At 40.8% G+C, this 144179-nt stretch overlaps 3 protein-coding genes across 3 annotated transcripts; 1 reads left to right on the top strand and 2 right to left on the bottom strand.

Moving 5' to 3' along the window:
• Positions 1 to 49322: 49322 nt before the first annotated feature.
• zic2a (zic family member 2 (odd-paired homolog, Drosophila), a) lies at positions 49323 to 53409 on the bottom strand. The gene is made up of 3 exons (XM_084908317.1): positions 51874 to 53409; positions 50528 to 50691; positions 49323 to 50337 (listed from the first exon to the last, which is right to left on the bottom strand). The coding sequence occupies exons 1-3, from the start codon at positions 52844 to 52846 to the stop codon at positions 50143 to 50145; spliced, it is 1332 nt and encodes a 443-aa protein (XP_084764443.1). The 5' UTR covers positions 52847 to 53409; the 3' UTR covers positions 49323 to 50142.
• Positions 53410 to 57563: 4154 nt separating this feature from the next.
• Positions 57564 to 61939, top strand: zic5 (Zic family zinc finger 5). The gene is made up of 2 exons (XM_084908398.1): positions 57564 to 58785; positions 60107 to 61939. Exons 1-2 carry the CDS (start codon positions 57570 to 57572, stop codon positions 60544 to 60546), a joined length of 1656 nt encoding a protein of 551 aa, XP_084764524.1. The 5' UTR covers positions 57564 to 57569; the 3' UTR covers positions 60547 to 61939.
• Positions 61940 to 71279: 9340 nt separating this feature from the next.
• On the bottom strand, positions 71280 to 143218 carry clybl (citrate lyase beta like). Its single transcript, XM_084908346.1, has 8 exons — positions 143143 to 143218; positions 105156 to 105369; positions 88691 to 88879; positions 84002 to 84103; positions 82543 to 82636; positions 81730 to 81897; positions 77748 to 77872; positions 71280 to 76565 (listed from the first exon to the last, which is right to left on the bottom strand). The coding sequence occupies exons 1-8, from the start codon at positions 143184 to 143186 to the stop codon at positions 76470 to 76472; spliced, it is 1032 nt and encodes a 343-aa protein (XP_084764472.1). The 5' UTR covers positions 143187 to 143218; the 3' UTR covers positions 71280 to 76469.
• Positions 143219 to 144179: the final 961 nt, after the last annotated feature.

The following is a 144179-nucleotide window of genomic DNA, read 5'->3' as shown; positions in this document are numbered from 1 at the left end:
TGACTGGAGTGATGAGTGATTCTAGACAAACAGTGCCGGAGAGTTTAGTGAACAGAGCCAAGTACTTGGGAGACATGAAAAGCTGAAAAGCCCTGGCGAGGTGGTCCGGCTTTTTCATCTCTCCGCAGGCTGAGGAATCAATGGGAGCAGGGAGCGAGGGCAGCGCTGGATGACTGAATAACTGACACGCAGTGAGAGAGGTGGTGTGAAAGAAGAAGAGTCATCAAGTAGAAAGGGCTTAAGACTTTATTATTGCGTTGCGTTATCCTCAGCAAATTTTCCACTGCTGCGGTTACCACGATTTTCCTCCTGCCTCCAAATCGTCATTACCATCTCTGCTACGATGCATTGGCCTGGTGCCCCTGTGGAGTTCTGAGCATCCTAGTTAGCTCCAGGCTGTCCCACGCAGACCAGAGTGGGCCTCTCAGAGGGAAAATAAGCATTTCAACAGCAGCTGGACAAATGGACTATTGAGACAGGTGGACTGCATACGGATCATGGACACACACACTAATAGCATGGCAGGATTACCCAAATACACATTTATTAATTAGGTACACATGAGTTATTCCACATGTGGCTGAAAAAGGCTTGCTCTTTCTAATACGATGTCTTAGTTGTAATTTATATGCAGTAAGTGCCTTGCTTTTTAAGCCCTGTCCAAATCAAATATCTATTTAAATATAGTTCTGTAAAACTAAACACATGTTTGTAAATTTAAAGAAATAGATATATTTTTTTAATTACAAATCCCACAGTCGGCCAACTGTAAAAAACAGAGCCTACTATACAGTGTATATCAGCCAAAGCAATTAGCCAAACAGGGGCTCACAGAGGTGAGCTTTGATCACAGAACTGTGAAATATTTATGAAGAGATGTGATACATGAAATGAGCTTCGAGAATGAGTATCTGTGGGGGTCCGAAAGAGTTCCCCTCAGAGGGACCTTCAGGGGAGGACAACTGCTTGGACACACAATGCACTTACTGGGTCTAGCTCCCCATTCAAAATGAAGGGCAAGAGAGTCCAGGCAGGCCTAAAATGGCGGCCTGGTTTTTTGAGGCACAGAGTGGAACAGACAGAGTTAATCCACGGTTTGGAACAGGAGCGGAGGCAGCCACGATGCTGGCAAGTGCCGTACCGGGGGGACATTGAGCTGTGTTCTCCGCTGACATGCTCAGTTCCACTTGGTTCCACTCAGACAGAACACAAGAGTTTTAACACACTCAAGCATGCACTAATTAAAAATCTACACTCTACATCAGTGCTGCGGCATTCAATATGCTTAATTAATTCATCTATACATCACTTCAGCGTACGGCGGACCCTAATTTTTAGACACAGCCAGAACACAGCATTCTACTTGCAACTGTTGCATTCAATGTCAGTGCCAGTTACACAAAATATTCATTTTTTTTCCAAGTCAGACTCAGCATCTAAGTCATTGTCAGTTCCTCCCAAATTATCGCTGGGATCAAAATCATTACAGCTCATTTCATTTTTCTTCCTTTCAATCTGTGGCTCATCTTGCAGAGGGTTTTGTGTAAATTATACATTTCGCCCACAATTAATGTTAACCAGGTTTGTGGAGAGCAGCCCATCACACTTACACCATTACTTAATTAATTCACCCTGAGAGACTTGGACAAGGAAATAGTTTTACTATCCAGCCCTGGTTCTAAGCAAACTGCCCCTGGAATATTTTCACACTTCAGCATGGTGAGGAAGTTGGCATTCTTCTGCTTCTTTAGAGCGTGTTAGATCAGATGGGAAAGAAATATTAATCATTCCTGTGATTGTTCCTTCTGACATAAGTAGAAAAAAAGGACCAGCTCATACAGTTTTTGTTAAAAATCCAAAATACTGCAAATACTGCATACAGACATGGATCCATGCAATCATGCAGATTTACATGACCTGCTACATGAAAAGAAGAAAAAGAACTATGCAAAATATTGTTTATGTTTTTTTCCAGGTGTAAGAAGAAATATTCGAAGCATTTGTGTTTTTCCTTGTGTTTTCCTTCTTTTTTCACTATGCACATGCAGATTTTTTTCTAATGGAATGAAAATGATTGCTATCCACTGATGAGCCATTGGTTTAGCTTGGTAAAAATAATGGCTAAAAAATGGCATTAACACACATTAATAGAGTAATTTAAGCATGATGTAGCTTATCTTGTCTCTTGGTAATAAAGATCAAGTTAACAGAGATTTCAAGAACATTTCTCTGTGTACTCTAATACATATCTCCATACCGTTTTTATACATATTTCTGTACAATGTTACCTGTATATATGAACTTCAGTTGATTATGTATATAGGACCACTTTGTGTCTTCCTTCTGCTATAAGAGCTGTTTAACACCCAAATTTATCATTCGTAGGATAATAAAGGTTTATTCTTTTCTTCTCTATTCTATTCTAGTCTATTCTATTCTAAGTAAAATAAATAAATAGATAAACAACTTTTCAGGGCAAAAGAGTGGAGATTCAAGCTGAAACCATCAACTTTTTTTTACTTATTTCAGGCAAAAACACCTTTAAAAAAAGGGGGCACACAAAATGTTTGTGGATGCTCAAAAACTGTTTTAAATGTATCTGTTTTAGTGTGGACTTGCCCTCAGATGTCTCTCTCTCACTCTCGCTGTCTGTCTCTCTCTTATCTTTGGCTCAGCTTGGTGCAGAGGGCCCCAGCCCAGGTTTTCTGTGCCTCTGGCCAGGCCAGGTCCCCTTGAAGCAAGCCCACAGCATTTCTCTTCTGTTTGTTGAGAGAAAGTAGAAAGGAGAACCTTGTACATGACCCTCAAATAGGCTTTTATTCTCCGTTCATGGAGCACAGTTCATGTGAACTCCCTCGCTTTATGTCACACTCTTTATTTAACCCTAACTATTTGCTGAGTTTCTGCTAAAAAATCCAATTAGGTTAATTCGAAACAGTCCTGGTGTGAGAACTTTATCCTTTTGGTGCAGAGATAACTAACCTAATTAGGACTAGACCTCTATCTCTGTCCTCTTTGAGCCTGCAAATTAAGGAAAGAAAAAGAAAACTTGTCAGAGATTAGGGTTGAGATTAGATTGCTAAAGCAAACACTGGAGGGAGAGGCTGCATCTTTAAATGCCCTTAAATTGTTTAGTACTCTTTCAACTCCAGGTTTTCACACCCTCAATTCCACTAGAGGGATATGCGGGGAATGGTAAATGTAATATAATTATTCTAAATGATAACAAAAACACCACATATTTAGCATTTAGAGCAGTGGGGTCACAAAGAGAGTAACACACTTAGACCACCTGTGAAAGTAGCCTGTGATTGATTGTGTTTTTATAGAAAGCCTTTAAAGTTGCTGGAACATGTGAGGCAACATAAGGGTGGTTTTATTCAGCTGAGTGAAACACACACGCATACACACACGCACACGCACACACACACACACACACACACACACACACACAGAGTAAACACAAACAACAGGCCTGCTGAGTTTAGTTTACTCCTATCAGCTGGCTCTGACCAGCCACACAGACCACCCTGACTCCTCAACTCCTCACTCTCATTGGGACAGGAAGGGGGATGGGGGTGAGGGGGTGCTGTGGGTGGGGATTTGGATTAAAGGGGGATGGGTGGAGCTCGGTGCATTGGTTGAAGAGGGCCCTCCACCAAATTAAAACCCAATCAATGTGAATCTCACTCGGCCTGGTCAAAGCCCCTTTCAAACTAAAGCTTTTCGTGGTGAGGGGGACCCCCTACTCACCACCTTTTCCAGTCACCCTCAGTGTAGCCCCCCCCCCCCTTCCTGCCCAACCATCAGAGCATATACACCCCCCCCACACACACACACACCCTCCCATGCCCCCCCACACCCTGCTCCGACCCCAAACTCAACCAGGCTATCATGGAACACTGACGTGCTGTACTGACCTTTGTTTGTCCACACCACACCAGGAAAAGCAACCACAGCAGACTTAACTTACAATTACAACAGGGATTAAATCCTGCACTAAACCAACCTGATTACATTAATTAAAAGGGTGTTATAGTATTTTCTTTGAGAGATGTAAGGAAGCAGTGCAGGCAGAAACAAAGGGATTTTTTCTGTCAAGACAATTCACCAATTTAGAAAGTGGTGTGTTTTTTAATATACTTACCAATTTTTTATTAATGCTATTATTTTGTAAATTGTAGCTTAAAGTGATTTCGTCTTTAAGAGTGCACCTTGAATGAATAGACACACTTCCCTTTTGTAGCTCCGGGGTACCGCATATGAATAAGGGTAAATTCCCCACACTGTGAATTCAAAGTAGGTATAAGCAGCTTTGATTTATTTATAACTCGTTGCATTGTTTCATTTTGGTCCGGAGTGCCAGAGCGAGAGCAAAACTGTCCTAATGCAAGTGCAACATATAACTTGCATCGTGGAATTAAGCTTCCACAACATGCTTTCACTCACACACTCACATGCAGACACACATGCACATACACACACCACCTGCTGAAGCAGAGATGGCGAGAGTCCTTACTGGCTGAAGCCTAACAGTGGGGAACAATTAAACCAAATCCCAGCCTTTGATCACTTGGTCATGTGAACATGACAGGTGACCATATGGCTGATAAAATGCAAATGATAATTGGTGCTGAAACTCTCTAGATGTATACTGCAACAAGAAAAGGAAATGAAAATAAAGCATAGATGCCTTTTAATGACTTTTACTTAAAAAAATAAATCTTTCTAGGGTCGATGAATTCCCCAAGTGTTTATGAGGTTATTTCTTTATATTGTTTTTGCTTTATAATCTGTTTTAATTCATATCTGGCTTTGTAAATGTGTTCTTTATATGGACAGATTACAGAAATCTATCTCCGGAATAGAGAGAAAGCACACAAAGACTCCATACAGTGATGCAAAGACAAAAAGCAGCACAAGATCATTTGACTTTTATAGCTGTATGGGCAGACAAGAAGGAAGAGGAACATTCAGCATCACAAACAATTGCTAGCAGATGCTGGAGCTGTTGTTACTGAACAGCACAGGGGTGAGAGAATAGGAGCTGAGGTCACGCATATATATGTGGAAGGATGCAGCAGAACACATCTACTGTGCAAATGTAACGGCACCGAGCGGTGGGTAACTCGCTCGCTCTGACTGCCACATGCAAAAACACCAGCAAATAAATACAAACTCACCCCTTGCAGTAACGCAAACACACACACACAGAGTGAGAGTGAGAGAGAGCAGAGAGTGATAAAGGCCCAGAGGCAGTTTCCATCTAGTAGCAGCAGGGGGAGCAGCTCCACTATTGTTCTGACTGGATCCAGGCCCGGGGCACTGGGTTGGGAAATGTTTGTTCAAAAACTGCATTTGTATACACAAACTTACAAATATATTCAAGGGAAAGGGATGATGGGTGCAGGAATACAAAAAAGAAAAAAACAGCAGACTACAAAGTGACTTGGTCACACAGTTGTATTATTTCCCTCCCCGTCTTTCTATTCCTTGTCTCTTTTGTCCCTTTGTGTAGCATCTAAAACTTAGTAAAAGCAGCACAAAGAAAAGTACAAATTGAAGTAAAGTGAATTTTGTTTGTTTGGGGTTTTTTCCTTGCAGAAGACGGGCTTGGTAAATTAACAGAAAAAATATAAATGGAAGCCTCCAGAGGAAAAGAAAACTAACAATAAAGTTATCCGATAATTTGGTGTAGAGCCTTTGTGCCACAGAACCCCACTGTCATTCAAAAATGATTAAAACACTGCATTTCTATATTATAACTAGAGCTGCGTAAGGGGTACTGTCTTATTTGTTCGTGTTTTCAGATCTTTACAGCACAGCATGATAGCATTTTAGTGAGACTGTTTCTTCAGTACTAGTTGAAAAAAACAAAAAAACAAACTTTGACATAAAGGTTAAGATTGTTTAAAGTGAAAGGAAGATTTTTTTTTCAAAGTGAGGCCCAGACTTTTAAGAGTCCCCTTAGTTCTTTATTGTAAAAGTGAGACATATGTTGTTTTCTAATTGCAGGTAAAACCACATGTTATTAGATTATGAACTGAAGAACACAGAAACAATGGACATCCTGGAATCGCTTCAATACATGTTGGGCCATTTTATCTCTGTGCGTTGTTAACAGATTATAACTACCATGTTTGGTTACCCTAATTCCTGTTTGAACCTCTCGCTCAACAATCATTGGTTTGGGTCCTCGTAGTGGCTTTGTCCCTCCTTCACAGTTGTGTGAGGACACTTGCGGTTAATGGCTGTTAACAGCACAAGTGTTAAAGCACCCAAATGTAGACAATTACAGAGGCGTTGTGCCAGAAAAGACGGATGACTGGTGTTGGTACAGAGAAGGGTGAGCCTTTATTCAGCGGCTCACACGTTTCTTTTCTTAAGCAATGTCTTGAGCTGAAAATAGAGTTTAACAGGCCACTTCACCTCAAGGGCCATTGTGCAGCAAATGCTCATGTGGACAAAAAAAACCCAAATCCTCTTAAAACTAAAGACATTCTTACCACAGTCTGAAAGGGCCTAAGAAGTGTACATCATGTTTTTACAATAGGCTTGATTTTCTTTTTTACTGTATACCTACTTGCTGAAGGTGATACGCACCAGTGAGAGAAAGTTGGAGCAAACAGTCTGAGTGAAGAATAGATGGCAGTTCAGCAGATGACATCACATAGAGCCTGATTGAAACATGCACATCCCCATCAATCTCCTCCTTCATTTTTGCCATCACTCTCTCCTCCCTGCTGCACAACAGACCTGAGTCATTTGACACTGGCCTTCTGTGTGTGTTTGTGTGTCCCCTTGCCTCCGACTGGACCTATCACCTTGACCACTACAGCAAACCAAAGCTAGGCTGACCTTGGTTTTTCCATTACCCATTAATTCAGTGTCTTTCTGTCTATCTCCTACTCAAAACCTTCATCTCTCAACCTTGTCTCCCATGGTTTAGGTTGTGGACACACACACACATTAGTGTGTGTGTGTGTGTGTGTTTGTGTGTGGTCTCCCATGGTTAGGGAAGCGTGCACGTGTCAGGTCCAGTGAAGGTGACACCTTATGCCTCGTGCCGAGATAATGAAGGCTTTAACTTTACAACTCAAGCATATCAGATTGCTGCACCCCAGTCCCTCAGACATGCACCCACTACATGAGTGATCTGAATGGGTCGCCACCCTCCATTTCATGTGCACTGAGCAGTGTGCACTGTAAAATCTGCCAAAAGGCCTCATCATCATAACCATCACTTATTTCGGAGTGGGCTTCAGGATCGGGTTTAGTGAGACATATCACAGCACACATGCCTGCAACGATACACACACCCTTCGAGGAGGGCAGCTGAGGAGTTGCATACTGTTTACCAACTGTTACGGCAGCCTGAGGCAGGGAAGGAAAAAAAATAGCAATCCTGCGTGCATAACCTCAGAACATGTGAGAGTCAAGATGTCAAAAATCATTCACATACTTCACTACCGGGCTAATGTGGTGAAGAGAGAGAGAAAAAACACCCCATCCCTAAAATTCCCTTACTACTTCTCTCTTCTCTCCTCAACTCACCTTTTCCTCCCCCGTCATTCAGAAAGGGTTCTTTCCATAATAAAAGGAACCTGTGGAACTAATCCTTGCAAATCTCCTGTGCTTTCTGTCCTATACCTCCAGGCAACACAGCACACTGAAATCCTCCATTTGCATGCCTAAACTGCACTAACTGTGAATAAACCCTTTTAGCTGCTAATGTAATAACATCTCCATTTCAGGAAAGGAGCAGGGGGTTAGCGGGCTCTCAGAGATTCAAGCAAACTCGCCCCTCTCCCTCCTCTCTCCTTCCCTCTCTCTTTTCCGCTCTCATCCCTTAGCCCCTGCAGTACAATAGGCCTGGCATACAGATGCAGCTAGCGGCCCGCCTTATCAGCCACATCTAGTTAGGGTCAGCCTTAAGGAAGGGGGGCCCTGATGACAAGCAGATAAGCAAGCGCACACAAGCCTCACTTCACCTTGGAATTGTAAATAAAAGTGTTGTTGAACACGATTTTAGCGGGTTACAGGTGCGTGTTGTTTAAAAGCAGCAGACAGATTTCTAAACTGAATGATATTTACCGCTTATTAAGGCTTAATGGGCAAAAGTGAACTTTCACTAAATGCAGTGGGTTACCCGGAGGTGTTTATCTGATCATGTTCAGGAGTTAATACACAAATAAATACCCAAACAATAGCAGTGTTGTATCTTTGTGTCACTGATAAAAGAAAAATAGATTAAAAAGTACGTCCTACAGCACAGCGATTAATACAGAATAGAGAAATCCATTCAAACAGCGTTTCATGACATTTTACAGGATCTAATTGGCCACTTCCACTCCCCATTTCTCAGCAACAATAACCCACGGAGCCCCATCACTGCCTTTCATCTTTAACTGAATTATATTAACACTGTTAAGTAGCACAGAGGCCACTAAACACACTTGCTTCACCACACACAGACATGTAGAGATACATAGCATTATTTTCCACAGTCATATCAAGATGAGGGTGAGAACACATTGCAACCTCCCATTTTCTTTTTTTTTTTTCCCCCTCAGAGCAGACAGCAGAGAGATGCCAAGATATGATTTTAATTGTCCAATTACACAGAATATAGCTGTTCCAGCCCACCCTGAACTCGGTACTCCTCCCAAAATCTGTATTCTTTTTCCTTTTTTTCGAAAGATCAGTTTGGTTGTAGCAATGATTTTTTTCTTCTTCTATGAATTAGGGCTTACACAGTGGAGATAACTGAGACATCGCACACATTTCCTCCTCTGAGAGCTGGTGTTTGCTACCTCACAGAGTTCACATGAATAATTTTAACATCAAAGAGAATTTCTTGGAAACCATCTGATCAAGCTGTATCATACATCGCAGTGACATGTCTATAACACATCTTGCTCTCTCTCTTTCACTCTCTCCCTTCATCCTCTCATCTCAATCTCCCACGCACGCGCACACACTCGCACACACACACACACACACACACACACACACACACACACACATGCAGTGACTTGCCTAACATACATTGGTATTCTACGAGTGTAAGGGGGAGATCCAGTTACTTCAAAGAACCCATTTCCACTACTACTACTACTACTAATACTCCTTACAGACATGGCAAGGCATCAGCCCTGAACATGAGTGCTGCTGCCAGTGCTTCACTCAAAGTCAAAGGCATGCAGTACAGGAGCAACTGAGCACTATAACCCATTCATTGATACATCTGTTACACAAATTGTTTGCAGCCAATGCATTCTGCTGACCGATTTTCTTTTCATGCATCCAGCTGAGTGTTTTTTTTTTAAGTCATAAGCAGCCTCTCACTGCATCTACTCGTGATCCACCTGCCTCCTCATGTTCTCCTCCGTATTCAACACTTTACCTATATGCATCCATGTTCACACGGGACAATAGACAAGGACAGAAACACACCTTCGTGATACAGGATGGAGAATGGTGATGCAAAACTGGTTCTTCTTGATGTTTGATGACTAAATAAATGAACACGCATGCATGCACGAGTGGAAGGGGGAAAAAACACTGAGGAGGAACAGCTTGTAGCTCTGCTACTCATTCAAACAACCAACCAACCAACCAACCAACCAAATGCCAAGCATGCACCAAAAAAAAAAAACACACATGAAAAAGATGAACTTATTGAGGTCTCTATTTCCATGGCAACACAGAATAGTTTTGATGATGTTCCTTCCCAGTCGGCAGGCAGGGCTTGGCCGAATCACGGCACAGATTGGTGCTCCGTGGCTTGTTACTAAGGGTGGGTTTAAAACGTAGAGAGAGAGAGAGAGAGAGAGAGAGAGAAAGAGAGAGAGAGAGAAAGAGAGAGAGGCGCAGATGGTTGGAAGAATTGCCACTTTGAAGAAAACCCCAACCCACACTCACAACTGAGTTCTGCAATATTGATTTGAATGGATGGAAGGGAAGAAAACCTAGTGGCCTATGAATAAGTAAGTAATGGATAATATGGGCTAAATCAAAAGCCATTCAAACTGAATTGGATATGCGTTCTCAATGATGCAGAAGTCCAGTGTGTCTTTCTCTCTACATGAGGGCACAGCAAACTACAGTACTGAACCGTACTGTCAAGCCTCCTCATGTCATGTCGCTAATATTCTCCAACTAAAAAGCACAGAATAGAGACAGAACAGAAAAAGGGAAAATCAAAAAAGATGAAAACTCTTAGCTGAATGAGTCTCATTTAGATGAACTAAACCTCTTTGCTCAAATTGTGTAAAATATTAATCAATATTTTACATCAGAAATGCTAGTGAAATTTAATAAAAATTATATTTTGATCGACAGAACCACTCACCAATGTGAATATCACAGTAGTCGCACCACTACTACAACTTATTAGATTCCTGCAATGACTGTTGGCTATTTTGTTTGGCTTTTAAAATCTTAATCACAAATTTCTTCACAGCACTTGAGAGGCTTCAGTTCTTTTTGAATAAACATCACACACTCATCGGGGGTTTTAATTTACCCAGCAGGAGAACTTGTGCTAAATACCGTGTATTTGAAAAATGAAACTCCCCCAAACTTCTTAATCCCCCTCACTCTCTTTCTGCCCCTCTTCTCCTTTCCCACTGCAGGGAGGAGTACCACAAACTGCAGGAAACAGCGTATGAGCGCAGGGCCCTGCCAGGCCCCGGCTAGCTGTGATTCGTGTTCGACATGATGACACTGCTGTTCAGACAGACACCGCTGAAGACGTCGGGTTGATAGCGTGGCACCATTTACACTAGCGCAAGCTCCCGCACGCCATCCCTCTGTCATCTCCCCTTCCCCTCACCTTTTCAGCTAGCCCCCTCTTTCACTTTGACCCCACAACCCTAAATCCCCCTAGCACACGGCAACATGGCAGACAGGCAGCCACGCAGACAGGTGACCGTAAACAATTAATCAACATTGTGACACCTCTACATCTGCCAGGCCCAACACGGGGAGGGGAGCTGTCAGCTAGCAAAACAAAGCAGCCCCCAACACACACACACACACACACACACATACACAAACACAATCATGTTGGTGAGTGACTCACTAGCACATAAAGAATGTCACTCACAAAACGCGGAAGCTTGTAGACATGAAATATTTACCACACACTGAAGAGGGAGTGACATGACATGCAGCGTTTAACAACTGATATTTTTTTTGCCTGCTACGTGTCAGTGGATGCCACTTGCAGCAAAATGTGTCAGAGTTAAATTTTTAACGAAAAATTATACAGATAATATTTTATGTATATACTGCTACTGTCTTGTGGCTCGTGTGTAGGTAAAAAAACAGTGTTGAGGTTTTTTAGCTTCCAAATAATAATACTAAAGTCACTTTGAAAGAAAAACAAAATGTTAAGAGTCAACCAGCAGATGTGCTTTTCATCCAAACACACCCAAGATATAAAAATGCTTTCCACGTATTTTATAGAAAACAGGTTAAGTGAATAAAGCTCACAAATGATAGTAGCTTTTTCTTATTTTGGTCGTTTTTGTTTACCTGTAACCTTCTCTGATTGTTTCCTTTTGTTTTTAGTTTTTATTTTTATTTTTCTAATTATAAAATATAAAAGTCCTCAATTACATCTTTATGCCTTTGCTCTCTACAAGGCACATTTTTGTCCTTAAATGGTTCTTAAAGTAAAAATCGAAATAAAAAAAGTAGCTTGCTAATCAGCGTTAGCTTGAATTTTGAATGAAAAGCAAGCATTAAATGCAAAATTTCCACAAAAAGCTCTCCCTATTCAAATTGATATACTCAAGTTTTTGTTTTCACCTTTTAACATGAACTCCAATATGAATACAATCTGTTACCCTGCACAAATAATTGTTTATCTTGCCAGTGTTTTTTCCTGATATGTCTCTATTGTCTTAATTAAACTCCCCCATGCCCTAAAGTTGTCCTGCAGGCTAAGAAATAGAAGTGGATAGTGTATTCATATGGATAAGTGTGGCTAACAGGTGATGAATGTCACAGCCACTGGTGGCCTATTGTCACCGAGGACAAGGACAATATGAGAGGAGATGGAGAGGTCAAAGCTGCGAAAGCTGCGAAAGTTGTTAAAGTTTTAAGCCACTGCTTACTTATGTCATCCATCAATACAAGGTAGCAGCTCTGATGCAATTCTGCATGGGAATATGTGCAAAACTGCTGTTCAGGATGATAATGAATAATTTCAGGAATAGCATTTTAAAATGAAAATGTTCTAATATTTTTCCTATTTACATAGGTTTTGGTGTCATTTCACTGCATGTCTATACTGTGTATATGTTGGGTCTTGCTAACACCAAAATGCAGAGGGGTATGCCCCTGCACAAACACTCCTGGGGAATCTAATAACAATACTGTGGTCCTGGGGAGCCACAGAGCTGCTAGAGCTGTCAGGCCTTTTGTTTCAAGGGGCCACTCATTACATTACAATCCCAAAGATAAGAATCCTTTGGGGGGTACATAAGGCCGTAGAGGAAGAGGTATTGTTCTTCACAACATGCACACCTCTGTGCTTTTGCAAACCTGCAGGAAATGCACTCTTATAAAAGGATAAATGGTAACAATACGGAGATGTAGGCAAGGGCACTGTGCACCTGGTGTTAGGAGTAAAGGAGGACAAAAAAGAGAGGAGGGGACTGAGGAGGAGAAGAGAATGGGAAAAAAAGCTAACTTGGATTTAGATTAACCTGCCATTTTCATAAAGGTAGTCATTATGCTGCCAGTAGGAAACTTGTGGGATGAGAGTTGAAAGCAGAGGAGGAGAACACAAATCTCTAATTTGATTTTTTCTTCTTTTTTGTACAGAGTGGTTATCCATTTTTGCGAGGTAGGTGATGAACAGGTGTACAGTTGTGGAGGAGATGTTTACACTGGTTTTGGGTTTGGGGGACTTGTTTGGCGTTCGGGTTTTGACTGCATCTCACACATCAAATTGAAGCAAAGTGTAACATGTGAATGTTGTGACAAATAAGAGACACATGACAAAAAGCAGAAGTAGGTGAGAATTGGGAAGCAAAGGGAAGGTTTCCCTGGGGAATGCGTGTGAGTGTGTGCTTATATATAAATAAAACTGTGTGTTCAGATCCTGCATGTATGTGGAAGTTGCTGGGGTTTTTTATAGCTGCTGAAAATGATAAAAGCAGCATTACATTTTGGGTCATCATTATGGAAGCATTTTTAGCATTTAAAAAACCACAAAGGCGTGCTCCTGTAATCGTTTTAATGTGATGAAATCCTAAGTGTCCATAACTCTTTCACTATAGTCTGTCTCACATTCTCCATGGAGACAAGGGTGAAGAAAGGCAAAAAGCTTTTCAGGAGCTTTTAGAAGTGAAACACTAATCGTCTAACGATTATAATTACGTAAGGAAAACTACCCTTATTCACTGGTGACTCTGCTGATAGCAACCTGGCTCTTACAAATTGCATTTAATCTATACAGTACTAAAGGAATTTGGCAGAAATCAAAGCACGCATTTAGGAAGATATAGTGGATTCAGAGAAAAGCTAATAATATTATGATCACTGCCTCAAGTTACTTCACTTTGATATATTTAAAGTGATGTAAGTCTAAAAACACGACAGCCAAAGCAGTAAAAAATTTGTAAAAAAGTGGAGATTTAACAAAAAAAAACCCTAAATACCTGCTTGAATGAAGGAATTCAGTCAGAGCTTCGATATTTGAATTTGTAAGCTTTATTTTTCCTTGACTAACTGCTACAGGTACCAAGAAATAAAAATACAATCTATTCATTCATTTGCTTTAAATTTGCTTTTATTAATAAGTGGTGATGCGCTGCTACATTTCCGTATCTGGCCAACTTGCTGGAAGTCGGTTCCTCAGAAAAACAGTTCAACCTGAAAAGGTTTCCTAATCTAGCAGAAGTTTGTTTGACACGGTGTGCAAGAACCAAAGATGCGCGTTTTCTCTCATTTGGTAGGTGCGTCAAAAATCTTACTCAGTCAGCAGTCACGTGAATACACACCAAACCGTATTAAATGGGCATTACACACAATGGATCTGCTTCGGTAGGTGCAACACTTGGGTAATATAACATGGTGTTTAATGCACTACAGCTTTGCTAAGTTCATATTTTTGATTTGTTTTGTTGGAGCTGAATACAGCCCTACTGTATTTTTCATTGTGTTTGCCAATCACATTTGCTGTGGTCCCCAAGCGGTATCTCACAGCCTCAAATGCAGTAGCGTTACATTTACTTGCAGGCGTATATTTGCTGCAATGTAGCCAAATGGATGTAACTCTTAACGTTGAGGTGAAACCACATTACTTTATCTTGAAAATTGAATTATTACTACATCGCAACTGTATCTCTGCCCTGTGAAATGTTTTTATTTGTTTGAACTAAGTTGAGGTGGCAGCTCAAAAATGTGGCAACCAGCACCCGACAAGATGTCAGTGTTTAAAATACTGTGGTCATTAAGGTCTAGAAGACCGGTCTGTAATGAAAGGGTGTGAAGGAAATAACACAGTGATCCCCCTTGCTCAAAAAAATCTGACGACACTTTCATCACCTCGCTGTCTCTTTCTTCCTGCAGCCCTTTAATGTTCCACAAATGCCACCAAGACCTTCTTTTAAGCAAAGATTAAAAGATGAGCATGGTTTTTTAGAAATATTTGATAGCTGGATCCATTTGTTTTTTCATGTGTTTATAGAGCTCAGTGTGATAGCCTTCTTAGCTGGAATAAAGCAGCTATATAAATATGCAGAATTTAAACTACATTGGCGTGTTCATTACTTTCTTTTCATACAGGTCCTTTGCAGACCCATTCTTGTTCTTATTCAGTATTACTAATACACTGATACACTTTTTCACTAGATGGGGCCGTTCTTAGTGTAGATACATTTAACTTAAGTTTGCATCTTTTCTTCAGGGGGCCCTAGAAAAGTGAAAGTTGATCCAATCTCAGAGCCTCTAGGCAGCTTCTGCTCTAACTAGGACAAGCCTGAAGTCTCTTATTCGAAGGATTCTACCTATACAGAGCACTGTCACTGCCACTGTTAGCTCTTTTTGGAGATTGCAATGCTACTATAAAACTCACACAAAGGCGTCTGCTTGAGGTAAGGGCTACCTTCCAGACTTTAATGTAGAAAATGTGGTGATTCATTGATAAACGTGTCAGCCTGCCACTTTCCTCTCCTGCCTGCCGTGTTCTGCTCAGGCCATTTAAGTTGTCTAATTATCCATACAGAAATAATTGGTCCTCCTCTAGATACACTGACCCTTGTGTTTCGTGCATATGCGTGGGCAGGCACACGTGAATGCACGTACGTGTGCAAATCAAGTTTTCACCCTGACAATCACAGCTTTAATTAAATTATAGCAAAGGTGTTAAAGCCGCTGATTGTCACTGTGAACGGGCGAGGAGCACATAATACAATGCATATCAATGCAGCCATGAGTGACTGCAGTCCCCCAGGTGTCAGCCAAATGAGTGTGAATATTCAGCTTTTTCCCCTCCACTTAACTCTCATTTCACTCTGATGACATTTTATTAGCCCTTCCTTGGCAGCGCTGGTGGGTAAGCGTTCCGAAGAAAACTGCTTTTTTGTTATGTTCAATCCAGCCAAATACAAAAAGATGCAAATAGAAACAAGCAAAACAAATATTTTGTCTGCCCAGCAGCAGAAGCCCGCTTACATGGGTTTTTTATTTCATTCAAATACAACCAATTAAATTTTGTTGACTTTCATTTATTCTGGTTCAACTTTTTAACCAAGGATCTTATTAAACAGCATTTTCATAAATGACAGCTATTATTATTGTTATTATTTTTATTTTATTGTTTTAAATCCATTATTTGAAAGCATGTGTAATTTGAGGAGATACACTTCTCCCCGCTCCGCCTCCTCCAGGTGTGCATCGTCTGCCCGTGTTCTTCATGTCAAAGCAGATCTGCGCTCGCTCCTGATGGCCACTCCCATTCAAAGTCAACCTCCTCTTTCTTCTGCGCTGCATATCGATTCAAATGAAAACAAGTTGCCAATCCAAATAAACACCATGTCAAGGAGCCATCCAAGCAGACAGAAATATCTGCCCAGCATGATACCATAGGGCAGAAAACCACAGGGGCACTGGTGCTTCTGACCTCACAGGGGGTCCACAGAAGAAAGTGAGGTGTATGTGTGTGTAGACACATGCATACGCTCATATGTGCATGGGTGAACATATGAGTGCCTAATCATGTGTGTGGTTGCGACTCTATACAAGACATTTATCTGGTCAATAAGTGCTATCACTGGTATTGCAGGAGCTGCACTGTATTATAAGCAGTTCTGAAAGCGCTCTAATATAGATTTGCACACATAGAAAGATCTGCTAATCGGCTTCTGGTAGTAGCGTAATATGGCAAGAGTCTATAATGACTTCTCAATGGTCATTTTATTTATTTTTCTATTTTAATTTTTTGCAAGAAGCTACTTTTCCTGATTTCCAATGCAATACTGTTCAGTAAAATGTAATTCAATCAAGACCACTACAGTCTTTGAGAGATTCTATTTTAGCTCTGGTCATTTAGATTTGGCAAGCTGGATCTGTTATGAACCTTTATGTCTTTGCAAGTGCGTGAGTGGAAAGCTGGAGGCTGGGAATGAAACTACAAGACCTCCATCACAAAACTGAGCAGGCATCAGTAACAACAGATCTGACACTTATAAAGCAATGGCATATAAGCAGGATCTTGGGAGAAGGTGCACTGCAAAATGGCTTGCAGATGTATAGCAACTGTGCAAAGCCTAATGGTAAAATTATGGTTCAGGAATGGTAGCGATTGAGCAGTCTGTTGGCAATTCATGAGCAGCTCCAGACTGTCCGTCTATCTGTAAAGAGTGTCTTCTGTCAGAGGAGGGCAGTGTCAAAAATATGTAATACAACCAGTCTGTGTGGGCTATGCTTGTTTGTGTCGTTGTTGGTCCATCAGCCAGCTGCAGAGAAGGGCATTTATACAAAGATTTTCTGACTTTGACTTTTTTTCGTGTCTCTACCATTGCTGGTTATATCTGCTGTTGCTCACTTCCCAACCAGTCAGCATCTGACCAACACATTGTTATCCACATTATGCACTGTGCAGTTGGGATTTTGGAGTTGGTTAACAGTGGTTAACCCCTCTCTGCAGGCTCTCTGTAGTCAAATGCATCTGTAGATACAACAGCAGTAATAAGCCTAACGCAGATTCAGTACTGTAATCTATATTCTATTTATCAAATTGAATTTTTAGAAGACTGTCACACAACAGTTTGCCAGAACTGCTTGGAGCCCAATCAAAAGTGTTGTTCGATGGTCTCTTTTCCAGCCTGTTGATACATGTCACTTGCCAAGTCCTATAGGACTCCTCTTCTGCCTGACAGTACCCTTCACAACTGGTCTCATTGTTATACATAGTCCCCCCATTTTCAGATGGTCAAAAACAAATGGACAAATTAACCAAATTTAAATGTAAGGACAGTTTTTTGTTTTTAATTCATGGATGGAAACCTATGCAGTCTAGAACTGCAACCTAACTGAAGTCTTTAACCCATGGACATCACCATATGCTGTGTTTCTTCCCTGGAGATATTTTGCTAGGCCTTTAGTGCAGTCACTTTCAGTTGTTAATTATTTGTAGCCTCCTCCTCTTTTGTCTTGAGTAAATATGTAAATGCTCGATTGGGTTGAGATCAGGTGACTGATCAGAAGATTTTTCTGTTTCTTTGCCTTGAGAAACTCATGGGTTGTTTTTGCTTTTGGTCATTATCCATTTGAACTGTGAAGTGCTGTCTGTTAGTTTTGGAGCATCTGGTTGAATCTGAGCAGGGAGCCCTGTACACACACGATCATAATTCCCCCAGCTACTTCTATGAGCAGTCACACAATAACATTGCCTTCACCATGTTTGACAGATGATGTGTTATGCTTCAGACTGTAACCTATTCCTTTCCTTACTGATACTTTAGTTTTCAGATCCTCCTGGTACAAGGTCATTTTGGTTTCGTTTGTCCAAAGATATTTTTCCAGAACTCTGCAAGGTCTTTCAGATGTTTTCTTGTAAAGTCTCACAGGTTTATTTTGTTTTTTCAATGTAATGGTTGCCTCTCTCACTGGCATCAACGTCATTTTGGACCTCATACTGATAATTCCTTTGAATAGCTACCAAATGCAAGTTCAGCACTTGGGACCTACTCCAGATCTTTTATCTTAATTTATCACAAGTGAACAGGCCTCATCTGTTTAGGATCCCCGACCCTTGTTTTAAATCCAGAGCAATTTGTCTTTGGAAATTATAGTGCCTAACCTTTGGAACACCTTTATCCAGCCTATTAGGTTGGATAAATCTGTTGTTTGTTTTAAATGACAGCAAATTTTCACAGGTTAGCGTTTCCTTAATCTTTCTCACCTTATTTTTTGGCCACAGTTCACATCTGCATAAATGGACGTGTTTATGATGGAATGAATGTAAGACTGTAGGTTTGATTGTGTGTTTGTATGCTGGAACATGCGACATGTCAGTCAGTTGTACAGTTGCTTTAGAGTCTCTGGAAATGGGCAGTACAGTGCCTATAATTCCCTAACACTTCAACCAACATATTTTTTTTAAAGCTTTTGAATTAAAGCTAAAAGCCTTCACTTCAATGACATCTTGATTTTGGATTGAAGATCCACGATGGTGGTATACAGAGGGAAAATTAAAATAAATAAATAAATAAATGTAATTGACCAAAAATTTGGACTTGATTGCATCTGTTATAAGCATGGGTGGAGGGGCTTTGTAGAAATGGTATGATATGACTGACAAACATATTCTAAAAGTCTTTTTCTTGCACCTGAACAGTGGAAGTATCAAGTTTTACACTTTTTTTGAAAAGTAAGCAATCTCAGTGACAACAACAACTCTACAGATTTTATTAGTTTTAGAAATTGTAAAAGACTTTGTGGCATCAGTTTGTTCTCTGATACCCAAAACTCAAACTTTGTCTTGTAGAAAATGTAATAAGCAATTCATTAAAATGTCTGGAAGTCATAGAAACAGATTTTTCATTTTTGTGGTTTTCTGTCCTGATTTGCCCGTAACAGGGAAGTTACCAGTTTGTGTGTTTTTGATGTGTATAGAAGCATTTTCAAAAAAATTGGAAAAACCTGTGGTGGGCTCATTATATTGAGGTTGTGTTTTAAATTTAGCCAGAACATGCTTCTGCATATGGTTAGGTTTTAGCAACAAAAGGACATTTTTGTTAAAACTAAGTGAGGACTCTAGTTTAATTTTAATGTGTTCTATCATAGTATTATGGGTACTTGTCATGGCCTCTGACTGCCAAAAAATACCAATAAAGTTTAGTTGTTCTTTAATTCTTGAAGTCAGGACTGTGCTTCAAAAGCATATATTCAATTGAAAACAGTGAAACAAACAACATTGTTAATGAACATTTACTGGAATACTCATTTAGTTGATCAAAAATGTATTCCAAAGAGCACCTTGTTCATAAAACCTATCGGCCATTGTAAATTAGCAGCACTGAGTTGTGACCTTTACAAACTATTTTAGGCTCCTATTAAATATCCTGTTGGTGTTTTTAGCTTGGCTTACTCTATTACACAAGTGCTGCTTCTTTCCTGAAGGCACAGTATACTATGAGCACGAACAGTCATTACAACCAAGTAATTTAAACAACATTTAAAGAAGCTGTGGAACCTTAATTGGCTATGTGGAAACTCAGAATGCCTTAGCATGACTCAAAGTAGAGACATCCTTACGGGCAACAATTTAAATCCAACAACAGTCTATGCTGCTCATTTGAGTAATGATGATTTGGGGATAGATGACAAAGAAGTTATCCTCAAGGAACCTGGGGGACCTGTGACCCCTACTTGTGTCCTAATGTGGTCCCTCAGGGCCCCGTGAACTAGAAGGGCCACAGTAATCGACTGGATCCTACTGTGTGTGAGCACAGCTGCACCACAGTCGGGTCAAAAAGAAGGACAGGCAGAACTAGTGGTCTACAGGGCAAATGAGAATGTGCCGGTGAGTGTCAAGGCTCTCGTGGTGTTTTTAGGTCATGCTAATTGCCGTGGATTTACAGCATGAGCTCAGTTAGCTATACTTCTGCTGAGGAAGATGGGGGGTTGAGGAGGTGGTGGTACAGGTGTGGACCTTTAATTAAATACCACTGCAAAGGTTAATGCACAGAACCAAGAACTGCAGTCACTGTTAAGTGGAGGACATTTTAACATGGCCAAGAATATGCCACACACTCTGTGTGTATGTGTGTGTGTGCCCATGAGGAGGAGGAGGTGATTTTGTTTTTATAAAAAGAGTGAAATTTAATCTGTTCTCTTTTGGAGGTGCAGGAATCCAAATAGATATTGCAGTGTAATGAAAAATGACAGTCATTGCACAGAAATAAGACTAAATCTATTAAAGGGCTAGTAGTTGCTGAAAAATGCAGTGCAGTAATAATAATCTCTACACTTTTTGCAACGTCATCAACTAATTTCATCCTCTGTTAAGTGCAGCATCTGTATGATTTCGCAAAATATATTGCAAAGAAAAAGAAGACGCTAATTTAAGAGGTATTGTGACCCCATGAATAACCTTAAATAATATGCATGTGTGCGTTTGTGTGTGTGTGTTTGTGACCCTTGATAATTAGCACCATCTGCCATATTAGAACACCTCTGGAGAGACAGGTGAGCTTCACAAATGGAAAGACAGACAATTTGACATGAATTTCCCTGCGACTGAGACAACAAAGACTGTGCTGGTTAAACACATGAATTGACAAATTGGCTCAATGAGACAGGAAAATGTCTAAATGAGAGACTAACAGAAGCGCTTACGAAACATAGGCTCGGAAACCATTTGCTCTGTTTCTTACTATTTCTTCTTCTCCACACCTAAAAGACCTTGTGATGCAGCTATGCAGTTGAAATACACAGTCCAGCTGTAGGTGGAATCCTCCAGTGTTCAACAAATAAATATATAATGAATAAATTAAACACGTCTGCCCCTATTACAGTTTTGGCTTGAGATCAGCAGCAGAATTAACACTTACACACATAAATGGCTACATACATGCATAACTCGCTCCTCAGACTCACCATTAGGGAACTGCAGACTGGAAAAAACGAGCTTAGGGATCATTTCAGCATAACAAAGATATTCACAAAGCCAAAGAATACCAATTCAAATATGTCCTCCTGAGAAAGAGAGAAAACACTCTTTCATCTCCAGACTCAAATTAGTCAAAACACATAAGAGTGAACTTGTGTAAAAACTATAAAAAAAAAAACAATGCAAACTGCTTGTCATGGCGTTAAAGCTCTGCATCTGGAAACTCACTGTGTATTATGAACCGGTGAACCCATGGAGAATAGCCAGGCAGTAGTTTGGGTTACTCTAAACCTACCCAAGCATGCTATTAGGTCCTCACTCAAAGCACTAATTGGGTATTCATGTGGCGTTTTGTTTGTTTATCACCGTATTACCACTGCAAGTCTTCGTTCAGCTCATCTCATTTTCATCCACAACATGAAAGCTGGAGACAGTGGAATTTTTGCAATGTATTTCTGCAACAGAGCATAATCTCGGTTAACACAAGACGGTCCCAGTCGTTTTTTGGTCTGAATTACCTCCCGCAGTGGTTTTCTTGTCCCCCTCACACCCCCATCCCTGCATGTTTTGTTAAATAATTCAGTCTGCCTTTTAAAATTCTCCCATTATATATACCTTTTTGCATGCAGAGGGATGAGGTGGAAGATGGCGAATATGCTTATGGGTCTTATTTAATAAGTAGGTGGCGGTGGTGGGCATGACGCATGGTTACATGGTGCATGGTGCATGGTGAAGAAAATGAACATAATGACCTGAATTCTAATCTGCATGGTTCCCCTTGTGTTACCACAATTCAAATGCTCAAGTAATACCACACTGGTTGCGCTAAATCAATACATCCATATGCATTATTCTTTTTTTCACATTTTAACCACGTATCCTTTCCTTGTCGTACAAATGAACGTGTTCGTGACCGTTTTCCGTTCTCATCCACACTCCAGAAAACTTGCCCATTTTTTGACCATGAACCCCTGTGACCCCAAAACCTATCCTAACATATGACATCCCACTTCCCCCTTCCATTTGTCTTATTTCATTCAATTTATTGGTCCTTCTCTTTCCACTGCTCCCTTTTTTTTTTTTTTTTTTAAACCAAAGCCATGTATCTCAACTGTTTCCAGGGTTTTGAGTTTCGGGTATGTCTAAGCTGCTGTCCGGCTGAGAGCTGAATCTTGCCTCATTCAAACTCACAGCTTGTGCTTGCCTCTGTACTCCTCCTCCACCTCCTCTTTTGCCTCCAACTTCTCCTCCTCAGCTTCCATGTCGTGGCTGCTGCAATAGCCTTTTGGGAGAGGACCAATCCCAGCAACCACTGCCGCCATTTTCCCAGCTACCAGCATGTCCATCTTACATTGTGCGCATGTAAAATAAATCTAAAAATGGACACTTCTTATATTCAGTCTTGACCAGCCGAGCTGCAGCTGTTGCAAATACCAGAAGCCATCAGATATTTCATGTAAAAAAAGATTTACTTTTTAAGTAAGAAGGCGGTTGCCTACAGTCATGGGCTCTTCTTACACAATAAGGATCACATTTGATTTAGGTTGTTCTTCTTCCACTGACAAGAGGCCACCTGATGTACAAATGTAATGAAATTGCTAAACACCCCTTTTCATATCAACACTATACAGCTGTTATTGCTACTCTGTGTATTTTTGAAAAGAGAAACTGTTGTAATTTAACTTGTTTAGTTTTCAGTGCAGACAGTCTTAACTCTCATTGAGTAACCTATTTTTTTATACTTGAGAATAAATGGTTGCCAAAAACAGGGTTGTCACAATATCATATTTTCACTCCACACTTATCCTGTACAAAACAATTCATGATACCAATATCTATTGAAAAAAGTGGTTATCAGTCACTGGCTGTTAGAAGCTCCTAATGCCTTGAATATAGTTTATAGCATAGCTGTGTATGTGAGTATGCTAGGGTCCATTCAGGTCCAAGATACGCCTGCCTGATTTTTGTTACCCCAGCTGACTCGTTAACAGAGAATTTACATTAAAATGCATCAACTACACATGTGCCCCAAGCAGCAGGCTGTTAACAAGAATGGCTGTTTGGTCATCGGATCTCAAAGTGAATGTGTCCATGTCCACAACACAGTATGATCAAAGATTAACACAGGATGTGATTTTGGGGTTTCAAAAACTGTTCCACCAAATCTTGTCAATCAAGAGCTGAAAAATAAAGTAACTAACAGACATTAAAAAAATATTTTTCTCAAAAACATAGTGCTAGGTCTGGGGTTTTATGATGACAATGAGTGTTGAGGAAAAAATAGAGCAGTCGGTCACGTCAACCACTCATCTGAGAGTCAAAGCACAGCGGCACTTTAAAATGGTGCAGCTAGCATCCTCTAATGCTGCTTTACTATTTGCCTTGGATGCCAGATGTTGGAGCTGGGAGTGACATCACTTCTGAGTGGAGCTCTTTCTTTTAGTAAAGTCAGAAAGGCAAAAACAGGAAAAACAGGAATTGCTTTACTCCTTAGAATGGTAGAGGCAGTCATGCAACACTACCAATAAAACTCTAGCTTGTTTATTGCCCCTTTGAAACACATGCAGCATGGATAGAGGCTAATGAATGCTCGTTGTATGGCTTATTTATCCAGTAACAAATAAATAACAGATTACAAGTTTCACAGTTTTACTAATGTTTGCATACCCTTCCACCATTTTGGATTGCGAAGATGGGGTTGATGGGACTGCTTCAACTTTCTGAGTTGGATGTTCAGTTTCTAACTTGAGGCTGTATTTTAGTTGAAAATTCCAGGTAAGAACTCAGGAATTCCAACTTCTGGCTTAAATGGAACGCACTATGAAGCCAGGAGATAGCTAGGATCCACTCCTCAAACACATGGCTCAACACAGGAGAGCCACCTCAACAGGACAAGACTCAGCTGTACACCTACATTTAAAGGAGAAGGGACACTCTTGCAAGGATGCCAGTGTTCCCATTTTGGACTGAGAAGGCAGATGGTTTGACAGACAAGTAAAGGAGGACATCTTTATCCACTGTGAATGACCATCATTAAACAGATGCGGTGGCTTACGACACCAGTTATCAACCACTGACAGTCTTGAAAGCCCTTCCCAGGCGTTTGAACCCCCACACATTTTGCCTCAGGTGACCTCAATAGGTCAAATGATGGGGGTGTGGCAAGGTCTCGCTCATGTAATGACTAACATGCTCAATAGTGGGTCAACAACCTTCAGGACCACCTCCAAACTGGATGGCCCCGACTATTTAAATACCTGGGACTCTCCACCTTCTTTTTTTTTAGAACTGAAGAAGCTTCTTGGATGAGGAGGTGAAACGGCTTCACAAACCCAAAGAAGGCCCCTTGCCTTTCGCTTTCAAGCTCTCAAGACTGCCATGACCTGGATGACTGAGAACCTACACAGACTTGAGGTCAGAACAATGTAGATTTTGTCATCAGACAGTGAGCACAACTGTCTGTGTGGACATTTGAACGCATCTCTGTTTTTTGTAACTGTGCAGACTTGTCAGCAGAGAGTTTACATTACACTGGGCCAACTGCAGCTGGAATGACTACTTGATCACCAGGTCTGCAGCTCTCTGTGTCCTCGTGTACAAAGCAGAGCACAGTCAAGGCTTTAGGGCACTTTGAAATCGGAGAAAAGAAAAAGAGCAGCAGTAAGTAAGCAAATTAGTCACTTAATAATTAAATTCTTAACAGCTCACCTGCCTCCAGTTCATCCAGTTTTCAGCCTATCTGCACTTGCTTGAGACTAAATCTAACTTGGCAAATTTGTTGTGGGTGGTAAATCTCTTGCAGTGTGTGAGAGAGAACTGCAGCCACGGAAGACTAAATGCAGTTTCCAGTAGTCAGCTTATACTTTAATCAGCCGTGAAGTGTGTACATACGCTGAAGCTCCAGTATAGTAGTCATTAAAATGAATGAACCTGCGATAAACTGGAAAGTGAGTCTGTAGCCTAAGTGACTAAGGTACATTTGCATATTTCTAACATGATTTTATTTTAAATCGCCATGGTTATTGTCCATGGTTGCCTCTTTTTTTTTGCAGGACCTTGAAGCAGAGTAGAGAACTTGAATGTCCCCTTGGGCCTTATGTAAATAATTTAGCATTTTGACATGCTGATATGCTGTCTTAAAGCACCTTGGTCACTTTTATGTCAAAATCTTAACATCAGTCTCACTAGGCTGGACCTTGTAACATTTCCATGTCGCTTTCAAGTAGAGTTGTACAAGTCTGAGTTTAGTGCTGTCAGAAAAACGCCATGCCGTGCACGCTGTCAGACAATATAATAGTGCAGGCAGCTCAATTTGTTCTCTAATAACTTTGTATTATGATATTGATGCAAATATATGAAAGGATTAAATGAGAGAGGAGGGGGTGACTATCCCCGGGTCTCGAGACGATCGTTAATTAAGGCTTCGACAGCCAGTTCTAAAACCCATCAGTGATGCAGACCGCGAGAACAGAAAGCAGTCTTATTCTTTGCAGTCATGATAGTTTTTTTTTTAAACTCTCCTTCACTCTCCTCCTGTGCCTCTACTCCCAGCTTTTTCTTGTACTCTAAGTGCCAGAAATTACAAATGCATCCAGATTCTGTAAAAGCACTCCTACGTCAAAATGAAGCCACAAAGAACATAAATGTCACCTTTTTTTTAAAATGACAAAGTTATGTTGTTTCACTGCATTTCAAGATGTGTGCCTGCAAGCAGAAAATGAACAACTTTTGATGACAAGCATGAACTCATTCCTTTTCACTCACTTAGCCACCTTGCTTCACATCAAACATTTGGGTTCCAACTACCTGCTCGCACAAATTAGTGTCATGGCTGATTTCCTATTTTGAGTTTTCCCCCCCTAGAATTTATTTCAGTGTAGTTAAGCACACTTAAGCAACACAGTCTAGCAAGAGAAAAAAAGACTCTGTGATCTCACATATGCCACAAAACACTAGAAAAAAAAAAACCTTGTCATTGATAAGTGCGAAAGCAATGTGTTTTACTACATCTAAAAAGAACGAGGGGAGCCTTTTAATGGTCACACGCTCATCTCCTCTCCACACTAATCTCAACTCCTGTTTCCTCCCAATTAACAGAGTTTGTGGTTCCTCTCATCATTTCCTCCCCTGATGGATCAGCTCGTTCCTAAAAGAAACACAGCTGCTTTTCCACGGATGTCCATGAAAGTATATTTAATGTACCCGAAAGTGTGTGTTGGTCATCGTAGCTCCACCCGGCTGCCAACATTGTTTATACATGCAGATTGAAGAAGCAACATTCGGATGCTGCTCTGCACTGGCACCCTGGGCAGATTGGTATAATTAAATGATTCGACTAAAAGGGATGCAGTGAATATCTGAACACAGGGTCAGGTCAGCGTTGCTCGCAAATTAAAGCCAGGGGCCAAAAAAAGGGTAAACACTAATTTATCTGAAGTGGCAAAGCAGAAGAATATGTTATCGGCTTAGCTTATGTTTAATTGTCTGTATTTAAGAAATTCATTTTTGCATTCTGTGGATGAATTTGATTTGATCTATTTCTGAAACTGTATTTTTTTTCAGCAGTATTCAGTAGTATAGATCTGTTTTGGGGGTGGCTCTATATTGCAATAGTCAAAACATTTGTCTAACAAGTGCAAGATCCCTAGTTCAAGACCGAGACAACGCATAGATCCCAGATCAATTCATGTTGACTAGCATAAGGCAGAGAGAACGCACCTCCAAGTCATATATGGAAATGGACAGATCATGAAAGTTAGAGGTGGGTTGCAAAGCAGCTTGCACTGGTACAGCAATTAAAAGATGCTTTTTTTTAAGGTCTGGATAAACTAGGTCAACATGATAAAATGTTGGGAATATAATGCAATGAACCAGCTCTCTCCCACAGAGCTCCCTCCTACAGGTCTGGGGAAAGCCCAAGGTAGCGACACCAGAAGATTATGATATGAAAAAGCATGCCTATGTCTACCGTTTACTCTCTGTATACTATCTTCTATTTCATGCACGCATTAGGCTCTGCAAACATAAAAATAAACAAGGCAATTACAATTGACAAAACAAATGACACGTGCCTACTCTCCTCACAGCTGTATATGCATGCTAACACAAACAAATTTACCTGCAGCATGCGGTGCTAATTAAGAGACAGTGAACAGCAGGGGGTATAATTCCAAGAAACCTATCCCCGACAGCAGCAGCATAAAGTATGGAATCTGTATGTGCCATGGGCACTATTGTGCTCCTTCAGTTCTCCTCATGTCTTCCTCATCCCTGTGTCTCCAGTGCTTCTGTTCTCTCTCCTCATTTCTCATGTACGCCCTCTATTGCTTTTCATGGTTGTGGATTGGCAGAGTCTTTGGACAGCCTTGGAGACTGTTGTCTGTAGCTGTTTCCTGTCACCAGGGGGCAGCTTCACAAACAACAGGTTTCTGGGCTGCTTTCGCTTGCACTGTTGTTGGTCCTTCAACCAGAGGTGAAGAAGAGTGAAAGTATAAGTAACAAAAAAAAGTCAGAGTTAAAATGAGCGTTGAAAACAATTGTTTCACTCTCTTCCGTGTTGTAGCCAACCTTTTAACCAGTCAGCAATACACATCTTCAAGCTAAGTTCTGTTGGTGTTTTTGGAGGAGTGCACACAAGCACATCTTCTTAGGTTGCATACTCAATCAAATATAATACTATAAAATCTGCATTATGCTCAATTTACATTTCATCAGTGCATCTATGTAGAGCCTACGATGTAGTCACTCAAATGATCATTGCTGTTGCTAGTGTAACCCATGGTTATTTTATTGCCAATTGTATTCTGTTTTTATTCTAAATTGAAGTGTTACTGTTTTGTTAAATGCTGAGTTTTCTCATGTACCGTGAATGCACCATAGCGCGTGCATGGTGACTTTCTTTCACTGCATCCGCCTGCACGGAGCTAGATGCGCAAAGCTGTGTGGAGATTCAGTCCTGTAACGTGTTGCGCTACGGAATTAATGTTTTCTTTTTTTTCTTTTTTTTTCTTTTTTTTTTCTTTGAAGAATATCCTGGCTGGTTTTTTTTTATGTGGTAGAAATCTGCTGCAAGGATCGAGCGGTGCCATCTAAGGACTGGATGCCACTGGAGGTGCGTAGAAAGGACGTTCTCAATCTGAAGGCCACCTGTTCCCTTGGAGGGTGGTAGGATACAACGATTTGCAATTTTTTCTCCGGATTAACGCTTTTTCTGAGATCTCAGGACGCTTTATGTTGTTACTTTTTTCCTTTTTTGGGTCAGATCTGATTCCACTTAACACAAAAAACTGATGCATCAAAAAGCAAACCAGTGACTAAAGACAATTAACACTTACTAAGAACACTGAATACTAAGTGCACTGAACTGAAATGGACAGCCTACATAATACATTTATGGACACTTTAAGTGATATATTGTACATTGTTGAGATTTACATGTTTGAAATGATTTAAATGTTTTGTTCATGTCTATGTTTTGGACCATTTAAATGTTGAATACACTCAAATCACTTTTCTCCCTTTAAGTTGTTGTCGGTGTCTCATTCTGAGTGGAGGGATATTCCTTCTTTAAGTTGAGTTACCACTGCCAGTCTCCTTACGATCCTAACTGAACCCAACAAGAGTAGATTCTCAAATATTGTTTTTTTCCTTGACTTTGTATGACAGATTACTGTGGATTTGACTGATTTTGGACTACTCAGTTAAAAAGGGTGACAACTAGTGGCGAGCCAGCCAGGAGATTGGCATAGTGGTTTTACCTCCAACTCATATGACACACTGAGTGATACATTTATTTTTGAAAATGGCACTTGACCTTTGTGAGCGCTTTAGAGTTGATAGCCAGAAAACCCTGCTTATTACAGGTATTGAAAGACACCGTAGTGAACATGATATAACTAATGTTTTCGAAGTCAATGGTAAGATCTCTAACATTGTCAGGGTCCCTGATGAGCCACATCAGCCCGAAGGCAGAACACTTATAGTGTATGAGTCTGAACAGGCTATCTTAAAGATAGACCCTTCCACCTTAGGGGAAGTTGTCAGCCCTTTAGACCCTACAGTGAAATGGGTTTCCAAAACCGTCAGAGATATCACCCAAGAAGAAATGGGCAAGGGAGTGGCCCGTAGATACCTGAAGGAACTTGAGTTTATGGGGGGCAGTGGGAGGGCAGGCTTCCTCAGTATTTTCCAAGGCGAGTTGCAGGCCAGCCCTACCCCCCAGACTGAGACACGATCACCCGTTGACCATAACGTTAATACGACAGCTGACATCATTCCCAATACTGATTCAAGTGAACCCGTAGAACCCACAAGTGCTTTCAGCCCACATACTGACACTTTTGCTGGTCCAGTACATGTAGACGAGAGCATCTACAACCCTTCGCATATTCAGAAAGTAGTGGTTGAACATGTTATTCGTAGTGAGCCAAGTCACGCACCCCTTGCTCATGCTAAGATACATACCTTCTCAGGCCGACTTCCACGGCCCAACGGAGAAGTCGACTATGAGACATGGCGTACCCAAGTCGATCTTCTACTCAGTGACCCTTTTCTGACTGATGCCCTCAAAGTGAGGAAGATACTTGAGAGCTTACTTAGCCCTGCATCTGAAATTGTAAAGCCTCTGGGGGTCACTGCGACACCAAGCACTTATGTCACTCAGCTTGATTCAGCCTTTGGAGTTGTTGAGGACGGTGAAGAGCTTTACACTGCCTTTCTTGGCTCGAATCAAAACAGCGGAGAAAACCCATCTGCCTTCTTGAACCGTCTTCACAGCCTTCTCACACGAGTCATTTCTAGAGGGGGAGCTCCTCCTGCAAATGTAAACGAACTGCTTCTTAAGCAATTCATTAGAGGTTGCTGGGACCAAAGCTTGATAATAAGTCTCCAGCTTGAAGCAAAAAAGAGCTTTCCACCCTCATTTTCAGAGCTTCTCCTCATGTTAAGGACTGAGGAAGAGCGTCGTTTCGCCAAGTTGGACCGCATGAAGAAACATTTGGGTGCAACAAAAGCTGCTGCACATGCACACTCAGTTTTTAGTATGCCCGCCTTTGGCCAAGCGCCACTTGCGACTCCTACTCCAACCGACAGTGAAGCTGTGAAACTCGAACAAAAAGTTAATGAGCTCACAAAGCAAGTTGAACAGTTAACTTTAACTCAAAGGCCAAGGAGCACCACCCCAAGTACTGAACCTCTTGTAAGCACTAAATCCAAATCTGTGAACCCAAAACCGAATGAAACTGCCAAGCTTGAAAGTCAAATAGCCGAGTTGACCAAACAAGTCCAAATGCTTGTCCAAAGCCAAAGACATTCAACCAAACCTGAGAAATATGAGCCCAAAAATTCTCTAGCTGTCAACACCAGAAACTCACAGGCATTTGCTAAAGTTCCTGGCACACCTAGGGCATGGTTTTGCTTTAAGTGTGGGGAAGACAATCATATCGCAGTAAGCTGTACAAATGACGCTAATCCCACACTTGTCCGAGAAAAGCATGCAGAGTTGAGAAAGAAACAGGCTGATTTTGCTGCACGACAGGCCACAGCCCCGTTTGCTTTAAACTAGTGGCAGCTCCTGTCGTGGGACACCCAGGAGCTGAAACCCTTGATTCCCCCAGTCCCAAGACATTAGCTTGTGGTCCTGAAGTGCAAATCACAGAACCCATTCATCCCACAGACAGCCTAGATCCTAACTTCCTCTTCCCTCAAGGTCTCATAGGCCCATGCTGTGCAGCCTCAGTACTTGTTGACGGGGTACCCTGTGAATCCATAATGGACTCAGGCTCACAGGTTACGACCATTTCTGAGTCTTTTCACAAGATGCACCTTTCCCACCTTCCCATCCAGCCAATACATGCTCTTCTTGAAATTGAAGGAGCAGGAGGGCAAAACGTGCCATACTTGGGTTATGTTCAGACTTGCATTACATTTCCCGAAAACATTGCAGGCAAAGAACAACAATTAGCTGTCTTGGCCCTTGTTGTTCCTGAGTGTCACTTTAACAGTAGAATTCCGCTGTTGATAGGGACAAATGTGCTTTTACGGGTTTGTGGACAGTTAGTACATCAAGATGGTCCCAAGTTCATTCGTAAGCTACACTCTAAGCAGTTTGCAACGATCCTTCAACATGTTGCCCAAGTACAAAGAAATGATACTCATTCCTGCCCTGTCATGTTGCATAGCAAAGGGGCAGTGACAATCCCTGCAAGACACAAACAATGCCTAATGGGAAATGTGAGGTTAAGAAAGAACAACCGGAACACAAGTTTTGTCCTTGAGCCGCATGAGCAATACAAGTTACCAGGTGGATTGCTTCTTGAATCGGCTTTAGTAGACATTCCTTTTAATTCCAGCAGTAAAGTACCTGTCATTGTACACAATGTTAGTGAACATGCTGTTACGTTGCAGTCAAATAGCGTTGTCGCTCAAGCTTGTGCAGCCCAACACGTTTCCCCACTAGCATCGAGTCAAACTCGGAATCCTCCAAGTCACGATGAACCAGACAGCGACAACCTCAAATTCAACCTTGATGATTCTCCCATCCCAGAGCAATGGAAAGAGCGAATTCTGGGAAAACTGAGATCCATCCCTGAAGTTTTTGCTCTCGATGACATGTCCCATGGCCACACCACAGCTGTGAAGCACCAAATCAGATTGAACAATGAAACACCTTTCAAAGAGCAGCCAAGGCCCATACACCCAAGTGACAGGGAAGCTGTCAAACAACATCTAAGAGAATTACTGGATGCAGGCATCATTCGAGAGTCACAAAGTCCTTTCGCCTCACCAATTGTATTGGTAAGGAAAAAGAATGGCTCGATAAGGCTATGCATAGATTACCGTAAACTAAATCTAACAACTATTCGAGATGCATATGCCCTGCCAAATATTGAGGAGACATTCACAGCTCTGAGTGGAGCTAAATGGTTTTCGGTCATGGACCTTAAGTCCGGTTACTATCAGGTGGAGGTAGCCGAGGAGGACAAGCCTAAGACAGCCTTTGTGTGTCCTCTTGGCTTCTATGAATTTAATAGGATGCCACAGGGTGTTACAAATGCCCCAAGCACCTTCCAACGCCTGATGGAGAAGTGTGTGGGTGATCTCCACCTCACCGAAGTGCTTGTCTTTTTAGACGACCTGATTGTGTTCTCAGACACATTAGAAGAGCACGAATCCAGGCTAATGAAAGTTCTTACTCGCTTGAGAGACTACGGTCCTAAATTATCCCCAGAAAAATGCCACTTCTTCAAAACATCTGTGAAGTATTTAGGGCATGTTGTGGATGCTCACGGAGTAGACACCGATCCCGAAAAGATCTCTGCTCTGAAATGTTGGCCGCGCCCATCCAATTTCAAAGAGCTTAAATGTTTTTTAGGGTTCGCTGGATACTATAGGCGTTTCGTTGAAGGGTACTCCAAGATAGCCAAACCGTTGAATCGTCTCACTGCCAGTTACCGGCCACCGAAGAAGAGAGGCAAGATTTACAAGAGAGAAGCGCCCAGACTTTCTTACAGTCCCACTCAGCCTCTCGGGGAACAATGGACTCATGAGTGTGAAACCTCCTTCCGAACAATAATCGAAAAGCTGACTTCTGCACCAATTCTTGCTTTTGCCAACCCACAACTCCCCTATGTATTGCACACGGATGCTTGTCGGGATGGGTTGGGAGCTGCGCTCTACCAGGAGCAAGAGGGGAGGCTGAGAGCAGTTTCTTATGCTAGCAGGGGGCTTTCTAAGAGTGAACAGAACTATCCCACACACAAACTTGAATTCTTAGCCCTCAAGTGGGCTGTGTGTGAAAAGTTCAATGACTACCTTTACGGTTCTAGCTTCACAGTCCTGACCGACAATAACCCGCTAACTTGTGTTTTGACAACTGCGAAATTAGATGCGGCAGGATACAGGTGGCTGGCTGCCTTGTCTACTTACAATTTCAATATTAAGTACAGGGCAGGTCAAGCAAACAAAGATGCTGATGGGTTGTCACGGCGGCCCCAAGAGCCTCCTCATGAAGACGAGGCATTTGTCAAAGAAAAAGCTCGTATTGATGACATGAAAGAACGTCTCATTAACATGCCAAACAATCTTGACCATGAAACGTTTTCTGCCTTGTGTCAGCGTCACTCAGTGTCATGCCATTCAGAAACCCTCTCAGTTGTCGAGAGTCTTGCTATTGACCCCAGCTCAGTCACTGAGGCTTATGGAGAAGACATCTTACCCTCAATGACAGATGCTGATTGGTGCGCTGCACAAAAGGATGATCCTTCTCTCGCTCGTGTTATAGCCCTGTTGGGAAGAGGCTTGAAACCCAGCCCCAAAGAAACAAATCTTGAATCGTCAGATGTTAAACTCCTTCTGAAACAATGGAACAAACTCGAGCTCAGTAATGGCGTGCTTTACAGGAAATTCAATGACAGAGATTCCCTTGTGTACCAGTTAGTACTGCCCCAAAAGTACCGCGACAGAGCCCTGAAAGGTGTACATGACGAGGTTGGTCACCTCGGGGTTGAGCGTGCCTTACATCTCGCTCGGGCAAGGTTCTACTGGCCACGAATGGCTCAGTCCATTGAAGAGAAGTGTAAGAAATGCTCACGTTGTCTCATGAGGAAGGCCCTTCCCCAAAAGGCTGCTCCACTACAGAATATCCAGGCAACTTACCCTCTTGAGCTAGTGTGCATTGATTACTTGTGTATTGAGCCCGATAGTCGAGACACCAGAAATGTGTTAGTATTGACGGACCATTTCACAAAATTTGCAGTCGCGGTCCCGACAAAAGATCAAAAGGCTAAGACAATAGCCAGGGCTCTTTGGGATCACCTTATCATCCCCTATGGTATCCCTAGCCGTCTGCTTAGTGACCAAGGCAGAGATTTTGAATCTAAGCTTGTTAAAGAGCTCTGCACATTGATTGGGACAAGAAAAATTCACACAACGCCCTTTCATCCACGAGGAAACCCGGTGGAAAGGTACAATAGGACTCTGTTAGACATGTTAGGCACACTGGAGGACAAAGACAAGTACCATTGGAGAGACTTTGTTAGGCCATTAACACATGCCTACAACTGTACACGAAATGACACAACAGGGTACTGTCCATACGAACTTATGTTCGGCAGACAGCCGAGGTTGCCTATTGATCTTGTCCTGGGTACTCACCCGGGCAAAACCAGTCCAAAGTCTTACTCTGACTATGTTAAAGGTCTTCGCCAAAACCTCCAAGAGAGTTACACCCTTGCCAGCGAACACTCACAAAAGATGGGTGAGAAGAATAAAATGAGGTTTGATAAAAAGATCAAAGCTGCAGAACTGTTTCCAGGTGACAGAGTTTTAGTAAGGAACGTGAATGTTAGAGGGAAGCACAAACTTGCTAACCGTTGGGAACAAAATATTCACATTGTTGTCAAATGGGTCAAAGACAGCCCAGTGTATGTTGTCAGACCGGAAAATGGAGACGGCCCCCAGCGTACATTGCACAGGGATTTGCTTCTCCCTTGCGGGTTCTTACCTGTTGAAGATCAGGTTGGATCGGACTCTCAAAACGGGAATCAAAGGAAAATGAGGACCAGGAGTAAACCAAACCGCACAAAAGGCAACGACAAGGATAATGGAGGAGAGTACAGTGATGAGGATGAGATGAGTGATGAAGAGGAATTATGTTTTGGCACATGGAATCCACAAATCATCACAAAAGGCCCTTACATTCAAACTGAGTCAGCTCATCCTAAAGCCCAACAGCAAATGGACAGTCCTCCCCCTGTATCATCCCCTGACACTGCTGTACCGGAAACGTCCTTACCTGATATTGGAAAACCTACCTTGACACAACCTGAAGTCTCTAACACAAGTCATGTGGACTATGTTCCTTCCGATGCTAGGTCTTCAGACCATGTTGTGATCGACATTCCCGAACCCAACTTGACACCTACCATGACTGACGCAGATCTCACTCCACCAGAGCCTGCAGTCATTAATGATGATGCTGTTAGTACTGATGCTGGTGCTACAGAACCAGTGAGGTTGAGGCGCTCTGACAGAGAAAGACGCCCACCTCAGAAGTTCACTTATGATGAGTTAGGAGAGCCGCTGACCTTGGCTATTAGCTCCTTTTTCCAAACCTTAGGTGTTGCATTCTCCAAAACTGTCATGTCACCTTTACCAGGTCCCAGTTGGTCAACGATGCATGAAGGGACTCATGCCGTTTAGAGGGGAGGAGAGTGTAACCCATGGTTATTTTATTGCCAATTGTATTCTGTTTTTATTCTAAATTGAAGTGTTACTGTTTTGTTAAATGCTGAGTTTTCTCATGTACCGTGAATGCACCATAGCGCGTGCATGGTGACTTTCTTTCACTGCATCCGCCTGCACGGAGCTAGATGCGCAAAGCTGTGTGGAGATTCAGTCCTGTAACGTGTTGCGCTACGGAATTAATGTTTTCTTTTTTTTCTTTTTTTTTCTTTTTTTTTTCTTTGAAGAATATCCTGGCTGTTTTTTTTTTATGTGGTAGAAATCTGCTGCAAGGATCGAGCGGTGCCATCTAAGGACTGGATGCCACTGGAGGTGCGTAGAAAGGACGTTCTCAATCTGAAGGCCACCTGTTCCCTTGGAGGGTGGTAGGATACAACGATTTGCAATTTTTTCTCCGGATTAACGCTTTTTCTGAGATCTCAGGACGCTTTATGTTGTTACTTTTTTCCTTTTTTGGGTCAGATCTGATTCCACTTAACACAAAAAACTGATGCATCAAAAAGCAAACCAGTGACTAAAGACAATTAACACTTACTAAGAACACTGAATACTAAGTGCACTGAACTGAAATGGACAGCCTACATAATACATTTATGGACACTTTAAGTGATATATTGTACATTGTTGAGATTTACATGTTTGAAATGATTTAAATGTTTTGTTCATGTCTATGTTTTGGACCATTTAAATGTTGAATACACTCAAATCACTTTTCTCCCTTTAAGTTGTTGTCGGTGTCTCATTCTGAGTGGAGGGATATTCCTTCTTTAAGTTGAGTTACCACTGCCAGTCTCCTTACGATCCTAACTGAACCCAACAAGAGTAGATTCTCAAATATTGTTTTTTTCCTTGACTTTGTATGACAGATTACTGTGGATTTGACTGATTTTGGACTACTCAGTTAAAAAGGGTGACACTAGCATGCAGGGTGCATCACCAGGGACATGTACTTCCTTTTTTAGGGAGGTGCGCAACAGAGGTGGCCGTTATGATTTACCTGCAGCATAGATTTAACACAGAAGTATAAATCCCCCATTAGTCCCTCCCGCATGAAATACAAGCAGAGGAAGCAAAAAAGACACCCAGGGAGCGAGAGAGGAGGCAAGTGACATTTAACAAAATGAGGCATTGTTGCTTCAGCTTTATCATCTGTCCATTCTTTCATTAAAGCCTACCGCTGCGTTTGCTCATAGCTTCCTTGGTAAGCCTTTGTATTCAAGATTAATTTTAGGGTTTAAAACACCTTTCAAGATGGCCAATTGACATACAAGTCAGGAAGCTTTAGGAGCCTCATCTTTATACCATCCTTTACATGTTTGCTAGTAAGTTCGGGTTCCTGTAAATTTCCTCGTCAGGGGATGCACGTGAGGCTGTGTGCAGTCTTCTGCATATCCTGCAATCTGTTGCGACTGCACAGGTTTTTTTTTAATGATATATTATTCATGTCTGAATATGGTATTTTGAATGGTAACTGTACTTAGATCAGTTCAAGGATTACCATAATTATCACACCACGGTAAACGAGCTCTGTATTGACCCTAGAAATGTCATCCACTGAGCCAGGCTGTAGTTGAAAAGGACAAAGACGGAAACAAGAAGTGAAGCATAATGTGACATGTCACTAAATGCTTGCTTGACTCTTTTGCTATCTGAAGAGTACCTAAATTCAATTCAGTCTAATTAATTCACTTCATTAAATCAAATATGGTCAAGTCAATACGAAGGGGTTTGCATGAAAAATGTGATTAGCTTGCAAATGACACCCTGATTCTTGACACCATGCCAACTGCACACTTCAGCCTTGTAGTGGCTGTAGCTGGGCAAAATGACCCGACACTACATGTTCTGGAGCCTGATTGATAATGACCCCTTCTGTGGGGGAAAACTGGTGCTCCATCTGTAGCTGCAGTTTCTAGAAAGTGGGATTGGGAGCTGGGAACAATAGCAGAGCAGCTAAACGTGGTCTAAAATACTTCCTGCTCCACAAGAAAAGTTTGTTCATGACGTGGATGCAAATCCGAAAGGTAAAGTGTGTATTTGCAAGGTTTGTTTTTTATAATTCAGAAACCATCCACATTCCAAATGCTGTGGAGGGCTCAGATCAAGACGAGTTCAAAGCACTTCTTGATTGTGACCTATACTGATCTTCGTCCTGTGCTGGTGTTTTTTTAAAAAAATGGAGCAGAAATGCAAATCTTCAATTTGCAAACAACCATACTGTAGTGTCCCACTATTAGTTTCTCTGGGGATGTGCAAAAGTGTTTCTGGTGTATGACATACACGTTTACCTTGAAGGTAGCAAGGCAATCCGAACAGTGAGGCATTTATGCATGAACTTAGTGAGTGGAAGAAAATACTTTGATTTTTTTTTTAAAGATAAAAAAGAAAATATAAAAATATAACAAACACATCATCTTTGTCCAAATCAAACTGAATGAGACATGATTTAAGAAAAAAATAATAATGAAACAATTTTTTAGCATGCACAGTTCCTATCAGAAGATTGTTGTTTATAATGTTAAACTGAAGAGGCTGGTAACAACTCTATTGTGCATCAGGCGTGCCTCTTATCGGTGCACAGAGCCTCTGCATGTCAAGCAGAGGTGGGGCACTGTCCCTAGAGTCCACTATCACAGCAGGTTAACCTGGCACTGCTTTTCTAAGGACTGATTGCCAGGCCCCCTGCAGCTCGAGGTAAACCGACAATTTTCCATCAGCAGGGAACGTGGCTTTATTAGCAAAAGTAGGGGGGATGGTGGGAGGTAAGGGAGAAAAGTGAAATCAGGTTCACATAGTAGCTGCGGTTGTTATGGAGGAGGGCAGCAAAATGTGTTGGCAAATCCAAATCTTACATTTGATCATGATATTAGTGTCTAATGTTCTAAGGCTGTTCCACAAACAAACAGCATTTAAACGACCTCCGAATGACAAGACAAAACACGCCCCGGCGATATGGCAACCGCTCCTGAGCTTAAACACAGATTTTATGGAGATTTTTTTGGTGGAGGTTTTGCAAATTAGCTCTGGGGTATCTTTCAAAGTAGTCAGATAACTGTAAAAGACTGTATCTAAAGACTTAATGTCAAACAGTATTTCATCTTGCAAAGACTTTTTGACAGGTGGGAAAACATTCACCTGAATAAAAAACAAAACAAAAACTGAAGCCCTTGTATCTGAGATGAGACAAACTCTGCACAGCAAATCAATAGAATCCCTGGGCTGCATGTGAATTTGGAAGGGCCATCTCTGCAGAAGACTTTATATTTCTAAACCAAAACAGAGGTAAATCTACAAACAAACACAGACCATGAAGCTATCTGGGCAAAAAAATAAAAATAATTTAAAAAAAGGTACAACTTAGAGGGCAAACAAGCAGTGCCTTATGGTTTTCAAGGTCTCTATTTGTTTTTCCATGTTCTACTGTCAGGTGCAGAGAGGGGAGAGAGCAGTGGAGAGAATGGCGAGCCATAGAGGGTTAAAAGGCCATGGCTGGGATTATAGCACAAGTAGGGACCCCATACTGTGGCTTGACATGCCTAGCAGCTTACAGTGCATTTTTCTCTGACAATGCAGGGTCATACACTGTCAGAAAGCATGAAATGTCTTCACACACATGTTGGAAGACAAGTGAGAAGCTCAACGTTGAAGAGTCTCCCCCTCAAAAGGTTATTTGCTTCGCATTATGCTTTTTAATGATAATGTCCCGTTCCAAAGTCAACATCCAATAGTTGAAAGGGCATTTTTAATAGTGACCCTGCAAGGGCAGCTCGACATGCTCCTGCGCACTTAGCGGCTGTGAGCCTCATTTCGTCTTTGCTAGTGCTTTCTCTGGACTACGAGTGAAACAAGGACTTAGTTTCTCTTAAAATGATCTTCTGTAATGATCGTCAAAATGTCAAAACGCCATTGCATATTGCAAATAGATGCCATAAAGGCTATGGTGTAATCATATATACAATAATAAAGTGTTGTAGCTGAATAATTATATATCAGCACTCAATTCTGCAAAGTCATGAAACCAGAGAGTTATTAGCTCATGAAAAAGCATCTAAATTTTATTTATTTATTTTTTTAAAACAGCAATAATACACCATTTACTAATGACTCACTGAGTGCCTTTGAAATAATTACGCACATATTTGTTGCTAGGTTCTTCTGATCTGTTGCTGTTATCAAGAGGCCAATGTGAAAAAGGACATAGTGAGGCCTGCTCGGTAGTTAGCTGCTAATCAGCATGGGAGCTAGCTAATCCTGCCACCAATGAACTCATCTGTCTGGCCACTCCACCCTCAGACATGTGCTAACATGCCATAATAGTCATAATTCTACTCCTGCCCTGGGCTCTGCCACCTCAGCTTCCTGATTAAGGCCCAAGTCCCAAAGGTATCGGTGTTAAAGCTTTACTAATTCCACCCTTAGCTTCACACCAGCCTGTCTATAGCCTTTCCATTAAATATGGAATATCTGAGTCAGTGAGGAAGACATGTAGACATGTGTATAGGGGAGGGGAGATGGGCTGTTATTTTCTGAGAAGCTTTCTGTGCATCTGACAAAAACAAGAATGCTTCTCAGTGTGTCATCTACATTGCTCCGTGATGCAGCATAGGATTGCCTTTTATCAACAACTAGCGATGACACTTCCCAAATATTTAATTCATGGGGGAATTTCTCACTCAATCCGAGTGTGTTTAAACTGAAAACTGTACTTCCTTCGGAAAAAAAAAAGAAACCCCCCCCCTCCAAATCATTTTTTTTCCTCCAGCCACGAAAATATCATGTCATGAATACCACTCTTTTCATGTAATTCCCCATCCTCCTGCTTCACTGTAAGCACCTGTCAACAGTGTGTCTGATTTATTTCTTAAGTGTTGGCGGTATAGGGACTCCCACATGGCACTCCTGTACCACGCTTCGGGGGGTGGGTGTGAGGGGTGGGGGCCCAGAAGGGCAGGCAGAGCCTCATTTCCTGTGGCTCAGGAGACTCGTGGTGGGAAGTAAACTTAGCCAACACTCCTGGAACAGGGCGCCACGCACCCATCAACACCTCCTTAGCGGGTGAACGAGAAAAGCGGGAGGAAACGTCAGTCTGTCTCTGAAAAGACTCTTGTGTGAGGTGGTTTTCGGAGTCATGTTTATATTCATGTTTTGTAAGACTAATATGGATCTCTCAAGAATATATGCATGCACCTGACACTGATAGGAGCGAAAACATACTGACAAACGTGTTGCCCTGACACTTTTGATTGTCTGTCGACAACACGTGTAGACAACACAAACTACTATCCATCTGTGTCAAGCCAAACAGTGATGACCAAGCAGATAAAACTTCGGGAAAACAAATCCCAGCTCCTAATACAGTTGTAAAATAATCATAATAATAATTTGGAAGGATTGACGAAATTTAGCCAAATTCAATCATGGCGAGTTGAATTTATAAATGAAAGCCTTGTATTTCTGTGCCCATGGGTTTAGTCAGAAAATGGCCATGGGTGGCCACAGTCATCGCTAACTAAAGGGCCCATTATGACCCCTGTTCTCACCTTTGCAAGCGCCAAAAGCAGTGTTATTTTAGCTGGTGATGCACCTCTCAAATTTATTAACCGTGTGAGGTTGTCATGGCCACCGCTGCCAAGTTACCCAGACAGCACCTTCCATCACTGTGATGTTGGCATTACAGAGGAACGTAGCTGGTAAAACAAGCTCCTTTAATACAGCGCAGTGATGTATCCTATCTCTGAGTGACTCTACCCAGGAAGCATTGGGTTGTTTGGAGATTATTTAGGGGCGCGTGAGTAGTGTGGCTGGAAGGTGTACTGGCAAGCATCCAGCAAGGGTTGCTACAAGGGGTTGCAAGGGTTAATGTAATATTCCTTTATTTGTTGACTTAGTTTTTAAGGAGTATTACCATGGATGCAAACAGTCGGATACATGAATGCTTGTTGTATTTTAAAGCATATATTAGACCATGATTTGTGTGGGAAGATCAGTGCGTGGCTTATAAACATTGTATAGACAGCACTAAGAAATCATTGAAGCAGCAGTACACTGCGTCAGTCCTTTCAATGAGAAAACAATGTCAGTGCTACCTAATGCCTCGTTAGCTGGATTGTGCAGACAGAGAAAAAGCAGAGGTAAACGACACTGTCCGATGTTTTGCTGATGAGAAAGCTACATTAACGCTGCTCTGTGTTTGTTGTGCATAGAGAGTTGGAACCTTGGCAAAGCAGCTCTAAACAATGGAGAAACAACCTCTTCCCACTGCATAGCACCTACCACCACCCACATAACAGATATACGTCGACGGTAAGTCACTGTCATTATGGCTTTTACCACCATTTCGGTGTTAATATGGCGCAGAACTTCAGCTATTCCCAGATTATACATGGGGAAGTACTTAAACAGCTTGAAAAGATGAGACCTTCTGGAGGAAGGCTTTCTGCCACGTTCCAGGTACTTCGGATGTTGGAACTCAGGAGTCATGTAGCTCCTGAATTAGTGCAATCCAGTAATAATGTTGGAAAAGTAAGAAAAAACAGGATTGGTTTGATTTTTAATAACTGCTGCTTTGTTTGTTTGTTTGTTTTAACTTAAAAACACTGTGCAGTTTTAATACTACTTATGCTTCCTGCTGCCATCTTGGATTGTTAAGTAAGGGTTGGTGGGGCCGGAAGGTATGCATATACTCATTTATACACCTACATCAAATAATTATTATCATTGTCGCAAACTTTTTTGTTCAAACAATGCAAAGTAAATTTTTAAAAATGTTGAAACATCAGTGACTGTGCCATCCCAGTGTCCCGATGTAAATAATGACCTCGGCCTGGTGACCTTACCCAAACTAAGTTTATTCATGGGTACAGATACTTTGCACTGGGGTTAAATCTGCCATAATCTCCCAGACTGCTGTCAGATAAATCAGTTCTGCCAATGAGAAATATACACAAACACCCAGAATCTTAACAAGACCAAGACTGGACTGGACATTGACATGTCAAGTGCTAACTGACTGCCTGTCAATACACTCACTGACCAGAAAAGTCTTACTGTCAGGGGACTGTGGTGTACAAGGGAGAGAAAAGAAAAGGAGGTGAAAGTCAATGAAATTAGCTCCTTCCAGCTCACTAAACTCAAGAAGTAGAGGTAAGCAAGTGCACCCTCGTCTCAGAGAACAGACAATGTCTGAGTGGTACCCTGCTGAGAAAGCCCAGCACTGGAGAAAACTTGTCATACTTCCAAATTTCCAATAAAAGAAGAATATGCAAGAAATATAATCAATACCATATATCATTCCTGTGACCAAATGGTGAATTTAATGGAAAAACAAAAGTTGAGGATTGCTGATTTGCATGTGACAAAGCCTACACACGTGTGTTATTTGTTTGTCTCTTCTGGTGAGTGGAACCCTCTGGAGAGAAGTAGACTGTGAAAATGCTGTTAAGATCAGAGTGATAATGACTTTGTGAATAAGAGTCTGCGTCGCGACCACCGCAACTGGTTTGATCTCTGTCCACTTTCATTTCTTTCTTATTAGTTAAACCAGTGGAAGTCAGACAGCCTTTTACCACTGATGTGCTTTAAGATATTAAACATTCAACACAGTCATGTCGCAACACATCAGAAATGAAATCATCTCAAAGTGAGGCGAAGATTTACTCCAAACTCTCCTCGCTACTTTCCTTTAGATTAAGCTCATGTCAGGGGTTGTCTTGTAAGATTTGAGAAGAAGATCAATAAACAAAATCTGAAAAGATGAGAAGACACACAAGTTGACAGAAGGTTTGTAGGCTTGCGTTTGTGTCTGTGTGCGTGTGTGTGTGTGTGTGTGTTGGGGGAATTAGTAGGGGGCATATTCAACTCATTCCTGTGTCATGTCATATAAAAATATTTGAATATGAGCAGTGACTTTTGTTTTCTGATCGTTCTTGATCTGAATGTGAGTGACAGCGGAGGGGGGCATGAGCACTGCGCTCGCACCTAAGCTTCGCTGGCATGAATCGCTTTCCTGAAAGAAAAAAAAAGTAAAATAAAATAATAAAAAAAGGTCCCTCAGAAACTTTTCTAATCTGTCACAGTGAATGTTCAAATGGGAAGATCAACTGAGTGAACGTGATTTGCAGTGACTTACAGATTGCATTTTCATATTGCGATAACGTTTTAGCTGTGACCTTTTGAGTTTGCTGTCACTGTCGAGAGGAAACAAATCAAATGCTGCTTGCTACAGCTTAAGTAGCAAAAATCCTCAATTTGCCCATTTCAAGTGCTATCAGTGCAGTCTTTTTAAATAAAAATACAGACTAACACCTCATAAATGATCAGCTTAGACTGTTCACCATGATCGTATTTGCACAAGAGGTGAAATGACTCCCTTTGAAACCCTTCTACTCACTTTCTGACTCGCTTAAAATGCTTTGTTCTTTTTTGCACAGGTACTATTATTTTAAAGTGTTGCATTAAAAACATTTTGACCTAAAGTGGCAGTTTTTACTTCAGCATTCAGGCTGCAGTCCTTGTTCTTGAACTTGACTGTGAGGTGATCGGGCTTCAGCTTCATTTGAGATGCTCCTCATTAGGAATCCACTACAGCATGGGCTTAAAATATGAAATGCAAAATGGCCGTGAGGTATGCTCCATTACCGGCCAGCATTCCTATAAACCAGAAAACACACACCACCTAGTCAACCTTTCTGCACGGGGTCCCCCAGGGCACAGCTCTGGTCTGTTTGAAGATCAAAAGAGCTGAGGTAAAACAGCATGTTTACAGGTGTGAGGAAATTGAAAATTTCCTTGGCCTAGTCTGTGTGTGTGTGTGTGTCAGAGACAGAGAGAAAGAGAGAGACAGGGAGTAGTGTACTTCTTGCAAATTTCTCAAAACATTCTGCAATGAACTTGTCACATGTTCCACATTCTGTGTGTATAAAAATGTGCAAACTGTGGATACATGAGAGAGAAAAAATCAATAACATAATCTGATTTCTGGTTAGCTTTGTTTTCAGCATGCAGATAATTGGTCTTTGATGCTACACCTGCTCCTGTCTTGAAGAGTCTTGGCTTTGGCCAGAGAGAAAGAAAAAAAAAAGAGGAGTTACCTGAAAACGTCTCATATTAGCAGCACATTATCTATTGTTTAATAAACAGAATTGGCAAAGTGATGTGTAGGAGCCACTTCGAGAACTTCACTGCAAAAGCAGCAGTAGGGGAGGATGCAGAGTTTTTTGAGGGATTAGTGGGTTTCAAACTCTTTTCTGGGGGGACAACGACAACAATAAGTCAGTCCAGCTCGAGTATGTCATTTACTCTGCACCTCTCCACTTTGTGTTTCTCTGTGTGCATAAGAGGACCAGTCATGCCAAGCTTTCTGCATGAAAGGGAGAGTGTTTAGCTTTTAAGGCTATTTGTGCTTCTGACTCTGTAGTGTTTGTGTCCGATGGGAGGTGCCTGCGCCAAGCTTCCTTAAAGGAGTAGGGGGTTTTGTTTGTTTCTCCATCGTGCCAGGAGAAGTGACAGCCATTCCGGCTCTTTCACAGAAACACATTCATCTGTGTGAGAAAGGCGGCCGCTGAACTCAGATGAAAGGCCATGAGAGCTGCGTTGTACAGGAAGGCAGACTGTGCATCGACTTCAGTACAAAAACAACAGAAGCCGTGTCACAGACAGACGGGCAGACAGACAGACAGAAAGAAAGAAAGAAAGAAAGACATTTTCTCCCCAGCGCTTCAGAGAATAGCAAATAACAGATGAATTAATAATTAAATAACTTCATTTTTACTTTTCTTTGTTTTTATCACTGTTGTATATATAAATTTTGCACTTTCTCATAATACAAGGCCATCTATCTATCTATCTATCTGACATAGTGAATATGTTTATATTCTACTTAAGCTATTTATTGCTCTGGATATTTAGTGGACTGCACTTGTCTGCACATTGAAGTGACACCCCTATTAACTTTTACGAGGGGAGACCAGGAAGGCCTTGTCACACCTCCTCCTCCAAGTCTACATGCAAATCATAATATCAGCATTAAACTAATCTTGTCATTCCAACTTTAATTCATATATAAAAAGATAATAAAACATTTTTTATTTACATCATATGAGTAAAACTAACGTGAGCTGTGACTGTAAGGTTTTTTTTCGTTTTCTATACTGTTTCTCTTTCATTGTTGATCTTTCTTTAAGGAAATCCTACGTGACATTTACTACACGTATTAAAATTCTCTTTAAGGTGGGAACGCCCACTGTTTGAAGTGACAGAGCGGCTATAAATAACACGCGCAGGCGAACAGACGCGTTCGTTAGAGCGGTTCAAATTCAATTAAAGGATGTGACGTTTTTGCTTTAAAACTTTTCTGCCCAAACATGCTCACCGACCGAAGAGCGCTCATGTTATTTCTACTGAGAACGGCCCGTTTGGGAAGTAGCCTGCCTGCATCGTGATATGACATTTCTTTCAACGCCAACTAAAACAGCAGAATTCACAGGTTTGGTAACGAAGCAGAAAAGAAAAGCAGGGTCTATATATATATTAGTATTCATTCAGTGAATTCATGTCTGACTGTAATCGTAAATTTGGCCTTCACAAACTTCACAAACCGGTTGGCTTTAAAAAAAAAATCAAAGTCCATAAAAAATACAAACACATGGCTTTGCTGAGGTGAAGATCTAAAGTAGTTCATTTATTCATTCATTCCATCCTTATCGATGACTGTTAAACCTGTACAGGCTGAAACCTTTATTTTATAAGATTCTCTTATTACCTTTCGTCGGTCAGTGTGGAAAAAAAAAACTCACTAAGCCACCCACTGTCCCTCAGTGCTCCGCATCATTACCGCGTTCATAATGTGCATCGTGACGTTTGATATCTCAAAGTAAACCGGATCCGTTTTATTTACCCTCACGCTGGCTGCCTGTCTGATCAGGGGAAGGTAAAACAGGTGTAGCTCTGTCCGCAGCCTTCGCTACAAATACATGGATAAAATGCTCGACATTAAACAAAAACAAACAAAAAAAACCAAACAAGCAAAGGGTGCCATGAATATGAATTATGAATGACAAAGAGCAATAATTTATGCTGTGGTAATAACCGATGGGCCTGCTGTTACTTTAATTTTTTATTTATTTCTTCCCCCACAAGACCTCTAACCAGAAATATACACACACACACACACACACACATAGCCACACGCGTTACAAGAAAGCACCTTCACGTACATATTTGTACTGGCTGAAAGCAAACCGTGGACACTTAACGTGTATGAGAGAGAGAGAGAGAGAGAGAGAGAGAGAGAGAGCACCTGAAATCACCAATGAACGACGCGTCTCATGTGTTGCTGTGGTTGCAAACCCAACAAACTACAGCAGCTCAGGACACGTGCGTTACGACTTGGTTTAATTCCCAGGAGGCCCACGGTCCCATCCAGAACTGCCTCCCTCTGTTACTCAAACTTCAAACCAGCTCCAGTCAGCAGATTCCCTTTTAGCTCACATCTTGAACTGCAACTCCAGTGCAGCTGAATTTAGATATTCTCGAGTCAAACGCTGTACCTAATAGTTGTTTGCCGTAAACACGTCCCTAATTATGACCGAGGACATCATTCACAATTCCCTAACTGAGTGTAATACTATCCCCACTCTCCCTGAGAAATGACAAATAAAGTTGGGTGCAATAGTATCCTAAGTAGCATAATAAAGGCGAAAAATACACTTGTCATTTTTTTTCTATTTCGCTATCTACTCTATTCTATAAATGCGCAAAACGTTGTCTGTTAAAGAAGCCATTATTTAAAGCAGCCTATAATGTGAGTGAAACCTGTTGTTTCCACGCTGATTTTATTTTACTGACATGTTGGTCGCAAAGGCGAAGATGGTCTAGCAATCAGGGTGCTGATTGCGTCTCAGTAGCAGTTTAATATCCAATTTGTATTCTCCATCTCGGAAATTAAACATCACCCCCAAATAGTCGTCCAATTTTTATTTATTTATTTTAATTTTTGCATTTTTTAATGCCTATTAACAGGTTTCACCTCTGCTGTCCGCATATAGCCTGACCGCAAAAGTGACACTTTGTCAAAGTCAAAGTAAACCTTTTTGTCATCTCTGTTATATACAGTACAGTAAGTATAAAGAGAGACGAGACGACGCATAAAAAGTTGTGGAGTGAAACATCACAAGACTTTAACAGACCTATATGTAAGGGCCCTAGTGAGGAGAGTCGAGTGTGCCTTTACAGTATACACTACAGTATTATCCTAACAGTACACAATGTAGCCTACAAAGAGATGTGAGAAGGAAAAAAAACCCGCTTCCTTCTCTGCGGATCAATATCAGCACAGCAGGAGCCGAACAGGAACCGACATCGACACACTGTGTGGAACTGACCTTTCCCACTCCCCACAGGTCATACCTTCCTCATGCGAGGAGGTCACCGGGCCAGCCACTAAAAAGGCCATTAGGAGGTGATTTCAAGTGCTAAATACTGTGGAAAAAAAATCCACAACTAATAATTCTTTCGTCCATCTCTGCCACAATGATAAAACAGCACCAAATTCAAGTTTGCGCTCTTGATTGGCACATAATCCAAGTATGTGAGGCGGAAAGGAGTCTAACAAAACTCAGATGTATTAAAGAATTGTAAAAGTGAGACAGACAAAGAGAGAGGGGGGAGAAATAAAAACATATTTTTATAAGGTTTAACAGCTTTTAGTTAATATTGTCTGGTCGTAATCAGCCTGACTTCCCGGAGGATCCACAATCTTTTCATTAACCACATCACTCCGAGAGCCAAGAAATGTGAGCACTAACTCCGTGTTTGCTAACAGCTCAAGAAGACAGAGTGCCACTTGCTGCTACAGCGGTCTGGAAAAGATAACGAGTCCCACTTCGCGTTTTTCTTTGCTCAACATCCATGAAGCACGACTCATGTAAAAATAATGACAGCAGCTCGTTCTGGTAAGCATGCGCAATACAGCAGAGGCCGGCGTCTCTCAAAGCGTCACGCAACTAGACAAGCACTTGTCGTGGCCTCAGACGGTGACATTTAGCCCTTGGGTGTAAACAGGCTGCAAGGTGACACTGATATTAATCTGAGTCGTTAAGTTTAACAGCAGCAACACAAACCTTCACATCAGAGCACTAAAAATCATCTATATTAATAGCAGGACTACGGGAAACACATGGTCATCCCCCAAGAACAGGCTGAAACCAGAGCACCAAGATGAGCTCCCAGAAAACAGAACTAAAGCTGTGTCAAGTTCAAGTTCACGGCTGCTTCACGGCTGCACTAAACTCCTGTCCAGTGAAGTGTCCAGCGTGGGGGGAGGGAGGGTGGGTTATATTTACAGTTTCTATTTTCAAATAAAAATCCCCGCACCTGGTTTGGGAAATTTTTTAAAAGGGATAAGACAATGATGTACGGAGAAGAAAAGCTTTGCTCCCCCCACACGCCTGCGCGAACCGAGCAGCTTTCGCATGCATTTTGTTGCGTTCACGTGCTGATTGCGCAGAAGTTAAATTGCGTAGTTTTTTTCCACTTTAATTAAAATAAAACTAATATACGAATTGAATCATTCTTTTAAAAAAAGTTAGAAATTAAATTCATTATTTCAAATAGTTTGGCTTTCAGAAAATTCAGACTGTGTGCGCACACAGGCCACACTTTTAATTCCGGGACTTCTTATTTATTTCCACAGCCCCATTGTCTTAAGGGCCTGACAGCATGATTTCCACGATGCCTTTTCCTCACCGAAAAGAAAAGAGTTGACAGCATGGACATTTAGAGTGGAGATAATGACTAGTTTAGAAAAAGAAAAAAGAAAAAAAAAAATTGTGAAGTCATAAAACTTCTCTGACCGATTCCAAACCAGACTAAATCCCAAACTGCGTGTAAACTCACTACAAACTGCACCAAGCACCCAGCAGCGTAAAAAGGAGGAAAGGCAAAAGGGTATTTAGCACTTGCAACACCTTTTATTATATTTGTATGCAGTAAAATTCTTATCACAATAAGGAAGAAAACACCTCTTAAAACTTTGAACAAAAGCACATAACGAAACAACTGCCCATGTTTAGCTCGTAATTGTACATATTTATAGTAAAGAAACATTCTTTATAAATACTGTTTCATCTGTAGCAAGTAAATACCATAATTTAATTACAAATGGATAAATATGGCAGCTGATATTTACAAAAGGAAGGGTGTAGTTACAGGAAAGAAAGAAAAAATCGAACGGCACAACGTTTATTGTCCTCACAATCTTCCAGATAGTGTTTCACAATTCCAATTTGCAAAGCACAAAACATCACAAGTTAAGCCCAGCAAACTAAAATATACATTCACAAGCATAATATTGTGGTCTGTTTGAGTTAAATGTTAACTTTGGCACTCTTTCCAGTTTATAGATGTTTAGTATAGTACAATCAATTTGCCTTAGGATCACAATATTCAACATTATAGTACAATTTTATTGTAATGTGTGCACTAAAAGGTCCAGTTAAGAGAAATAGCTACCATTGAAGGAACATCAACACACCAAAGACAGACGAACTATCACAACCAAATGGAATTTGGGCTTTTAGTGATTATTTACATTATATGAAATACACCTCAAATATTATACATATTTTTCCTCTGTTGGTAATCATCATCTTCCCTGGTAAATCCAAAATAATAAGATTAAAAAATAAAGAAGTGTTCGTGTGCCTCCTGTGTGCACATGTCCCAAAACTCAGTGAAACGAGTGTGTGTTGCTTCATTTCAGCGTAGTCCTAAACATACCATTCACTGAAATTGGAGGACAGGCCACTGTGGTTGGTGGTGTTGTGCACAGCTGAGGCTGGGGAAAGGGTGGTGTTGCTTTGAGTCTCCGTGGTGGGTGACACCAGCCCTGGAGGTGTGGATGATTCGTAACCAGAGCTGGCTGCTGGTGATGAGTCTGACGCTGGTGGAGAGGATTCGTGGACCTAAAAAAAAGAAATAAGAAAAAAGAAAAGAAAAAAAATACATATTTATTTTCTGATTTACACGTTAAACAAAAAAAGCACCAAAGAACTGGATAAATTCTAAAAACCACCTGGTATTAGACTGTACAAAAATATAAATAAAAAAAAATAGAAGAACACGCACACACACTTCCCTCAACGCCTTACTTACCTTCATGTGTTTTCGTAGAGAGCTGGGATGTGTGTAAGACTTGTCGCACATTTTGCAGAGATATGGCTTGTCCGACGTGTGAACGTGCATGTGTTTCTTTCGGTCGCTGCTGTTTGCAAATCTTCTGTCGCATCCCTCAAACTCACACTGGAACGGTTTCTCTCCTGCAAGAAAGAAATAAAGAAAAGAAAAGATGTTTTTAAGACTGCCTCAGGCTGAAGTGTGTAACAACAAGAGCTTGTGCAGAACCAGTCTGTTGTAAAAGTTGAGTGCAGAGTATTGCTGATGCCATCCATTTAAAAAATGTAAATAAAATGCAGGGTTAAAAGCAACACGTTTAGCCGTAACAATTGTAACAAAAGTTTCAAGCGTCTTTTAAAACGAAGTGGGGGTGCTGCAACGTCTTATTTAGCCTAAATAATGCGCATAGTGATTGGAAGGGGGTGGGAGAAAGACGACGAGGCCGTCCTCAGTAGGCCTGCAGAAGGCATATCATTTGCCGGGAGACAATAAAAATCTAATTATCACGTGGCCAATTTCATGGCACGGCACCGTAATGTATTTCCTAGAAAATAAGTCAAAATGTGAGAGGCTGGTAATGGCCCTGTCTAGCACCTCAACACATATGAGAGAGGCGCATGGGAAAACAAAAGGCATTCCTGGCAGCACTGCTGCTACTGTGCTCGGCTAAATCTACACACAACCCCCGAGCAAATACCAAGTGCAAATCTTTCAGAGCTAAATACAAATATTTAATAAGGACACAAGGAGAAAAACCTATATGGAAAAGGGGTGGGTGGGGTTGAGGAGACGCGAAATACACACACACATACATACACGCAGAGAGTATCATGAATGAGCTGATGTGATTTTACTACGAGGCTGGCTGCTCTAGGACGCACGCAACGCGCTCTCTCTATTCCCTTTGACCCATTTCTAAAGTTTAGCCTGAACAATAAAGCTCCTAGAGAGCCAACTAAACTGCTTTCTGTGCGTTTTTAAAGCACCAGAAGAAGAGTTCGAACGGGCCCAGAGTAGCCGTGTAACGAAGAAATGAAGTATCCCCACCATTTTAAACGCATTTGTTCTCTTTTCTTCTCTCCTCTCTCTCTCTCTCTCTGCCCTGGATGTGATCCTGGAATACTACTTTAGCAGCCTAAAATACCCGCTGGTAATTAGATCTTAATGTGTGTTTGTCTTGGCAAGACACGCATTTACAACAGCGAAATAAATCCTCGGGTACGCTCGGTGACAGCACCCACACCGGGCTTACTATTTAAATAAAACAATTTTATATCAAATAAAGCTTGCGCGATCGTTATTATTTGCATTATTATTTTAATTACCTGTATGCGTCCTCTTGTGTATCTTCAAGTTTTCCGACCGTGCGAAGACCTTCCCGCAGCCAGGGAAGGGGCAGGGGAAAGGCTTTTCTCCAGTGTGCACCCGAATGTGGTTGACCAGTTTGTATTTTGCCTTGAACGGTTTGCTCTCCCGGGAGCAATCCTCCCAGAAGCAGATGTGGTTGGTCTGCTCCGGACCACCGACGTGCTCCACTGAGACGTGAGTGACCAACTCGTGCATGGTGCTAAAAGTTTTATTGCAACACTTTTTGGGGTTGCTGAGCTGCTCGGGGTCGATCCACTTGCAGATGAGCTCCTGCTTGATGCACTGCTGCCTCATGTAACGGAAAAAGGCACCGGGGTGGTGGTGGGCTGCCATGTTCATCCCCATGTTCATATTCATGGAGCCGTACTGGTTGTGGAGCTGCGCGGCCGAATACGGGTCGGTCCTCGGACTGGAAACCTGGTGGTATTGGTCGGAGCGTCCGAAAACTTCGCCGGGTAGTCCAAGCCTCATTTGCCCATTCAGGACGTTCGGGGATCCGTGGGACCCATGCTGGTCGTGGATCCCGGGGAACAGAATGTGGCCTTGAGTGTCTGTGTGGGAGTGATGAAGGGATCCCGCCGTGGGGCCAAAAATAGTGTGTTGGCTACTCGCCGGAGAGGATTCTCCGAAGCCGCGACTACGAAAGAGAAAGTCCCTGGTGGAGTTGAAAGGAGAGCTTGCATACGAGGTGACATGGGCGGCGTGAGCCCCCAGAGCTGCTGCGGGGTAGCCCGGCGCCTGGGTGGTGAAGGCAGAGCTCTGTCCTGGGGAGAGATCATGGTTCAGCTTAAACGCACCCATGTGTGCAGAGTCAACAAAGCTATTTTGTGCCAAACTCAAGTCTCTCTCCTGCATCTCGCTGGCTGAGTGATGCCTGGCAAACGAGCCCACTCCGAGTCCTGGGAACTGGTGACCAGCATCCAGTAGCATTTTGTCTTCAAAGCGATTTCTTTTTTAAAAAAAATAAAATAAAAACACCAGCGCAGAGCTCGAAGCTACAGCAAATTAGTAAAAGAAGAAGACGGAAAAATCAAATCTCGGTGCTGGCACGCGACGATTGAACTTCCAGCCTTGGAAACAACATATCAGGCGTGTTTCAAAGCGCTGCTCCGCTCAAGAGTTGAAAAAAAGAAAAGAAAAGAAAAGAAAAAATGTAAAAAATAAAAAAGGGAATCTTGGCTTATCGAACACTGAATTTACTTCTAGTTTACTTGTGACTTAAAAATCCAAGAGTTTCCTCGTGTCCTCTTCTCTTGACTACGGCAGTTTTTTTGTTTTGTTTTGTTTTTTTTGCGTTAAAATCGACTCGAAGAATTAAATAATTATCGTACTAGGAGCCTTCTGCATACAGCAGAGAGACAGTAGCTGGGGCATCTCAAAAAACGCCGTTCCCAAACGCGCACGTATTTATTTCTCTGGCTTTGCCCGTGTTTATCGCGGAGGGTCCCTGTTTCTCCGTGGACTGGCTCTACCTCCTCTTCCGCCCCCTTTAACTGGAGAGCGTTCATTCATTCCTCGCAGTCTCATTGGCCGCCGCGCCTCATCAATCCCAGGTGCCCCTCCAATAGCAGGTAGCGCTTTGGCGACTTAATAGCGCAACGCCATTTTCCACTAATAATTACCGCCTACTTTTAGGAGAAGATTTGGGAGGTGTGCGGGCGAAAGGATAACCACAAGAGAGAGGAGAGAGCTGTTTTTGTTGTTTATATTCTGAGGGAAGTTGTAGTATGAAGGATACAAACGCAGCATTTGATGAGAAATAGTGAAGATTGTAAAAAGTAAGAGTTGACATAATGGATTAAGGTATTGATTAGGTAGTTTTGTAGATGTGACGTAAGTGGTCTGTGTTTTACTGTATCCCCGTTTTTAAAAAGCGCTGATGTTGTATTTAATTTACAGAAACTGACATCAAAAATAAATTATCAATTAACCACAACGCTATACAGTCATATCATCTCAGTAAAGGCAAAAAAACTATCTATCTATCCATCCTTACCAGAAAAAAAAAATAAAGTTTGAGTCACTTAATTCATGACAGCTGAAAAAGCATGTGTGGCTCCATATGGAGTCCAGTGGTTTTCCACTGGTTGTACAACCACAACTGGGCCTTTAGTGGTGCTCCAGGTCTCACCCGGGCAGCCGTCAGTAGTGGCTGACGGTTTCTTTAGTGGTTGTATATGTCGCTAGTTCTGCTTCATTGGTTCTCACTTTACCACACCAATTAAGTTACATGTTACAGCGGTGAACTGGGCTAAGGTGAAAGTTAACCCTTAGTGACCTATAAGGTAGAGGTTGTGTTGAACTGTCAGTGACGCATTTTCGGCCATAAAGTAGGATGTGTTGATAGTGACATATGGTGTGTTTTTGTAAGAAAAAAACTCGATTTTTGCCCCCTCCACGTTAGCACAGTAATGTCTACATTGGATTTCTTGTTCTTCTTTCATTTTTCCCCTTTTTGGTGTCCCACGCAGCCAGACAGATAGAAGTCAAATACTCCAAAATACTTATCTGAATTATTTACTGACACCTTCCCACAACAAACACACACTGAATCTGTAGCCACATAAATACACAGGCCGTGCACCAAAGCTGCTTATTCACATGCAAGTCAAAGGAAGTTTACTTACATTTTCACCCCCCAAAAAATCCCACAAGCTCTGCGGTTCCGTCACACAACACAGCTTTCTGCCTGTCTCAGCTTCTCCGGTGCACTCTAGACTACAAATAATGGTGAGGACCAGGGAAACGTTTTAAAAACTTTTTTTTTAATTGTGTCTCCTAGCTCTGAGTGGGACAGGCTGAGCGTTGTATGCCATTCTTCCAAGTCTATTTCAACTCGCACCACAGGAAACGCAGGAGCTGATCCAAGTTCAAAGTCACGTCTGCCGACCCCTATAAGAAGTTCTTTATTTCTCTGAAGAAAAAAAAACACACAAAAACCTTCCCCAGATAGGGGAAAGGAGAAAGAAAATTTTGAGAAAAAAAATCAATCATCAAGAGGCTGTGGGTTTTCCCTTCTGCCTGGAAAAGAAAAAGCCTCCAACCTATTCAAAATCCCCCACAGACTAGTATTTCAACAGGTTTTAGAAGTACCAATACTCACTATGCTCACACACGTAACAAATAAATCACGTGAAATATTACACACAATCTACAGTTACAGCTGACAAAAATACAAGAAAAAGAAAAAAGCCATCTGACAGGTTTATAACATTAAACCCAACAATCCCGATCGCGCAAGGGGCGCTCTGCCTGTGTGTTATAATGGATGCCAAAGGCATATTTCTCCTCTCCGTTGTCTGACAGTATCAATATGTTGACACATTGCAAGGTTACTTGTGTGGCTTGCTTGACCTTGTGTTTCATGCATGTTTGACCTCTGACCTGTTAAGACCACATATGTTGCCCTCTTGACTCCTTTTGGTAAAATAACCCTGTTTATGACAAAGCGTCTTTGTTTTAGAGGGAGCGAGAGAGAAAGAGCGAGCGAGCGAGAGAGAATAAGAGAAAGAGAGAGCAGTAAGACGCCCCCCTCTTCTGTCTGAGGCATCGACAGCTTTGGGTTATTTGGAAACTATAAGTAAATAAAAATTAACCCATTCCTACACCGATTCAACAAATCCCAAACTCCATTTATTTATTACTTTTTAAAATGTATTTCCTTTTTAATCATTTTATAATAGGATTCATGTTAGAAATGGGGAAACTACGTGCCAGTGACCAGGATATGTAATGTGCATAATATCCTTAAATTGCCACATCAAAGCAAAAATATTTATAGCCAACTAGCAACCAGTGCTTTACCACCAAAGTGAGACATTTGTTTTATGAATTTCTAAGTGTGTAAATTATATTAAACCCAATGTGCTGCTTAATGTGGTGAGCGTAAATCAGGGGCCCTTGGAGAAATCATAAACAATGCACTCACTACTCTCCTGTGTTTTATGGATTTCCAGAAGCTCTCTTTGGAGAAGGGAATAATTTATTTATTTAATAAAGAGCACAGTCGGTACACACACGTGGTCGTGGGTGGATGTTTTTGTGTGTGTGAATTTACAATTCCCATAAAAATACATTTGACACAACAAGCGACAATAATATGGGTGCCTATAACTGCTAATCTTGAAAAGTCTCTTTCTCTCTCTCTCTCTCACACACACACATAACACACACACACACACACACACACACATATATATATATACTTAATGTCACTGCAGCGCCCTATTTGTACGTATGAAAGGTCTTAAAGCAAAACCTTCAGTTGCTGATTATCAAGCTCATAAATCAGTTCAGCAGGGGGGCACGTGCAACAGGACCATAACGTGTAGAGGTTTTCCTCCAACATAATGAAAATCAATTACAAAACTCCAGTGTCCGTGGGGAAGAAAATGCACTGCTTAATAAATATTTTAGATTCTCCCTATTTTCAAAGTCGGCTTCTTTTTTGTTTAAGGTGTAAAATAAAACTCCTGATACAACTAGCTGACATGCTGATTTGCGGTTTGAGGCGAGACATCACAATTCGATTGGAAAGGTGAATTAAGATATATCAGTGATGGATACACGTACTGCTGTCAGCAGGGGTTACACCGTCACGCCATAATCTGTCATATGAAGTAAACTTAAATACAGCTGAAATGTCTGCCAACCTAAGTCATAACCAATATTATTTTTTTTAAAAGCTGGTAAAAAAAATAAAGAGCTGGTGAAATTAACTGAGGAGAAGGGTGTAAAAATAAATACATTAAAAATAAGTGTTGCCTTTGCAGTTCGCTAAAATAAAACGAAAGGTTAGGCTCTGCTACTGTTGTCCTAGTGTGCTGCTGGACCTTAACACCTCAAGCAAAAAAGAAAAAAAAAGCTAGCTTACATTTTCTATTTATAAAATTTTTATTTTTAATAATTGTAATAGTTTTTGTAGTTTTTTCCCATCTTTTGTGCGTGGTGGGTGGGGTAAAATGTGCGAACATAAATATATATATATATTTTTTTAATCTTCAACATTAAAATTAAATGACTGCCTGGACAATCCAAAACTTAATTTCAAGCTTGTTTACATGTAAACACAAAGTTATTTCATATTAATCAATATATGGGGGAAATCGGTCATATGTATATAACACTGAGTACTTAAACAGTTTTATGCATTAATTTTTAATTGTATTTGTGTTTTACTTGTATTTTGTGACAAATTATACTACGTCTTTGTAGGTATGAATTAAAAAAAACAAACAGAACTCACTTCACTTTTGAATATTTGTACATATCAATACTTGAAATATTTCACAGCATCCACAAGCCCCCCCCCCCTCCCCCCCAAAAAAGAAAAAAGAAATCAGAAAAAAAATGTGGATAAACCAAAGCCGGAGTAGACTAAGGTTGCACATGTCACACAAACTGTTATTTTGGTCATCCACATGCACCAGCAGCAGTAAACACAAAGCCGCCCAAACGGATCTGCTGGTAACTTTGAGTACAACTTTTTGGAGTCAACAGCAATAAAGAGAGTGAGGGGGCGGAACCCTGCTGAGCCCCTGCGCTGAACGACAGCCAATCGCTTCGTTCTCCTAACTGCCAGTCACCGAAATCCGTCCAATACCCGCAGTGCCATTTCTAAACTGTATTCCCCACTGTGTCCTCCAACTGTTGTATGTTCTGCCAATCGCTTGAGGACAGAGTGGGAAAAGGAGCAAGCAGAGTTAGAAGCCGGACAAAAGAACTTATAGACCCCTTATATACATATTTTCCTAATGTTTTAGAGAGCGTAGTGTGGTGGAAAAAAAAAACAGTTGCGGTGAGTGCGGATGGACTTGTCAGTGTAGTTATGGAACCCCCTTTAAGCAAGAGGAATCCGACGATAAGATTAGCGGATTTGGCAGCGACTCAACCCCTTCCTCATCAGAATATGACAGGCTTCCCGGGGCTAGGGGGGCATCACCCTCTCTCCCACCATGCCCACCTCCACCCTGGGGAGCTGGGCAACGACCCCGGAGTGGCACTCACTCCATTTGGACCAGAGCACATGGCACAGACAAATGCTCTCAAACTTAGCCCATCTCAGCACATTCAGAGCCATCCCGAAGCCCAGACCGCGGCATCTTTCACTTCTGCTCAGACCACAGTTGGTTTCCCCGTGGCTCACCCCCACTCAGGCTACTCAAGCAGCAGGGACTTCATCCTCAGGAGAGAACTCTCAGCCTCTGCTATGCATGCACTTGGCGACCAGCATAGTTCCGCCTCCTCCCCTCATCACCATGGCATGTTCATCTCCCCAACAGGTGCTTATGGGCACACGGAAAGTGGGGCCCATTCACTTTTCACTGGACTTCACGACCAGGCGTCCCCAGGTGCCCACCACCATGCCCTCAACGGGCAGATGCGCCTGGGTATACCGGGGGACATCTATGGCAGGCCAGAGCACTTCGGGCACAGGCCAGAGCACTATGGACCGTCTTCTCTCCACAGCTACAACTCCATGAACCTCAGTGTGAACATCGCTTCTGCTCCTCACGGAGCCGCGGGGGCGTTTTTAAGATACATGCGGCAGCCCATAAAGCAAGAGCTAATCTGCAAATGGATCGACCAGGAGCAAAGTCAAAAAAAGCCCTGCTCTAAAACTTACAGCACCATGCACGAACTGGTTAACCACGTCACGGTGGAGCATGTCGGGGGACCGGAGCAGAGCACCCACGTCTGTTTCTGGGAGGAATGTCCACGAGAAGGAAAAGCTTTCAAAGCGAAGTACAAACTGATAAACCACATCCGAGTTCACACGGGAGAAAAGCCTTTCCCGTGTCCTTTCCCGGGATGTGGGAAAGTGTTCGCGCGATCGGAGAATCTAAAAATTCACAAGAGAACTCACACAGGTCAGTACTTCAAATTGAATAAAGAATACGCACCACAGTCTGAAAAAAACATGGCTTGGTTGCAGAGAATGAGACTATGTCTGAGGCGATCTTGTTTTACTGTTCACACTCGAAACGGACGTGTGAAACGATCGTGCGTAATTGCGCGCAGAAGCGAGAAAAAAAAGACTTTTATTGATTAAAGAATTCGCGTGGTGAGTTACCGTGTTCCATTTTCTTTCTTAAATATAAACTTTTTTTCCCTTACTCACCAAGACACTCGCAGTAGGCGTGAAAGGATTAGAGCATATGATTTGTAAAACGTGCTTACGTACCTACAGCACAGCGACAGAACACGCGTAAATGTAATTGTCTTTGGGCGTAGAATCCTTACGCAAAAGCACGGTTAATATATTGATGATGAGTGTATGCACATGGCAGATGGCATTTAAACAAAAAACACATGCTTTAGGCTTCGACAGATTTATTGGTAACCTATCGGGGGGTGCAAAAATATTTACAACTACTTCTCCGAGAGTGCCTTTAGAGAAAGACAGTTTGCTCTCATATTCTGTATACTAAAGTCTGGCAGAGCTGCTGAGAGATAAAGAAAGTCAATTTTAGCCGAACAACTTCCTTAAATTGTAATGTGTGCTCTTTATGAGAGCTATTTATGTTTTTTAAATAGACTGAAAGTCAAATTTTGACCAGTAAATAGCCCAGTTTTGGCTTTTTGCCACCAGTATAAATAGGCCTCTTCGCCTAACTGAATTATGTAAAATCCACAGGGGAAATAAATAATTCACTGAAGAAAAAAACGTGTAAAACCCTTTGGAAATACTCTAACCAATTATTGCTATGAATATACAGGATGCATTAGACTTCACATTCCATTCTGGGTTTTTGTTGTTGTTTGTTTGTTGTGCGTGACAGGGTTGTATGTATCTTTGTGTGTGCGTGTGTGGGAGAACGAGACCAGTACGGCACATATAGGTCTCCTGGTGTTTTCCGAACTGCCCCCTTTTCAACTACATACACACATCCCCTGTAAACTAGAGGGGCCTAAAGGCATGTTACACGTGTTCACGCGGGAATATAAAGTGGGTGTGTAGCAGTGGGTGTAATGGACGTTTAGTCTGCGGAGGCATACAGGCTTCTACACTGAACACTTGTATTTATTTAAGGTGGAATGCTGACAAGTTGTGGTATAATAGGTACAGAGCATTCATGTCCAGTTGTTATTCTGACTTATTAAAAAACTACAACAAAAACAAAAGCCATAAAGCTTTAACTTCGTGATGTTATCACTCGTAACAGTATCTGTGTGTTTCATTTTTTCAAGGAGAGAAACCTTTCAAGTGCGAGTTTGACGGCTGTGACCGAAAATTCGCCAACAGCAGCGACCGGAAGAAGCACTCTCACGTCCACACCAGCGACAAGCCTTACTACTGCAAAGTGCGCGGCTGTGACAAATCCTACACACACCCGAGCTCGTTGCGGAAACACATGAAAGTGCACTGCAAGTCCCCTCCGCCCCCTGCCACAAATGTCACCTATATTTCCTCCACAAACCCTCTCGGAGACCCTCTTTCGCCCACTTCTGAACCGCACAGGAACCGCTCCTCAAACCTCTCCCCTCAGGTCACCAACCTCAACGAGTGGTACGTGTGCCAGGGGAGCGGAGGGCCCAACCACCTTCACACCCCCTCCAGCGACGTGCCAACTACAGATTCAGACGACGAGGACTCTTTCAGAAATTCAGACCCGAGGACAATGCTCTGATACCTGGTATACATCCATGGGGACTTTCAAACTTGTCATCTAGTTGACCCGTTAAAGTGTGCATCTGTGTTGTTCCCCCACCCGGTTCACTTGAGATATTGATCAGTAGTGATACTAACTGACTGTCCTAAAAAAACAGCAAAATTACATTCAGTGTGGATGCAATGTAGCTTCATCAAACAAGAAAGAATTTTTTTTGTCCCCTTTAACCCAGATGACCCCTGACCTTAACCTAACATGTAAATCACAACTGTCCAACAATCAGTTTAAAATGGAGATTTGACGTTGAAAGAAAGAACAAAATTTGCTTCCAATTTGAAAGAACCAAAAAATATATATATATTTTTTTTCTTTGAATCAGGTCGGACTAGAACTAGATTAATGTGTGTGTATTTTTTCCCATGAGATGAATGCAGGATTTAATTAACTGCATAACTCAAGACTCCACTGGTGTGCTGAAATGACATCTTTCACATCCTCTTGCAGTTAATAACTTCACTGCAATCAATCAGTGTCACATTAAAGAGAAGGTACTGCTTGTAGCTCCACAAGTAGAAATAATGAATTTAAAAAAAAATCTAGAGGCTAGAGAGGAGGCCTTTTTTCTATTTCAGCTAATCTCTTTAAAATGTGGTACAAACTTTGAAAAAACTAATAAGAAAAAAAAAACAGGAGAGGAGGCAAACATCTGAGTGTCTTAAGGGTTCGCATTTACCTTATCAGATTTATACATGTGTTTGGATTGAATTTTGTAATATTTAAGAACTATTTAAGACTATATTTTATGCAAAATACACAAGTTTAACACTTGTTAAAGAGTCCAGTAAGTCCCTTGAGACCCTAAATGTCTACACTGACAGGCTTTGATCCTGTAGGATTTGTACATATGTAATTGTGCTGATGCTTGTGAATGTTGTGTAGTTTTTAATTACAAGGAAAGAAAATGTTGTTTTGTACATTGTAATTTATTTGCTGGTTTCAATGTTGTACTGGAATTACAGAAACACCAAAGAATAATAATATCAGTTTTGGTGATGCATAGTACCCTGCTGATGGTTTTTGTTTTTTTGTTGTTGTTGGTTTTTTTTTTTTCAGATTCACCTTTTAACTTTTTGAGTTTATATTTTTTATTTGTTCTCTGTAAAAGAAGAAACATTTACTTGAATAGGCTGTGTAATGTGAAAAGTCCCTCTCCCCTCGCATGCCTTTTGTAGTGATCTGTCTTTCATATTGAGGTGCATGGTGCCAGTGGATAATAATGGATGGAGAAAAAGAGAGAGAGATGAATCAGCTATGATTGTGCAGACCTTTGATGTTCAAGAATTAATTTACAATATAAAAAAAAAATCATGCTAAAATTTAATAATAAAAACAGGACATATACAGTAAATAAGTGTCACGTTATATCATTAACATGATTTACGGGTGAGTTTGATTATAAGGGGTCATTTGTTTTGTCCTTAGAAGTTTTTATAGGAGGACTGTGCCTGTACTTCTTGTTATTATTATTATTTTACGCTATGTGATTTAGCAGACGTCTTTCTAATGTGGACTACACACAGTGACTGCAAAACATAAACATCAGTCTCACCTCGAGTGAAAAAGCTGAAGCAGCTCTCTTCACCTGCCTTACTGACGTTTCTATAAAATATCCAACTCTTCTCAGAAACAGGCCTAACGGGCCAAGGAGGCTGGTACAAACTAATCACTGAGCTAATGGGAAAACTTATAGCCCCCTGATGGCGCTACCTCTGAAAGGCGCGACGGCACAAAGCAGCCGAGGCATGAATCATTCATGGGAAAAATAAAAGATAAAAAGATATCCGACAATAAGCAGAGCCTTGTATAGAGTGTATAAAACAAGCTCCCCCTCTTATTTCCTCCATTAAAACGCGAAATCTCACTTTCAAAGAGTTGCCTGTCCAGTCTATAGAATTAAAATTGACCAACGCCAGTTCTGCACCACTTCAAAGGCTGCAGCCTCTGAGAGGAAGGCTGGCTGCTTTGACAGTCTTCATGGTGCGTTAGGATTTCTATGGCAATTGGGTAGTGAAACGCTCGCATTTGAATATGTCCGGTTAAAAGGGGAGAAAAAATGCTAACTGCCACTAAATGAATTATAATCAAAGCATAGGATGTACCCTCTCCAGAAATGTGTGTGCTGTCACAAATATACCTTTGGCAGGTTGGCACCTAAATTCCAACCAGTCTGTGAGCGTATGTGTGCAACTAGATTCCTGTGATCACAACAAGAAAAATTGTTATCAACTAACACTTGCATATAAAAAAAAAAGAACAATGAGAAATGATTATGAGATTTAACTGATAATACACCTGACTTGGATCAGCCTGGGAGGATTTGGGGACTGAGGCAATAAAAGGCGCACAAGGGAATCGTCACCGTCGCGTAAAACAACATTAAATGAACCTAATTTTACAGCCAAAGAGGAAATAATAATAATAATAATCACAGCAGCACCGCAAAGCTTTAATAAAAGGGCAAGTTTGTATTACACAAGCTTGATCAATTTTACAGCTGCCTTCTCAAGAAAAAAAAAGAAAGAAAAATGGGGGGGAGAAAAGAGAACACTTTATCTGCCGCTTCATTCAAACTATGCGCACTTGTGGGCCTCTTCTTGTTTTGTGCCTCGACTTTTTTTCTTTTATATATATATATATATATATATATATATATATATATATATATATATATATAAGGGGTAGGGGCCAAGGGAGTAGCGTGCTCTTGTATGTCCTGTTTGGAAACAAATGCTCAATGAATGTTACAAAATAAACACGATGAAAAATAACCAGAGACATTAAAAGGAGGGAGAGTTCATTTAAAAAAGGAGTGAAGCGGGCACCCTTCAGTGAGAAACGCTTTGAAGTAGAACTTATTATCTGAGAAATACTTTTTTGGTTGTCCTAACGACGCTGTTGAATTGGAAAGGCACTCCTTTGTCAACGATTTGTTCTCCTTAAGAGGGATGTCCGTGAAAATCACTTACATGGGCCACCTTAACATACTGCCTGCAAATCAGTAACCGGCAGAGTCAGACATGCAGACGCCACTTGGGAGAGGACAAAGCAAGAAGTCGCAGTGAGAGCGCCGCTGCTTCTCAATCGCGCCCCTTTAAAAGGGGGTTGAACGATAATTTCTCAGACGAGCGTGGAGGCAAAACAAACGCCGTCTTGTCAGAGTTTACAAGCATTATCCATCTCCTGAATACTGCCGGCACAATGCTCGCCAAAATTGCATGTGAAGTGATCTTTTTTTTTTTTTTTGGTCACAAAAGTTAAGAGTCTCGACTCAAGACTGCAAGAGATTTGATCCGAGTACCTGCGCCAGAAACTGCAGTGCGCATGGATCACCTTTACGGCAACAGAAAAGTGCTCTTGGGTTTGGAGGGGAATAAAGTACAAGAAGAAGGAGAGACAGAAGAGGGAGGATAAAGAAGTTGAGTTAAAAAAAAAGATACTTTAATTAACTTTACTTTTAGTTTTGGGGAAGCAGAAATCAGGTGCGGAGACGCAAACGGCACCTCTTCACACTAACCCCCTCTCACCCTCCCACCTCCCAGAATTCACATACAGCAGAACAGCAACACCTTGTGATACCTCTGGCCCGTTTTACCATCTCACCTAAAAATAAATAAATCACACTTCCCCCGTTTCCTCAATATGAGAATGAAGACGAGGGTGATAATCGTAAGCCCCCACTCCTGTAAATAAGACACGGAATATGGCTAAATAAATCTGACATGTCGAGATTCTGCAGGGATTTCACGTCAAATGGATACCAGTTTATTAAAGTAAGCGCACAGTTCACCTACTCAGCTCAAACAAACGTCCTGATGGGTGGAAATGGTTTTTATTATTTTTATTTTTTTTAAATATTTCCTATCAGTAAGAGAATCAACCTTACAAACTAGCAGCCAGTAAAAAGACAGTGTTAATAGCGTTACATTATCTGCCAGTTCTTGCTGTGGAGCCAAATGTTAATGGAGACTGATGTTTCTGAATGATGGTGGTAACTTACGAGCACGTTCAGTGTCTCTGCACTTACAGCTCTAAAGAGCGTCTTTGCCACAGGATTCCACCTGTTTGTGTGCATAACTTTCTGTGAGTGGGAACTTTGTTTTTACTGGCTTCATATTTGCAGTGCAGGCATTTTGCCATTTTTCAAAGCTCCCTACCTGGTTACTAGCTAGTTTAAGTCTATGAGCATGTCAGAAAACAAGGCAGCTCAGTTTCAGTTGCACGGCTCCCGCTTAACTTCCACATTCGCAACTCCAAGGCTGCCTTTAGAGCCGATACCCCCCACCCCCTCCCTTTTTTTCCTCTTCTTTTTCCTCCAACAGAATCAAAGTGCCCCTTTTTCAGTTTGCTCTGCAGCCATTAAGTTTTATACTTTGCACTCCAACCTGCAGGAAAAAAATGATAATTCCAAGTTAAAGGATGCGATTTAAAACATCTGCGTTTTTTTTCTTTTTCTTCTTTTTTTGTTGAGGAGGGGAAAGGACTCTTTTTCCAGAAACATGGATTGGGAACGCTGGGAGAAGTGAAAATTCTTCGTCTGCTTTTACACTCGGTGCTCTCGGACTTCTGCAGGGGGAATGTCGCTCCTCTTCAGCCCGACATCAACAGCTGTGGTTTCACCTATTAGCCCTGATGTCTTTCCCAAAGGAGTCCGGGACTTTAAACATCTGACAGTGGGCACGCAGGGGGGGTTACTCTACTGACCTGTAGCCTACTTGGTTTTAGTTTCATAGGAACTTCATTAAATCAATTACTGTGAGCACATCATCATGTTTATAGCGTTAATAGCAAAAATATGTTGTTGTTTTTTTTTCTCCCCATTATAATATTTTGCCTGTTCTACAAAGACAAGTAGGAGCTTTGCAGGTTTGGGCGCTTTTATCATTTTATATAAACAGAACCTGAGCGATGAGGAAAATTATTCTTGCTCTGACATTTAGACTAACTTTTTGTTAAGTGGTACCACTAATACAGGCAGAGTGTACACAAGAGCTTGCTCTTCTGTTTCAAAGTCATTTTTAAAAGCTTTCCATGACTTAATTTTAAATGCTTTTTTGGGTTAAAACATATCCAAAAAATGTCCCCCATAAGGACTATATTTTATATATATTACACTAATCGAATTAAGACTAATTATTGTGCTTTCAGCCTAAAAAATATTCTGGAGGGGCACAAGAAAAAGAAACTCAAGCAAAAAAAGCACAAATGAAGTGTAAAAACCCTGCTCACAGAACACATTTCTAACAAGTGCCAGGCATCTTTGAAACACAATACACATGTGGATATTTGTAATGTTAGCACTGTGAAATTTAAATTTGAAGAGCTAATATAATTCTATGTGAATGAATTGAAACAATTACATGTGGCATATTTTCAAGCCAAATAAATATTTTTTTATTCTAACGCTTAAACAAGAAACATTTGTGTATTGTTTTGTTTTAAATGTAAGCTCTACGTTAGTCATCCCTGATGATAAACACTTTGGTCTTTACCTTGTCCTTTAGGAGGTAGATAATCTCTGGGATGAACGATCAGTGCGTCACTGGTAGAGGCATAATTATAACATTTTAACTAAGTCTTTTAGGGACTGGGTTACTTAACTGATTTCCTATGTTGTCACATGTATCATGGGTACTTTGCAGGTGCACTGCTACTCAGAAGAGTGTGATACATCACTCAGAAACTGACATAATATCTGGTGGCTCAGTAACATCTGTGGGGGTAGAGACTTGGTGCTGGTCCAAAGCCCCCATCCCAGGACTGGGAGCCACTCCAAGGCAGTAGGTGAGGAGAGCAAGGTCGTCCACGGACAACCGCATGAGCCAGGCCCTGCTACCTGGCCCTTATATTGCCCACCGGCCAGAAAGTAGAAACTAAAGTGCAGATAAGCGTGAGCATGCTGCCCCAGTAGTCTCTTATTGAATGACAGGGCTTTCCTAAAAGCCTCTAAATGCAGGATGTAGGCTTCATCGTACTTGGAAACTAGGGATGAGAGGGGTGGAGGGAAACAGTGAACTATATGCTCAATCAAAGCGAAGCAGATGGACTTTTTAAGTCAAGGATATTTTGATTCGTGCCCAGGGATGGAACTGCTTACAGGGTACTAGGTATATCTAAAAGAAACAGATTCATATCTGGCACATAAATGAGGGTTGCTTTCAGATATAAAAGCACAATCAAATTAAAAATGTTTTGATTTGAGCTCCAAAAAAAAGAAAAAAGGGAAAAGGCATGACACAAGCTCCATAATATAGCCAGTTTATATTCATGCACTGACCTGGGTCAAGTACACTGGAGGCCTCTCCAAAAAATAGGGATTACGTTCACCACCTGAATCCCTGCTTATCAAATTCAAGTCCATATATAACCCTTCCTTTTCTCACTTTACATATCTTAAAACCCATCTTTGATTGCTAAGAATGATTTCAGAAGCATAGTGCCAGTCCACCAGTTTATTTCATTGCCTTTTATAAAAAAAAAAAAAGCTTTTTTCTTTCCGTCAGCCTCTCTTTTGCTTGTAGTGATTGATATCAGAACCAAATTTGTGGAGAACTATCATGCTTGCAACATCAGAAAGACGGCCCCTGAATGCATCTGGTTTATTGCAGAAAAGGTCAGCATTTAGAGAGTGAAAATCACTCTGTCGCAGCTGGGGAGAGGGAGGACGGGGCATATTTGGAAAGGACAAAAAAATTATGGGTTATGTCCAGATAAGGAGGAGCAAAGAGAGCTCAAGACACAGTCCTGTCAATAAAGAAAAGACAAGGAGCTATTTGTGCCAACACCAGATAAGAGTGTGACTGGCGCTCTGCCTGCGAACATCTCGCTGTCTTTACATCGCTGAAGCACTATATGTTCATCATGGGCAAACTGGCGAAGTTGGCTACCAATCATCCTTAGCTTCGAGGTCACTGCAGGAGCTCTAATCCAATGTGATAAGGCAGTGTGCTAGCAGTAAAGCTTCGAGTATGGAGGCACCACTGCTTCCTCAACCATGCAGTGCCAATACCTCCCTCTGACTTCATGGAGATGTCTGCGTGGATCCCAAACATCATAAGCAGCCTGAAAACCCATTCCCTTCTTTTAAACATACTTGGGTTTGGCGGTGACCGATATGGCTCTGAATGAGCAGAAGAAAATGTGGAGTCTTGATGTTTCCAACTGGCCAGGGATAAGCCAGAAAGGAAATATGGCTGGATGGGCAATAAGATTGAGATATGGGGGTCTCAATGTGACCTGGGGCTTCAAAGAGATGTGGTTTGGGTCTGCTGAGGCCCCAGATGAGGCTTAAGACATGAACGATTGAATGCCAAGATGACCTATGGCAGTAATGGTGTCCTGACAGATTTCCATCCGCCATACATTTCCCTTACACTTTGTACTTAAGGGCAAGTTTGGTTTTAACGCTGCCTAGAAATCACAACGCTCCACCTCCATCTAAGGACATAAACAGCACTCTTTTACTTGCTGTGAAGACACTGATGACAGCCATAATGTGTCTGCTTGTCCCACAGGACACTTAGCGCGGGACTGTCCCAATCACAAGACTAATTGTATAATTAGGCCAGCTCCACTGGGGACGGGGACCTTTCTGGCCCTTCACAGACATTTGCCATTGTAAATGACAGTATAGCTCACAAACCATCAACGCTTATCCATCTTAGTGACACAGGCCTTGAGAGATGGTGATATTTTATTAACATGACTGATAGTTCACCAAAAGGAAAAAAAGAAGTAAAACATAACCTGTAACTCTCACCTGGGGAATATTTATCACATAACGTGAGGTAATTATGCTGGTGCACTGTTCACTTCTAACAGCTCCAGCACTCGCACATTTCATAGGCATTTGAACGGAATCGGATTGTGAGAAGACCAGCCTGCAAATTATGTATTCATCACTTCAGTGGGGAGGCTGCAGAGTGGTGCTTTTCTATCAGGAGTGTGTTGGTCCTGAGGAGAAATGCAAAGCCAGAATCACCCCCTCCCCTACACACACTACTACTACAGTTCTTATTTCCCTACTACAGCCCCTCCTTAGATTTTCAGCATCACCATGCGCGTCATTATCGTTGTCAAAAGTTGTACACAGAGTATGAACTCTCGGGGATGCGGGGCTGTGGCAGACCCTGCCGGGGGGGAGCTAGAGGGGAGGAGCAGGAGGAGAAGAAGGAGGTGGAGGAGGAGGGTGACGCGCAGGTGTCGGTGCTTCAATTCTGACCGGCCGTGACGAGGTTAGGACACTTTTCTCCATCCAGGAGGGCCCCCATAGGCGCCCTCATTAAGCAGGCCCCTGTAGCACCGAGCGGCGTGAAGAGGCGAGGTCCGACTCCTCACTCTGAAAACCTACCGCTCTCACCTGGCCTCTGTCTGTCTCGTCACACTTCCAATGGGGAGAGCTCCCAATATGCATGATAATAAGCATAATGACGACCATGCAGGTTGCTGGACGGTTGGAGTTGGTTAGGCAAGCGCCAATTTCGCAACGCCGTCTGAGATGTCATTTAAAGCGGCGCAATGCGCTGAGTAATCACTTAAAGAGTAAGCTGCACCGAGTCGCTGGTGACTTTTTTCTTCTTCTGCAACAGAATGCGCTCAAATGACACTCCGAAATGTTTCTCATTTGGTAATTTGCAGCGCAGTCCCACACCAGCCCTCTCCTGCGTCATTTTATTTATGACGCACGTCGGAAAAGTTAAACGAATGAAGTTTCTTCAAACTTCCCCGCCGCACACTGTGACCGAGATCCAAAGGGCAAGTGGTGCTTCATTAACCGTATCCCCATTTACTTTAGATCCCCCCTGAGTCTCAGAGCGAGCGGATTAATGTCAATTACCTGTCATTTTTGCCACATCCACAATATGTTATACCGGCCTGCTCAGACGAAGCTCTGAATAAAATCCTCAGCAATGCATTCCCGCGACTTTTAAAAGAACGCATTTGATTTGTGGCGAGTTCATTTTGATACTTTGATTTCGTTCATCTGAATTTTCAATTTTTATGATTATTTATTGTATTTTTATTAAGAATCGGTGGAAGTTTCTACTCCAGACGTGGCTTAATGAATACTGGGGAAAAAGTAATTAATTCCAGAAGGTGCCGTAAAACCAGTCGTTTATTTGTGTTTGAGGTTTAAGGGGTTGGAGGCGGTGACGAAAAGCCAGGGCTGAATGCTATCTAGTTATTTTTTCATAACAGACACAGGCCTAATCTGCTTAAACAAAAAAGGGCAAATTAGGCACACTTTAGACGTCGATTAATGTTTCCTAAATCCCAATTAGCGGGCTGTTTGGATTACAAGTTTTTCCCATTTAGCGAGATAATAAAGAGACTCTAGATGTTTGGAGATTTATTCATTTTGTTTCAATAAACTATTCTTCGCTGACGCAGACGAATAACTGCCACCGGCTCAATAAACGTGATTTCCCTTTAAAGACCTAAATTAAAGGGCTGCTATGCATGATGACCGTACCGAACAAAAAGCCACAGGACCGGACAAAGAACACACCATCCAGCTCGAGGACCAATAAGGGGTTTCTTTCACTTTTCAATCACTTCTAGTCGTGCCCGGGATTAAGAGAGGGCTCTTGACTCTCTCTTTCACACAAAACCAAGAGTGCTTGTCAGCAACTCGAAGGGAAAAAAAGAGGAGAATAATAGTGAGTCCAGGGTTATCGTGTTTAATTGGATTAGATGGTGTCATGTTGAAGTCCGGAGCATGACAAACAAGAGATAGACGGCAACACGACCGGGATAAATACAGCATTATTCCCACTTAACAGGTTTTTTTTTGTTGTTGTTGTTGTTTTTAATTTTAAAAAGGAGGAGGAGGATAATTTGGTGAAGGCATTTTATTTGCTTTCTTATTTGGATAGAAAATTGCTTATACGTATCCAGTTCCTGGAAAGAGAGCATGTTTTGGCGTCTCTCTATAAAATGAAGTGAAACATGCTGAGGCTAAGAACTGTGGCACTGGAGAGGTTTATATTGTCGGGACTGTGTTGTCGGGTTTGCGCTGTGCTCATCTGTGCGTCAAGCAGCGGCAGCAATAACAAGGTGCGCGCAGCTGTGTGCGCAGGTGCAGGTGCGAGGCCTCCACCTGCTCAAAGAGGAGAGAGGAGTGGGAGGAAGGTCCACATCAGTCATGCTTTCCCCCTCCTCCTCATTTTCTGTTTTTGTCGAGATTGTAAAAATAAATAAATAAATAAAAATAGTGCAAATAATGCCGAATTCACGTCGTTGCGTTTTGCTTTTATGACGCTTTTAAAACAGTTCAGTGATTTTTTTAACAAGGCAAAATCCTTGTATTGTTCTCCCATGCAAATTGTGAGCGCAGCAGAGAAACACAACCCTTTTAACACGCCTTTAAACTTTTATCTCGGAAGGATAAAGTTGTTACAGCCTCTTATTCGTCAGTTATGCTCCATTTTAACAGTTCCGACTGTCATTTTTGTTGTTGTTGTGCGTTTGTGTTTGTGTGTTCTGCTCCAAACCGTCATGTGTGACTCGACAAATGAAGCCAGTGTGAAGGCGTTTTTATAGAGGATGAGCAGATATTGATATTGCTCAGGTAAACAGAACAAAGGGACGGCGTGTAGAGAGCAGGATCACAGGATGCGCATCAGTGCCCAACCACAGCAGATATTTTGCCAGGAAAAAAGAAAGAAAGAAAGAAAAGATTAAAAAAAAAAAAAAGTTGCAAGGTTGTGAGGAAGCCGTAAATCTTTCTATAAATAAGTTTGTTTTCAACTTTTTTTTAATCGCTATCAAGTCATAAATATATAACCCATCACACATTTGGAGATGATACCGACTCTTAGAGGCAGGTGTGATATTTGATGTCTGGCCCTCCTCTTTAAAGACCATACACACACACACACACACACACACAGCCCCAATCGCGTAAACTTTCCACTGGTCTATCTTGCTAATGCATTCAGGGACATTGCAATAAAACAAACAAAAACCGAGTGGCTTTTTCCCCCTCAAAACTAAGCAGAATCGGTTTCATAGTTTATTCAGGTAAAATAGTCAAATATGGAGGTGATGTCTCATTAAGCCCACAGATGGGATATGAAGAAATACATATATACATTCTGACAGCACAAGACAGCCTCCTGTTTGTATGCCTGCTCTAAAACTGCTTTTTGTAATTCATCGGAAATGAAGTCGACAACAAAATGAAACTGATTATTCAGTAAAGTCAATAGACGAAATAAAAATAGATATTAAAATGTGACGACAGATGGACATTTGAGAGGGGGGAAAATAACTTTTTGAGACTTTTGAGCCTCTATAAGGAGGCTCATTACCATGCCACCCCTCTTCCCTCTCCTCCTCCCGGACACCCGTCCTTACTCCTGGCAACAGCAGACAAAGCGGGCCGATTTTACTGGTCTCCGTCGGGGCGGGCAGCCCCTTTGATCTGAGCCCGTTAAAAAGAAGTGAATCGAGGGGGAAGTTCGAGCAAGACAAAGCCTGGAGGAAGGTAAAGTCACCTAGATTTCTTTTAAAAAACTTACCTTTAAAAATAATAAAATCTGACCATAAGTTAACTTTTGAGGGCATCATTCCTAATTTGCTCTGAAGGCAAAGGCAAGCTCTAACCCGTCCAAAGGTTAGATCTCACCAGCCTGACATCTGTTAATAAACTGCACAATCTTCTTTCACTAAATGCAGATGACATTAAGCGGACACACCCCGGACATCCAAAAGAACCAAGAGGGCCTTCAGAGGCCTGCGCGGCTTTGGGGGCTTCAGCTCAATAGATACAGTTAAATCCCGCCCATCATCGTCAGGATGGGTCTTTAGCAGGTGGATAGAAACTAGAACAATATTTATACCCGTGAGGAGAATGAAGTGTCGTCATTATTCGGCTTGCATTGGGAAGAAAAAAAGGTCATGAAAATTATATAATTTATGGAATAGTTTTAGACACACTGCATTTTTTAAAGGAAATATTTATGGCACAATTTAAAAGTGAGAGGAAACTTGGGGTTTGATATCTCTCCTGATTTCCTCTCACGCCATCCCATCCTCTCGGACTTCACTCGGTGACGGGGACACTCAGACAAAAGGTCTCCTCAAATGAAGTTAGTAATGGTCCACATGTGCCAGATGAATCACGCAGCACAGACAGGGCCGCGATGAATTTCATATCACCCAAACGCAATGTTGGGGGTGGGGGAGGAGGGGAGGAGGGGGGAAGCAGACGAAGAAGAGTGGACATGCCCCTGCCATCAGTGGGAGAAATTTAAAAGGTTCCGCCAAGAACGAGTTAGTGAAGATTGTGTGGACGCTGCCAAGCAGGCAGACCATTCAGAATACAGCAGCTGATATTAAAAGAAAAAAAGAGCCCTAAATCAAAGTAAAGGTAGAGCATTTCTGTGTGACTTGACACAACCTGCACTTCAAATACACGTGCCACATTTTTACTCTTAAAAAAAGAAAAGAAAAAACACCTGAAAATTATATTTCTGCAAGGCCATGATGATACCTAAAAAGAAAGTAATTTCTTTTTATTTAAAGCCCTTTAAAAAAATACTAATAATTATAATTTATTTTTTGTATAAGCAGTCCGTGGTAAGAGATAACATTTTTGCGGGGTTGTGCGCCTGAGGGCAGTGATATAATGAAAATTAAGAAGCATCTGTAACAGTGCCGTCACAGTTTCGTAGAAACACGGCCTATCGCAGTCACTTTGAAAATGTCCTCATTTATTTAAAACAATATTACTAAATATTGAAAAAGAGTTAATTATCGTAAACGAAATGTTTCTATATTGAGCAGCTGTGCACACCTTATTTTTAAGCCGTTTTTGCTAATAGCTTTACACTTCTCAAACTGTGCGCCAAGCGCAATAACGAGGTATTTTATTGCTTTAGAATAATCTTCTGCTGCAATTAGTTTGTCATATATTGTCATTACAAGTCTATTAAAACATCAAGTCATTATTTGGGCATCCCCGGGCTGGGGAATTAGAATAAAACTATCTTTGCCACACGGGTCCCATTTAGATTAATGGAAAAATATGTAAAACATTTCGTTTTAATTTTCTTCTGACAGTGTTTTGCATACATGCATTTTCTCCGCCTGCGCTGTCCCTCATTATTTATGAAAGCAATCTCGACCAACACATTACCGGGCTATGAAATACTGCTTGCAGCCTAATTGATTCCCGTCACAATTTTGTGAGGTTATAATCGTGTTAATTGTAATTTAATCTCTCTGGGAATACCGGAGAGATGTATTTAAATACAACAGTCGAGCGAGCTGGGAAGATTTTATCAGTTCCACACATAATAGAAATGTCATGTAGAATTACACAGGCAGACAGGGATGCATTCCTCTAATCTACAGAGATGTCACTGACATCGTTCACTTTGCCTGCCCCCCCCCCCTTTCCAAATGTTACCGAATTGGAAAGTCATCTAAGTAAGTGCAAAAATACCATTTGTTTCACCTTTCAGTAGACGAGGAGGGGAGGGCAGGTGGGGGGGATTAAAAAATACCCAATAATAACAAGATCATTGGGCGGAAGGTAAACATGATATTATATGTGGCTCATTAACCTTCAGAGGGTGTTGTGCTCTTTTTTTTTTTTTTTTTTTCAAAACATAAAGTGACCAAATCATTTCCTGATCAGCCACAGACGAGCTGCCCTTTTTGCTTTGTCGCTGCATGATGCCATGTGCTGCTTCCTCTGCTCTGAAATCTGCCTTCCTGTCTGTGGGGACACCTGTTGGCACAGAGCAACTTGGAAAAGCCAGCTTGTCTCATCAGACTGGTCGCTCTGTCATTGCTGGACTCTCATTCTACTGCGCTCTAAACAGTTATTTTATTAATGGCGGCAATGCTACAAAAAAACTAACTAAAACTTGACTAATCAAAATAATCAATGTATGTATTTAAAGTATACTAAATATTTCATCCATCTGCATGCTTTCACATTAAAAGCAAGGTGTGTTTGCTGAATACATAATATAAAGTATACAAATGGAGGGAATATTTAAGACTCAGCATTATATAAAGTGGGGACTGACGCTGTTTAGACAGTCAATCATTTTATTCATTTGCTTTATCTTTATTTCTGCAGCTTTTTTTAAAAATTCTCACTCAGATCAAAAATGCATCAATAACAAAACACCTAAAAGTTTAAAAAGTTAAAGTAAAGTACTTCAAAGTTTGATGAAAGTGATTTTGAAACAGAGTTACACCACAATCAAAGCTCATAATGCAACCCAGAGGTAAAAGAACTCATCTCTTTTAATTACTACAGTTTTTGGCACAAGGATGAGCATAAAGATGCCCAAGATCTGTTCTGAATGACCTACAAAGCCTCGCAAAATAACTCTACCTAAGTAATATTTTGGGGAGGAGGTTTATTTAGTGGAAGTCAAACAGCAGCAGTGTTTTCCACCAATCTCAGGGTATAATTTGGTTGACAACAAACACACACACACACACACACACACACACACACACACTGAAGGGGTGGGGGAAAAAATTATGTGGCCAAATGCCAAAGAGACAGCTTACTGTTAGGGTCTTTGGCTGGACCCAGGAGTGGCTTCGATCTTTTTGTCTGGGCCTGGCCTGGCACAGACACCAACCCTGCCCCAGACACAATAGATCATACAGTAAGAGATAGAGATAGAGAAAGAGAGATGGAGAGAGAAAGGGAGAGACAGAAAGTGGATGAGGTGGGGTAGAGGAGGTATGGCGCCTTTCATTACCATGGTCACCAATGGTAGTATTAACCATTCAACACCCCCCCAATTATCCTCCTATCCACAGTCAGAGAGAGACAAAGCCCCAGTCCTGGTCTGCTGGAGCAACATGGCCACTAATCTGTCTCATTCTAACATCACACCCACTACACTGTCTGTGCAAGTCAGACACGGACAAGCACTTCACAAAGCCCCTTTATGCTTCTGTTTGTGATGAGACAAACTTCTCTGCCTCGCTCGCTAACGAGTTCATCTTTATGTTTCGCTGTTTATAAGATTAAAGTTCCTTAGATGCCAATTTAATATCGGATCACCTTAATCTCAAGATAAATGATTCATATAAAGAATACTGCTACCAGCTTGTGCACTTTTTTCGTCGAAGTTAATGGTGAGCCTAACGCCACACGCCTTCTCCATCAACACACAACCAACCACAGGTTCACAGCTGTCACAGAGAGAGCTGCATGCCATTACTAAGGAGAATGATACCAAAAAAAAAGCTAAATTGTGAGTTTATTCGCTTCCATCTGGGTTTTTCTTTTCTTTTCTTTTTTTAAAAAGCAAGCAGGACTTTGATGTTTGTGAGTCAGACCCTGCGCAGGGGGCTGAGGCCTGACTTGAAGTCTGGGGCCCAATGAATAGATCCACAACAGTGGCTTGTTGTGTTTGTTTACCCTTTTGCCCAGCTGCCTGGACCGTGGAGATGGGAGAGCATTTATCATGACCTAGGAGAAAGAGGAGGCATGGTCACACACACAGACACACACACACGCACACACTGCAGAGCATGCCAAGAAAGCTGCAAGGGCAATAGTCCTTGTAAGTGAGTTTTAAGAGGCAAATACTGTCGACACATGGTAGTTGCAGAGTTGGTATTGCTGAAAACAATGTGAATTGGACCTCAGCAGCAAAATTAACAACAGTTTTTTTTTTTAAAAGGGAAAAAAAAGCTACATAAATCAACCTTAATAAAAACAAAAATCACAAATGAAATCCACAGTTTCCACACTGCATTTTTGTGAAGCAATGAGACGATGGCTGAAAAGTTTTTGAAATGTCACTTTAGCCACGAGACCAGCAGCCTTTCCAGTTTCCTTTGACCTCCACGTCCCAGATTAGTCGTGTGGTTCCTGCCATTTCTTCTCACCAGTTGTGTTATTTCCTTGGCACCGCGGCAGAGAGTGTTATTATGTTCTGAGCCTGCTTCAGCGAGGGCATGTCTATCATGCTGCCGCAGAAGGTGAACGCACCCTGAACAGGTTTGCAACACAAGGGAGAACACAGAGAGAAACATGAGATCAGACGTGCCCAATAAAACGCATTTGATCCTGATTTGCATGACGAATGCTCGGAATGTCTGCCGTACAATATAACCCTCGAGTGTTACTTAAACTGACATTTAGCAGCAGACATATTAGTCAAAACAAAAAATCTGCAGAAAAAAAAACCTTTAGTCAAAATTGTTGTCAGTGGCTGGAGGTAAAGATTATGAAAGGCAAGCACCTGTCACATTGTAAGACAAAGGGACAAACCCTGCTCACCATTCAAACCATTACGTACACACTCCCCTCTCACACACAGAAAGACACGTACACATGCATACACAGCAGAGGGATGGGTAAGATATGAATCCCTCGGGCGATGCTTAGTAGGAGCAGCCCTGGCAGTGAGAGAGGTGTAGGCAGATTGTGTATTACCTCAGCAGATAGACCACAGAGCTCAGCACACAGGATCCAACCATGCACTAAATTAGGAACAATAATATTGTACACTTAATTGGCCCAGCTCCCCCCACCCCTCCACCCTCCTATGTTGTCTCTGAGAGTCACCCAGGGGTGTACAGTACGTATTCTCTGGAACTACAGAGGTGTGTATCACAAAAATTGTGTATCACAAAAGATCGGTCTGAGTGATAGAGCAGAGAAAGACCTCGGACCTGTCAGCAGACAGTCGACACAGATATTTTACTGTCCTGGACACAACCATTTAAGGGGGAGGGATCACTTGAAATACTCTTACATCATTTATAAAAAAGGTTTTCAGTCAGTGCATCTTCTGAATGATTCACAAAAAAATATTACTCTATAAAAGAATAAAAATGGAATTCAATTGTCGCTGCAGCTTGAATACAGTTGCTATAAAAATCGATTAAGAGCCAATACTAACAAACTAATAACCAAGAAGAATATACAGAATCACTTTTTGTGTTAAAAAAAAATTGACATTTAAGGCAAATGACACACCCATCTATGGAGCTGATGAATTATAACAAATTAATAAAATCACCTTCACACTTACATTTTATCAGCTACGAGAAAAAATGTTAAGACATTTTTAGACCAAAACACTGCCATCACAGAGAAACTCCACTGACTTTTCAAAGTCTGAAAAAAAAAATGCAGTTTTACTTTTTGCAAAGGATGTTAACATTACCTTTCCCTCCTTCTGATGTTGGTCAAAAGCAGCAATGAGCTCTTTGGCCCACTGGACCCTCTCCTTGCTGGGGGAGAACTCTTCTTGCACAGCTTGGACCTGCCCTGGGTGGATAACCTGCTTACCTACGGAGAAACACACACACAAAAAGAAAATTAACTGTGCCAATTATAACAGCGGGGTTTCAGTGCCTTCAAATGAAACCAAAAAAAGAAGAAGAAGAGGAATGTGTTCTAAAAACAATGCTTTTACTTGTTGATATAGAAGTAATACAATTCGTGCACGACTAAAACCAGATAAAATGCTTATTTTCATGTGAACTGCTGCACAAAGATGATAGAAAAAGAAAAGCAGGCTGAGAATTAGGAAGGACTGAGGCCGAGGGGCAATGAGAGAGGAGAAGCAAGAGAGGATTGTATAAGTTTCAGAATGACGATAGTCAGGAAGCTGAACGGGGCCAGACGATACTGTGCGTTATGACAGATAAAACGTGTCTCCGCTCTGCTTGCAGCCCTGCTGTTAAGCAGAAATGTCACTAAATGCTTAGTAAGACTTGTGTGTTTTTTCTAGATGACGGAAGTCATCTAGAAAAAACACACTTACTGATGAAAGAACAGTTTGTGAAAGAACAGTTTGTGGGCATACACAGGTAAGGAAATCACTGGAAATTGACAAGGAAAAACAAGGCTAAATAAGACAGTGCAATGTATATAAAGTGTTAATTTTATAACCACAGTGAAACAGTTAATAATCCGATGTCTGAATTGACACGTATCATTTTTCTATATTTAATTTTAGGATGCCATATGATCAGCAACCCTGGCTTCACAATGACACTGATCTTAAACAGAATCCCAACATGGATTTTCTGGCTCCATCTGCCACAATCCCCCCACCTTCCTGCTCCCACTTCCTCTCAGTTAAATGTGGGTGAACGCCACAGACATAATCCCATGTACATTTGCAGATCAAACTTGTAGTGATAAGTTAAGGTTATGAAACGTCTGGGTGAGAACGGCGGCTCTGAGGCAGCCAGCAGGAACTCGACACTTTAGGGCTTAGCACTGTCGCCAACAACAAATCCTTCAAGGTGGCTGAGCGGGCGGGCGTGCTGCACGGGCTAAAAAAAAAAAAAAAAAAAAAAAAAAAAGGGGGGGGGGGGGGGGGATTTGGCCCAGGAGAGAGGAGGAAAGGCAAGGAGGGGAGACGAGGCGAGAAACCCTCTCTTCATCCTGCTCCACTCACCCTGGTTAACCCTAGACAAACCCGCAGCGCTCGCACAATCAACACGCCATCGTTAAAGGCTCGAACAATTACTTATGAGCCCACATAATTCATAAACTGCCATTTGTAACAAATAGACACCTTTCAGGAAAGTGTGCATATGACAAAACATGTTCAAAAACCCATTCTGTGTGTTTGTGTGTGTGTGTGTGTGTGTATTTGCGAACTGCCAGTGACTGCTGATGGGGGTTCAGTGTGTGAAGCAGAGATTGTGACAGCACATTTTCTGTTGAACAAACAGCCCGAGGACTCCCCAGGCCACTCTGGAGTTGTGTATGAATGTGTACTTGTATGTCTGCAGGCTTGTGCATGTGTGCATGTGTTTGTGCATATGCCACTGCAACAGTTACTCTGATTCATTTCAACATAAAAAAAAAAGGTAGAAAGCAAATATTATGTGATAATTTTTCAGTGGAACATTGTGCCTGTATGTTTACCTTCTATCAGAAGTGAGGGAGGACAAGTGTGTGTGTGTGTGTGTGTGTACGTGTGTGTGTGTACCCTTCTCTGCCACCTGTTTTACTTCTGGGCAGAAGACGGGGGCATGTTTCCACACAGAAAACCACCAGGTTTATAATACGGAAAGAGGGTGTCTATTTGCGTCAGTGTGAGGGTGTGTGTGGTTGTTTAGGACAAGGGGAGAATGACAGAGCGAAGAAGCAGACAAGGGTGACTCAGGTGCCCTCAGTTACAACCCATTGGTTCTCCTAAAATACATCAATCATGCCCTCCAGCCAATCCCGGCCTGCCATGTGGTGCTGGCATCTCATTGGAGGATTGCTATTTAGCAAAGTGCTCTCAAGCGAATGATGGGCAGGGTCCCAGAGATGGAAGTGAAATGTGGTCCCTAAGAGCAGAGAATTTGTGGAACAGTGCTGTTTCTGAGCAGCAAACATTTTCACAGGGATCACTGAGCCTTAACAGGAACCTGATTTATAGCGCATTAAAAAAAAAGTGCTAACAAAGTAAAGAGTGAACTGATAAAGAACTCAACGGATGATATTCCTCCCCAACATATATTTGCATAGGAGTTTGGCTTAATTTCTGCTAACCAGTAAACAGCAGCGAGTGTTTACGTTTGAACAGTGTGTTCCGTGCTCAGCACTAATGGGTGCTGTATGCGGCTTAGTTAGTGCCAAGGTCAATTACTGCACAGGTAGAAGCTTTTGGCTGCACCGCATTATTGCTTAAGCACACTCGGGCCAGTAATAGCTACTAACTAAGATTATACAGAGTGCCCATGGCTTGAAAGCCACTAATCCACTGCTTTAAACAGTTCTGCTCCATATCAAATCAAAAGCATTTATTTCTTCAAATGACCGTTTCTGTTAATTTGTTTTTAAAACGTTTGCTTCATGTAAACCACACTTCAGATTTCTTTTGATTCTCTGTTCGCTTGGAATCACGCCGAGTCCAACAACTAAACAAAAACAGTATATTACACGTCTAATAATGGCATTAATGTGAGGAACCCCTGTACTAAACATAATATACATTCTGAGTAAAATTGCAGCATAATTAAAACAAACAAACAAGAAAAATGTAAAATAAAAATAAAAGGCACTTGGCTATAGTGCAATATAGAGTAATTCTGAGATAAACACAATCAAAAGCATGCACACAAACATGCTGCACCAGAGAATAGAGGTGGCAAATGAGGTCACCTGTAAGGGTTTCTGTATGAGACAACTAAAACCAAAAAATCAAAAGCAACAAAAGAAGCTCAACTCCAGACTGATTTGTTGATTTTAAGTGCAAGGTAACGTGTGTGTCGAGTAGATGTTCAGAAGAGTGTACAAAGGGATTTACGCTTTTGGTGCCAGTGCTTATTTTTTCTCCATCTTTTCCCAGTGTGATTGGCGACTAATGTCTGATGCTGTTCTGCTAAAATGATCTGAAACTGGGGAAAAAAATAAAAAATAAAAAATCCTAGCCATTACAAATCCATGAAATTCAGTCATGTGTTGCCTTAGTTTATGTGGATCTACACCACACGGGGGGAAAAGCTACATATATTTTGGATTTTAAAATCTAAAAAAATGGTACAAAAATATCAAAGAATTATTTGCAGGATTGCAAGACCAGTGCCTGCAAAAACACACTGTGGGAACAGGTTGTCCTGCCTTCTGTGGTCTGTTGCAGGCAGTCTGCAGGGCTACACACACATACACACACAGACACACGCACACACAAAAAGCATGACCTGGCTATGGACACACTATCACACACTAATAACTCCTTTTAATTATACATACTCAAGTGCACACACACCCATTCATACAGGCACAAAAGAAATGGGAGATCTTCATTGCAGTGTGCAATACAAGTATATAAATAACAAATGAAAAGCCAAAGGATGCTCTGTCACCTCCCACAGTGTTTCATGTAACATTTTAAAGCATTTATCAGCTGGTTCATTCCCCATTCTCATTTGGAGAAAAAAACAAAACAAAAAAACCCCACATGTAACAGAGGGCAGAGGGAGTGAAAGCTGAACTGCCTGTATGCCGCTTGCAACAGGAAGTAAGGGATGCCCGTTGCCATGCTATATTCAGGAAGATAAATTAAGAGCAACAGATGAGAACAATGTGAAGCAAATGCAGAAATCAGAGGTAAATCACAGTGACAGACGTGATGTCTCAAGTCAGGACTTGAAGGAACAAGGGCAGATTTCAGATAAAGAAACAAGAAACTTTACCTGTGAAGCCCATGAGAGCGCCTTCTCTGGCCTGCTGCCTCAGCCCCTCCACATCTTTGTAGTCGATGTAGACCAGGTCAATAGCCTGTAGCCCAAAGGCTTTGGCAGTCACAACCACCCTCTGCCTTGCATAAAGGAGCTCTCTGGCATCCTTGGTCCGTGTGGCACCTTATGAAAAAAGTCCAAGGACACATGCACAGTTTGCCAGACAAGATCTCAAAGAGACGCTGTTGATCTGTAAGTAGGTGTAGGTTAGATGAAACGGTGATGGGCGATGAGCAGCAGGTATTACATAAAGTACACTGACACATCCTTTCATGTAATAAAAAAAAATCAAGGTTTATTTTGTCATTTCCGATTCTTGCTGCCAAACAGTCGATTGGGATTATTAACCACTGGTCTCTGTGCTTCATTACCCATTAACTCTGTCCTTTAAAACAAACCTACTCATTGGGTTTAATGACAAGAAACAAAAACCAAAGAATAATCATTTAGACACAATGTCCTTTTTTACTCATGTGACCTGATTCAGTGAATTAGATCTTTGAGTTCCAGCACATTTACATTTATACATTTATCACTTAGGTATCCCACGTCTGTAAATCATCCCTTATTTCGACTGGAAAAAAATGTCTTCCCTTTTCCTGCAGTTCTGCAATTGTGTGTTCAAAATTGAGAAAATGTGACATGCACTATATTTAAAGACTAGCAACTAAGCTTGTGCATTTTACACAAATTGATCTTCTCTGCCATGAATCCAGGAGGAGAATAAGAGAATTTGGGGTCAGCAGTGTCAGAATGTGAAATAGCTACCTATGCTTGCACAGAAGTCATCAGAGCCGAACACCACGCCATCATGGTGCAGACCAACCTTAGGACCAAGCGAGCGAATTTCCTCACACACCACCTGGAAAGAACAAACACCAGCCCGATTGAGATGGGTTAAAGTAAAACAGACGAAAACAGGCTAAATTGTAACAAATGCTCCTAATTTCACACTCGTCATCACAAAACTATCCTAATTACTCTTTCTGAAATCTTTAACATAAAGGTAATATAATAACACACATCATTTATCTCTCCCAATTACACTCCAAGCTTTCTTTCCTCAAGGACTCATATTATTATACCAGCCCACTAAAGGTGCCACCTGCAGGTATGTAAACAGACACCTGGCTCGCGGCTCTTAAGGAAAAGTTGCATATCAAGCCTCCCTGCTATTTTACACAAGGTTTAATTTGTTAAGACTGAAGCAGTAAAGTTTTTAAAACCTGTAAAGTAACCTTAAATGTTTCCTGTTTTTTTTTTTATTTAAATGATTAAATGTTTACATTTTTGCATATAACAGAACAGTAGTTTGTGTTAAGAAAACACGAATCACTAACACATTGTGGAGCTGCTTTATTTTACTAAAGGAAAACAAAAAGTTTTTCAAATTATATTTCATTGCTCTTCAAAAAAGATTTGAAAAAAAAATCAAACAACAACAACAAAAGCAAAGACTAATGGCTCCAATTATTACGGGGGAAAGTAAAACTTTAAAAAAGAAAGAAACCCTTTTGAATGCGTTTGTCTGTGGCGAAGGCTGTGAAACAATATGAACATGTTTCCTGCTTTTGTTGGCCTCCAAATTAATTTCACCACTAGCTGTGCCACAGCGAGTTTTTTTTCATGCTTGTAACCCTGGGTTCAGTCTGGGTAAAAAAAAAAAAAAAAAATTACAGGGTGTTCTCAAGACAGCACACAGAGCCACCCCCTGCCATCAAAACACATATACTTCCAACCACAGTCCCAGAATTAGGCTGAAGAACGAAAAGACAAATCAGAAGAAGCAATGACAGCTGGTTTCTCCCCAAATGCCCCAAACCGTGCCCTCTTTTCTCGTGTAGCTGAAGGTCGTGCTGTAATACTACTACAAAAAAAAAAAAAATCACTTTGATGCTATCTGAAATATCATTAAGAACTTTTGCAGTGTGACGATATTAAAATGGTTCTAATTAAAAAATGTCAGCGTGTCTGAAGAGGACAGACAGAGAGAGGGTCACGCGACGGAGAGGTAGAAAAAAAAAAGCCTCAAAAGGCTCGTTTTGAGGGGGACAGTCTGAAAGCTTTGAATCCCTTTTATTTTAGACATGTGGAGTTCTCTGCTCACTGATGCAGTCTTTAATCTAAAGTGAACAATGGACAAACAGAAAAATGTCTTACGCATGCAGTTTTTTTTTCCTTTTTCTTTTTTTGTGTGTGGAGGGGGGAGATGTTATTTGTAATTTACCTTAAAATTTAGCAGGCCCACAGCGGTTTCCACAAAGGTGATGAGGCGAATGGGTTCTGTCAGTGCCCATCCTTTCAAGTGGTGCTGAAACCTGTCAACAAACTAAGCACACGGGGACCATTTCATGCTCGTGCACTCATTAACAAAACCCACTGTTTTTGTGAAGCGAATGCAATAAACTCATTTGCTCTCGCTACCCTGTACAAGATAATACACAGGATATTTGTGCTTATTTGGAGCATTCGATACATGTCTTAACACTTACCATAGGAATATTGAATTTCCATATGTATAATCATCTTAAACCCAGTTACAATTTCTTGGATAATTTGTGCAGCTACTCTGCTGCAACCCTCAGTGGACTTATCAGCGCACTATTAGTTAAGCGAATGAGAAAACTCAACAGAAAGAGAAATCTGAGGCACAGAGCGATTGTGTGGTTGTGTGTGTGATTTTAAAAACTGGAAGGAAAAAAAATATTCAGCAGTAACAATCGTAAATGATTTGACACATCTTTCAAAAGTCACTGTGGGATAAGACAGAGAAGGTGGAGAGAAAAAAAAAATCTTAATGTGCAAAAACTCACTTTTGATACAAATCTTGACACCTTTATTACTTGCACTGTTCCCATTTCGGTCCTTATTCAGAGGCACATCTATGAGGGTTCAAATAGCGCAGAGAGCAAGCACAGGAGAGCGGCAACAAAAGCAAGTGAAATGAAATATTTTACATTATCACCAGGGTTCCCCCCTTCGTCTGAAGTCTTCTGCTCTACCTTCTTTCAGAGGCTCTGCACAACTACAGAATGTGCTCCCCCGAGACTGTGTGCACACATGTAAATGTGCACACGCACGCCCCAGCACATGCACACACACACACAGCAAAACCAAAGAAGAAACAAAATACGGAAAAGGGGAGAAGAAACAAGATTTAGGATGTCTTTGAGTGTGTTTTACTGTGACATTATTCTGTTTTGCGTCCCTCCTCCGTGGCAGGGAACAGCGAGACTGGAGCAACAATCAGAGTGTGATGTGACATTTTGGTGAGGCCTTTATCCTGTACGACTCCTGCTAATATGCAAGCTCACCTAAGTAGGGCTTTAAAACCAAGTTTAATTCTTTGAAGACCAAAGCATTCCAATTTTTTCCAACAGACCAGTTCACAGCTAGCCCTGGACTGCCAGTGGGGTAGCCCAAATTCCTAAATCTATCATCTGGAAACACACAAAAGCCCCCTCCGTCAGATATTTCCTTTCAAAGCCAGACAAAAAAAAAAAAAAGACAAAAAAGAAGAGAGTGCAAAAGCTCAGAGTAGAAATGTCTACCTCCATGTCCCCCCCACCCTCCCCCCCATGCCGTTTTCTTCCTCTTTGACACACTGGGGGAAAAAAAAAAAGAAAGGACGGTTATAAATAACCTCAGGTACGGCGCTACTATTTTTCTAAACGAAGAGCAAAATAACCCCCACGCTCACACTCACCACTCTTGTTCTCAAAACTGAAAGAGTGGGCCTCCATTGAAGGATTTCAAAAAATAGGGGCAATTTTAATCATCTCTCCATTCAATCTCAGTTGGATAAATCATATCTGAGAGATTTGCATAAATACAAACCATCAAAGTCTTTTCATCTTCAAAGAGGTTTTCAAGACCCAATAGGCTTTGTACTGTAATCATCTGAGGTCACAACCCTGTGGGAGCAAGGTTGCTATGGCAACATAAAAACTAACGCTGGGGGCTTAGCATAATATCCCCCCCCCCTCCTTCACAAACACAGGAAGGGGTGCGGGGGTCTGAGAGGGAGTGTGAAAAGAGGGTGTAGATAAACCTATTTCTGTGACAGAGGAAACTAGATAGATATGGCCTGTTGTGGGGAAACCTATCTGATATTACACACGGAGATTACCACCAAAACGCTGCGCCATGCAAACCCTAACAAGGCTGAGTGGACTGTTTGGTTTCCACCAAAGGGAAACAAATGACAGCTCCACGCAGTACCGCCGGCTGAAAAGCCTCCGAGGCTTTCTGATTACATGTTTATGTCCTTCTGCTGTATTCTCCTCTTCAGCTATTATACACTTTAAGGGTCTGATTTACACTGCATACAAGAGGTACTACAGTCCTTGTTCACTGGTACTCGGATGGGTGCAGCAACCATTAGCTATCAATGGCTCTTAAAACTAGGACCTGTTTAAAATGTTATTCCCCCCCAAAAAGGGAAAAAAGAAGTAACGTTAAAAGAAGAAATAACACCTCTTCTCTTCATTCAAAGCCACGCTGCAAACAAGGTCTCTGATAATTTCGCCACCCAATCATGAAAAGAGAAGGAGGGGGAGATAGAGCTAGAGAAAGGAGGCTATAGTGGGACAAGTTTCAATTAATTTTCTTCAAAAGGGGGCCAGATTAAATGTTTCCGGCCAGCTGAAGTGTTCATTTCACAGAGGGGAAGCGGAGAAAGGGATGAGGGGAGGGGACAGGAGGAGGAGCAGAGGAGGAGGAGCGGGACAGGGTGCGATTCTTTTGGTCCCAGTGCACACCAAATAGTGTGGTGGGCAAAGAATGCACACGGCTCCGAAATCTTTGTGAGAATTGTATTCAAACAAAGGAGGGAGTTACGCCTGTTACAGCCCAATAAGGCCTGTCAGTCACACAAGGGCCGGAGGAGAGGAGAAAGACAGAGGAAAAGATTTCCACACAAAGAGAAACAAGCAAGTCCATCTTTTAGCGACAAATCAGTCTGGAGGTTCCTGAGCTAATATCAATAAAAAGGGAGGAAAATAAACAAGTGAGGGGATTTACTGCACTGCCTTACAAGAGTGGAGAAAATCAGACACTTGTTTACAACACAAGGAACACGAATGCGCACACAGACGCACAAGAAAAGTACAAAGCGGCGAGAGAGTGAAAAAGTTGGGAGGGATGGGATAAAGATAAGACTCAGGCCCTCATCGAGTGCCACCAAGTTCACTTTGTCTAAGGGTACATATGCACCAACTGATGCAAAAATCATACTGGCAAATAAATCAAATGCTTAAAACAAGCAAGCTACCTACAGGCTTTTTCTCTCAAGGGGTACAGTAACAATATAAAGGGCGAACTTAATTCAAGTTTTTGCATTAATATTAAAAAAAAAAACACCACATAACATAAACAGACAGTTATCCACAACTTAAAGCTTTCTAAATTGGCTGAGTCACAGCATAACAACACAAGTGGATTTTTTTAAAGTAAAAAAAAAAAAAAAAAGACTTTCTTAAGTGAAGAAAAGCAGCCAAGGGAGAAAGGAGCTAGGGGAGAGAATTAGTGAACACCTGTCAGCAATTATACTTGCAAGAAAGAAAGGGCAGCAGGAAATAGACATGTTATAATTAAAGCCACTAGTTAAAAACTTCCTGCTCCTTCCCTCAGACCAAGTATGAGCATAAATGTGTGCGTGCGTGCATGTATGTAATAACACAGAGGCAAAAAGAAAAAAAAAGAAGCAGACTAGACATACACCTTTACTACAGATTACCTCTCCTCTAAACATATCACAACGTGTCGCGCTTGTTTAATCAACTGTAACTGTTCTGAATACATGCGGCTTGATATAGTAGAGACCAGAAAATGTTACTTTAAAAGCTATATCCCCCACTTTGCATTGCTTGCTTGGGGTACTCAATGCAAAGTGACAGCAAGAAAAGCATTTAGACGTAGTTCGAGCACCGTGCCTTTTTTATGAAAATGAAGGTCAGCAAATGATGTCGATGCAAACAGTAAGTAGACTGGGAATAAATCTTGTTTACCCTGGCATGTGACTGGAGCTGATCATACAGGTCTGCATTAATGATGTCAATGTCTGCTGACTTTTTGGGGCTTGACTTCTCTACATCTGTTTTCCTGGTCTTTGCCATCTTGGTTTGTTTTCCTGGTATTGGCTCTACCTCTAATTTATAGAAAGCAGAGGTAGGGCCAATACCAGGAAAACATCTGACACTATTGCTTCATATTAGATTTATCAATTCAGTTTAGCGACCTTTTTCAGAGAATCAATGTTTTTAATATCTGGCTTCAGTTTTTGATAGCCTAACCACGACTGCACTGCCTTTTTTTGCAAGTTTGCACACGTGTAAACATTTGCAACATGCTATATTTAAAGGTGCATAAGAATAAGAGAAAGTAATGAATCTGAGGCATTCTGGTTTGGCTATGGGGTATTACATTTGATTAAATCAGTTCTTAGACACAACAGGACACTGTTCACAGCAGTCCTCCGTGAGTTCACCAGAGGCAGAAGGCACCATTGCGCTGTTACAGAAAGTTATCAGGCTTCTGAAGTTAAACCGAAGAAATGTCATCTGTTTCTTGAGCAGCAGCCAAGAAAAACACTCCGTCTGTCCCTGACAGGGATCGATTCCCTTTTACTTGGAAACGGGAAAGCTTGTTATGACTGCTTTGAAGATTCCCGAGGTTTCTTCTTACTTCATGAGTTTGTGCAAGAGCACCAGTGCTTTTTAAAAAGACTGTCAGAGTTCAAAGAAAGAAATGCAATGGGAACTTTAAGTGCAGCTGTTTTTTTGCTGTTGTTTTTTTTATTTATTTTTATTTATTTACTTTTTCATACATTTTTTTATAGGCTCATATGACTTTGAGCCTATTTTGATTTTGAAAAACAACAGTTATTTATACATGACGATGATGATTTTTCACTCACCCATTGCACTTCCTGTGTGTCCTCCACTTTGGGCAACATGATGGCACGAGGGAGAACCTTGGCCTTCAAAATTACCTCCAGGTCCGCCTCAGCCAAGCCACTAGACACCGAGTTCACTCTCACACACTTTTCTGTACGGCCCAGGTCCAATTCCGCTAACATCCTCGGAATAGTTTCTCTGGCTTCTGTCTGTGAAAGAAACCATGATTTCAATATGCAGCATACAGTTGTTTTAAAATAAAAAATTAAAGTGTGTGACGTTGTTAGATTAAAAACTCTGCATGTTGAAAGCACGCACAATTAGATTTCATCATTGCTATAGTAGTTATCTACTAAAACAAAATGCTTAAAAAGGACAAAAAACTCTCTGGTGCTGAAAACTACCTACTTTGATTCAACATATACCAAAATGCAAGTTCTTAAAATTTGCAAAATCATTGGAAAAGTTCAGTTTTCATCAAGGAAACGTCACTACAAAAGTGAATTTGGACACTGAGATGAGCATGAAAATAAACCTCGCATTATGAACACAAACTGTGTGATCAAAATGAGCGGCCGACAAAGCACACAAATACGAAATGAATGACCTCAAAATGAAACATTAAACGTGCATGAAAATACAAAACCAAAATAACATAACATACATCTGCACTCTTTTTTCCTCTGTAGTGCATCTATATCCAGTTTGTCAGAACAGAAGCTGCACACTCAGCTTTGTTCTCTCAACGTAGGCATTGTAGGATCTGAGCAGGAAGAGAGATGATGAAAAATCAAAGAGAAGCCTACACTCCCTACTTCTATCGGTAACACAGTAGCACGCACTGCAATATTCAAACCAGATGCTGGCTACAGGAACGGAGAGAAAGATGGATGGAATGGGGAGAGAAGCCAGACTAGGGAGAGCAGAGAGGCTCAGTGGGAGAAATGTGGTCTGAGTTAAGCAGCATGAGGAAACGGTGGCTTAGGAGTTGTCAGCTCAGATCAGAAGCTGGAGCCTTTGAGTGCTTGTGTATAAATGTGTGTGTGTGCGCGTGTGTGTGTTTGGGAATTCTCATATTGGGATTTTTCTCCTGATTCAAAGACTACCACTAACAAAATGTTAAGAAATGTACACTCAACCTGATGCCAATTGCTGGGTGAACCACAAAAATGTTCCGATAGCTCGTGAAATAAATTTCAAGTAATTCAAATATTGCACCGTAAAAATGCTGGCACATGTGGCACGATGCCATGTGATGTAACTCCCTGGATCACGCAGAGCATATAGTAGTGCATCTAAACAGGGTGATAATCAGCAGACTGACAACTAAAATAAGTGTGTGCATAAAAGAGAACATATAGACAGACATAACATATTGAGCCCATATATCACAAACGCTTGTAAAAACTCAAGCGGACAAGAGTCAACCTTGGTTCAGTTGTATGAGTTTAGGGGGTACTCTCAAGGGTCACAAGGACTAAACCAGTCCTAGCTCTGATCTCCTGGAATGCAGAACTGTATGTGATATTGTAAACACCCTCCCAGCATCAATAAAATGCGGTATCAGAGTACATATCAAAGATTTCCTTGGATTTAATAGGGTTCATGAACAGGCTGAGCTGCTGTGTGTCATCTTTGTCTCCTTTTTGCCTCACTGAAAGAGACAAGAGGGATTGTCACACCATATGATGAGGGCACTGTGATCTTTGACTCTTACTCAAATTTTGCTCTCTCCTCCTTTTTCAATGCCGCTCTCATAAGCCAACACAGACCCGCAACTCGATTGCAGTAACTTGAAACGGATGGAGGCGATTTACGCAACCATAACTCACTATTCATAAACCTGCTACTTGGTGGATAAAATTCTGTCTGTCCCTGCGTAGTTCATGGTGACTAGAGAAAATTGATCTGTGAGAACTGCTGGCTGTTTTATGTGCCAGGAGTCACATTGATCCCTGACCAAATTAAATAAATAGATACCCAGAAACGATCAAAAAGCGTGCTTATAACGCTCCCAATATCTTTCTCAAGGCTCAACCTGATATACTGGCGACCCGCGTGTATAAAATTCTTCTTATGTAAGCAGAAATCACTCATGAAAAGGACAGATGCCTCATCTTTTCTTCTCTTTTCCAAGGCCACGGCAGCAGAAGTGGTCAAGGAGACGGGCTGGGTCTCATATAAAAAACTCTTACAATCAATTTTCATCTTAAGAATCCTTTAAGAATCCTTAAAGATGGAAAACATAGAACACTATAACAGTGAGTTATTTTGTACCAAGAAAATTTTAATTTTGAAAAAGTGATTATTCTGCTGTTTACGTAGAGACACTCAGGCCTGTGGTTCTTCTGCAAGTCATTGTCAGAGTCGTGGGAGGGCTGGAGGTGGCCAGCCTGATGCAGGCTAGCACAAAGAAATAGACAACCACTTGCACTGACATTCACAACTATGGCCAATTTACCCACTAAGTGCATTTCTTTGGACCGTGGAAGGAAGCCAGAGTACACGGAAGGAGAGAACCACTCGAACACTGGGAGAACATGCGAACTCCACACTGAAGGCCACTGTGCTGCCTTTTACGAACATAACAATAAGATATGTTAGTGAAAGGTGACAGGAATTGTTTGTCACACCGAAGGCTTTCTTGTCCTTGAGTTATGGAAGGACAGTGAAAAGTTAGTTTGCAGATTTGACAGACTTTATTTGCACATAATTGCCTTGCCTTTCAAAATAGCATCTCTCTGTTTTTGTTATCCACTAAACATTATAAAATGGGAAGTTACAAGGCAGGTGCGGTCAGTTTAAGTTGTTTTGTGATCTGAAACAGAAAATGACATTCTCAGAGCCTGTCTAAGCACCTTTATTTAGTGCTCAGCATCTTTCATGAATCGACTGTAAGCACGCGATCTAGACATCTGAACACATGATCTTAAGACTAAGTTCAAACATAAAACATTTTTATAAATGAGGCCCCAGGTCACTATTCACTATCCTTACTTTTATCTTCTTTTCCGCCTAAAGTGAGAGAGAGATTATTCTGCCAGACACCTTGACCCCTATGGGCTCCGCTACTCTGAGCTTGAATAAAGCTCTTTGAAAAGAAGATATTTTACATTAATGGACAGCCATCCAACAAGTTGCTTCAAAGCTCCCTCCCCAATCACCTGGTGTCCTATGGAGAGCTCGCCCCAACGTCAGTGCCATCCCCTCTTTGATTCCCTCCATCATCTTCATCATTAGAGGCTGACACACAGGCAGGCAAGCTTGCAAGCAGTCACCCAGGCAGGCAGGGCCGTCGAACGCATAGATGCACATGAGAAGCTTTTCAAGTGCAGAGAGGCTGACCTTCCAGGAGAGCGAGGGCAGCTTCTTAACACACAGCCTGAGCTCTGACACTCAGAATCCTACAGAGTGCTGTATATATGTGACACAGCATGGCTACCGCCTTGTAGACACCAAATCAGACTACAGCATCCAAACTGGTATATGTGCAGTCCACAGCAGGACCAACTTCCTCTTCAGCATCAGATCATGGACTTCCAGCCCTTCTGCCACGTTGCTTGAAACAGGGAACGTCAAACACCCCCTCTGGATAGTCTATACATGTATACGTGTACACACAGTCTGTCCCTTCATTCAGCTTGAATTGTTTTTTCAGTAGAGGCACGATTATGGTGGATATACAGAGGATATGTGACTTTTTTTTTAAAGGGCATAATTTGGGCTAGACTTATTTTTTTCTCATACAATACTGTTATAGTATTGTTATAGTAAATAGCAAAAACATTAAGATGTCATAAATTAGCATTATTTCCAACATTAAAAACTCAATGTCATTCTAAAAAAAAATTACTCACATCTGTGCACCTGCATTCACAAGAACAGCTTATATGTTCATCCCACTTTTATCATTTTCATTGTGCCTTCAAACAGTAGAGTGCTGTATCTTTAGCCTGAAAGTGGATATAGGGTTTCATGTCTAAGGAGTGCAAGATCATGAGTCACAATGCATGTAGTTGTTTTTCCTTTTTTTAATACCTTTTAAGATCGGGTGTTTTGCACCCTGCTGTGTAACTCGTGATGCCATTTACAATGAGCTGTAGACTCTCGCAGGTGAAGGCTGCCAGCCTCAAGTGTAACTGTCCGCACTTGTTCATCTGTCTTTGTTAGTGTGTGCCAGATTGTGTGCGTGTGTGTGTGTTTTTGTAGGCTTCAAGTTATCGTGGATGTGTTTTGACAAGTGACATGCTGCACTCTATAAAGTGGGAGTGAGATGACTGACTAATTCAGGCTACGCAGATAACTGAGACGTAGCAGAAGGAGATTCAGGCCTTCACTCTGTCAGTCGGAGGCGCTCTGTGTTATCTGTTACACTGTCAGTGCAGACAACAAGACATAACTAGCAGGAAAGAGGAGGAGAAATTTGTAAATCATGAAACCTGCCTGTCATTGATGGTCGAAGCTGACAGCATGAGGCAAAAAACAGCTAGCTATTACACACTTTAATTAGCCATGAAAGGAGCTCATTAAAAATCTTTGGTTACAGTTCATTACAAGCTGAAATCCATGATACCATATCAATCCATGAAAAAAAAAAATAAATACAGTTTACATTTTTATTTTACATTCTGTAATATAAGAAAAATTCAGATTCCACCAGTCTTCTCCAAACTAGTGCCAAACTAGTGATCTTTTGGATACTGCAGGTTTTTTATCATTTCATATTTGTAGTTTTAAAAATCTTTATTTATTCCAGGATAGCTTTTGGGCCTCTTAAAACCAAAGCAGAGTTCTCTGGTCTAATTGTTTAGAATTTGATTTGATACCTCAAAACACGTTTTTCTGAGTTTATGGCCAATACAATATATATATATGACTCCGTATTAGGGTTGTATTAGGGCCCCTATTACATGACTCTGTAACAGGGACCTATTGAGGACCACTCAATAAGTCAGAGTTGTTTTGGGGGTTGAGGGTGGCTATACAATATATTTACTTTTGTCTTGGATTGATGCAACATTGTGACTATTCTCTGATCAATACCATAGGCCAAGCCAATGAGTTTAGTAAGTTTACACAAGACAAGCAGTAGGACAGAAACTTCTGAAAAGCGTGGGCAGCTCCTCAATAAGTCACAAATGTAGTTCCATTTCATACATCCCAGACGCATTTCGTCTGTATTTCCTGGAATGCTGTCATGTTGAGTTGGGAGACTGCCAAATTCATGGTGATCACAACAACTTCAGTGCTTGTTGCAACTACAGAAGAACCCAGCTCATTCAAAGACCTTCCTCCTAAACCAGCATCTTTTCCTGACAAAAACTCTCAGCAATGCTGGCAGTTCTTTGTGAGCTTTGGATCAATGTCTGTTGATTATAAGAAGTAACTCCACTATGTTGGCAGATACTAAGAACATCAAACAGTGCCATTTGACGAATATCCAAATAACAACATGTATAAACAAATAAAACCAAAACAAACCCACTATAGTTTGATTACTGCTCTATAATATCAGAATTGTGTGTATGTGTGTGTTTAGTTCTATTGGTATGTGTCCTTTCTATCTAAACAACATTGACTGGAGGTTAGTCCTGTGCAGAGTGTGGACCAAAGAATCATCTGTGGTACAGGAACAGAAATCTCATAGGTCACTAGGGATGGGTACCGGTATCCGGTGCCATTATTGCACAGGTCCCGACATAAACGGTAGTAACCAGACCGAATTTTAATTTGAGATGTCATACACTTTGGATTCTAGCCAATCATTTTACCTTTCCAAGGATAGTAGGTGGGCCTGGGTACGTACGTTCTTTTAGAGCAGAGCTACAGGTTAAAAATGCCCAAGGCGAAGCGGTCAAAAGTCTTGCTGTACTTCACAGCAAAAGATGCAAACTCAGCAGCCTGCAACAAGTGCTTTAAGGTGATACTGTGCAAAGGAGATAAACACCTCGAATCTGATGAAGCACCTGGCCACGCATAGCGATTTTTTAAAAGCCGAGAAATGCACCGTATTTGATAGCTTGCTGCAAGACCTCACACCGACCACATCTACTGCAGGTGTGGTGCCTGTTATCGGACCTGGAGTTAGCAACATCCCCCAAGAACCCGAAGAGGAGAGTCCTGGCCCCTAGCCCTGCCAGTGTAGCAGAAATGATGACGGATGATGATGGCAGCAGCAGCCGTTCTTCTCTGGGTGAGTAGCTTAATGTTGTTTGTGTGTAATTTACGTTAAGTAGGCTAACCACGTTATTAAATTAATGCACGTAAGGTGAACTAGCAAACACCGTCATAGTTACAAGCGGCTGTCTTCTTGTTTGATAGAGTGATACCATATATGCCCTATAGCTGCAGAAAAGGTATAACACTTATCTTTTTACAAAAAAAACCCCAGCTAAACATGAGAGGTTTTTGGACAAAGTTTGGGTTTTATCCGATACCGGTGCCAACCGGTACTTTTGAAACAGTGCCAGTGCTTAAACGGTGCTCGAACCGGTGCTTAAAGAATGGAAAACACAAACTTTGTCCAAAAACCTTTCATGTTTAGCTGTTTTTTTGTAAAAAGATGACAATGTTAGCATTTTCTGCAGCTATAGGGGATATATGGTATCACTCTTGGCTGGAGGCAGTGCTTAAACCAGTGGTTCCCAAACTTTTTTTGCTAGGCCCCCCTTTGTTTTACCAGAAAAATGTTCGCGGCCCCCCCGCGCGCACACGCATGAACAAACATATCCTCCAACCACACAAACCCATATTTTGCTCCATTGCGGTTTATTTCACACAAGCAAATACAAGTAATCTGCAATAAATTACAGGTAGTAAGAAAATAAAATTCTGCTTCCCAAACTCTTTTACGCTACGTCCGCACCTACATGGGTATTTTTGAAAACGCAGCTGTTTTGTCCACACATAAACGGTGTTTCGAATCACCGAAAACTGAGATTTTTTAAAACTCCTTTTTTGCGTTTGCGTGTGGACGAGGAATACAGAGTTCGTCACGCAACTTCAAAGGTATGTGCCTTTTTTCACGTCACGCTGTGCGCCACATTATTGTTTACATGAGATAAATTGCAGAATGGCAGATGGAGACAAAATACTGTTACTGTTAATCTGACTATCTTCAGTTTTTACACGTAACGTTAACTGTATAAAGAGCTAATATCTCGAAAATGTCAGGAGTAGTTAGTCTTTTCAAGAAGTGTTTGTGAACTAAAAATCAAGAATGTGGGATACTGTTTGTCCGTGATTTAGAGAGCCCAATGCGTGCTACCGACGAAGGGAAAACCAATGATGCAGGGGCGACCTACCTTGGCACTTGGGCAGGTGAATGAAACCAAAGGGAAGATATGCTTCACCATATTTTCTAGTCTTTGGCTTAGAATGAAGTTGGTTTGGAAACATATTCAGCTATGCTTCATGTCCTGCTTTGCGTTTGTGTGGGCGCCCTGTGCTAGCAGTGTCCAAGCGTCCCCCCCCTCCCCTCCCCGTTTTCATACCGCGCCCCCCCTGCAATGGCCCCACACTTTGGGAAGCTCTTGCTTAAACAATGGAAAAAAACACAAACTTTGTCCAAAAACCTCTCATGTTTACCTGTTTTCCACTTTTTCTTTGGTCATTTTAGCCTTTTTGGCCAGGGTGAAGGGAGTATTTGCCATCAAACAAGAAGACAGCCGCATGTAACTACGACGGTGTTTGCTAGTTCACCTTACATGCATTAATGTAATAACGTGGTTAGCCTACTTAACGTAAATTACACACAAACAACATTAAGCTACTCACCCAGAGAAGAACAGCTGCTGCTGCCATCATCATCCGTCATCATTTCTGCTACACTGGCAGGGCTAGGGGCCAGGACTCTCCTCTTCGGGTTCTTGGGGGATGTTGCTAACTCCAGGTCCGATAACAGGCACCACACCCGTAGTAGATGTGGTCGGTGTGAGGTCCTGCAGCAAGCTATCAAATACGGTGCATTTCTCGGCTTTAAAAAAAAAACGCTATGCGTGGCCAGGTGCTTCATCAGATTCAAGGTGTTACCTCCTTTGCACAGTATCACCTTAAAGCACTTGTTGCAGACTGCTGAGTTTGCATCTTTTGCTGTGAAGTACAGCCAGACTTTTGACCGCGTCGCCTTGGGCATTTTTAACCCGTAGCTCTGCTCTAAAAGAACGTACGTACCCAGGCCCACCTACTATCCTTGGAAAGGTAAAATGATTGGCTAAAAATCCAAAGTGTAGGGCATCTCAGGAAAAAAAAAGCACCGAAATGTGCGCTGCTTTTCGGTCTGGTTACTACCGTTTATGTCAGGACCTGTGCAATAATGGCACCGGATACCGGTACCCATCCCCAGTCACCTATGAGATTTCTGTTCCTGTACTGCAGATGATTCTTTGGTTCACACTCTGCACAGGACTAACCTCCAGTCAATGTTGTTTAGATAGAAAGGTAAAATGATTGGCTAGAATCCAAAGTGTAGGGCATCTCAGGAAAAAAAAAGCACCGAAATAAAGCACCGAAATGTGCGCTGCTTTTCGGTCTGGTTACTACTGTTTTTGTCAGATGGGTACCGGTATCCATCCCTATTCACCATACATATATTTATATAACATTTGCTGCATTTACAAGCTTTTTGAGTGATGCTTTGTCTTCTCACTATCCGCCCACCAATGAAGTCTGACCATTTTACTGCTTCTCAGCTGATTTAAAGACTTAAACCTCTCATCCATGCATTCATTACATCTAGACTCAATTTTGACATTATCATATTCATTGTGTATCATCCAAAATCCTCAGTAAGCCCCAGTCTTCCCGAACCTTTAATGAGTCCCTGTCACAATGCATTTGATTCAAATTTATTATAATCACTCAAACTCCACCCTAAAGCACCTCGTACCTCACCAGTCTTCACAACCACACCCTTTACTACAGACTGCACCCCTTAAAACCACCCACTTATACAGAACCAAGTAATATACCTGGGATTTCTCCAAGTGTGCCCTCACGTGCTAAAGCTCTCTCCCAAAGTGCATTTAAAAGCAAAGCAAGAAGGTTTCGGGTTTGAATCCCCTTGCCAGTAGGGCCTTTCTATGTGCAGTTTGCATGTTCTCCCAGTGCTTGTGTGGCTTCTTTCTTTCCAGCTACTCTGGTTTCCTCCCACAGTCCAACGACATGCAGGTTAGGTTCATTAGTGTCTCCCTTGGTCTAAATTGACCATAGATGTGAATGTGAACGTGAATGACTGTATTTCTTCCCGCATTTCTCCCTCTCGCAACTCTGAATTGACTAAGCAGTTTAAAAAAATGGAATGGACGCATACACAGTTAAAATTAGAGATATCAGGAAAAAACAAGGTAAGAAAATGTGGAAGGTATATTAAATGCATGAAGGTGAAATTTGTGTGCTGTACAGATTCTCTGAACATTACCACAGAACTATAATTAATTTCCTGCTGAGATTCAACCATGAATCAGACTTAAACACAATCATTTTAGGGTTCTGTTTTAAAGTAGGCACTCTTGAAGGCTGCACTATATAGTTACTGACCAAGTGAGCACAATCCCAATTAAAACATGTTAATTTACCTTCATGCTACTGATATACAGGTTCACTAAAGCTCATTTGCAGTTTAACTACAGCTCAGTTCAATAAAACAGAGAAAAACCCAACAATCTATGAGAAAGCGATTTGGAGGCAGTGGAAAGGAAAAACTCCCTTTTAACAGGAAGAAACCTCCGGCAGAAACTGGATAGGGAGGGATGGCCTTCTGCCATGACTGATTGGGAGTGAGGGGAGGAAGACAGGACAAAGACATGCTGTGGAATTAAATGCAGAGTGTTGTATAAACACACTGAGTGAAAAAGGTGAATGAAGAAGAAGCACATCGTGGGAAGCTCCCAACAACCTATTGCAGCTTAACTTAAGGGAGAATTCAGGGTCACCTGATCAAGCTTTAGCTATATGCTTTGTCAAAAAGCAAAGTTTTAAGCCTAATCCTAAAAGTAGAGATAGTGTCTGTCTCCCAAATCCAAACTGGGAGCTGCTTCCACATACGAGGGGCCTGAAAGCTGAAGGCTCTACTTCCCATTCTACTTTTAAATATCCTAGGAACCACGAGTAAGCCTGCAGTCTGAGCGCGAAGTGCTCTATTGTGTTGATATGGTACTATAAGGTCTTTAGAAAAAGATTGCGCCTAAATATTCAAGACCTCGTGTATGATGACAAAGATTTTAAATTCATTTCTGGATTTAACAGGGAGCCAATGAAGAGAAGCCAGTAAAGGAGAAATATGCTCTCTTTTTCTAGTGGATTTTCATTTACCTCTACTACAATTTAGTATCTGCCCCAAAATAGATGAAACAATTAAAGGACAAATAAGCAAAAAGAAAATAAAAGAAAACAAGAACTGGTGAACGATATATTTTTTAAAAATAAGACATACATTTAAGATGTGCAAAAAACAGACATATTCAACTTATATTGCCATTTTTCACTGTTATATATACAAATGTTATTTTCAAGTGATTATGATTTAGAGCAAGAAACTTTTTCATAGGTTTTAGTGTATGTTATTTATAGCGCTAACTAGTAGTTCAAGTTCTTGTTCCCTTAATGCCCACCAATACTTAAACACAATATTAAATTTTATATTTAAATCTCTTGTAAAATAAGAGCTAAAGTATATTCCCATCTCATCCTCCCATCTGCTCCATCCCCTCTCTTCCTCCCATTCTTTAATGTTTTCATCGCCTTGTACTCCTCTCCATCAACACTACTCATACTGGGTTACTTTCTAAGCACTGGGTGGGTTGCGCAAGCCACGTAGCACAGAGTGGTGCTGGCCAGTGAAAACACAAGACTGTAACAGGATAATGAGAGGCAGAGAGGACCTCTCTGTTCTCCATCTCGGCATTTTCCACTGCCTTGCTCAGGTTCATTCCTCGCGCTCAGTCCACTGAAGCTGTAGCACAAATGAGTTTCAAAACGCAACCAGAGGGGCCGAAAAAAAGCTGTTAATAGCAAGTGTACAACTTCTGAAACTGAAAAGAAAAACAGACACACAAAAATATTGCTGCTAAAAAAATTAATAAATTAAAAAAAAAAAAATCAACAAATACATCAACATTTCATCGCAAAGGATGCTAATCACAGGACTGTCATCCCTCCCCTGTACACCCTGACCACTTGGTTACTCTACCCATGGTACTCTCAACAAACAGACCAATTGATTCCTGATAAATGACACTTAAAACACGCACGCACTCTAAACAGTAAGGTTTGGACTGGATGGTATTTCTCGTATGGCCAGGACAGGGTCTACTTTCTGGCGGAGTGCATTACATCTCAGTTGTGAGTTTTGGCAGACAGACTGGGAGTTTCTCTGGAGTCTCTGGGGTCTTCTGAGGTGTAGAGCACATGCACAAGCACACGTACAAGGATGCAAATACGTGTGCAGTCCCATCCTGTATAATACACACTAAATAGAAATGTTTAGCATTCATAATTCTACCGGTTACCATTATTCCCCAGGAGCACTTTCTGTCAAGAGTTTATTCATTTGAATCCACTTAAACAGGGAGCGGGCCTTTGAGTGTCCTCTGAAACAACACAGTGAGCAGTGAACTGAGGTCACGTATCAGTTGACAGTTGGCTGCATAATTTATGTTAAGTTGCAATTCTCTGGTGTCAGACACAGTTCATGCATAGACCATAGCTCATGCATTGACTGACAATGAGATAAAGTTAATATACAACTATAATGATGACATCCACTCCACAATGTGTCATTCAACTGCTACCACTGAAAGTACCAAGACCAGTGGATATTAGTGTTACTGTAAAAACAGAATTACAGAGAAAAGACAAAGAGAGAGAAATGTCTGGCTTAACACTATGCATTACGAATTAGATGCTGTCATGTACACTTAACCATCACTTCCTAAGTCACTAAGTAGAGCACAAAGTAAAGTCAATGTAAAGTGCTGTAAATATAATTTGATTACTCATTTTGAGAATGTGAAATATGGTCAATTTGGTCGAAAAATCATATTTTCTTAGACTACAGGGGGCGCATGACAACTGTGTATTATTATCCACCTATATACAACTGCCCTCCAACAAACAAGACTTTTGTTTATTTGTTTATTTTTGTCATAAATATGTCCCATTCAATATTCTGTTCATGTGTTAATGCTTTAGTTTGCCTTGCATTTTATTCTATGGAGGCCTGAAGACTTTTTGCATCTTCTGTAAGAGGGAGCGTATTATATATAAATGAGATTTAATAATGCAAAACCAAAGGTACAGTGTATGGCTGTAATCACAACCTTCTGTTCATTTAATCTTACAGTCTACTACTGACCGATTTCTGTCCATATTTGCACTTTAAACACTACTTTGGGCTCTGATTACTGTGTTTATTCACCGACTTTCTATTTAGTTGTATATACTACCTACACTTTAAAGTGAATTACCTCCTTTCAAGCCCTAACAACTGTTCCTGGTTCAGTAACATACTGAAATGAATGCAGGACACTGATGTACAGTGGGATACCAACTGTAACAATCTGTGTATGTGTTTATCTGTGTGTACTTGTGTGCGAATGTCCGTATGTGACTACACGTACACACTCATGCATGTGTGCATGTTTGTATTCTGCTGGTCTTGTGTGCATTTACAGGCGCGTGCGGGTGTGTGAGAGGTGCTCCCCGTTGTGCCGGCCGCGCCACTATGCCATCTGGAGAGGAAATCGAGTGTGAAGTACAGTATAGTTTGGGACCAAGCTCCGTGGCAGCGGCTCAGCAGTTAGTTCATTAGTTCCAAACTTCCAGGGATTAGGAGAGAATCTCTGCGGCAGGGAGGCAGGGGGGAGTCATGGAGGATGGAGGGACCCATGTGGGGAAAAGAGAGGCAGAAAGAGAAACACCAGGAGGAATACTGGACCAAAGGGCACCAAGAGACGGAGACAGAACATGGGGGGAGAGAGACATAAACAATCTTAACCCTGCGGACCCTAGAGAAGGGAGACGAGCGAGAGAGGGGGACGGTAAAGAACAAGACGGCGAGGGAGTGAGGAGGAGAGAGGACAGGTGTAGCCGTCAGTTCCGCTCTGGGGTTTCAACCTGCCCTCCCTTTTCCTCCACCCCACTGATCATACAGATATGATGATATGTGTAAGAGTGTTAGAGCAGTCAGCCTTGTCTTCCATCCCCTCTCACCTCCTCCTTCTTTCCCCTCTGGGTCCATGGCGACAGTTAGCAAGCTCTGGGTGGCTCCTACCCTTTACTCCCTTTCTTTTCTCCCTACCTCTTAAGCTGCCAGCATTACTGCCAAGATGGAGTGCAGACATTTTTAGAGTCAAAGTGGCAGGCAATTAAAGCCAGCATTCCTGGATTTCAATTTAAAAGGGGAGGGGGGGCCAGAGTGACCTTCACCACGTACCTTTTTGTCATGAACATCCTTTCCTGTTTTAAGGTGAAGGTGAAAGATAATGAAAAGAATACATTAATGAACACATAATAGGAGTGTGGTGGTGGGCAGTAGCCCCATTTAAGGCCTACTCATGCATACTCAGTAACTGCACTCAACATTTCGCCATCTCGCCATTGTTATATTCACCAAAACAGTGGTTCAGAATGGCATTTAGCAAGCTGGGTCATTGCTTTGCTCCCATTAGATATGCATTATGAGACTTTAGGACATTGTTGAAGCCTGGCATGCCTTGCCAAACCCACAGTGCAGACTGTGCAGTTGTCATGGTGAAGATAATCGTTTCTAGGCTATACGGTGTTGAAATTGTCAGCAGACACACACCCACATTGTAATAGCTAACTCTCATCCATTTATAGATCAGATGGTCCCAACGCACAGCTCAAATTGAGTTAATAAAAGACAGGGTAAGGGTAATATTTTTGACAAGCAATTACGGGGTATGCTTCCAACGCTTCCTGCAAATTACCATTCACTAGGTACACACAACTGTGTCAGTGCATTATTCAATCGAGCTTGGTATTTACTTGGGCAGTAAGATGCATGCGTGTCCAGCAGCATCTGCATCTGATTTGCATAAAGTTACATTTACTCTGCAGATGCTTTTGGCACAGCAACTTCCAACAAACACATCCAAACCTAAAACTAAGCAGGAGCCAAAACGCATCAAAAATTGGCAAAAATTTTAATGTAGGTACTTGACTAAACTTACTGTGAGCCACGAGCCGCAAGAAAAAGCACATAAAAACAGGAAGACGTGGAAGAAAAAAGTAACAGGCAATGTTTTTTTGGCACAAAACGAAAAGTTCCTTTGAAGACATTTAATAATATTTTTAGTGGTGTGCTGAGTTTTCAAGTCAATAAACTGTAAATAGTCTCTCAACCAACCTGTGTGCGCACATTACACAGGGTCCGCACAACGTCCGTCAAAAGAGCAGCATCAGTTCTCTTTCACTGACTCCAGGTGTGTTTATGTACAGAGCTGTCAGGTAATTCGTCTGTGTTTTAGCAGCACTGAGAGCCTAATAAACAATTATTGGATTTATGCGTGCATAACTGAATAAAATAATCATAAAAGCATAAAAGTATGCTTTGGGTGTAGATATAACCATAAAGCATCAAATATGAGCCATTACACATCCTCTGTAGGCAGCAGGCATCAATTAGAAGTGCATCATTAGAAGTGCATCACCTCTGAAGCATGTAACACCTTTTGACAAGATTTTTCACCTCCTTTAACTAGTTGTTTAATTTCTCAAAAACAATAAATGTAAAAATTTGTATCAGCACCTGTTTCCTCACGTGTTTTGCTTCTCTCCACAAGAACTGCTGAAAATAATGCCAGACTTAAGACACAATATTTTGTCAGTCTGGCTTTGATGGTTTAAAGGGGTCAAAAAAAAATTGCGATAAATATCCCCCCAGGCTATGTAATGAAAATAATTTGAAAAAGATTTTTTTTAAACACACAGTGAAAAGTAAAACAATTATTTCAGTCAACTCATTTCCACATAGAAATTTATAAATCCAAAACAAATGTTTGTGGTATTCCCAGAAACCCACAAACACACACACACACACACACACACACACATTCACACAAAGTACTGTTCATCGAAAAGGAAAAAATATCATCTTAAGGGAAGGTAGAACTACACAACATCCCCCATGGATTTCCAATTGCCACAGTGGAGAAAGACGCCAAGAGTGTGGAAAGTGAAGAAAGGGTGCCAGTAGGGAAGGTGCATTTTGTTATTGAGTATATTACTAATTTTTATATTACACAGCACGACCTAGCAAACACATAATAGGCTACAAGACTCTTTGCACACTGTGCCGAAAGGCAACATGTCAAAAAGTGTCAAAAGCTCAAATCTGTTCTGACGCTATGTTCTGCTTTGCAGTGTAGTGCAGACAGGAGAAAGTAATGGGATTATTAGGTAGGAAACTACTGGTGGACAATACTATTTTCCAGAATTTAATGTATTGGTATTTTTATGTGAATTACTCAGAGAAGTAGTAGTGGAAGGTAGAGAGGTATGCCTGCTGAGGGACATTACTCTGCAGTTTGAATAAATGGGTATATCCTGTAGCTATGTACATTTTCACTTTATTTGTAAAAGCACATACTGGGGCTATAGGCACAACCCAGCAGTAGCTAACACAGAGGAGACCTTTTGAAAATGAGAAAAACAAAATTCTGAATTTGCAATTGTTGCCTACAAATTCAGCCCCCCAAAATGTTCATGTTTCAGGTGAAATGAATATGTTTGTGTAAAGAATATGCTGGAGCAAAACACTTCTGCTTAAACACAAGGAAGATGGGGACATGGACCTGCTGACAGTGCAACAGTCCAGCATCTGAAGCCTGAATGGCTCCTTCAGTGCTGCATTCCTCTCCACATTCCCCTTTATCACACAATAAAGACAGAAGCTCTTACATCCCACCAACACCATCGCAGGGTCACAGTTTTAGCTGTCAGTCACACAGGCCATCATCTTATTGTCTTTGTCTACTACAGGAACAGCCTCCAGCCATATCAATCATCTTTATTATCATGACTTAAAAACCTTTGTTAGTTAACTTTTTGCCCGGGCCCCTTCTTTATCCCACTCTCCAATCACAATTTCATGGGCAGTCCAGCAGGGCCAATGAGGAGGTAGCGTGGGCAGGAGGAGAATGCTTTTAACCTGCTGCATCTGGTGCTTTCCCACTGCTATCCCAGTGGGACATGGTCACCTTGTTTTAAATGACTCTAATGTGGTTGAGGGGGGGAGTGCTGTCTTTATACTATCATAATGGGGTGAAATGTGCTTGTTATAAACATCTCACTTAGGTAGTTTTCCTTTGAGTGATTAAGACCAAGCACCTGTCTGATAGAGAGATATGGGAATTAAAATATATCCAAGATCACACAGCTATGGGAGTGTTTGTGGCTTCCCCGCTATTCTATTAATACCAAGCTGAATTTCATTTACAAGCATGCATCTTAGTACTTATGTACCTTTTTGCTGAGGGCTACTCCATCTTCACAGTCCAGCACAGCACAGTCGACATCCAGTGAGGCTAGTTTCTTCAATTTTCGCTCATCATTGCCAGGGCAGTAGAGAACTGCCCTGCGGGGTATGTAGTGCAGAGAGGAGCCTGCAGAGTGATAGTGATGACGCCATGCTTCAGCATACAACTCCCAGACTGTGGCCCGGAGCCACCCGCCCTTTCTGTCAACAACAACATACACATACATAAGGACATGATGATGTAAGGACATAAACATACATGCTTTGGTGCACAGAGTACATACACAGAAATGGCAGGCAGGTGTACTATGAATGTACTAATTCATGTCTCTGGTGCATATATTACTCATGAGCACACACAGTATCAATAAGTAGCTAAGGGCCATGAATAATTAAAGGCTGTTGCTGCATTCATAATATATGTACAGTGTTTATAACACACATGGAGATCCAGTGAGGAGGACTCACTCAGACTTGAGTGAAAGTCTGGATGCATTTCAGTTTGGGAGTTCTGTTTGCCCTTCAGCTTTTCATTGAAGTGAAAGAGAGACGCTGACCTGTGCTTTGGCAGTCTTTGTGAGAACAAACTCACCCAAACACCGAGCCACTCATATGCTAATTATAGCCACGCTGCTGAATATCTAGGCACGGCAGAAAGTGAATGAGTATCAGAGTCACTGTTGTTTAGTGCTGAGTCACAGAAAAACTTGTCTTAAAAGTGCGGATCTTTATTCCTACCATGAGCTCTGAAGGTAAAAATCAATTTTACATAATAATGTGTTCTTTTAGTCACATAATTCCCAAATGACTAAGTATACATAAAGATAATGTAATTTAAAATTAAATTGCAAGTATGCCATGTTACAAAGTCACAAATTGCATTGTAATATATGGAATATGAGCACTTTTATTCATCACGGCCTTCAGGTAAATTACATATTATACACAGCATTCACCCACACACAAAGTAAACCAAAGCATTCAAGAAAAAAATATAGCACTGTAGATGTTAATGGAGTGTGTGGTTCTTCTTTCCTTTTTCTAAAGCTTTTTTCAGGTCTAGAATCCTTTTCAGCCTGTGTTATCTGGCTAAATAATGGTCAGTGGTAGTAGTAAGTAAATTATATATATTATAGTCAGCTAACATTTGGTATCGAGCCAAAAAAATATTTAAAAAAAACCAGAAAAGGAAATTCCCCGATACCTGCTGATCCTTTGCTCAAAGAAGGTGGGGTCACTTCAGGTCTGGAACATTTTAACAACAATCGTGTTGTAATGACAGCAGAGAGTTCAAAACCCAGCTGAGCTCCAGAAAGACTGACGGTATATGGTCGAAACTGTGGAACCTGATCTGTGCTGACTGAATAGATATTTATTAAACCTTATGAGAAGCTTGGGGGGAAACTTCATGAAGCACAGATCCATGAGGATTTGAGCGCTTCCTGAGTATTGCCCATTTTGCATGAATGAAAACAATTGTTGTTTCATGTTTTCTTACAGCAGAGTTCTCTCAGGGCACCGGATGTCCATTCTGTATAAATAAATATTTATGTCTCTCATTAATATGGTTTGCCCTCTTGTGGAGATAATGTGATATTCAAATAAATCGATTCTGTGTGAATGAAAACCCAAAAGTAATTGTGTGCACACAGGCTCAAAGCCTGGGAGTCACTGTCAGTTCATTTCTCTGTTGAGAAAGAAGTTGTTTACACTGTTTTTAATTGTAGTTGCCAATGCTGTATTTATATCTGTACCCATCACGAAAGCCTATGTCACTAAAAATTCCTCTTATAGCATGCCTGAGAAACTGACAGCAGGAGCTCCAAAAAGACTTTAAAACAGAGTTCTAAAAACTACAATAGGACCTAGAATCTGCTGCGCAGACACAGAAATAATAGGGTACTACATTCATCAGCTCCTGCAACTATGGAAAGGTTCCTGAAAACACCTTTTAACATTGCTGTACTCTTTCTGGGTATCAGAAGTCTGAGGATCCTATTGGTAGATTGGTGTCTTTCTTTGCCTGAGGAGGGCAAAAGAAAGAAAGAAAGCAAGTGAGGGGATATCCCTTCTGTAAAGAGGGGCTGAGTTATTCTCTTTTCATGTTTCTCGCTCCCTAAAGGAGCTAAAGTGACTTCAATAGCCACTTAATCCTGTCAACTACGCTTCCACATGCCCTCCAGTCCCAATAAGGCCTAATCTACACTGAGATGTTGCAGTTGTAGCAGGCAGTTAAAACCAATTTAAAATGCTTCCAGCATTTTAGTGCTTCCAGGCATTGAGTGTGTTTACAAAAGGCTTGGGGACAAAGTTTAAAGGGAGAACTACGGCCAACCCCATGCAAATTGTAGACCCGTTAAAATGGGTACAGCTCACAATACGTTTAGGAACTTAAATCTAAAGGACCAAAAACTGGTGAGAAAGAGATGAAAAACAGCAGCACTGAAACTAGAAAGAAAGACAGCGGGTCCAAGAATCCAGGCGCGTCTCAAAATGAAATTAGTCTATTCTGTGCACACTGCTCCAGGGGAACTGTTACAACGCTATACTAAGTACCAATTGATAAATCACTTTTTCATCGTCATCATGATGTGAACATGAACAATATACACGCTGAAAAAGACTGTGTGAAAAGCCATGAATGTGAAATGTTCTTATATTTATATGTGGCATGTACCGGCACTCACCATGCAGAAATAGCACCTTGCACGATAAAATCAAATTTGAGGTCATTTTGCATTGCAACACTTGAGTGGCTGGCTTTGTAATGCCAAAATGTGGCTCTGGAGACACATACCAAAGTGGGAACTGCCACAAAGCTGATTCTCACAGGATACACAGCGCATAACTAATTTATTAGACCACCACCCAGAGTAAGGTTTATGACACAGCCGCCCTAAATTAACAATATTGGTAACTAACAAATGTTCGTGTTTATGTTTTTATAATGTGTGTAACCCTTTAATCAAAATATTTTAAATGCTAAGGTATAATTACAGTAGATATCCAATCAATTTACTGTTTTACAAAAAAAAAAGACAAAAAATGATAAAGCATATTATTATTTTTGATTAAGTGGCCAAACTACAGTTCATTTCCTGATCAGAAAAAATACTTTGGCTGGATGTCATGCTTGATTAATTTCTGACTTCTCACTGTAACAGCTCAAATTTGGATACAAAACTGTGAATTTAGTTTATTTGACTAATAAATAACTGTATTTTTTTTTTAATCTGTAAACAGGTTTTTGACAGATTTATAAATTATTTGTGTTTTCTTGTTATTCATGACAAATTTGTTAAGCACTGCATTTTACCAACATGTTAATGACACAGTCATGATAATTACAGTCTAGAAACTTTGAATTCATTTAGTTTTAATCAAACTGAAAGTCAAGATCAAAGTTAGGTGCAGTCTGACATAGAGAAAAATACTCTTTCTGAATTCGCTACTGTACTTTTTCATTACAGTGTATACCTTAGGCCACATATGTACCCGGTCTGCAATTCCTCCAGCGCTGAAGTGGGCAGCATACACCTACAGGTGTTGTAGTTTATATGATTAAGAATAAGAAGGACGCCCAGGTGCAAAGGAAAATCTACATGTGGAAGACAGTGACTAGTGCAGCTACATCCATAGCTCTGCCCTGACTCATTGATTAGACAGGGTATTTACGCTTCTGTTAAATTTTAATGTGCTCATAACTCTCCGTATGATTTGATATGATATATGTTACATATGGAGTTTAAAAATAATATTTTCATAATGGGTGTAGTCTGAATGTTCACAAACGTTGCACTTATAGTGATCCCATTATAAGATGTTCTTGATAAAATTGACCAAAAAGCTCCCAGGAGTGGTCGATACTAGCACAGGGGTGGGCAAGTCCAGGCCTCAAGGGCTGGTGTCCTGTAGGTTTTAGATATCACCCTAGGTCAGCACACCTGAATCAAATAATTAGTTCATTACCAGGCCTCTGGAGAACTACAAGACATGTTAAGGAGGTTATTTAGCCATTTGGATCAAGGACACATCTAAAACCTGCAGGACACCGGCCCTCGAGGCCTGGAGTTGCCCACCCCTGTACTAGCAGGACTTTTATCTCCTTCCAGTCAGGTGAAAAACATTCTCTATCTTTACCCTAAATTCAAAATGTACCAGAATGATGGGAAGAAGAAAACGCATACAGAAGATCTGTAAAAGCTCATCATTGAAGAATACAACATCATCTGTAAAACATAGTGGAGCCAGTGCAATGGCGTGAGCGTCAATAGCTTCCAGTGGCATCAGGTCACCAGTGTTTATAGATGATGTAGGAGAAGACAGAAGCAGCAGGTAGATTCTGTAACATATAAAGATTAACTTTCTGCTCAGTTACAACCAAAAAGTTCATTTTTCACATTGTAACTGGTCATTGACGGAAAATGGTGAACTTAATTTAATTTGCTGTTTTGGCATTGGGATTAAAGATGGTGAGTGTGGTTGTTTACATTAAACATGCATTTAACTTGCATTAAAGTTTTCATGAAAACCTAAAGGAACTGCTTATATAGTCAAGCAACCACAACAGCGAATGAAGGAGAGCTCCGACAAATGGGAATCTGAGCATCCTAACCAAATACACACATAACTTCTAGATTTCTGTTTACATCATACAACATCTGTTTGATATTTCCGCATTATTAGATCAATGCATGATATATTTGCATTCTACATATTTAAAGAGTCCCTAGAGTGCTGTTTTCCCCTGTACTCCTTTTTTACTTTCTGTTTTTTTACATGAGGGGTTATGACAACTCAGGGCTATGTGACCATATAGCAGCTGTAAAGTGGTTGAGGCTTGCCTCATTGACTGTGTTTACTGGTCTTAGATCAGAGGTAGCGATATGTTAGTGGGTTATATGGTGCTGGGTGCGAATGTTTCTTATTAGAGAGGCAGCAACAGACACAGGCCTGGCGGCACTAAAAGAGGTGGGGGTGGTGGGTAGAATGCAGTAAAAAGGGTGGTAAGCTCAGTGTCAGACTGTACATGGGTACAAACCCCGACTATGGTATACTATGTTTGGACCAGCCATCTAACAGTAACTTGTCAATTAGTATTTTACATGCAGATTTGTGTCTTTTGTCAACACCAGACAGTGTCTTGGACAAAGCTGTTCACAAGTACAGAACAACCAACTGATCTTCAATCCAAACAGACTAGCCTCTGATGATGTGACACTCACTGTCAGAATCTTTGTAGACTCCAACTACAATAAATCCACCTTGAACCACAAATCCTTGAACTACACATCTTATCTACCCCACTCTGACTACTGTACACGTTCACCATATTCATGTCCTTATCTCTGAAATCCCCTGTTATTTAATCCAGGCAGGTGCATTAATGTGTCTCTCAATCTCTCAAGGTAACAGGCATGTCACCAAGAAATGTCAAACTTTGTAAGGATTTCACACTTCCGCCGACTTGTTTAGACCGTTGAGGAGTTTGTGTTCTGTTTCAGATTCTGCTTCTGGCATTTGGGGGTCCTGTGAACACAAGAAAGTTCACCACAGCTTTGGGTGGTATTGCATGTTTAAGTGACAAAGCCTGCTGCTGTGGGAATGATCACAGTTACTCAGAGGAGAGAGAAGCAGTCAAGATATGGATACAAACATCTGCTGAGGTTGGGAAAGTGTAGACCCTACTGTCAAAGATGGCAATCTCAAGCTATACTACTAGTAGCAGTTACTAATAGTTTCACTGAGCAGGAAAGGCCTTGTTTGTTATAGATGAGCTTATTGCTACATAATTTATATTTTAAATTTAAAAAAAATTATCTTTCAATTCTATAAAACATTTTCCCCCAAAAAAGTTGGAAAGAATTGTGTAAAATATGAATACAATAAACCACAAACATTGTAAGAACAGCTTTCCACAAATATCCTCCCTGCTTGTTCTTTAGAATGGACAAAATTCCACCGATGAGCAAACATTTGTAAGTCTGACAGACAACAAATGAAGTGTTTCTGGGAGAAATGTTGTTTCTTGGATAATATATGCTTATTTTGAATAAACCAAAATGTGGAATTGCTTTTTGAAAGGTGGGCTAAAGATGAGATGGACTTTTATCAGTGTATCTGTAGTGGTATGGGGATGCACTATTGCAATGAAACTTGTACACTGTATGAAAAAATATACACAAATACACAGGTTTTGGAGTCATTAAGATAAAAAATCTCAACGCTTAGACACCTTATGTTAGTCTTTATGGTATTTACAATGAAAACATTTGTTTTTAACAATACTAAAAATCCAGTATTTTAATTTCATTTAATCTAATTTTTCTTTAACCTTTTTGTATCTGTGTGTGTGTGTTTGTGGGGGTTGGTCAAACTTGGGACACAACAGTGTTCTTTAACTTTATCATTACAATTTTTTACTTTATGTTCTTGCTGGTTTAACTGCATACTACTGTAGACCATGATCAATAATCAATTTGTCATAAGATATGTGTGTGACATAACAGTTTCAAAGCACTGTTTATTGTACTCTGGCATTCAATATTATATTCCGGATACTTTGTAGTAATTGCTTCATTATCATGACATGATGATCACAGTTTCTTGTAACTCTACTGCCCTCCACATGGCAGCATAATAGCCTAATTCAGGTGGTCATATTCATCCAACTGCATGAATTACAGGAGATAACAAGAGGCCCACTCCAAAACAGACGCCAGTGACAGCCTCCCTCTCAATATGTAGATTTCTACAATTATCTCCAGCATGGTGGTGCAGGCAGAAGCTGTGTCTAAAATGCACAAAATTAAAGATCTGTGTTTCTACCCCACAATAATCAGCTACTTTTTAATATGCAAACTACATTCCGAGGTCTGTGGCGTTTAAGATTCAAGATTAAATTTGGTGAAACTAAAGATGAATAAAGAGTAGGGAGGAAATCAATGTTACTGAAGCATCAACAAGCCCTCTGTCTGCAGAAAGCTGTCTGCGGGTGGGAAATAAAATGGTCAAAAAGTCATCAATATTTACCTACCTTCATGTCCACCTGCCTGTCTGACACTTTTTGTTTTTTTCAGAATGAAAGAGGTGAAGCATTCCCCGCACATGGTCCTCCTCTCAGCATGATGCTGTATGTGCATGGTTTTTTGTTTTCTGTTTTTCACACTGCCTCAGGACTGAGGACACAACTGGATGGCAGAGAAATGTTGAAAAATTAACCAGAGACACCCAAGACAGGGAGAGGAAAGAATCAAACACTTTTCTACTACCTTTGTGCCCCCTGCTTTCTTTGCTTGCCCTCTAGCAAGTTGGAGCTCAGGATGAGCAATCCGTTCCCCTCCAGTATAGATCAGCTGGGGGTTTCAGAATTTACTGGGGGCTAGTCTCTCTTTTACCAAGAGAAGCAGGAGAGACAATGGCTTACTGGCCACGCTAGCATTTTGTTGCTGACATCTGTATTGACTGTACTTTGCAAGGGATAGGATTTGTTTATTCATTTTGTTTATTCATTTTTCTCTGAATAATCCACATCCCCTCAATAGAATCATGTGCTGTTCCACTGCCATCATAAAGATTTAATTATTTAATTTTACATCTAAAAAAAAACCTTCTTTAACCCAAGTCTTCACTCATTCAACTAAAGAAACCTTCATGTGTTTGCAGCAGAGATTGAAAATGTCACATTATAACACTGCTCATGCTACATCTTTCTTGCTTTTCTTTTAAAAGCTATTTCCAGTAACAATGTCCCTCACCTTACACATCCTCCCATTCACATCTTCTCCCCTTTCCAATCTCATTAGTTTGGGTTTTATGCCTTAATCTACACAATGAGGACAAAGTCATGGCAGTTATCTTCAGCAGCCAATGTCTGCCTACCTGTAATCCTTCTCAAAGTCCCCGGCTTTCTTCCAGCTCACAAATTGGCACACAATGCTTTTATGCAAGGCCTCCATCGTAATGCTCACAGATGACAGCAGACTTTTTTCTTCTTCTTTTTTTATCCTTCCACATAAAACTGGTTGAATAGATACATCTTAATCTAGATCTCAGGACAGCAAAAAGCCACGATGCAAAGGACACAGGTCTTATATTTTGCAGTCGCTTGCAATGTTACGTGATGATTGGCAGATATCACTCCAGCTTCCCCGCATTGTCTTTGTCTGTCAAAGACTCAAATCTCAAGACAGTATTCAACAATGTCATGCTGTATGCACACTATAAGTTTGATTAATTAGTTATACAGAATGTAAAAGAAAACACAACATTAAACACATGCAGAATAATCCACTTGAAATGAGTGTTAAGACAAAAAACTAAATCAATGAATTTATTATTAAAAGTTAATTGAGGGGGGGACTTAAAGGTCAAACAAGTCGGTCTATTGGAGGAGGGCATAAGGGGGTTAGCTTTTAACTTAGCATTTTTATTGACTCTGACAAAACAAAATGAGCGGGCTCTGTAGGATTGTGCACTCTGCATTGGCCATTCAGGCCTTCAGAGCCCCATTGTAGTACTTTGAAGAGAATGAAAGGAAACCCCACTGGTGGAAATGCAGTGGAACAGCCCCACAACAGGCCACAACTGTTCCCTTATGCATGAAAGGCAGGGACATAAAAGACAAGATGGACTTCTGAGGTAGGGCCAAAAACAAAAGCAACAAAAGTGCTGATCACGAGGGGATGACACGACTCGTCTCAGCAGAAGGAGCAGGGAGAAAAGGGGCAGGGGACAATAGCACTCCCAGCCAAATGACATGTTGAAGAATTGAAAAATCCACACAAGAAGTGTCTTCTCAATTCACTAAACCCACAAGAGCTGGGTGAGTTGGCTGGACCTTGGTCAGACTGTGTGTGTGTGTGTGTGTGTGTGTGTGTGTGTGTGTGTGTGTGTGTGTGTGTGTGTGTGTGTGTGTGTGTGTGTGTGTGTTGGGGAGGGGGGGAGGGGGGGGTGAAACAGCCCACGGCTTTTCTCTAACTTTCTTTCCCAAATCTTTTCCTGTTTTGGCAAACAACTTGGCAAGGGCAGAGACAGACTGGGGTGACGGCTTTAGTCTGTACACACCAAACCGAAACCAAACCTAATCAAAGCGTGGTGGATTCCTCTCCCACAGCTTCCGTTTTGATCTGTTGGCTGTCTGTGTGTCTGATCTGTTTCTGTTTGTGTCCTAAACACAATTATGCTACTGCCCAACCTCCATGGAAACAGTCAGACGGACACAAATGTTTGCTTGCGCTCAAAAGGATCCTTGTTTTTAGAGCAACAGTGTAATGGCTGATATTTGGCCCAGCATTTCATAAGTCATACTAAATAATGCTTCGTTAATAACAAAGCTAGATGACGCTTTTGAGCCTGAATACATCTAAGCTGAAAAAAAGCTGTGTTTTTCCCAGTACATGAAATACTTTTTTTTCATCAATATGATGAAACACAAAAAAGCCATGTGTGCATGTATTTGTGTGTGACAATAGATGGGTTGGCTCAATTTAAAATAAAAACCATGATTAGTGCAAAATGAATGCAATTTTCATAATCTGCTCAAGTTTGCATAAATTATTAAATAGCTTTCAAATGTATAAACATTGACATTTCATCATTTGAATAAGAAATCTTCTGTATTAAGTCACATTTATTCTTTTAAATCAACGGTTGGCACTACTTGTTAAGCCAAACTCTAAACACTGTACTCCACAAATGAAGGCCCTCCTCCACGATAGCCTGAGGCCTATCCCACAATTCTTCACACATACCCATGGGCCCTTTCACTGGCCATCACCCTGTCTGATTAATGGATCGATGTGGTAATTGATTAGTGAAGAGGAGGTGGGAATAGTAACATAGGTCAAACGTCAATAATGTCCCCCTGACAAAAGATGGAAGACGTAAAATTTACCAGTGATAGCCTGCAGCCAGACCTCTACCCATCAAAAGCCCTGGCAGGGCTAACATAAAGGTCCCCAGCACATTCTCCAGTGAGCCCTGCCCTCCCTCCTCACAGCTCCTTTTCTCTTGGTAATGCTGTCTGTTAAAGTGGCAGGAACCATTCTGGGAGCTGCTTGTCAGCTCACCTTCATAAAACAAGCCGTAAAGCAGCAAATAACAGGCTTATATGGCTTCATTATACTGGCTATGCAGGATCACAGCCCTGGGCTGAGGGGTGAGGGGTTTGTGCTGGTAGCGGAGAGGCGGGGACAATGTTGGCAGGACAGCATAGTTCTCGTGGAGATTTGTTGTCGCATTGGCTGTCACCATGTCCATGTTTGCTTGGGATAGGGGGAACACTTGACCCCTTTCAACCCTGTATTACCCAAAATCCCAAGCTAGACAAACAAAGAGGTATGACTCAATTTGGAAATGTTGTGACAGTTCCGTCTAACAGGACTTCTTTAATGTATCTTTTTTCACTCTAATACTAAAGTAGGAATATTCCATTTTAAGCATCTAACAAATGTTATGCAAAATAATCACCAACCATGGTTGTGTACCTGAACAGTTAAAGAATGAAGATAAGGAGAGGGCCAGATGGAGCATGCATCTGCGACAGTAAACCTTTGGCCACACAGGGCTGGATATGAGAGACATTCTCATTTATTTAATGCAAATATCTAGAGGCTGTTTCACAACTTGACAGCGAGGGCTAAAATGCAATCGGTATCTCGTGCCGTGTCCCCAAAATATTTGTTCTTTTCTTCAGAATCAGCCATCAGAGGTCCATCTCAGTAGAAGCAACAGTAGATAGGTGTGCTTCCCAGTATAACGGTTTGCTTCAAAAGGAAATTTAGTTCCTTCCAAGAAAATCATTCCATGTAGATATATGATAGATATGTGTATATATTAAGGTTCAAAGCAAAGGCAGAACTATAGATGCTCTGCTGATATTAGTAATTCAAATACGCATATGCAAAGGCTTGAAGTACATCTGGTGGACAAGCTTACACGACACTCACCAAAGTGACTGCCTCATTATGTCATCTTCCCAGTCACAGTCATATCGAGATCAATTACTTAACGTTTTAGCGATCAGCACTAAGAGTGAGCGGCATTACTTGTGATCACTCCATAGTTAATTGTCACCTCGATCAACATTAACACTTTCTAACATGCGAACCAGAAGGGGGAAAAGGGGGAGCTGACAGCACACTCTATTCTGAGGCTGACACTTGTTCTCTGAGGGGCGTTTTTTTAGTGTCAGGATTACAGTGCTCGGAAGAAAAGAGGCGGAGGAGAGGTGGGGAGCCTTCTCCGCAACTCATGTCACTAGGTTTGTGTCACAGTAGCACAGGAAGAAAAGAGAGATATGGGGCAAGGTAGCACTGATTGGCATTTACTTTTTCGCTGCCTCTCAACCAATGGGAAACCAAGGAAGCTAGCATGCACGACATCATCTTCCCATGATAGCATCTCATGGGCCAAACTAATCCACCTCCCACCTCGTTTGGCTGCATGATAGATGCTGTGGGTATATGATCTCACAAGACCTAAATAGGCCTATCTGGAAGCAAACGCCACAAGGCAAGGTGAGGTAAAAGGTTCAGCGTAAAGACAGTGGCACATATACACACAAACACATCCACACACTGCACAGCATCATCTACACACATTTGGCACCAGGCCAGAAGGATTCAAATGTGTCACCGCCAAACCATATGGACACACATATCTGAGCTAATCTAACAAACACTGCAGCACACAGACACATATTCTAACCAGCACACAGACACACATATCCTGACTGCTAAACAGCATTGCCATCTTGAGCCCTGTGGATCACTGGAGCCACGTGACACCGTGGAGCCTGAATGCATTAAGACGGGCAAGGTGGCTATACTTTCCATCTTAGCTAACAGTGTTACATAACCGTCCATTATATGAATGCATTAAGGGTATCAGTTCTGCAGGTGAGAACACTTGTCCCTGCTCAGCAACACTAGCACCTCAAATTAACTTCAAAATAAAACCGCACAATTTGAAGATGAAGTTGATGACATGATACCTGGTCGTGGAAAAGCATTGGTTAATTTTGCTGCAGAACAGAGTGAATAACGCAGGAAAGCACTTATATGGGTTAGCTTTAAAAATAAAGCATGGTAGCAACAGACCTACTATGCAAGCACTTAGGCTGGGGTGTGTCTGGGTGGATATGAACCTGGATATGGATATGACTGGGACAGTAGATCAGAAGGTAGATCAGAGCATTAGGGTATTTGGCCTGTGATGTGATATGTGCGTCTGGTTCCTTGCCCCCACCCATTTACCCGCTCGAGCCCAGACACAACTACACCCCCATACCCCTCCTCAGAGCTCAAAAAAAAAAGTCTGACAGATGGGTGTACTGGAAAGATCCACTCAGGAGACCAAAACATACTAAGGCGTTGTCTGTCTGACGTTTGGATTTGGAGGAAACTATAACCACAGAAAAACAGGAAAGGGAAAAAAGGGGACATCTGTGGTATTTGCCTTATTTTCTCTCTTGTGGGATATGATGTGTTATGAGAGAGCATTGAGTCTTTTGGATCATATTCCATTTAATTAATGAACCCCCCCCATGTACAACATTCACACCCCATCTTCAAGCTCCATCCCTGTAAGTTGCCTGTGCCCCCAAGTGGTCTAATATAATAACTGCATCTTTTTTTATTATTATAAATAAATCTGCTTCAGCAAACAAGACATCTTTTACTATAAATCCGACTTTTAGATTCAAGATCCTAACATAGGTATACTTCAAAAAGCACTGAGAAAAAGGACTACACATGAAGGGCTTTTAGATGGTGCACTATAAAGTACTTCTCACTGTGACAGAAACGGTAAGCAGTAACCAGAGCTGAATGAAGATTTCTCATAACAGAGTGAACATTGGTATTCTCTCATAGTCAAATGTCCAAAACCAAAATCACACGATATGCATGACAGGACATCCTCTTGTATACATGAAATTGGTTCAACCTGTCAATTTCAACAAGTCACACGATGGCAGAATGATATCTGACTGTGCTATTTATGAGGCACTACTATATTATAATTTGTGCACGTCAAAGCCTGAATGGTCAGTCTCTTTAAAGAGGAATTTTAAGTAATAAAGCTGATACTCCCCATAGTGTTGTAATGACAGACAATTCATTCTTTTAACCAACGGGGATGCCTTTTGCCCTCGACTTCTGCCCAGCCCCAAGCCTTTAATTAAGACTGGCTTAGGCCTGATTGATCCTGACACACCAGGAAGTTTCTTGAAAATCTGACTGCCAAAACCATGGAAGTATTATATAGGCCACAACCCCCCAAAGCATCCCAGAGCCCCTCCCTACATTCCACATAAAAAGGACTGTAAGCTGAAAGCCCTTCTAGTTGGTCCAGTGGGACACTGCATTAATAAGGTATGCCTGTACATTTTGCATCAGCCCTCAACGACAACATCTGGATTCTCGCTTGTCTAAGTAAGTAATTAGAGTTTTTGGCAAGTATAAAAACAAGAAACAAAGTAAACAGGGGCCAGCAATACACTTCTTTCAATCATTTTTCTTAAGTATTGTTTTCACTGGATATCAAACTTGAGATTGCAAATTAGCTACAAAACTATTATGAAATTATTTGCTAATGTAAAGCAAGTTGTATCCGAATTTAATACACACATTCATTTATAACCTTGTGAATTCCAGCAGTTTCTCCCGAACAACAGACCTAAAAACACCACCACATCATTAAATCAACAACACATTTCCTGTAGCAAAAGCTGTGATGCAAATAGGAAGCTGGGTAGTAAGATTGTCAGAGCTCTGTGTTCGGCGGGTGTTGCGCACCACATGGAGAGAATTCTTGTACCGGCTTTCACCGCAACACAGCCACTGATGAGTCAGTAAACCCCATGAAAGTGCAAGAGCTCTACAAATGCTGCCTTCATTTCATGGTGTTCCCATATTCCCCCAAACCAGAACTATTTGATAATGTAAATTTTACAAATAAAGTAGATTATATGCAGATTAAAAAACAAAAATAAATAAAGCACAATACTAAAATGTCTAGTTGACAAAAGGATAAAAATGTAAATAAGGTTATAAAAAAAAAACAATTACATCTTATATCCAATTTTTGTCTTTGCTGAATGTAGTCCAGATGAACTCCTTTAACCTTTTACTGTCTGACAGAGCCTCATGAAAATTCCTACAACATAGATGTGAGGATGGGACTGATGAATCAAGGACACTCTCCACCTGAGGACCTTCCGCATGTCTATTTAAGTCTGTGTTTGGCTTTCATAAAACCCAGTAGGTAGCGATTAACACACATTTCCCTGTGTACCACAATTGGGTTTGTTCGCTATTTACATATAGCGGCGATCTGACGCCAAACTGCGTTTTTGGTTTTCTTCTCCTTTTTTAATCTTTAAATGAGTGTTCAGCTCACACCTACATTAAATCTTCCTATTTGCCATGGGGATTCCCTACTCTTTTTAAATGTGGCACTTCTAAAAGCCAAAATGGCAGCTTCCTTATAAAGAAGTGGCAGAGTAGGTCTCCCTGTGCTCTCAGTGCACCCGTTAGCTTAGCACCTATCGCTGGCTCTGCAGGTAGTCTCGGTCTTGTGGAAAATATGGGGAGTCATTTATTCCTCGCTGTGCAGACCTTAAACCACCTGGGAACTATGGCAAACACTAGGAGTCATATACACACTTCTTTTCCACATACCCAGAACCGATGCAGCTTATACTTCATTATTATTTTATCATATTCTTTGGATTTTCCCGACAAAGTCTTTGGTTAGCCTGATTTTTGCATTGTGTTTGTAATGCACCGTTTATACTGCGGCATTCACTGTGTGTCCTCCTGCTTTGTATCATGCTTGGTTCCCTAAACTATAGTGTTGGTTTGGTGTTTTAATGTAGGTTTCATGGTAGAGTGAAATTCTAAAATCTTCAACCCATTTGGGGGAATAACCTAGTGAAAGATCTAACTTTGTTAGCAATCACACCAACTGGTTCCACAAAATTAAAAAAAATATATTAAAAATTAAAAAAAAAAAAAAAAAAACCCAGAAGAAAACTGATATACTATAATTGGCAATATACAGGTCCTTCTCAAAAAATTAGCATATTGTGATAAAGTGCATTATTTTCTGTAATGTACTGATAAACAGTAGACTTCCATATATTTTAGATTCATTACACACAACTGAAGTAGTTCAAGTCTTTCATTGTTTTAATATTGATGATTTTGGCATACAGCTCATGAAAACCCAAAATTCCTATCTCAAAAAATTAGCATATTTCATCCGACCAATAAAAGAAAAGTGTTTTTAATACAAAAAAAGTCAACCTTCAAATAATTATGTTCAGTTATGCACTCAATACTTGCACTCAATACCTTTTGCAGAAATGACTGCTTCAATGCGGCGTGGCATGGAGGCAATCAGCCTGTGGCACTGCTGAGGTGTTATGGAGGCCCAGGATGCTTCAATAGCGGCCTTAAGCTCATCCAGAGTGTTGGGTCTTGCGTCTCTCAACTTTCTCTTCACAATATCCCACAGAATCTCTATGGGGTTCAGGTCAGGAGAGTTGGCAGGCCAATTGAGCACAGTAATACCATGGTCAGTAAACATTTACCAGTGGTTTTGGCACTGTGAGCAGGTGCCAGGTCGTGCTGAAAAATGAAATCTTCATCTCCATAAAGCTTTTCAGCAGATGGAAGCATGAAGTGCTCCAAAATCTCCTGATAGCTAGCTGCATTGACCCTGCCCCACAGTGGACCAACACCAGCAGCTGACATGGCACCCCAGACCATCAATGACTGTGGGTACTTGACACTGGACTTCAGGCATTTTGGCATTTCCCTCTCCCCAGTCTTCCTCCAGACTCTGGCACCTTGATTTCCAAATGACATGCAAAAGTTGCTTTCATCCTAAAAAAGTACTTTGGACCACTGAGCAACAGTCCAGTGCTGCTTCTCTGTAACCCAGGTCAGGCGCTTCTGCCGCTGTTTCTGGTTCAAAAGTGGCTTGACCTGGGGAATGCAGCACCTGTAGCCCATTTCCTGCACACGCTTGTACACGGTGGCTCTGGATGTTTCTACTCCAGACTCAGTCCACTGCTTCTGCAGGTCCCCCAAGGTCTGGAATCGGTCCTTCTCCACAATCTTCCTCAGGGTCCGGTCACTTCTTCTCGTTGTGCAGCGTTTTCTGACACACTTTTTCCTTCCCACAGACTTCCCACTGAGGTGCCTTGATACAGCACTCTGGGAACAGCCTATTCGTTCAGAAATTTCTTTCTGCGTCTTACCCTCTTGCTTGAGGGTGTCAATGATGGCCTTCTGGACAGCAGTCAGGTCGGCAGTCTTACCCATGATTACGGTTTGATTCAGATGATTAGGTTAATAGCTCGTTTAGAGAACCTTTTCATGATATGCTACTTTTTTGAGATAGGAATTTTGGGTTTTCATGAGCTGTATGCCAAAATCATCAATATTAAAACAATGAAAGACTTGAACTACTTCAGTTGTGTGTAATTAATCTAAAATATATGAAAGTCTAATGTTTATCAGTACATTACAGAAAATAATGCACTTTATCACAATATGCTAATTTTTTGAGAAGGACCTGTATATTGTCTATCAGTACCTAATAACAAAGACATTACTTTTTACATCACTTCGCTCTCTACATGTCAAACAGCAGTTTGTAAGATAAAGAAACCATCCGGTCGTTAAGTGATGACGTGACGAATCCTACTTCCGGGCCTAAAGTAGTCTGCGTTTAATATGGCTTTTGTGTTGTTAAGATGTTTAATGTTTTGTATTTTCTTCTATTTAATCTCAAAAAGCTCCTAAAACAGTCAGTGATCACTGTTGACCTCCCTCGGCTTTTATTACCGCTAATCATTTATTTAAGCTCAGTTTGCAGTTTGCCATGCAGCAGTATATGAATGACTAACCTCGTATTGTGGATGGATTATCTCAGTTGTTCTCCTGGCTGAAGTTTGGTCCGTTTACAGCATCCTGCCATGTGATTACATTTGTTCCTGACCACTGAGAACACTCACGTTAACTTTTGTCAAGTGGAAAAAAAGTTAGCTTGTTTATATTATGCTAACATAGCTGTGTCGCTAGCGGTCACGTAGCACATCATTATATACCAGCTAGCCAAACTTCAGTAACCCTACAAACGTCACTGCTGTTTAGTTTTCTGTCTTCATTTATGTTGGAAGTGATAACAGAGCTGTACGTTTTAATTTGTTTCCAAAACCCCGCAGTCAGGACATGCTATATTGTATTTAGGTAGAAGCTAGCGAGCTAACTTCCTGCTAACTTCTAACTCCGTTAAATGTCATAAACTCCGTTTTCATGGATGCCTGGATGTTAAACTCAATTGTTACACCTGGTAGAGCAGAACGCTGATCATTTTATTAAAGATGAAAGACTTTAGACAGTTTTTCAACTCTCAGTAATGCCATAGTGATCGTTTGATATATGGACCTGCAGCGGAGTTTAGGCCCAGACACGGCTACTGACGTCAGACTTAACGACCGGATAGGAGTTCTGAAACTCATCAAATCTGTTATTATACATTACCACCATGTTGAGTGCTGGTTAGCCTGTTAGCTTGAGGCCTGTTTGTATATATTACTCCTGATTCTACCTGCTGAACCTTTAATGTCTGTAACTGTTTTGCATATTGATGTAAATATTTTAAATTTATTTTGCTAATGGTTACCTCCAAGATGCATACTTTTTGATATGTGTATAAGTTACAATTAAGATTTGTATTAGACAGTGTAATCTTAAGAAATCACACAGTAGACACACAGCATGGATAGAATTGTCATAGTAATTTAAGTATACCATACTATGAATGTTCTTTAAGAGAATAAAGACATATGTCTAAATGTGGACTAAGACTATTGTTATACTTGCAATAACTGAAGCAGTAATAATGTGTTAGTAGATGCAATGCTTTGGAAAAAAAACATTAACATAAGCCCAGTTTCAATGTTAAAGGTCACAGGGAAACATCAAGACCCAGCCTTGGACTATTTCTCCATTAAGGGTGTGGTGTGAGGGAGGGTGGGAAATAACCAGTGCCCCTTCCTTCCCTTACTGGGAGGATCATGGAAACTAAACTCTGAGTTACATTTTCACTTTGTTTATCATCAACTTGTGTCAGGACCACATTAAATATTATACAGGTTATAAACTCACTTAAAATATTAAATCAGGTCTTTTAGGCATTTTAATATAAAAGTGATCATTTTTTTACTCAGGAAAAAAACTATATTAGAACAGTATATAACAGAGCTGGTAGCACGTGGGTATCCCCTTTAAACTGAGTTGAGGACTTCAGGTTTAAACTATATTGTTACTAATAGTACATGCATTTATTGTTCTTGGTGTTAAGTTAGTTGATCAGATTTATCATACTAGAAAGGCTAGCTTCTAAAAACATGGCTGTGTGTTAATTCACACTGTACAGTAAGTTTTAGTTTTAAAACAGCCTTTATTTGCAGCAAGGACCATGACCAGTGACACTTTTGAAGCTGGACAAGTTGGACGAGTCACCAGTCACTGCTGCCGAGTTTCATATAAGCCAATGTGTCAAAAGCAGTGACAAAAACATCCATGTTTGTAATTGATGCTGAGGTGATTGCGTGCTAATCTGCCATGTGTGGATTTCAGAAAGAAAAAAAGAGAAAAACTTCCATGCAAATATCATATCATAATTTAACAAATACAAATATCTTGTGATCACATCACATGAGTTCAAAATCATGTTACGTCTCTTGCTAATGATAATCCCAACAAAATAAAGGTTTCTGCCAAACTTCATGTCATTGAAAAAACTGTTTTTTCATTTTCTGCTAAAGGCCACAATTTTTTCCCCTCATATTTCGAAAAACTGGCAAAGTTCATCTCTGAGTGTGGCTCACAAAGGCCATCAGATGGATTCTTGACTTTATTCACTCACAAACAACTGAAATGAGAGAAATCCAACAAGGAAATGAGATCCTATTTCAACAACACAAAAATGTACAATTTGACTAACACTGCTACTGCAACAATCAAAACTGCATGTGGCCAAAAAGCTGTACTTTAACCACATGATGCTAATGTCTATTAGCACAGTAACAGGTCCCAGGACCAATCAACATCTCATTCCAATTTATTTGGTGTGACCATAACAACATATTTAATTGAAAGGTTTCAAAAAAAGCTCACGTCTTCCAGTTGTTTTTAGGAAATTCAATAGACCTTACCCAGGGCAACCTAATGAAAAAACTAATATTCTTTAGCTGCTTCATTTTATAAATTCTACACTTACAATTACTGTTGGGTTTTTAGAGTTTGTTTTACAAATCAAAATGTATTTTTGAATTATTGAGAAAACAAACTGCCGAAATACATGCAATGTTTAGGACAGAAGTAGTGGTGGTATCCCAGTAAATTTGATGAATGCTCAACACCCAAAAGTCGCTTCTCCTTTTACCCAGCTGTAACATACGAATGTGCCTGAAAGGGATATATATTAGGGATTTAACTTGCTTTTGCAATTAGAAGAAGTAATGCCAAACATATTAATATAAGACGCCAAAAGTAAAAAAAAATCACATAATTAGGACTTTTCTCATAACTAGTACATAATAGCTGCAATGCATCATGATATTATCTTAGGATATCAATGACTATCCTGGTTAAATCCAGTCTAAGAATGACGTTCTGACTATGAAAGCAAATCTGGGACCCAGTGTTTCAGTGACAGTATTATTATTGGTGATTTCTGAACACAAAAGAAACGTAATGCCAAGCTTGAAAGTTGTGAGCATAGTAAAACTGATCCAATGCTGAAATCGAGCAATAGCAGGCGTCAGGTACAGGAAGCCATTAAGAAGATTCCATTTGGAGTTAGCAAAAGTTTCCTGATCAGTGCAGAATGGGTGTTGGCATGTTGTTACTGGAAATGTCTGTTGATTGACACAGGGCATGAGGACTGACGTGCTGTTTTGACTGGACTGCTGCCTAAAGATCAAAGTGTTCCACAAATGTTATGATATGGAAATCTTTATAAATCCACAGATATATGGTCATTTCACAAGGCCAAGTTAACTCTTATTATTTATCCAATTCCTGGTGAAGTTAAGATTCAGAAATGTATTTCAAAGATACAAAATATTTTAATGGAAATTCTGACTTATGAAAAATTCTACTTTAAGCTCAGAAATCTGAAAAAAAAAAAAACCTGGCCAAGTATTCACTTTGGTATTGGTTTCTGGCTTTTTCCTTCCTTTGGGTCCCAGTAAAACAGGATTTCAAAAGAGCCTTATCACCGTCATTCTCTTAGAAAAGAACACAGTAACGGAGACCGGATGTACAAGCTTACACTAGGTTAGGCTAACACAACGAGGAGTGAAGAAATGCTTTGAATGATGCTTTGAAAAAGGAAGAGCTCCTGTATCGCCCCCATGACCTTCCCACTCCACTTCCTTCCTGAGAAGTAAAAGAATGCTGTGTCAGGTTTTATGAATTAGTAAAGACGTGTATTTTAACTTCCCCATAGTAGATTCCACAATTAATTCCCGCATGCTCCTGTGAATTGATTACAAATAACAAAAATGTAATGGAAAAATGCCACATTAAATTTAATGAGTTAACTGAAGCCTTCTTTAGACAACTATTATAGGCAACATTTTTGAATATTTGCTTGCATTGGGCGATGGGTTCTATACTACAGCAGTTTTAAATCAGACTAAGATCCCACACCATGTAAGACTTTGTGCACTGCTGAGAAATACAGCTTTTCTTCACATACACTTTGAGCATCTACAGAAAAGTGTGAAACCTGAGCGTGTTCCATGAGTTGATTTTACTACATGAAAAATCGCCAAAAAAAGGCTCATAAACCGGTACTGTGTATTTAAATTGCCAACAAATAAATAACTGAAAATATTAAAACAGATCAATAAATGAAGATTAAAAAGAAGCTAAACAATAAAAGTGACTTTTCAAAAATGCTCTACGGTCATTTTGTCAAAGTGGATAAAAACTTCTGTCCTGTGCAATACTTTGTCATAAATAAATAACAAAATGCATCAACAGAAAGACATCATGGTATTTAGAAAATGAAAGCACAAAACAAAGTGGTTAGTGGTATGTGGTGTCTTTTTGCAAGTGCAGTGGGGTTTTGGTTGGTGGCAGAGGTGGTAAACACATGGTTTTGTTTCTTTGGTATGGTTAAATTTACTAGGTTTAGTAAAATCTCATGGTTTGGGTTTCACAACTTTTAGCACTTGTGAAAGGTTTTCTGCCAGAAAGACAAATTTCTCCCATTTCTCCTCCATTTTCATGGTTTTCATGGTGTGGCCTATTTAAATCACAAACAGGTGGGTCCTATGTGCATTAACAGTTTTACTTTTACTACTACATAGCCATGCTACAGTATTGTTTAGTCTGTCATTTTAGTGCATTAGATGGTTGCTAGGCAACATGATGATCATAAAGCATCATTCATAAGTCATGATTTGTGGATAAAAATGTGATGCCATTGTTGCCAAATCAAAATAATACAATACTTTTAGAAGTTGTTGTAGTTGCAAAAACACTATGTTGGTCATTGGTTGCTAGGTAACATTATACCATCTTACAGTGATACAGACAACCTTCAGGGGGCCTAAAGCGACACCATATACTTGGAGGTGATTTGCAGCAACTGATGAAAAGACACAACAGAAGGTCCATGAATTCAAGCGACTATGTGCACAATAACTGCTGGCGATGGACGTGGATAAGAAATGCTTTTCTCAACTTCGAGGCAAAAGACTGAAGTAACTACCAATGAGAGTCAGAAATACCGTTGACTGACATAACCAGGTAGCCATATTTCATCCAACCAGAGCTTCCAGCAGAAATGATGACTCATTTCAGCACGATGACACACAGCTTGACTCATTCATTATTCTTGTCTTAAATTTTAGATATTCCATGCAGCAAATTGATCAGCCATCAGCTTCAAAACCAAGTGCAATGACTAAACCACTCCAGTGTGTTTGCAGCTTATGATGTACCTGTGTGACAAATTTTGTTACTGACATCCTGATGATCTCAGAGATTTAATGTATTACAGCAAGATAAACCTCCGTGAATTTAAAATGATTTTAGGGTAGGGTAATTGATTTTTTTTCCTTTTAAGTAACACTGCAAAATGACACGTCACCACCACTTGTGGTACTGCCGCTTCCACCTGAGAAACTTGGTGGCCTGGGTTTCAATAGTTTCTGTCTTCCCCAGGAACTAGAACAATATCATTCAGCAGGTTTGTGATCAATCTTTCTAAATCCTGTTGGTGGAATTCTATATTAAAATCATATTCTATGCCAAATCTTCACTATGGCAGTTTCAGTAAGAAAATGTGCAAATGACAAATGCCTATCGTCCTCATCCAAAAACATAAAGCCAAGTCAGAGGTTATAGTCTTCCTTTTCAAAATGTAGCATTTTAGTCATTAGCATAGTAACAAATATCAGTGACATCTTTAGTTCACACCTCCTAGTTGTGGAACAGAGAATTCACTTCAAATACTGTGTGTTAAATACTACAGCAAATATAGTATTTAACAAGGCCTCCTAAAGAAGGAACAGCAAGTATTCCTCCACTTTAAAGTGCATTCTGGCTACACAATCCAAAGAATAAAACCAAATTAATGTATTTCTTCCCATTTATATTTCCTTGTACATCTCTTTTGTTCCTTTCTCCTCCATCTTTGCAGTGGCTAACCCAGTCCAACACAAGGTCCCTACTTTGACTGTGGCTTCATCCTGTATTTTCCAATTATCACCTTTTAAAGGCCAGCTGGGTGCATTCCAAACCATCAGGGGGCAATTCCATTTGCATTGCTCTGAGACAAAGTCATGCACAAGTACTTTCATGCTTAAGTTCATAACAGACAGCCTGAATGGAAGTTATAGGTGCAGCTTAAAGTTATCCCGATAGAATACCTTCAGCCAAATAAAATGCATGAATGTGAGAGAGCGGTGTGACTTTTAAACAAATGTTATAAGTTAAAACATTTGCTTGGTATTTGAAATCCCCAAAAGTTTGCAATATAAACACAGCACGCAGCTTCTCCAAACTTTCTCATTTTACACTGATCAATGGAGCTCTCCTGTGAGTGAGACTCTGTTTACAATTTCAGCTCATTATGCTGATTTTATTCTTCTTCTTCATTAACCTGATTTTTAAGCAGCTGGAGAAGTATTTTACATTTGTTTTATTTAGGTCAGTGTTTCACACAAGTTGAAATTCCCCCAAATTAAACGGCTCTTCCCTCTTCCGAAACGACCATCGCATGTGCGTGCATCCATGTTTGCATGCATGTGTTGTTTTGTGTGGTGACGGGTGGGGGAGTAAGGTTTCGTTTGCTTTGCACATTAATGAACACTGCATTCTCTGCCTGCCTTTAGGCTCCTTAATGCTGGCTCCTTAATGCTGGGGCTGTTCACTTGTGTAAACCTGTGTTTGATTTCTCCTTTTCCCCTCCCTCTCGGACTGCATATAGTAGCATTTAGCTGTGAATTAATTTTCATGTTTGGATATATCCTGCTGAGGTGTGATGCCAGTGGTGCATAATCAAAATCTGCAACACTACACATTGGTAGATAGGCCTTCTGGGTGTTTTCACTGTGCAGATCTGTAGCTGGGTGGGAGAAAGTAAAGGACAGAGTGCAGTCAATGGCCAACACACAGACAACAGAAGTCAGCAACAGGACAATGGACATTTAACACAACTGAATAAATCTATTATTTTATGGTGGGATCTGGAGCAAAGGATAACTTTTGCAGTGTGGTGTGCAGCTGTGAGTGTGCCTGTGTGATAATGCACATGTCTCTGGCCGTGGGACAAGACAAGCACCCAAAGCCATAGCTCAAACACCAGCAGCCCTTAACATGGTGTGTCTAATGCTCCTATTTAGCGTTTGGGGTGCAGTGGCGCGTGGACTGAGGTTTCTGGGAGGGGAGCGTGGATAGCACCTAGCCTGACAGCTGTGCCCCAAACTGAAGACAAAAGCCTGAGGAAGTACCGCATCAGCGAAGATGGGACTAAAAGGCATGGCAATTTGCTCATGGTCTGGCCTATACTGCCATTTAATTCGGTGCATCATCCACCATTCATGCAAAATATAGCCCAACAGCAAACACTTCTTTTGTACACCAGAGCTTAAGCTGGTAGGACATCGTTAACAAACTCTGTTATTTAAAGAACAGGCATCATGTGGTACATTTAGATCAAAAGTAGAAACACAAACTACAAATTCATAACAGACTTTCTTTTAGACAAACACAAACAGACAGAACATAGGCCACCTTTTGTGCATCACGTTTTTTTTTTCCACTGGAGTTTGTAATCCTTTGATTGGAGGGAGTCTCTTTGTCAATCCATGCACTTCAAAGCTAAGCTAATATACCATGCTGCTTGTGTTTGTGTGTCTATGTGTGCAAGTCTGCATTCAAGTCTTTAACATTTCACATCAAGGAGCGTTTTTTTGTTTTGTTTTGCTTTGTCTTTTGTTTAAAAAAAAAAAAAAAAATCGACTGACTGATCGACTGATTGAATAACTGATCGACTGATCAGAAACGAGGCTGTCTGTCAACTAAAATTGTGAGTTTGAGGGCAGAGTTATGCTAAAATCTATTTAAAGCATTTAGCACCCAGGATTAAATTTCATACACATTAACCCTTTATTGCCATACACAGAGGTACCTCCTTTTCTGGGTTAGACTAACAGAAGAAGAAGAGATAATTACTTGTTTGTTGTCACATCAACTATTAGGTGATAATTAGGCTGGGCGAGAATTTTAACTCGCCTAAATGGTTTGTTTGATCTGAACACGTGTTCTCAGATGGATGTCTGAGTATCCTGCATTAATTATTGTAAATTGAAGCATAATCCAGCCTGTGCAAAGATGGATGATGCTGATGCCTCAGTATGCAGTTCTCCTCACTACGGGGTGAAAAACAAATATTTCTTTTGAACCCACATGTCTTACTGTAAGATAGTTTTGTAAGTAAGCATAGGTGGGTGTGCAGATTTTCTCTTATGTTTTTAATCACTGTGGTAGGTTTAGCTTTGGTGTGAATTGATACTAGCTGTGAACTTTACTTGGAGCTGAGCGAGGCAGATGAAACGTTCGTAAACGTGAAGTGTGGATGGAGAGGTGCTCGCAAAGGGGTGGTGCTGCTATTTCTGGCCGCTACATCAATAACTAGCCCTGCAATAAAATGGAAAACTAAATATTTAGAAATATGTCTTAACATCAAAACAGGAAACCTATCCATGCCTCGCATAAAGGAACTACCTTTATTATGCCCTTGTGTCAATCCACACAATTGCAGAGATGTCAGAGGATTGAAGCTGACTCAAAAATAACTACTGGTTTAAATTAGACCATCAAACAGCCAGCTGCTGATTTGTTTCCTGTGTGTGCGCGTGCACATGTTGGAGTGTGGATGTGTGTATGTTGTGGTTGGATGGTGCACTGAGGGAGAGGACCGAGCAGGTTTCTGACCTCTCACGGGTGCAGAAAAGTGATTGCAACGGAGTCAGTTGACTAAAACAACAATGTGTGCAATAGGCCATTTCAAGAAAACTTTAATACATACTGTAAGACCTTTTAGTCTTATGCGACAATATTAAGAAGGGTCTAAAACTGGAATTTCTATGTCTAAACAGTAAACTATTACAAGTCATTTTTAAGGACAATTCCACAAGGCAGGGTCCTCCCACTCATCTTTTATAATCAAGGACATCAAGAAGAAATGCTTATTTTCTCTTAAATGAGAGGGGCATTGTTGATACTCCACATTTAATCTGTGACAAGTGTGTTGTACCACAAGATACTTGTTTATTAGGTGAACTTGGGTGAAATGACCTACTTTTTTTTCCTGTCATCCATCAGATTAGTTGTGCCTCGTCTCAGGTGGTGGCCGATTTCTGTTTTAGCAAGAAGCAACATAGATTTTCTATTTGCGTTTTCCAAATAGACAAAAATTCTTAAAAAAAGAGTGGACTTCAACCAAACCCTACCCTTATGCCCAGCCTGAGGGCAGGTCACCTGGTACATGTTTAGTCATGATGACTTTTTATAGCAATAGTCAGAGATGCCATTATCCTGGGTTGTTTTTTATAAAGCGTACTCAAATGATGTCACTGTAAACTTAGTCTCACCTGTTATGTAATCAAATGTCAGCATATGGAAAACTAAAATGGTAAAAAGCTGCGTGCAAGTAGGTCGGAGATTTCGAGAGAAAGCATTTTTATAGACAGCCGAAGGCTAAACAGATGAGAACATGCAATAAGGCTTTCTAAGGAGCTGCTGAACTTTAAATAACAAAGCACATGGTTTTCAGAATTAACCAGAAAATAAAAAAAAATAAAATAAAAGCCAGTTCATGATTCTGGTAAAATTTTCATAAAATTCCCTCCATAACATGAACTTTTTAAACAATTTTTAAACAAAAAACAAAATAAATAATTAAAGTAACTTAAAATATGATATTTTGGTTTGAAATCAGCACTCTTTACATGTTGGTGCATTATTTTCTGATGCAAAAAGCCATCACTTTATTTATTTGATCCAACAGTTTGTTTTCTTCTTAGCAGCTTCCATTTACAGCAGCCGAGATAGTTTGATCATATGTTTGAATAGCTGCCCCGCACCCTTTATATGGATAAGCGGAAGAAAAGGGATGGATGGATATTATTCACTCAATTAGGACATCTTGAATGGAAAACACTGCCAGTGTGATAAGACTGTTCCAACCTTGTCAAATCAAAAGGTAAAAGGGTCTCTTCTGACTTTTTAAACATTGTTTATTTGTATAATTGTTTTGCCCGCAATGTCTGTTTTTGCTCCACAACATGGGCATGTGCTAATAGTAAGGGTTCTGGTGTGCTGTAAAGCAAACCCTATGTTAGAGTGTCTGTGTCTTTAGAGGGCATTAGTAGAGGCATTATCTTGTTGAGCCAGACAGTTCAGTAGTAAACCCTCTGGCAAAGGGCCTTGTAGTAAATTCTGATGGTACGGCACTGTAGAGCCGGAGTGTTGTAGCCTTCCTGGCACAGAGATATGGGTCATGCTAGACTGTCCTCTCCCTAACCCCAGCACCACAGCCCAAACCCTGATGAGATTAGCTGGCCAGCCAGGCGCTCAGTGGTGGTAAAACACAAACACCACTGATTATGTGAACATTAAAGTCGGATCCCCTCACACTTTAGCTCAGATCCCCTTGTGCAGGGTCACAAGTGGGTCAGTAAAATGACTGTGCTGCCATTTGCAACCTACAGTATATGTCAACACTACTTCTACCTTGGCAGTCACCGTGGACTTTGCTGATCGTAAACAAACGGAGGACTTATCCTGCGATTAGTGATTACATCATCAGAGACACGTGCTACCACTTTTAGTGGGTGAAGAATGGAACAGCAAAACAGCTGGCTTCCCAGAATCTGCCAAATAATGGTGTTTATTTCAGGAAATATGACTGCTTGCCCGACTTTCTTGACAATAGCCCAAAACAATAACAGGCCAAAGATTTTTATATTTCCTCACAGAGACAAGCTTTTGTGGGGTAGGTGAGTAAACACAATGCTTTGTCCATTTATACTCTGTTAAATCACTACTAGAAATGGGATTAGGCAGGTTGGTATGCCAAGGTAATCACCCATTCAGCAGCAGCCAGAAGAAAAGGCCTCCTTAAGGAGAAGGGGTGGGTTTTATATAGCCGAGAGCTTTGATTACTGCCCCGTCTTAAAACCGCATCCGATGAGTAAAGACATGCACTGGTCCTCCCCCACATTTACTGGGCAAGTTGCCCTCCTGGGTTCCTGTAAATAAGTGATGTCACAGCGCTTAATGATGCCCAGACTAGACTCAGCGAGGTCCTGGAAAAAGGAAAAAAGAAAGAAAAAAAAAAAACACTACCAGCTTCATCACTATTATAAGCATGCTGCCCTACTCTCATTTTGTGCACTGTATCTTAACAACATCAAGTGTACTCTTTCTAATTTTATGACACTAGAAAATTTAGCCCTCTCAGAAAAAAAACAAAACATTGTCCTCATCTGACGTTCCATTGTTCTCCAGGTAATGAAGATGTTCCCATGATAAGCAAGAAAGTTTCTCCAGGCTTTCTCCCCATCTCCAACGACGTAGACTGGTAGTGACAGTTGTTTCCAGTTGCTACATATAAAAGGGCCCATCATAAAGCCTGGCTAGAGGAAACAGGATAAGCGCTTGAGCCAAGGCAGTAAAAAGCTCTCTGGGAACTTGAAAGCCACACAAATGAAGTCTGCGTCTGCCATCTGGAAACAATAAACAAACAAAACCCAGCAGCCAAACAAACACCACGAACGGCAGAGAGCGAGAGAGAGAAAGACACCAAGAGAGAAAAAGCGAGCCAAAAAGAGAGAAAAAGCGAAGTGAAATCTGGCTTTAAGAGTTTGAGAGTGTAAAAAGGGAAGGTATCAATGTTTAAATGTGTGCAGCATGCATCATTAGCAGACAGTGATAGGAAGACAGACACAGAGACAAGCCTTTGTATAAAATATCCTTTGATGCTGGGGAGATGGTCCTGCTGTTTGAACGTGTGTGGTACCACTGAAACCTGGTTCTAATGAAGTGTAGTGCTAACAGGAGGCTGCCTGTCTGCAACCAGTGCTGGTGCCAGGGATTTGATGAGAAGTTATAAAACCAAAATTTCCAAGTTTGAAATTCTGCAAAATACCAAAAACTCTTTGCTTCCCACCCAAATAAATCATATTTTTTCTTTCCTTATTTTTTAAAATTCAGAAAGAAGAATAAGTTATCTACTCCTTTCACCCGAAGGCTTAGCTTTAAGTGTTGTTAAATTTTAAATTTTCTATAAATCATATAGAGTAGCACACCTTCTTGAGAATACACTCAGGAATACCAGAGTAAACTTCATTACATATGATAGAAAAAAAGGTTCAAACTCGACAAACTTATGATCAGATTAAAAACATGTGGTCAAAGCTCACCGTGATGCTACTAAACATATTTATACCAAAACTCAATAATTAGTTTGTGACGTAGAGCAAAATATCAGACATCTAAAGGTATTTGATGCCACAATGCTACATTCACACTTGATCGGGACACTGTACATATTATTTATAATATTTGTTTTCTTGGTAATCAGGTACTTTTTCATATGAGGAAAAGGGCCCCTGCCAGAATTTTATCTCGAGACATAGTTGTTAATGTTCCAAATCAGGTTTGCTGGGCAGTCACTTAGTGACAGTGTGTGACTATTTAATGAGGGAAATTCATGAGATAAAGCTTCACCTTCTAATAGACTAAAACTCAGAAGCTTCTCTAAAAGACTTTCTCATAAGAAGACCCACTGTCAACACTGACACCGAGGGGTTAATCAAAGAACTGCAGCCATGTGGCCACAACACTGACCCTTACAGATACTTTCACATATAGGCATACATACACATAAGCTTCCTAGGGCAAAATGATACAGGGAACAGCGCTAACACATACACCACACACACTCAACCCCCCCCCCTGCTGTGCCTAGTTAGCAACACTTTGCTATAAAAGCAGGCCTCTTACTCATTAGTTTGCTGTGTATCAGACAGGAAATGCTGGGTAAATTACACCTCATCGCGCTGGAACTAGCAGACCATCACCATGGCAATGAGCCAACCTTGGTGCCGTGAGAAGACCTAAACACGATCGTGGCAGAGGAAGACGTGATGAGATAAGATATATCATTCCCTGTTAATAACCGCTCAGTCCCAGTGACACAAATCTACTCCTACAGGTTTCTGAGTTGTTAACTGAATCCAAATCTCTATGAATTTAACAGGCCTCCAAAAAACTCTGGCCTTTTGACAGAGGAGCTAACTCCAAACCTGGAAGTAATATCCTGCCCACACACAACTTTGACTGCTACCCAATTAATGGTACATGGGCTAAACAGCAAGAACTAAACAGAGTCTGTGTGAGAAACTGTCAGTCATCTGTACAATATATGCTTCGGTAGAGTTAAATCAGTTGTAAGTAGGTTAAAACGAGTCATGGCAATCAAAAGAGATTGAAATTATCTATAATTTGGCTTTCAATCAATCAAAAACATGCTGATCATGATTTACTGATACATTTAGTTTTTAACAGCTTCCACTATGCCACTGAAACCTATATAACGTATGCATTATATCCATTTTCAGCAGTTAGAACTAAAATACCTGTACGTTATACTTTCATCACAGCACTTGGATTGGCTCACATCTCTAAAAAGCAAAAACACAAGTTTCCCCACTTTTGTTTTCATTAATAACAGAATATTTCCCCAGCTTCTCATTCAATTCGACCACCACGCTCAAATTCTTAACCACATAAACCACCCGCTAGCCAAGTCCACCGCATGTCTCTAGAACAAAATTCTTTTGTTGCATTGTTCACACATTCCTCCCTGGTCGTGTTTATACAGATGCAATTCCATGTGCGCACCGAGGTCGTAAGAAGTCCTACTCTGGAGCCGAAGATGTGCTATTGATCAAAGGCTTAAGCGCTAGAGCAGAGATACTTGTTTTGATTGGATTTTTTTTCCCTCCCCCTCTGTAGATACAGGTTAACATATCCATCTGTTGGCCGTATGGATCCACCTTGGTCAGTTAAGGGACAAGTGTAGGCCTCTCTACTCTGCCAGCTCTTCTCCCTCATCCCTGTTTACTCAGCTGGTCCCCACGCCAGTCGTCAGAGCTTTGTTTTCACACAGCAACATGTGTTAATGCTCTGTAACAGATTTCAAAGGCGAGCTTAGCTGGGTCAACAACAGGTAATAGAGCAATTTATTGATTCTGAGGCTAAAGTGAAAAGCCCCTACTTGATAGTCACTTTTAAATATAGACACTAATGCTGTATCAGTATAGTTGGTATATTTAAGTCATATCCTGTATTTTGGGGGTGTTGCATAATTCAGCTTGATAAAACACCAGCTCAGCTGACATATAACATGAAAAGTAAAAAAAAAAAAAAAAAAGTTAGATTTAAAAAAAATAAATAAAAAAAAACAGATAAAGAAAGGAAGGGTTTGATGTTACTTGACCAACCTGCTCACTCAAGGTCCCCACGGTTGTTTTCTTGCTTGATTGGATTACGGCCACACACCTTAAGCTCAGCTTCCACCACCAATCAATTCGGAAATGAAGTGTCAACACTCTGGTGTTTATTTAACACTCATTTATTTTCCTACCGGAAGCCAAAGAAAGCTCAGCCACAGAGGACACCAGATGAGCAGAGGGATTTTCGTTAGCCATTTAGAATTATTGCATATAACTGTATACTTCTAAGAGCATTACAAACACGGCTTTCTGTGGCGTGCAACTGCTAATTGCTTTTTCAGTTAATAAAATGTTGGTTTTTATTTTATTTTCCTTAATTGCCTTGCATGAAAATTCCTGTGGCATTATATAGTTTTGAAATTAAATTAGCCAATTTAGTGTGAAATTACTAATGTATTCAGACTGAATAGCACTTTGCGCTACAATTAAGACATTATAATATTAGACATGTATATTAAAATTCTGGATGTTTCTAATCTCTTTTATAACTTGGAATACGAAGCTTTTAAACTCCTGGCTGTGCATCCATATGACCAAGCTAAAAGAACTGGTAATGGGAAGACAACAGGAAGTCTGTAATGCTTCCAGTCAGCATGAAGTGCCATCAAAATAAAATTCTGCACAGTAACTGCTGCTTAAAACAACTGGGGCAATTGAAAATTCCCCTCACAATTTATGCCAAATGCCACTTTATAAACATTCTAGCACGACTGCCAAGTGTCTGCGCTGCTTTATGCCCTTTCTCTTAATTGAAAACGTTATAGGGGTGCATTACACTTAAGGATTTTATAAGCTGTGCTATAAAGCCCTAGCAGGCCCTGAGAGGGGAAACTGCCCATTAACTTATAAGGTCCAGGCCTTGGCTCTCTTAATTGACAACCTCTAGGCTACTTTCATCACTTGTCGACTTCATAGCAGCAATCAATGTTTCCTCCAGGATGCTGTTGCATCTTTGACACGAGGGTGTTTGTGACAAAGAGCAGTCTGCCGCCAATGCCAGGGCGAGGGCTCTAGGCTGTCCATAAAACAAGCACACACATTCCTCTCCTAGCTCCAGCCATCTGAGAGGGCTCCATTTAACCATTCAGGTACTGCTTCCCAGAGACACCAGTGCAAATTCACTATGAAACCTATTAAGAATGTGGACTTTTTAATATGCCTCTGCAGTTCATATCAGCACAGATGAGAAAAACAATTTCTAAATGATCCACTAAAACAGTTTCTCTTATCAAAGTGGTATTAAAACATGACATGCTAAGCAAATATTAGGTAAGATTAAGACAGAGGCTATTTTCTTTCAAACTTTTTCACGCTATCCCCACAAGCAAAAGAAGACAGACACACACACCAGACTGGCGTGACAGTCACTTCACACTCTAATGTGGCAGGATCATCAGCTTTGTGCCTCTGGAAATTCATATGCCTTGAATTAGAGCCACATGTCACGATGTTGTTGACCTGAACAGACACATTAATAGAATATTAAACTCACTAAAAGTTCTTTGTGACAAACATGCAAACTGTTTGAAGTGTCTCATTATACCTCTTAAGAGACATGCATGACAATTTACAAATGTAGGAAAGCAATAAGCAGCTCTGACTGTTAACCACCTGTCAATGGATCTCATGAACCATCCAACAAAAACACACTCAAGTGTAGCAGCAGTATCCCAGCAATATAATATTTGAATTCTATGAACTTATAAGTCATAAGCAAGAAAAAGGGTTAAAATCAAAAGAGCAGATTGGAAGGCAGCACCGGTCTTTTTTTGTTTGTTTGTTTTATGACAGTTTACATTTAAATTTGTTCATTCTTATGTTTTCCTACAGAAATGAACAAAAACTATTGCTCCCCTTTTTCTTTAGTGGGGATAAATGACAGCAAATTTGAATTAGCTACATTTTTAACACATCATAAACAAACATTTAAATCCATTACTATGACAGATCCGCAGTTCACTTGTTAGCTGAAAAATCTGACTGAGCATTAACAGCTACACATGGGTATCATGATACATGGAGATGGAAATATTGCTTACATTTGTGTCTTGATTTTGGAATCATTATACCCCTCTTAACTATCCCATGACTGTCTTATAACATTGCCCTTGTGTGCCATGTTTTACAGCAATATTGGCATGTTTTGCTGTGCTAGCTCGCAGGAGAGAGATTTTCAGTCAACTATTCTTCACCAAACTGCTCTCAAATGACTACACATACCTGGCAGTTTACACATCGACTTCATTTTCATTTATTTTGGCAGGAATTCTTTATATAGTCACATCTAATCTCAGTGTCACACACACTTTACATGTAATAAGATGCAAAATATTTAACACAAAATAGTCACATATACTGTTTGTCTATTTTGTTTTAAATAACTTAATAATTCTTTGAAAATTACGACTATTCCTAGTCCATTTGCATTGGCCAAATATCAGTATCAGCTGATACTGGCCGATACTGGCATACAACTAATAAGATTTACCTATGTCAGTGGCCAGTGTTTATTAGTTGTTCCAGTTTTCCACTGGTTTAATGTTAAAAATAGAACAAAATGGGAAATAACAGAAACAAAAAGCAAAAAAAGCAAAAAGAAAATGAAAAGATTTAAAAAAAAAAAAAAAAAAAAAAAAAAAAAAAAAGATCTATATGGGCCATCAGCCAAAATATTACTTGGCGCATCCAAGTGCACAAAGACATTTATTGTTGCAGAGGATGAAGCCTAGTGACTTGGGACATCATCTTCTCTGTAGTACCACAAGCCTGACAAGTGCCACACAGGAAGAAGAGACTCCATTATTATTATTATTATTATTATTATTATTATTATTATTATTATTATTATTATTCGGTAACGAACAACTGAGCTGAAAAAGCTATATGAGTGAATCTTGTATTATTTCTTAATTTAATGAATACCAATTACAAACCCATAAAGGCATACCCATTAGCTTAACTGATTTTCGCCTCCTGTTAATTTGGCAATAATATCATGCTAGTAGACAATATTAAGAAGCGAAGAAGAAAAACATACCTGCCTAACAAGAGTACTGTCTCTGTAAGAATGTAAGTACACTAATGTGTTGTCAAACTTCTAGACAAATTCCAATCTTGATTTAGGATTTTATATGCTTTTATATGATGAAGCACTTTAAAAGTATTTAAGTTGCTAAATTACCAACTGAAAATTGTCATTCTTAAACACAAAGTCATTATTAAAGTAAATTAAAGTAAGATCACTGGTCACCAAAAAGAAATTACCTTTTTTTATTCTACTATCTGTAGTCTGGACATTTCCTCTTCTCAAACATTTGGGTAAAGTTGGTTGTTGTCATTTCCTACTCTGTGCTGTGCCTGTTGTTCAGGTACACACACCTGCCACTTCATTAGGTACAGCTGTTCAACTACTTGTTAGTCAGTCAATCACATGGCAGCAACCAAAAACATTTTAGGCACTTAAACATGGTCAAGATGATGTGCTGAAGAGCAAATCAAGTAACAGAGTGAAGACGAAAGGTGATTTATGGTTGTTGGTGCCACATTGGCTTGCCTAGATATTTAAAAAAAAAAAGCTGATGTACTGCAATTTTCACACCAATCCATGGGTTTCCAGAGAACGATCCGAAAAGAGAAACTATCCAGTGAGTGGCAGTTCTCTGGGTGAAAATTCCTTGTTGATACCAGTGTAGAGATGCACTGATTTCAATTTATTTGACTAATTCCAATTTCTGATTTTTCGGTAAGTGTGACCTGGCAATACCGTTGCATATACAGTCAACTTAAAGAGATTATTAAACTTCACGATCTCTCCGAATGTATATCAAGTAAACAACTGTAATAAAGTGCTCTTCAACTGAAAAGACATACTGATAAAATGAGCTGCTGTACACCCACGTTTACATGACAGGTTTTACTTAGCAATCAACAGCAAGTTCCCCAGAATTATATAACAAAACAAATTTCAGGTACTTACATCATTTTCTAGTATGTTTATAGCTTCAGCAGATAAACGGACGTCAACCATTTCTCTTTTTCACTCATCTCCATAATTTTCCCATAACTCCTTTGATCGTTTGCTCTTATTGAGCCTGCTGCCTTCTAACATGCTCTGGTCTCTGGTTAGCTTTGTCTTTAGCCACTTTTCCTGTGTTAGCTCCTTTAAAATGACCATATGTAAGAGTCTCATTAGGTTTGTTGTAAGGAACATTTTCAGTTTCCCCCTGCAGTTTACTTTAGTGAACTTTCACACTAAAAACGTAGCAAAGATTGTAAAAAATTTTAGTTGATCTGGCGAGTCTCCATTTCTGCTGTGACATTCAGATGGTAGGGGGAGTGCTTTCATGTAAACAACATGAAAGCATGGATCCATCTTGAAGTGTATCAACGGTTCAGAATACTGATGGTCTAATAGTCTGGGGATATTTTCTTGGTACACTTTGGTACCAAATGAGCATCATTAAAACACCACAGCCTACCCCGGTATTGTTGCTGGCTATGTCCATCCTTTTATGGCCACAGTGTACCCATCTTCTGAAGGGTGCTTCCAACAAGATATCACACATTGTGACAAAGCCTCTCAAACTTGTTTCTTGAACATGACAATGAGTTCACTGTACTCAGATCACAATTTAGCACCTTTGGGATGTAGTGGAATGGGAGACATGCATCACAGATGTGCAGGTGACAAATCTGCAGCAACTGCGTGATGCTGTGATGTCAATATGGACCAAAATTTCTGAAGACTGTTTCCAATACCTAGTTGAATATGCATCACAAAGAATGAAGGTAGTTCTGATGGCAAAAAAGTGTCCAAAGATAATAACAAAAGACTAACTGTAAAATGTAACAGGCACTTTATTCAATCAGGCGCAATTCCATAAATGTAGTTTTATGACTGTAATGACCAGTTTATGTGCACTGTATTGGTCTACCAGTATTCCAGATACTAATATCAATTCAGCACAAATTTTCCACATTTAGAGGTTAAATTAAAAGAAACACCTCCACTCAGCATCACCACAAAGTACCACACCTAAAAACCTGAGTTAACCCTTGAAGAAAGTCCAGTTTATTGCAGGGCTGGTATATTGTTCCATTGATTTGATTATAGGTCTCAAAAGTCATTAGCATTTGCATTTATCACAGCAGCATAACTGGAAACTGGCAACTTCCTTGCAACTAGGAAGGGAGAAAAAAATCAGTGGTTGCACGATGACTGCACTGAATTTTTTGTAACATTTACTCACAAACTGCCCATTAATTGAACGTGAAACAGCATCAGCACACAAGCTGAGCACAACTCATCTGCAGGACACCTCTTTGGAAGAGGAGACTCAATTCAACTGGTTGCCAACTGCTTGTATTCTGGTTATATTCCTATAATCAAAGTAAGGCTGCTGAGCACTTAGAGTATGTCACTGATGTGAGCTCACCTAGAATTTTGCTTGTGTCAGTGAGCAGGTGAAGATTAGTACACTAGTTTCATTTGAGTATCATTAATAAGAATGGCTCTCTGAGGTTGCACAGAGCTCCTATAACAGAGAGGATCATTTACTTTTCCTCCAATTATGATGTGGTTTTAGTTTGATTTTCATATGAATATGCATCTTTTATTCATCACTCAACCACAGCATATCAAAGAAGTCTGCAGCAGTGTAAAGTGGTAGAGTATCCCATGTTATGCGTAAGTGCACAGCATTTGATATCCAGCATTTCAACTGGCTCCAGCATTTCTAAAGTGAGCACTGCAGGACGAATGCTTTTCTAAAGCCAGGCTTTTATCCACTGTCTAAGGAGAAAGGAGGGAACGTTGTCATTATGGGACTGTGTTAAATGTCTATCAAACAGTGCACATTTAGAGCAAAGGTTGACCTGTCACCATCTTCTGCTGCCTATGGAGAAAATTGCGAGTCACCGTGAAGTCACAATTTATGACCGAAAGTACAGCAAAGAAAATGAAATGCAGTTACAGCAAAGCCCAGGTAGATACTTATAAAGTTGCCAAACGAAGGCAACTTTTCCCCAGGTTATTTTCAAGGAGCAGAATGCAACCCTGTGATCTAATCTTGTAAATGTGAGTGACAAACACTAGACACAAACGTAAGAAATGTCTGTCTTTGAAACAAAAACATAAAAAAGAGGTGTGGTGATATATTTGGATGAATTCCCATCAAAATCCAAAGACCATCACTAGAGAGAACAGCAGTAAAATAACTTTTTCTTTAAAAGTTAGGGGACAGAAAAGGGGCAATAGGGGAGTGGAGGACGACTACTGCAATGCAAGAAAATAACTGTAAAACTTTTATGTTATTATATTTTCTTTGCAAAGTCGTCGGGAAAGTTACATTAAAAAAAGCAAATGTCCCTCACAAAAGCCAAACCTGCATAGCACACGGTCTGTGTTTAATGTTTTACTTAGTTATCAAATTACACACTACCTCTTGGCCCCAGTAACATTTTTACTTCGTTTCCCACCTCACATTAGATGTGCTGTAAAACTGTGACCCTGGGCAGAATGAGTCACACATTCTTACACTACATTACTAAAGTCGTTCAACAAATAACAGCCACGTTGCTACAATAAAAATAAACAAAAACTGTGTATTCCGTTATTTTGGAAAACGCAAGGCTGTAAAAACATGTTGCTACAAACACAGCTGCTTCTCCACCGCCTACAAAACAAGTGACATTTGACCAGCAGCTGCTAGCTGCACGCTATGTGCAGGAAAACCTATTCATAAAAAATTAGCGCCTAAATATTTACAGTGTGTTTTGTTTTTTCCTCCTCAGCCAACAGGTCAAATCATCATTTTCAATCGAGATAAACTGAAAATAAATTGACTTACTGTGGGACAAGTTGTTTCACAGCTCTAGTAATGTGCGCCGCCATGTTTTCCGATGACGCTACAAGAGCAAGCGGCGATTGGCTTCACTAGCGGCGCGTGTGTGCAGCTTGAATCATGTGATTGGCCACAGCCTGGAAAGGGGCGTATCTGGAGTGCTGTTAGCACATGGGGAGGTAAACAGAGAGTAACTGGCTGGGACTGCTGTCGAGGATAAAGTGCAGCGGATGAAATATGTTTCCAGTCCAACAGTTGTGATAAAGTAGCAGAAATAAAGAGTAATTCAACAAAATAAGAGCAGCTGCTTAAAAACTAAAGTCAAAGTTTCTGTGGATTACACATCATCTCAGAGTCCTGTCTCTCTGAACTGGTCCTCACATGAACTGTCTGCTCTTTGAAGGCAGAGACTGCCCGGAGCTTCAAATGGAAGGAAATGGGGGAAACAAAGTGAAAGTGAGATTTGAGCACAAGGCACGTCACCCCAGGAGTTGTCTCTCGCAGCAGTGGTGAATTACTACAGCTACCATCAGCCAGGTCCAAGTGTGGTGCACAAATGACACATAGTATTTGCCATGATTAAGTCAGCAGGAGATTTGCTCCAAATGTCAGCATTCAGAGGACAGCCTTTGGGCTGTGTTTGAATTTAAATGTGAATATGCTGCTGGATTTATTGTAGGGCTTACTTCATGAGGGCTATAGAGCCAAATGTATCTGTTAGCTTAACTTGAGAAAAAGTCGAGAAAACGTCTCAAGTTCATGATTTGTTTATTTTTTTTTTATCTTGCTTTTTGAAATGTAAGAAATGAAAGAAATAAATCTATCCACTACAGATCATACCAAACAAAATATTTCATTTTCTCCTCATAATAAGAGAAGATAATTGCCCCAGTTTTACATAAAGTAAGTCTAAGTTAAAGTACTTTTTACTTAATGTATTTTTTATTCTGCATTATTTCTTCATTTTTTTTACATTTTGAATTTCTTTTTTTATTATTAAATATACAGTACACTACACCCATGACACGGGGTTAAAGTATAGA

The sequence above is a fragment of the Perissodus microlepis genome, chromosome 16 (genome assembly GCF_051167445.1).
Source record: "Perissodus microlepis isolate ML-2025 ecotype Zambia chromosome 16, ASM5116744v1, whole genome shotgun sequence".
NCBI lineage: Eukaryota > Metazoa > Chordata > Actinopteri > Cichliformes > Cichlidae > Perissodus > Perissodus microlepis.
Note: the sequence above shows the minus strand (reverse complement) of the source record. Positions and strands in the feature narration are given on the sequence as shown.

Bases quoted from the DNA above. Each gene is read 5' to 3' on its own strand.
- zic2a (XM_084908317.1), bottom strand. From the start codon at position 52,846: ATGCTACTGGATGCTGGTCACCAGTTCCCAGGACTCGGAGTGGGCTCG. The intron at 50,692-51,873 runs GTAATTAAAATA...TCTTTCTTGCAG, and splicing joins ACACAAGAGGACGCATACAG to GAGAGAAACCGTTCCAGTGT. The intron at 50,338-50,527 runs GTAAGTAAGGCG...TCTTTTTTTTAG, and splicing joins CTCTACGAAAACACATGAAG to GTCCACGAATCCTCTCCACC.
- zic5 (XM_084908398.1), top strand. From the start codon at position 57,570: ATGTTCTGCCAATCGCTTGAGGACAGAGTGGGAAAAGGAGCAAGCAGA. The intron at 58,786-60,106 runs GTCAGTACTTCA...CATTTTTTCAAG, and splicing joins TCACAAGAGAACTCACACAG to GAGAGAAACCTTTCAAGTGC.
- clybl (XM_084908346.1), bottom strand. From the start codon at position 143,186: ATGGCGGCGCACATTACTAGAGCTGTGAAACAACTTGTCCCACA. The intron at 88,880-105,155 runs GTACATAAGTAC...TTTCTTTCACAG, and splicing joins GAGTAGCCCTCAGCAAAAAG to ACAGAAGCCAGAGAAACTAT. The intron at 82,637-84,001 runs GTAAATTACAAA...TGTTCTTTCCAG, and splicing joins TGGGCCTGCTAAATTTTAAG to GTGGTGTGTGAGGAAATTCG.